This window comes from Hydractinia symbiolongicarpus, chromosome 11 (assembly GCF_029227915.1).
Source record: "Hydractinia symbiolongicarpus strain clone_291-10 chromosome 11, HSymV2.1, whole genome shotgun sequence".
Classification (NCBI taxonomy): domain Eukaryota; kingdom Metazoa; phylum Cnidaria; class Hydrozoa; order Anthoathecata; family Hydractiniidae; genus Hydractinia; species Hydractinia symbiolongicarpus.
In genome coordinates this window covers 6,048,869-6,164,212 of record NC_079885.1, presented here as the reverse complement: position 1 = coordinate 6,164,212, position 115,344 = coordinate 6,048,869, and the positions used below count along the sequence as shown (strand labels likewise).

At 33.9% G+C, this 115,344-nt stretch overlaps 6 protein-coding genes and 1 long non-coding RNA gene across 9 annotated transcripts; 3 read left to right on the top strand and 4 right to left on the bottom strand.

Moving 5' to 3' along the window:
• Nucleotides 1–2,166: 2,166 nt before the first annotated feature.
• Nucleotides 2,167–6,397, top strand: LOC130614812 (uncharacterized protein DDB_G0271670-like). Of its 2 annotated transcripts, XM_057436270.1 has the most exons (3): nt 2,168–2,418; nt 3,595–5,136; nt 5,219–6,397. In XM_057436270.1, the coding sequence occupies exons 1-3, from the start codon at nt 2,382–2,384 to the stop codon at nt 5,251–5,253; spliced, it is 1,614 nt and encodes a 537-aa protein (XP_057292253.1). In that variant the 5' UTR covers nt 2,168–2,381; the 3' UTR covers nt 5,254–6,397. The 2 variants fall into 2 exon arrangements, with proteins under 2 accessions (XP_057292252.1, XP_057292253.1); XM_057436269.1 differs by having other exon boundaries at nt 2,167–2,418; nt 3,595–5,245.
• Nucleotides 6,398–6,774: 377 nt separating this feature from the next.
• Nucleotides 6,775–34,977, bottom strand: LOC130614810 (E3 ubiquitin-protein ligase RNF31-like). The gene is made up of 20 exons (XM_057436267.1): nt 34,886–34,977; nt 30,383–30,487; nt 29,777–30,156; nt 21,464–22,103; nt 21,098–21,393; nt 20,185–20,409; nt 19,840–20,031; nt 19,202–19,468; nt 18,069–18,135; nt 17,870–17,997; nt 17,556–17,753; nt 16,926–17,093; nt 14,802–14,915; nt 14,593–14,685; nt 14,097–14,211; nt 12,985–13,103; nt 12,736–12,895; nt 11,342–11,453; nt 8,526–8,694; nt 6,775–8,074 (listed from the first exon to the last, which is right to left on the bottom strand). The coding sequence occupies exons 2-20, from the start codon at nt 30,447–30,449 to the stop codon at nt 7,865–7,867; spliced, it is 3,720 nt and encodes a 1,239-aa protein (XP_057292250.1). The 5' UTR covers nt 30,450–30,487; nt 34,886–34,977; the 3' UTR covers nt 6,775–7,864.
• A 4,402-nt stretch (nt 34,978–39,379) lies between these two features.
• LOC130614822 (uncharacterized) lies at nt 39,380–43,424 on the top strand. Its single transcript, XM_057436280.1, has 5 exons — nt 39,380–39,864; nt 40,082–40,177; nt 40,261–40,320; nt 40,918–40,963; nt 41,731–43,424. The coding sequence occupies exons 1-5, from the start codon at nt 39,594–39,596 to the stop codon at nt 42,287–42,289; spliced, it is 1,032 nt and encodes a 343-aa protein (XP_057292263.1). The 5' UTR covers nt 39,380–39,593; the 3' UTR covers nt 42,290–43,424.
• A 2,043-nt stretch (nt 43,425–45,467) lies between these two features.
• Nucleotides 45,468–53,176, bottom strand: LOC130614819 (solute carrier family 35 member C2-like). Of its 2 annotated transcripts, XM_057436275.1 has the most exons (10): nt 52,887–53,170; nt 49,206–49,356; nt 49,029–49,092; nt 48,562–48,634; nt 48,261–48,356; nt 47,817–47,889; nt 47,366–47,449; nt 47,103–47,278; nt 46,494–46,617; nt 45,468–45,707 (listed from the first exon to the last, which is right to left on the bottom strand). In XM_057436275.1, exons 1-10 carry the CDS (start codon nt 52,998–53,000, stop codon nt 45,568–45,570), a joined length of 1,095 nt encoding a protein of 364 aa, XP_057292258.1. In that variant the 5' UTR covers nt 53,001–53,170; the 3' UTR covers nt 45,468–45,567. The 2 variants fall into 2 exon arrangements, with proteins under 2 accessions (XP_057292258.1, XP_057292259.1); XM_057436276.1 differs by lacking the exon at nt 46,494–46,617 and having other exon boundaries at nt 52,887–53,176.
• Nucleotides 50,622–52,878, bottom strand: LOC130614831 (uncharacterized). The gene is made up of 2 exons (XR_008975975.1): nt 52,101–52,878; nt 50,622–51,846 (listed from the first exon to the last, which is right to left on the bottom strand). It is a non-coding gene; the product is annotated as an uncharacterized LOC130614831 (long non-coding RNA).
• Nucleotides 53,177–59,495: 6,319 nt separating the features above from the next.
• Nucleotides 59,496–70,788, bottom strand: LOC130614464 (uncharacterized). Its single transcript, XM_057435891.1, has 4 exons — nt 68,264–70,788; nt 61,692–61,947; nt 60,682–60,899; nt 59,496–60,570 (listed from the first exon to the last, which is right to left on the bottom strand). Exons 1-4 carry the CDS (start codon nt 68,355–68,357, stop codon nt 60,209–60,211), a joined length of 930 nt encoding a protein of 309 aa, XP_057291874.1. The 5' UTR covers nt 68,358–70,788; the 3' UTR covers nt 59,496–60,208.
• Nucleotides 70,789–76,949: 6,161 nt separating this feature from the next.
• LOC130614109 (uncharacterized) lies at nt 76,950–79,301 on the top strand. Its single transcript, XM_057435511.1, has one exon. The coding sequence runs from the start codon at nt 77,544–77,546 to the stop codon at nt 78,846–78,848; it is 1,305 nt and encodes a 434-aa protein (XP_057291494.1). The 5' UTR covers nt 76,950–77,543; the 3' UTR covers nt 78,849–79,301.
• The last annotated feature ends 36,043 nt before the right edge of the window (nt 79,302–115,344 follow it).

The following is a 115,344-nucleotide window of genomic DNA, read 5'->3' as shown; positions in this document are numbered from 1 at the left end:
GAACAAACTCTCTTTAATCTTTAGCGAATACCGGTTGTTACCCCTAAAGAGTATACTAAAATCGTTAAGAGATGATGTTGTGTGAGGTCGCCCGTCCTTTATATATCACATTTTTCGTGTTTCCGTAACAGGACGCGGCTTCCGCAGACAGACAGACGGACGACGGCTATTATTAAAGAGACTAGTCGACAAAGCCCTGGAAAAATCTACTATGGCAGAATAAAAGTTTTGATGACGTGAGCAACTCATTCACAAAAAAAATTAGAACCTTGTTTTCACGTTGCCTCTCTATTGTGTAGATCTTAAAGCGCTGATCAAGAAAATGTATATGTTCGTGTGGTTTTGATGAGCGGTTAAAGAGATATGAGGGTTTAAAAATTTTGCTGACGTTAGCAATGCCCCCGTCAATACCTAAAATTTTTTTTCGGAAATTTGTATACCTGTTGCCTTCATCGCATAGATCTTGAAACCCTGATCAAGAAAATGTATAGAATCATGTACTGTGGATAAACGGTTGCAGAGATATTGGGGTTTGAAGGTTTTTTGATGACGTCATCAACCCGTCTATTCCCAAACGGATTCGGGACCCAGGTTCGGGAAACTTACCCAAATTGGTCTCAGGTGGTCCCTAGTTACTCACGCGGTGAAAAATCATTGACGTCACCACCTCGTTTCCAACTTATTTGACCTCAAAGTCTTAAGTGCACTGTAATGGCTTCATTAATTTAATGGATATTGACGTTAAAGTAGTATTATTGACGTCACGCCGTAGCGTCATAAAATTATTATATACGGTTTATTTCAAATATTCTGTTCTGCAAAATACACATAGTAAGCCTGGGGACCACTATTTACATTAAACTATTTTACTGTAAATATGCTTTTGTGTATTATATATTTTAGCTTAGCTATACCAAAAGATTAATGTTACGCTGAAATGTTTGATGGAGTACCCTTTATTCTTACTGTTAGTACTAAAATGCAAGACTGGTGCTTTGCTTAGTTGGTTCTCAGGTGCCGTCTCAGCAACTTTATTAGGCTAAAAAGTAAATAAAAGAACACCGAGCTATCATTGTCGTAATAAAAGAAGAGTATATTACTCGAAATAATAGTGATATAAATCTGATCAAAGCGATGCAGATCAATTATTTTGTCTCGATGACCTGTAAACCAACAATAGAAGCCACCATGAAGTACATATGTTGATTTGCCGCTCAAAAGTATATAGGGTAAACAATATATTGAACCGACAACTTAGTCCTCAGGGTCTTGCGGCCCCTGAGTCGTTATTACGGAGTGGTTAGCTGCTATCAACTTCATCAACAATGCCCTGAAAACAAAGTTGATTGAACCGAATAGCCAGTCATGTGTTTGCTCTAAAGTTTATCTGAGCAAACCTATTTTTACTGAACACGTGTGATGTTTTGTTTCACACACGAGGCGTTATCCGTCCCAACTTTTTGAACTTTTGTCTTTTTATTTACAATATTTTCTATTTCCTCCTCCGCAAACAAATATTCCCAATCCAAGTAACCATAGTTTACAAATTTGAACGATCATTTCAAAATTACGAGGACCAATCAATATTAACATACGCGCTTCGTTTCTCGTGTGATCAGTTCCTATAGAAACAACGTCATCAAAATAAACTAGTTTTTTCTTTAATCAATAAAAGAGGCGCGAAACACTTGTTTTAAAGCAATTTTAAAAGCATGGTATTAAGGCAGAATTTTTTCAGTGTGTAACCAGGGTTTTGTCACTAGGTAAAGTGAGTGAAAGGTGCGGCGTTGCTCGGGTTTGTGGTTGCATGAAAAATATAGTTTAATTTTAAACTGCTTCGTTAATTTTTAAAAGTGCAAATGCGAAAGTTGTGAGTGCTAAAAACATCGTCATACAAAGACACACTTCGTTCTCCTTTGCAGATGCTTTTTTAGCAATTTAACTTAACAGTAGAAGAGTGTATTTGTAATCCCAATGCTGCTGACGGCCTCAATTAATCGAAAGATGCGGTATATATTACCATAGCAACAGATAAACAAAATCAAGCTCTCACTTTTGAGATTACCCTTTCTTTTTGATAGTAATAAATTGTAAAAGTAGAGTGAGGTGAGTACACGCAGCTTTTAAAAAAGAGTATTTTTCTAATGAATATATTTATATACAGTGTGCAGATGTTTTATCGCCAGAAAAATAATGCAACATTTTTTGCTAGTTGTTCTGACTACGAGTGTTTTTCAGTTGTTTTTTTCTTTAAAGATACCTGAATAAATCTTTTAAGCGTCGTAAAACGCGGATTATTAACTGCATATTTTTTCTCGTCTTTCATAGTAGAAAAAAGTCGATTTTTATCGTGAAGAATTGAACTGAAGAAGTAATCCGTCATGTCGACGACAAATTTATGCCGGTTTGGTATTTTATGTAAGTATTTTGCCGTCTTTTGTATATAATACCTTTTCGATATTTTTCTATATTTTTATGGAAAAAAATTATGTTTCGCCCGCTGTAAGATAAATCAGGCGTCAATGGAAGGTGGGCGCAACTGAGAAATTTCTTTCTATACACTTTTTATGAAGATTAGAGCTCACAAAAATCACAAGGTTCGAATCTCTAAAATTTAAAGAAAAAAACTAAAAATAATGTTTGTCAAAAGCTGTTTGTTTAGTAGCTACAGTGAAGCTGAAGCTTCCTCTATAGTACACAAAAAAACTTGCTATTTTAGAATTGGAACAAAAATTATTCTGGTGTAAATTGAAAAAAAAATTCTTAAGAATAATTGACGTTCAACAAATATGGTTCGTGTGTGTATATCGTTCGGACATCAATATTTTAAAACTTCTTTTTTTCTCGATATTATGTTGATTTTGTTGTCAAAGCAACCGTGGTAAATAAACTGCACGGTTATTTGTGAGTGCACATAACGTTTTAAAATTCCCGTCATGGGAGTTGAACACAACGCAATTTTTTTAAACTTTAATTGTAATAAAAAATTAAAATACATAATATATAGATAACAACAATTTTGTTTCAAACATTTCATTGTTTTCCTCCTCCCAATCATTAACCAACTTTGTCGACAGTTATTCTAATTATTCGTTAGCATCCTTGCCCTCAAGGTCTCTTCACCCCCGAGCCGTTAATACGGCGACCGATAATGATATTAGTATATTTAGGGAGTTATTTTTCGTGCGAACAGAGGCGATTATAAGCAAAAACAATTGTCGATGCTTGAGGAGAATTGCAAAAAAATTTATACCATGGATTGTTCTTAACAGGCAAAGTTGATTATATTGTTTACACTTTTCTTCGCAAGCGTCTATAAAACATCCTTTATAAAAATGTTCTGCATTTTATTATAATTTATTGTACGAGTAATGTCACGGGCAATTAACGTTGTTATATTATTGTTGTCTCGTTCAAAATCATTCAGAATGAACAAAAAAACTGTATATGTATAATGAAAAAAAGAGAGTAATCAATCGATAAAGGAAGTACAAAACAACATACAAAGTCTCACTGAAGAATTTCACCATCTTGTTTTAACATTTCCTTTTTTATACAACTACAGTCATCCTCATTTTTATGTAAAATGTTTAGATGTAATCATATATCTCGGCGTCCAAAATGTTGACGCTTCCACCTCCGTCACCGCAACACATACTGCAACAAGTTCTGGTAGTTTCTCTGTCAGTGGAGTTACAAGCAGCACTGGTTCACTCTCAGCGTCATGGTCAAGTATATCCACTTCTGTTACGTCAAGTTCAACACCTACTTTAACTGCATCCGCGAGTATATCTTCCAGTTCATCTGCCGAAATCAGTGCAACGCCTTCTGGTCCAACACCAAGTACATCTTTCAATTCATCTGCCGAAAGCAGTTCAACGTCTTCTTCCCCAACGCCAAGTATTTCTTCCAGTTCATCTGCCGGAAGCAGTGCAACGCCTTCTAGTCCAATGCCAAGTACATCTTCCAGTTCATCTGCCGAAAGCAGTGCAACGTCTTATACCCCAACGCCAAGTACATCTTCCAGTTCATCTGCCGAAAGCAGTGCAACGTCTTCTTCCCCAACGCCAAGTACATCTTCCAGTTCATCTGCCGAAAGCAGTTCAACGTCTCCTACCCCAACGCCAAGTACATCTTTCAGTTCATCTGCCGAAAGCAGTTCAACGTCTTCTTCCCCAACGCCAAGTATATCTTCCAGTTCATCTGCCGAAAGCAGTGCAATGCCTTCTAGTCCAATGCCAAGTACATCTTCCAGTTCATCTGCCGAAAGCAGTGCAACGCCTTCTAGTCCAATGCAAAGTACATCTTTCAGTTCATCTGCCGAAAGTAGTGCAACGCCTTCTGGTCCAATGCCAAGTATATCTTCCAGCCCATCAGCCGGAAACAGTGAAACGTCTTCCGCCCAAACGCCAAGCATATCTTCCAGAACATCTCTGTACATGTCCCACTCTTCATCTAGATCTTCTGATAGCAGGCTGGTAACTCAATCAACATCTTCAATCACAAAAACGACCACACAACACGCGACGTCATCGATATCTCCAACAACCTCAAAAATATCTATATCGACGTCAATCGTTTCAACAACACCGAGAGTGACGGTTAAACCACAAAATTACGACAGAAACGTCACCTTTAAATTTTCCGCCTTAAACTGTTCGAATTTGTTTAACGATACATCAAAAGATAGCGTAGCTTTGGAAATGAGAGACAAGATAGCTGCAAAAGCACGCATTGCTAAAGGAAGTATGAAAAATTTCAGTATTAGATGTGGATCCATTATTGTGAGTTACGTTCAAGTTATGACTAACAACCAGACAAGCGAAAACTCAGTTTTGGCGGTAAAAACTCTCGTTCAGAACAACAACCTCAACATCGTTATAAATAACCAGAATCTGACAGTAGCGCCCTCTTCTTTTGTTATTCTCGTCATCGTACCGCCATACGCCACCACAGCCAGACCAACAGCTGTACCAGATGATGATGATCTCAGTTCCGGTGCTATCGTCGGTATCGTGTTGGGATTGTTAATTTTTATCGCTATTGTTGCTGCAGTCGTTTATATCTTCTGCATTCAGAAGAATACTCGTAAAAATCCAACTGTTGAACCAAACGACAACGATTTAGTATTGAGAGGTAAAGTTTTTTTAACATTATCGCATTTATTTATTTATTTCTCATTGCACACATATTGTTACCTACTGCTTATTTTATTTAGGTAAAAGCAATGAAGGTTATACTGACTCTCCATAACACGGCCTTTGAAGGTTTCGAACGAATATAAAAAAACAAGTAACTATGACAACCGCGGCACATGTCGTGAAATGTATTTACGACTTCAACAAGTCATAACATCAGAGTGAAGTATAGCCAATATCTTTATATGAGTTTCATCACCGGCTAGTTTCAAAGGGAGATATTCAGGCATATCATTAAGTCGCGAAGAACGTTAATAAATGTCCTGACATTTTTTTAATTTGATTCCAGGCCCTTGAGTATCTATCCAAATAAGAAATTGACATTTAATGTGTGAAATATGTTCCATAATTTGTACATATTGAAAATATATATAACTATTTCGCTAACATAAACACCGTATTCTGATGAAGTTGCAACAGAAAAAGTAAAAAGAAAAAATCCACTTAAACGAAATAGAACGGATTGGAACGAACAATTGTGCTTTGTAGAGTCTTAATTGCTGATGAACTTCTCCCTGTTACGATCCCAACTGACAGTTGAAACCATTTCTTCAACTTTCTTGGCGGATAGGAACGAAAAGAAATATAAAAAAAGATTAGTTAGCAGATGGCCAATCAAACTTAAGTATTTTTTTGTTCCGTTCCGTTCTGCTGCTGAGTGGAATTTCAACTTTACGTGAATTCACAAAATCTCTAGCCATCCCTAACACACCAGACCAGCTGTGCTACAACTATTCACATCCTTGTGATTTTCTCATATTCTTTTTCTTTTTAAATAAACAGAAGCGCACTGGGTATCCAGTGCGCACAAAAGTCAAAGTTTGTGTGTGTTAGAATAGATTAAAGTTATTGCTTTTCTGTCGTAAGCGAAGAAAAAACGGTGGTGGTGTAAGGATAGCCTAACATAACATGATTGTATTAATTTCTACTAAACTTTTATACAGTTATGTTTAAGATAAATTATGTCGTATTTTTTTTTCTTTACTGGATTAGATGCGAAATTTTTAGAATTTCATTATCGCCGCTCCGTCGATAATGCCGTATGGGTTTTCTTTGATAGTGAAGTCTGCGAATCCAAATATAATCCTTCCCGGCTGGTTTTTATTTAAGGTTTTGTTTCTAATATAGGGAGGGTGGAAGGGGGAGGGGGTGTTGTATTTGAAGGTGGGCTCTATAAAAAATTCGGCTTTAAAGGGGGAGCTTATTAGAGGGGGCGTTTATTAGAAAGAGGGCGCTTATTTAGAGGAAATAACTCATTCCCTCGAGACGTAATGTTTTGTTTCTAGACATGCTCATTCATTCCTGTAGGTAGAAAATATAAACAAGGGACCACAAATTACCTTAATTAGTAAATATTATTTTCTAAAAAAAGGGAAGGTTTTTTATCAGATAATTTCATTCCCTTAGAATACATTACTTTCCAATAACATGTACAAATTTCTATAATAGAAATTTTAATCCTCATGGTTCTGCCTTTTTACCTACAAGAATGTGTGCACATGTGCAAGAATCTACAAAGTTTTGTAAACTGGCAAGTTATATATAAAATAAAAAAAGGGTATAATATACAAAGAGCTTTCATGTCACAATTTTAACTATTAGGCTAACTACTACAATATTTCAAAATACAGCGAAGTGAGAGACTATGTACAATACAATTTCTACGCAGGTACTTAAATAATTCCCTCATGGATAAAGAAATTTTTATGGAAACAAATAAAACCTCTCAATTTTTTGCAAAAGGGAGGAGGGTGATGATGTAAGATCTTAAATTAGAAGATAAGAGTAGCGTAATATTAAGCGCGCGTAGTCAGAACTACAAATTATTCTGAAAAAAAAGGTTTAAGAAAATAGCAAATCATGTATCGCGGAGTAGAAAAATGAATTTGCAATCTTAATAAATACAAAAAAACACAGAACTATTACAATATCGCTACAAAATCGGTACGTAACCAAACCACTTGTACATAGCGAAAAACAACGACGCATCGAATCGCAAACTGTAGAGTTTTCATTTTCAAAAATTAGTATTTCATTTAATTAAGAAGTTCAACAAAGTCTTTAGTGTCAGTCACAAACACATTCAATTATACTTCTTCCTCAGGTTAATTTTATAGAATATGTTGACTAATACTGCGTACACTTGAGCACATTCAAAGAAAGTATTCGGTTTTAAACGTAATAGTTTGATAATGAAAATCTTTTATTTGTTTTCTTCCGTGTCAAAACGCATAAATTTTTAAATTATTATTTTTTTATTATACCGAAGTTATTTAGTTGCATCCGTTAAAAAATTCCGAAAATTTTTTTTTGGCAAATTCCCTTCTTCCGAATTCATTTTTTATTATTTTATTGTTGGATCAGTAACTTAACTCATGAATCCAGATAGATTTGCTCATGTTTAAATGTTGTTGATCATATCACTTTTAAACGTAGTATAAAAGTGATATGATCAACAACAAAACATGGTAATAAAACGGAGAAAAATTTACAACTAAAGTTTGCTGATGTTGTTCATCTAAAGTTCAATGGCGGAAATATTATTATTGCGGCTACAGTTTTAGGTATCTCATGTTAAACAGATGTGTATCATATTTACCATAAAGTTTGTTTGCTACAGAATCCCAAACTCCTCGCCTTCCAATAACCTACGGTTCTTCGTAATCCTATTCAGAAGTGTCTGTATCGGGAGCATCAGCGTGTCTGTTCAATAAATGAATTTCATCGTTATCCTCGACATAATTATCGATGTCATCATCATAATTATCGGCGTCATCGTCATAATTATCGACGTCATTATTTTGAGCAGCGTCGTTTAACTCTGGTAATGGCATGCGATCTTTTCGAGCTGGTAACGGGAACTTATGTCGTATATCCTAAAAATGAAAAAAAACACGAAAAATCAAATATTGTGTCTCGCTCTACAGAATTTCTCATCAAATCTTTTATATTTTGACCGTAGTGCTTCTTCGCTGCACCATTGACGGCAGCTTACAAGTCCTCGGCCTGCAGATTCACATAATTCTTCAGCTACCTAAACATTCTTTGAAACTTTGAAGCGACCTGTTTTGTCTAACCTGATCGGAATCGTTAGTATAAAAACACAAGAATTTCATTCTTATTTTGTCTATCTCAAAGTTAAATGATAATAAAAATAAAAACATCTTTTATTTCAATTCTCAGTGAACTCCACTTCTTTACTAGGAGTATTTCTTTCTATTTATAGGACGAGATTATTAGAAGGCTGTTAATTTGATTTTTTAAAAGACGTTTATTACAAAAGGTCGTTAAAGAGGTTTTAATATATCTTAAGTAACATAAAGTTACCTGTCTTAGCCTCTGTGCATAGTCTTCATCAGATTCATCGCCATCTTTGGGAGGCGCCTCCTCGTGTTTTCTTTTGTACACAACAACCATTTCATCCATTGTCATCAAATACACTGGATCCAAACCATTACGGTTGATAAGAGCGACAAGGTATTCCAAATAATGCTTTCTAAGGAATAGAAGAAAAGAATTAGGTAATGTATATCTCTTATCGGTAAGATAAAGTCGGCCTATAGAAGGTTGGTAAAAATAGTGATAGTACAAAAACAAGTGATAGATAGTACAAAAAGAAAATATTCAAACATAATAATTTCAACTAAAAATGGTTGAGCTGAAAATACACAAAAAAGGTAAAACAAAGATCGACAAAAAATCTGTAAAAAATGGGATGTTGCTGAAAAAAATCTGTAAATGGGTTGTTGCTGAAAAAAGTCGGTAAAAATTTTAGCCGGCACAAAATATTACTTATTTTGCAAGAATTTGGACACTTTTTAAGAGCATTTCCTAATAGATCACACTCCTCCTCCTCTCCTGAGCAAAATTTTGTCACAAAACATTGATCTTGCATTTGCTTTCCATAAAACCCCAGTATTAGGGTAAGTATGGAGTCAATAGCTCAATATGAAGTGACAACACTACAGTAAAAGTGTGTTGAAGTGCAGAACGACATCAGTATTTTGGTCGGTTTGTGAAGACATTTTGATCGGCCTGTAAAGACATCTTGACTGGCAAGCAAAGATATTTTATCGACGAGTAAAGATATCTTTATTAACAAGTAAAAGACATTTTGGTCCGCCTGTAAAGACATTTTGATGAAACTACAGGGTAGAAGTCGCAATGGTACAAAACTTAGACAGCGCAATTATTGACCTCCCTCAACGAGTATTTAGACTTTAATTATCAATATTAAACATTGAAGCAGTAGTGCTAAACGAGACAAACAATCACATGTTAACTTTATGCACTAGTAATGATTCTGTGTGTGCGCTTGTATGTTTTAGAGTTTTTGACTTGTGTATTTTGAGAATGTCTCAAAAAAAAACAGTAGATGACATGGCTAGATTTGCGTTCAAATTTGTAACCAGTCTGAATGCAACATAGCAGCCAACGGATCTATTTTCATATCCATTTTCGTTCCGCAAAATACGCATGCGAAATTGCAGAATAACAAGAAAACGAGATTAGTTAAGAGCAAATTTCGGGATGCTGGTTGTCTACATGCAAGTTTAAGAAATGTATCAACATAATATTTTTCCCAGGGTTGTAGCTATATAGCTTACTTGCACGAGTAATCAACAAAGCATTGTCAACATTTGTTGCGTGAAATGATATTTAAAACTAACATTGTCAGACTATTGCGATTATGAAACTGTCACACTCCCTCTATCACTACTCTTTCTTATTTATCATCTCTTATTGACTGTCAATAATCATACATTTACTTGCATCAAACATTGTTGTGGCACATTATTTTAAACGGTTTTTTTCCAGTAAAAATAAAAATAAATACATAACTTGTCTTGTACACACCAAAAGTCTGAATTTCAGCTGTAAACATGCTTCATATTTGGCTCAGCCTTCTTATAAACTAGATTCGTATGTATTTTGTTTTCTCCCTTTTATATATATCAAATCTCGAAGAATAATCTTGCAGAAATGTTCAACTTTTTTATTTACAGAAAATTATATTAGTGGAATTCTTTTACAGTGAAGGTTTGGAAAACATATAAGGAGAAAATTTAATGGGAAAAAATGTGTTTTATAAAGTGGAATGAGGATGTTGTGTTGTAAGTTACAATATACTTGTTATTTGTCAAATTTTTTTCTTACAAAATACGACTTAGAGCAGAGGCTTCAAAAAACTGCTAATGGCTTGGAAGAGCTTTTACATTTTAGCACTTCAATACCAAACTCTAGGGGTTTAAAGTCCAAGTTGCCCTACTATTAAAAAAGTCAAATTAGTATTCTATTTCTGCAATCAAAAATTTGTAATTGATAAGCTTTAAATACTGCTAAAACTACACTTGTTGTCTCATTTGGAAAAAAAGATGGGATAAGACACTTCTTACAGTGTAGGTCAACTGTTAGCAACCTGGCTTTGTTATTTTTACGGATTTTTGATTCAATAACTGGAGACACGGATATATACCAGCAACATCACTAATTTTGATAAACAAATCGAAATTTCACTACTTCGAAATGCACTACTTCGTTGCAAACTGAAAATTAACTAATCTCCTTTTTTATGTTGTTTTGTATATTTATTTTAGATTATAAAATCATCTTTATTTTAGATTATAAAATCATCTTTATTTTAGATTATATAATCATCCTTATTTTAGATTATATAATCACCTTTATTTTACATTATAAAATCATCTTTATTTTAGAATATAAAATCATCTTTATTTTAGATTATAAAATCATCTTTATTTTAGATTATAAAATCATCTTTATTTTATATTATAAAATCATCTTTATTTTATATTATAAAATCATCTTTATTTTAGAATATAAAATCATCTTTATTTAAGAATATAAAATCATCTTTATTTTAGATTATAAAATCATCTTTATTTTAGATTATAAAATCATTTTTATTTTAGATTATAAAATCATTTTTATTTTAGATTATAAAATCATCTTTATTTTAGATTATAAAATCATCTTTATTTTAGATTATATAATCATCTTTATTTTAGATTATAAAATCATCTTTATTTTAGATTATAAAATCATCTTTATTTTAGAATATAAAATAATCTTTATTTTAGATTATATAATCATCTTTATTTTAGATTATATAATCATCTTACTTGCAGATACCAGCCATGTTCTCAGGCGCATCTTTTCCACATTGTTCATCTTTGTAACCATCTTCAATTTCTTTTTGTTCCATCATATCACATTTCACAGGCTCATCTCCAACTGAAAATAAAACATTTTGACATTTTGGACATTTTGAAAATAAATTAAAACACGATTCTTACTTTTATTTTCGAGCGTTTTGCTTATTGTTCTAACAACTTGTAGGTAGGACATTACCAGTGTGATGATGTATGTGATTAGAAAGATTTCACACTTACACCAGGCCACCTTACAATGCAAGTACACATTTCTAGTGATTCCCACCAACTATTTATACCTATTACCCTCCAACTGTTTACATCCATTAACTATTTATACCCCTCACCCACCTCCCCCACCAACTGTTTACACCCGACACCCAACTCATCCACTAACTTTTTACACCTCACACCCACCTCATCCATGAACTGTTTACAGCCCACACCCAACTCATTCACTAACTTTTTACACCTCACACCCACCTCATCCACCAACCGGTTACACCCCACACCCAAATCATTCACCAATATTTTACACCTCACACCCAACTCATCCACCAAATTTTGTTGTCAATTTAAGATTGCAAACTTTTTGCTGTTCCCACATTACTTCTTTTAAAAATATAAAAATTAGAAAACTTATAAAAGTGATTTTCCAGGTAACATCTTTTCAATGAACCCATTAGACATACGCTTGTGTGATTGAATAACGTACATAGACAAGTCGATGTCAAGTCGATGTCAATTTATTGCGATACATTTAAGTTTAAGAAATTTTCAGTATTAGAATTGTTAACAAATTAAGAAACTGGCTTCTTTAACAGAAATATGTGTACGTTAATAAAGCAAATTTTTATTTCAAACATACCGACAAAACAGACTGTAAATAATTACTGCTCACCTTTACATCTGAATTCAATTCTTGCCGATTTGAAATGTCAAAGAAAGTGCTGATATTAATAATTTTTACACGTTTTAAAAAATTCCTGATAAATCCTAACTTTACAGACATTCCAGACAACGTGGACAGCCTGCCGAATAAGTAAATGTTATCAAATTTAAAGAATTTATCCCTGTTTTAAAGGTATAAGCCTACACTTCCTTTTTCCTAAACATAAATATTTGGAAAAATTATCGCCTTATTCAAACCAGTTGACTTCAAACACAGCTTAATACTGTAGGTTTAACTTAACCGATTTAAATTGACCCCTCACCTTATGAATTAAAATTAAATTTCTTTAAACACATCTACTTTATTTTGCATAAGGTGATGTACATTTTATTGTGGTATGATGTATTATTTTTAGATAATCATTTATTTATAAGTATTGTGACTTGTATATTGTAACATATATACAGCATACCTTTTTTCTCCTCAGGAATTTCTGTATCATACGCAACATCGTTTTTGGCCAGTAATTCTTGCAACTCTTTCACTGAGCGGTCACGCAGGTAATTGAGACAATCACGGGGATGATGAGCGTGAAGTCCCATATGAGCACACTCTTGGTGTACTTGACATTGCTAAACCAAAAACAAAAACATTTGACTCACTCACAATTTGTACTCTATAAATACATACTCATAAAATCCAGAATATAAGATGATTTTACCGCTCCTTGCCGAAATCCTTGCGAGCAACCACTACAGAATTCAAATCCACACTGAGTACACTTGAAATGCATGCACCCACCTCGAGCGAGATCATAACGAAATTTACATTCCGGACATTCTAAAACAAATTGTTGAAAATAGACTGAAACGTCTCCAAACTGTGAAATATAAACCAAGGGTTATTACACCTTTAAACTACAGAAAATTTGCAAATATTATGCAGATTAAGTATTTCTGAATATATTTTCGTGTGTTTGTTGAATATAAATATATACATATTCATTTAGTGTGTGTGGAAAGTGAAAATAATTGCGTTCTTAATTGCTTATAGTTTAGTTTTTTGGAATTATGTCCTTGTTTTTATTATGCATTAAAAAATATTGAAGATTATAGCTATGTAGGCTATGAAGAGTTGATGCATAATTTCACTTTTAAAATAAAAAGGTTAAACGATGAGCAACTATAAAACGTAGCTAGGTTCGCAAAATTGTAATATAACTCCTTGGCTAACATGTACATAAAATATTAAAAAGAACTGTAAAAAAGACAACAAGAATGGTCATGTAAAACACCCCTGAAAATTTTTGTGACCCAATGATATGCGATGTGAGTGAACAAGAAGGAGAATATAATATCTCTTTCATTTAATACCTTTTCGATTTTTTTTTTTTTTTGGCTTTTGAATCGAGTCTGTGTTTTGAAAAAAAAATACATTTGCAGAACTTTACAAAGTTTCTGTCTTCATCATTTTAAAAAACTTTATAGTAACCAGGTAGAATAATGAACTTGAAAACAAAAGAAATTAATGCTTGGGCTGAAGCATTAAATTTGTCCAAGAATCTCAAAAAATGAGGAAAACAGAAATTAAATTGGTGTAAGGTTTTGATCTATAAGGGGTGGAATATCATAAATTATTTCATAGTTGGTTCTCCCTAAGGGTATAAATGTTATATGCATCAAAAATATTCAAATATATACATGGTAAATAGTCAAACATATGCATCGCAAATAGTCAAATATTTCATATACTAGCTACACACACACACACACATACACAACACAGACTTAACTACATTTTAGATGTAAATGCAAAAAGAATTTCAAAACCAACCTAAACCGTTCTTGGCCAACAATGCAGCAACACCCGCTTGTTGCAATTCCGGGTCATTTGCTGCTTTCCATGCCCGAAACCTTTCACATGTTAAAGATTCATGCTGCTCTTCCCACTGTATGTAACAAAAACAACTCACACACAAACAAACAAAACCAACAGTATGCATACACAAGTGCACATATGCATAAAAGCAGGAATAAGTATAGCACGCAGTTTGTGCAGAAACTAAATGTCATTCTACGACAAAAATTTTAACATTCACCATACATTAGTGTCACAGTTACATCATCAACATGGTGGCCATCCAGTACATTCCTGCAATTTTTCAGAAGTCTTAAAGCTTTTAACATCCGGGGTAAACTGATTCGACAAAAAAGGTAAACTGAAATAATAACCTGAATAATTGATCTAGCAAAATTATTTTCCATTTTTGCAAGACTATATATCACTTCCAGGAGTATAAGACTTTCTAGAATCAGGAATGATTTTTTACCTTCTCCTTACACTTAAAGCAAGTGCGTAGTTGACACTTATTACAAGTCATTCTGATTTGATTAAGATCATCCCACAAAAACCCATTTCCGCACTAAAACAGAAAGAAACACTGTCACACAATATTGTTATGAAACCAGTCTGAAAAATAAGTATTTTGAAACCAGTGCATAATTAAGATTAAATTCATTGCTTTTTAGCTTCACTTACGTGAGCGCACCAACGAAAGTTTTTTTCTTTCAGTAAAAAAAAGTCTCTTAATTTTGTGTCAAACGTTTCATATATCTTCTCTTGTAACTGTCCTTCTTTAACAAGATGTTTGATCTAAATTTTAAAAAGGTTTTAGTTGTGATTTAAAAACAAACAAACAAATTAACAATAATTTAGTCTGCAGTTTAAATTTATTCTCCCATATCAGATAAAATGTTCAACGTAAACGTCATAGCAAAAAAATATGTCGCATATTTATTTTCGTAAGGTGTGTTTACTGGATAGTTTTTTATAATACAAGTGATATGTTTAGCAAAACTATTTTTGTTCTCATGATAGAGCTTAGTAACCTAGTCAAATATTGACTTAAATGAAAACTATTTGTTTCTCCAAATAAAACTAAAAATAAGCTATACCACACAGTTGACTAAAAACTATCCTGATTAAGCTCAGATGTGTATTAAACAAAAGTAGAAAATATATGTGGTGACAACAAGGTTAAAAATCTCAAAAAAATCTCACTGCTAGTTTAAATCTGCAAGGTAGGAATATAGTAGAAGAAAACAGCAGGATGATCAGAATTTGTTTCAAAAAAAAGAGAATTTTAGAGGATTATAATACAGATCTTGCACTGAATTTAAAGGATTTTTTTTTTGCAAAATTGAAAAATTTTGAAGAAAAATAAAGGATTATAGTGGAACAACCTTATTTTATTTCTTAGGTTTTCCTAAGTATATGAATTTCTGATGTCAAGAACAAATCTGTTTTTAGGAAAGTATTATTTACTTTATATAAATATATAAATCATTAAAAAACATTTAAAATAAAGCTTTTGATAAGACACGTATTGTTAACATGAAGGATAGAACTAACAGTTTATATCACCATAACAAATGTAGTATCTCTGTAACATATAACCCTATAACAGTAAAGAAGTTAGAGAGGAGATTTGTTTTTTTTAAAAAAAGGACTTCAGAGGAGGCGTGGCCACCCTGGACAGTCTTTAAAAATGTGATATTATAAAACTGAGTTTAATTTTGAATGATTTGTGTAAAATAGTTTAGATTGCATCAAATTTGCCAGTCAGAAGTAAAAAAAAATTGAATTATTACTAAAAACTAGTCGATAAGGTTCGTGGAATCCACTCAGGCTGAAAAATAAATTATTTAAGGTGTTTAGCTGACGCCAGCATTGCATATACAAAAAAGAATTGGCGAAATTCAGCTTATCCGTTGCCTGTTAGAACGATGTTCAAATTAATGCATAGGATCATATGTTGTTGACGAATGCCTAAGGAAATATAAGAGTTTAAAAATTTTGCTGATGTCAGCAAAGACCCGTGAAAACACACAAAAAATGTTTTTTAGGAATTTCTATACCTGTTTCCTTCATCGTATAAATGTTAAAACGCTGATAAAAAAAATGTATACGATCATGTATCTCTGACAAACGGTTGCAGAGATATTGGGCTTTCAAGGTTTTTTAATGACGTCATCAACCCATTCATTCCGAAACGGATTCGGGGACCCATGTTTGGGAAACTTACCCAAATTGGTCCCAGGTGGTCCCTAGTTACCAACGTAGTAAAAAATCATTGACTTCGTTTCCAAGTTATTTGGCCTCAAAGTTTTTAGTGCACTGTAATGGCTTCATTTAATATAGGATATTGACGTTAAAGTAGTGAATATATGTCGCTCCGTAAAGAAAACTTAACATTTGAGACATGAGTTTTTTGGTGAAATCAAAGGAAAATGAACACATTCACTTTGCCTGTTACAGACACACAGACACGCAGACACACTCTATGTATTATTATAAGAGACTACATTCTTAGATATCATGATTCTTTTACCAACTTCATCGGAATTATAAATAATGGCACCTAATTTGGAACTCACACAAAGCAACCTAATGGACAATTCTCGAATTTACCTTTTCTATTCCCTTTGATGTGCAGCAGTTGTTTGGAAACAATTTGACAGAAAATCAACAAAATATTTGAAATCATCACCAAAAGTGTGAATTTTTTAAAACAATACCTCAAATACATAACCTGCTACTTATTTAATGATGCCATATTTGTTTGAAAGTGAGGCTCGTGAAACAATAATAACAACAATGTACCTGCTGTCCAAGATTATCAAAATAATGTGCTGGTGGTGTTTCCAAGTTTGGCTGTTGACACATTGGGCAGATGAGATGACGGATATGCTTCTCTGATAACGTGATTTTAATATAGGTAGTGTAACATTCAATGCAAAAACAACATTGGCACGAAAGGTTGACAACCAACTAAAAATAATAATAGAACTTTTGGTAAAAAATTATCACTATTTTTATTCTCCTTCTTTTTTACAATTTTATTGTTATTGTTATTCTATTTTTTTATATATTTAGGATAGCCATTTCAGTTTTAATTGCGTTAAATTTTTGGAAGGTTCAACGAATCGAGAAAATCATGCTGACAAAAATTATTACAGTTTAAGGTTTAGGGATCTAATCAAATAATCTAAGATCCTAAGCCCGCTGTAAAAATTGACAAGTGAACTTCGCGAAGTTCAAAGTGCGTATGTCTAATGAAACATTGCTTGTGGGTATAGTTTTTGAAATTAGGTATCTATTCGAAAAAAAATTGAACATGAGTGTAAATATACATTGACGATCTGTAAATGTTTATACATTCATGCTGTGGATCAATAGACCTAATTTGCCGCATGCAGGATTGACAGATTCAGTGTAAGTGAAACAGTCTACCTTATGAACAGGGTATGAGACAAAACAGGATGCACATTCGTGGTTTAAATAATTCAAACAATGCTCGTAATGTTGATTATTTTTTGCAGCTTCTATGCAGTCTTCTTCCATATATTCTTTTGTTTTCACTAGCTTCATGCAGTTCATTGCTCTGCCAAGAGTTAAACCATGCTCACCTATCAACATTCGATATTTTACCTGGCATGTGGAAGAAAAATTCAGAAAGAAATTTACCGCAACAACAATTCAATGTGAAGAAAAACATGTAAACAGCGAAAAAAAGAAAAATAGAAAAACTTTATTATTTTACAAACCTCAATTGGGAGTGTTTCATCATTAAGTTTCTCATAAAACACATTAGGTTGACTTTTTGACCATATCCTTTCACGAAATCGTTCCAACCGTTCATTGATAAGTATTAGTCTCGCCTTTTTAACATCGCCTGCAAGTAAACAATATGTGTCACAACTAAAAATGTGGCATCTGAAAATTTTTTGAACCTATACAACCTACCATTTGATTTGTGTAAGGCATTTAAAATATTTTTATTTTGAAAAGCTTCTTCATTTAATTTTGCAACCTAAAAAATATCAAAACACAACACAGCATATATAATAATATCCAACACAGCATATATACATTATTGTTCAACACAACATATATAATATTGTTCAACGCAGCATACATAATAATGATACTAGTCGGTAGCCCTTAGAAAATTCTATGGGGATCACCCTATATATTTCCTGCATCGCTATTTTGTGCATTTTTGCTAATCTGTTAATATGATGTAATGAACAGGACAGGGGTTATTACTATGATTTTAGGTGTCGTTATAATGGCACAGTTTTGAAATTGGCTTAGTGACAGACAGTGAGTATTATAACATAGATAAACAATCTTCAATATATATATACTACCTATAGATGACCATCTTATATGCATCATCTTTGAAACAGTGTACACATAAATATAACCTCTTACATTATATACTATATAGTATATGCAACTAAACTAAAATTTTCAAGGTTGTTCTTTTTTTATTTAGGTCGACTACTAAATATGTTCTGTAAGCTTAAAGGCTACATCTGCCATGCGCTTCAAAAAAACATGTTTATAGTACATATTACTCTCTTTAGATTTATACAAACCTTAAATATGCACCAGTTTATCATGTGCTATGTGACATATGCACCTCCGCGTATATAAACCACCTGATTTGAGCAACACCACGCAACTGTACCACCTTGTATATATATGCACCACATCAAATATAGAAATCTGTCACGCACATTTTCACGGCACTTTTTTTTACAAAACTGCTCCATAATACCAATAACACATTTTTAATTACTACATTTAATATTTTCAAAAGAACCTCTGTAAAACATAGATAATTAAAACTGATATTACAACTTATTGTGATTTGAATAATTGGCCATCTTGTCAATCAACGAGGAAATTATTTTTTAAAAATCAGACAATGTTTTACTTGCATTCACTTGCATATTTGTAATTCAATCATTCACGCATGTTTACAACGCATGCCGCATATCACATTCAGATTATACTGTATGTATTAACCTCTTACGTTCACAACCTCACAAATTTCACTACATTGTATATGATTAAGAAATCATGCCTACCTTCCATCTCCTCTCTTCTATATACAACTGCACGGCTCTTTCTTTCTTTCCTTCACTTGATAACAACATTTTTTTACCTTCTTCAAAACTTAACAAACCAATAGTTTCATCTTTGCTTAGTAAGTCAGTGCAAAGTGAAACAACCTCATTAATCAAAGCAAGCCAGTCTTGTTTCAACCAATTAAGTACGTTTTGTTCTGTACGCTCGTTAACAAATTGGGTAGCAAGATAGCATTCATCGACAGAAAAACCATTTTTTTCGGCACACTATATGAAAGGATAATTTAAATGGATTAACTTATGCAAAAATATTTTTATCAATTTGTAAGTAGGAGTAACACATAATGCCTTTTTCTAACAGTTGAAAACATCAAATCATCTTTACATGCATAGGTCAGAGCACCTAATTTACAATTTGTCTCAGCACTTGTGATATTTAAATCAGTTCAGTGATTTAGAACCACTTCGATTATTGGAACTGTCTATTATTGTTGAAGGAAAAGTAAGAAATTTTTTTCTGATTTTTCATTTTTTTCAGCATTTTATAGACTTTTACTCATATTCCAAATATCCTGATTGTTACTGGCTTTACAAATTGAGTAAACAATCAAAACAATCAAATCAGCATGCAGTCTAACCTTCATTAAGGACACCAAAAGTTGAGCATTTTGCTGCATTTCTTTCTGCTTTGCTATTGCTTCCTCTCGAAGTTGGCATTCACGTAGATATTGGTGTTCTCTTTCCTGTCTTTTTCGCAATTCCATTTTTTCTCGAGCTTCCTCCAGCATTGGTGATATTGGAGATTGTGATTGTTTAAGAAAAATACCACTCTTTAAGTAAAAAAAAATTAATGTCAGTCATTACTTGCTACAATATGAGGTATTATTCACATTCAAGAAGTTTCATATTATCAGATCAAACCAATTACTCTCCAAAGGTGAATTTTCACATTTGTAAATATTTTGGTCTTAAAAGAGCTTAACCTGCTTATAATCAGAAACTGTAGTTGGAGCACTTTTTGTTGGCATTTGTAAAGCAGCATTTATTTTCTCTTTTTCTGCAGTTTCTTTTTTGTCGACTAATATATATTGCCCAATATCTTTCTGCTCATATGGAGAATCCGGTATTGAATGTTTACTAGTAGGTATGGTACCATCTTGTTTTTGATCTTTTTTGTCAGCAGCTTGGTTGACAAGGTCAGAACTTTTCTAAAGGAAATTGAACACATTAAAAAATGATACAAGTTTGGGAGTTAAAAACTTTTTTCTAGCACATTTCTGTTTATATGTTTTATTTCACATAAACAGGGAAGACACGGTACTTGCTCCTGGTGACGGTTGTTTACGCAAACTGATCATTCTCGTTGTTTTGACAGTCTACACTTATCATTTTTACATCTGTTAAGCGGCAACATAAGAAAAATGTAATCTTTCAACACTTTTTTGACACAATTTAGGAGTTGTTGTGATACATGTTGTGAGGTGTGTTGTGAGATGCTTTAGTTAAGGTTTACTTTGAAATGTTACAAATAAGCAAAACAAATTTTTGGCATGTGCAATTAGTTTGTTATCAGTTCAACGTAATTCTTGACAACACACAGCAATGGAAATGCTGACATGCTACATGCACATTGACAAATTTTTTAAATTAGAAAGGCGGCAGGTAAATTAGTATAATAAAAAAATACAAAAAAATAAAATAAAAACTAAAGAATGAATTTTTATGATTATTCATTGTTATAGGAAGATAATGATGATGATATACAGAGGTCGACTAAGTATTTTATGATTTTTTATATCTGCGAAAACAAGAAATATTTATCTTCAAACAAAAACATGGAAATTGGATATCATTTTTTAATAATAAACAATGATGTACTTGTGACAAAATACCCACATTAAATTGTTCAGCATCTGTATGTTTCATATCAACAGAACTTTTCCAACTTGTGCGGTCACACACCCCACAAACAGTTGTATCAAAAGGGTTCATAAAAGTACAGTGTACGCACTGCCACATTTGATCTAACTTTTTTTCCCCAGATTGAGCATTTCCTTTCGTTATTTGCATTGCATCGATTGCTTTTGAGGGCTTTTTTTCAACCAGAGGAACTCCGCATTCAGAACAGAATTTGGCTTTAAAGTCACAAACTGTTTGACACTTAGAACATTTCTTTTCCAACACGTTTATACCTAGAAAAGAAACACAACTGAGAAACATGGATATATGATTTTCTTTAAAAAAGGTTGTGTTGAAACATACCTGAAGCCTGTTCATTGGGAATTGATACCTTAATCGGCTTTGTCAAATCAGAGGGAAAATTGTAACCATAACCAGGTGTGGTCATCTCTGACATCGCATTTGCCTTTCTGTCAAAATTATCTGACAGAATAGGTTTATTAAGTGCAAGTGCTACTTTGCTCTGGCTTCCAAAAGAATCAGAATTCTTATTACTTCCCAATGACTCGTAGGCAAGATTCTTTCTAATTTCATCTCTGCCTATGCCTTCTGCATTAAAACCATGTTCCATAAAAATCAATGGTATTTTATACTGTAACATTTTAATATTGGGATGTCGGCCTGTAAGTATAGCTTCTACCTCGAACTTTGCAATAGTTAAATCTACAGCCAGATTCTGTACCAATTTCTCCTTTGGTTGCATATTTAAAGGAAATGCAACACCAATAAGGTTACCGTTTTCCTCTGTTATGCTTTCAGTGTAACCAAGAGTACGAAAAATGTTCATATGGCCTTCTAGAAACTTTATTTTTTCTTTAAACACAATTGTTGTAAACTGAACAGTTCTCCATGACAAGTGTCGATTTTGAACTGGTTTTAGGAGGTTGGATGCATATTTTTCCAAAATATTGAATGCCTGAGGTATTTTTGTTGGAATACAGCGCTAAAAATTAAATAAGAATAGCAAGGTACATACACAACTTTCAATGCATATGATAGTAGATAAAGCTTCAACATAAATTTGTAGAGATTCAACCGTATAACATGACAGAAATTAAATTAGACAGGCTGATTTTACAAATTTTACAAGAATGTAGCATGCAAGCATATACAAATCTTCCTAGAAAGACTTGTATGCCATTTATCAATATCAGTTTGCAGTAACTGTAATAAAGATAAGTGAATATTCCTCTTTTGTGATGTCAGTTTTTTATGGTTAAGAACTTTTGTTGTCTACCTTTAATTTTTTCCAAAGCAAAGCAAATCCATTAGTTTTGGACTTATTGTTTAATGATGTCATAAAAACCTTTTTAACTCAGATAACTCTTAAACTTCCTTTGAAAGGTATAATCTTTAAATGCTGTTTTAACCCTATTCCAACTGGGCTTTTAAGTGCTCTCAATCGCTGGGGGGATCATTTGGTCCCCCCTATGTATCTTTTGCTGGAGAAAGGCTAATTACTTCAAATTTGGTAGGGAGTGAGTATTTGATAAATAACATCAATTTGATTAAAAAATCATGATGATGTCATTATTTTTAAGATGCCATTATCAAAACCCCTCAAATTGGACTCTTGGACTTAATCAAATGACGGAATTGATTTCATTAGCTACGGCTCTATTTTTTTTAGTTTTGTTATTTGTTGTTTAAACAATTCAAAAAACTATTTATTTCGGGGATGTCACGCATATTGTGATGTCATTGTCATCGATAAAAAGGACAAAATTTCCCTTTATAGAAAATCAACATACGTTGATAAAAAGATAATTATTTGACTTCGCTGACGGTAAAAACTAAGTAGATATATAAAATCTCCGTAAATTTTGCAAAAAATGATATATATAATAGTATTATATTTCATTTTTTTATCAACTGATTGTCTTTTTTCCATGATAACAGATGACAATGGATTAGTGACATGAATATGTACCCAAAATGAGTAAATGTCATATTTGAGTATGTTTTTCCATTACATATTTTAAAACAATAGTAAAAGTATTAAAATTGATTTATTTCAGCCAAATTAAAAATATATATACTTTTTGGATTTTGACAACCTCAATAAATTGAATGAATGCTGAAGGTGAGCACAATTTTTTCCAATAAAATTACAGCAAAATATTGCTAAATAAATTTTAGAAAAAGTCAGAAAATTTCAGGGCCATATCATAATCCTATAAAAAGTTATGCAATAAAAACCGGTTTGGATAGGGTTAAAATTTACAGCCAAAAGAAGATTATACCTGCTCCCCACTCACCCCTACCCAGCCAAAATATTTACCCACCCCCTCCACACAGCCAAATTATTCACCCACCATCACCAATTAAAAAATACTTTAGCAGTAATCAACTAGCTTTGAGTAGGAAAAACCTCTTAAATAATAAAGAAGAATATATATTTCTGTTTTACATAATGTGAAAAATTTAAATTTTCATAGATAAATTGTTTTTATAGAGCTCACAGATAAATGAAAATAAAATGAAAAAATAAGGTTTTAAAAATGTACATGTGGTTTATTAAACTGGATGATAAGAAAAAACACAAAAGACTAATAGCAAAAAAAAAATTAAAAAGATTAATAGCAAAAACTTCAAGTCAGTCTATTGAATAAACATATATACTAAAAATGTAGGTGTGCTAAATGTAAGTTAAATAAAAAACCTTGAATGATTAAAATTGCAAAGAAATGTTTTTGTTTAGCTTCAGTTACAGATCTACTGTCAGCCACAATGACATTGAAGAGAACATAAGGAACTTTCATATTCTTCCTCATCTTAGTTTTAGGCAATCTTCCAAAAATGGATATAGTTTGGCTCAAATTTTGTTTTTTCTCTCACCGTCTTTTAGTCAGTTCAACTTGACTTTCAGAATGATCACACAACAAATTTGTCATCTTGTATGATTAATTTACCACATTTTTCTTAACATTTTAATATCTATTTCAGCAAATTAACCCTCAAATGCAGCTGGAATTAGTAAGCAAATGCCAAACTACTGTTAGGTGTTGCAAGCATTTTTTTTCCAGCCCAGCATTCACCTCGGACACCATCAGCAAAAAATTAGGAGGCCTGGGATGAGCAAACAAGTGTCATTTTTTCAAAAAAAATTTATGTTAATCAATTCACCTTTATAATATCTTTGCATTGATAAAGTTTGAAAGCATATCCCTTAACAGGTCTAAAATTACTGATGACAGAAAAAATCAAAATTTGCTTTTACTTAAATATGATATCATAATTCATGCAACATATTAAATCTGAAATTCTTTAAATGTGAATATCTTGAAAACAAAAAGAGCTTTTTGAAAAATTGAAAGACTTGTAAAACAAACTACTAACATTAGTTTCTGTGCTTGGGGGCGAGTGAGTACATAATATTAGGGTGGTGGTGAGTAGGTATGGGTGGGTAAATATGTTGGCTGAATAGGTTGAGTGGGGGCGTTTGAGTAAATATTATGAAATATGATAAGAACGACGATCAATAAGAAGCAAGCAATCATTCTTGCATACAAAAAGATGCGCCCATCTGAGAATAACAGGCCATTTTGTAAGATTGTAAGTGCGCATACACCACCATCATCATTCTCGGCTTAACGTTCGTTTTCCATGCTAGCATGGGTTGGATAGGGTATATTAATGACCCTCTTCCAATCTGATCTAGACTGTGTTAGATCTAAACTCAACTTCCTCTGTATCAAGTCTGTCCTTATAACCTTCTGCCAAGTCTTTCTCGGTCTGCCTCTGGGCTTTGCCCCAGGAACTATGAAGTCTCTACACTTTCTTACCCAATTATCCTCCTCCATTCTTTCCAAGTGCCCCAGCCAGTTTAATCTTCTTATCTGGATAACATCTTCAATTCTACGGAGATTTAGCCTGCTTCTTAGCTCATCTGAACTCTTTCTGTCTCTCAGACTGGCGTTACACATCCACCTAACCATTCTCATATCATTCCTTTCTAAACGATCAAGATCTTCCTGCTTCACTGCCCATGTCTCACTACCATACAACATAACACTTCTTACAAAGGCCTCATACAATCTACCTTTTACCTCAATTGACAGGACTCTGCTAGTCAAGAAAGGAAGTAACTCTCTGAACTTTTTCCAACCAAACCTATCCTGCAAGTAACACTTCTTCCAACACCCTCTTCACTGCCCAACATATCACCTAAGTAACAGAAGTTCTCAACTATCTCTAACAAGCCACTGGTGTATATCATTAAAGCTGGAAATTCTTCATTCTCTATAATCTCACCTTTGCAATGCTTGCATACAAACTGAATGTCAGCTCTCAACCTTCCACTAATACTACTGCACTTCTTATGTATCCAATGCTTGCAAGTCTGACAAAAAATTGAGTTACTACCAACCCCTTTCCTGCGAACTCCACAAGGCCACTTTCCAACTACAAAGTCACACTTGGCTGCAATGCTACTAATCATGACTTTAGACTTTGCTGTGTTTACCTTTAGCCCTTTCTCTTCTAGTCCTTTCTTCCACTTCTCAAACTTTTTAACTAATTCTTCCATCGACTCTGCTATGAGTACCAAATCATCTGCATACAATAACTCCCATGGACAACCTGTTCTGAACTCCATCGACAGCGCTTCTAAGACTAGAACAAACAACAAAGGACTAAGTACAGAACCCTGATGTACACCAACATTTACACTAAATTCATCACTAAGTGAATCGTTAATCCTGACACGACTTCTAGCATTGCTGTACATAGACTGTACCATCGTAACCAGCCACTCATCCACACCTAATTTTCTCATAGCCCACCAAATAACTTTACGTGGCACTCTAATAAAAGCTTTCTCTAAATCTACAAAGGCAAAATAGAGATTCTTTCTCTTTCCTAAATACTTTTCCTGAGGCTGTCTGAGTAAAAATATTGCATCTGTAGTGCCACGCCCTGGAACAAAACCAAATTGCATCTTATCTTTATCAATTCTTTCTCTAAGTAACTTATCAATCACTCTTTCAATAAGTTTCATTACTTGATCAACCAACTTCAAACCTCTATAGTTACCTCTGTCTAATGCATCACCTAATGCGTTACCCTTGAAACAATTCACTATTACACTCGACTGCCATTCACTCGGAATAGCACCATCCTTTATAATCTGGTTAGCAAGACTTGTAATAAGCTCAACTCCAATATATCCAGATGCTTTTACCATCTCTGCAACAATACCTGATACTCCTGCAGCCTTGCCAATATTCAATTTCCTAATAGCCTCCACTACCCATTCTGTCTTGATCTGCATAGCTGGCCCTTCTACAACATCATCAGACAAATTATCCTCATCCCAATTAAACTCAGTGTTAAGCAACCTCTGATAATGATTCTTCCAAGCTACCCTTTTCACCTCCTCTGTGCTAGCCAAAACACCTTCATCATTACGTATACACTTCTCACCTACAACATCTTGATTAGTCTTCTTCATTTGCTTTGCTATCTTGAATACCTCATTGCGCTGCTCTTCTCTTCTTAACACATCTGCAAATCTGTTTCTCTCTGCTTCTGATTTTGCCTTATACACTGCTGTACTAGCACGACACTTAGCTTCTAAGTAAATATTTTTACTACCACCTGACTTCCACTCTTTCCAAAGTTTCCTCTTTCCCTTTATACACTGGTCAACCTCATTATTCCACCACCAGGTCTGTCTATGTCTAGCTGGTTCTTTCGTCCACCCACAGATATCATCAGAAGCTTCTAGAAGACAATCCTTCAAAGTAGTCCAAGTACTTTCAACATTGTCACTATCACATTGACCATTGTGGGCTAACTGCTGAACTTTTGCACTAAATTGTCTTGCTACAATCTCTTCCTTCACCTACCAGACTTTTCGACGGGGCCTGTACTTTCCCTTGGCTTCTTTAACACTCTTCAAGATAATATCACAAACCAGAAACCTATGCTGGGAAACACACACTTCCCCTGATATAATTTTCACGTCCTTCACCACTTTCTTGTCTGACTTCCTAACCAGGAAGTAATCTATCTGTGTCTTACAATCACCTGACTCATATGTTATCAGCCTACTCTGTCTCTTACTGAATGATGTGTTGCAAACCACCATGTCCGTTGCCATTCCAAACTCAAGCAATCTCTCCCCTTCCTTATTTCTGTCCCCAAATCCATAGCCTCTATTCACACCTCTATAACCTTCAGATGACTTCCCAACATGACCATAAAATCGCTGCTCACCATGACAAGTTCAGTGTCTCCAAACTTTGATGTGACTGCTATTAACTCATCATAAAACTTATCTTTATCTTCCTCACTAAGTCCACACTGTGGAGCATAAACTGACAGAAAAGTGACAATCCTATTACCTATCAAAAACTTTATCACTATAATACGACTATTAACACGCATAACATCTATTACTTTTTCTACCCACTTCTCTGCAACGAATATGCCAACTCCTCCATATCCATCACTATTACCAATCCAAAAAAGCTTATACCTTGCCCTCCTACCTTCCACAAATCTCACTGAAGCTCCTCTCCACCTGACTTCCTGAACACAACACATATCAACAGATCTACGTTCTAACATTTCAACTACTTCACCTGCTCTACCTCTCAGAGTACCAACATTTATCTACCTTGTGATGTGATGGCTGGGTAACGGTCTGACGATGCTCACACCTGACATCTGTCCTACCGTGCGCGACACCTTCACTTCTTAGAGTTCCAGCCCGTTTACGCAGTTTGTCTGATCAACTATTCTTACGGCCATTACTAAAGAGTTTTGGCATTGTTTTACAGCTGGATGCCCTTCCTAGCGCCAAACGTTCACAGACCGGACTGGCTGTTTTTTAAAGTGACACCATAACTATGTGGCATTTCTTGGGACTTTCACAATCGCCCCTTTAAACTAAGGTATGGTGGAGGACGTTCAACTCCTCTCTTGTCTCTTAAAGAGACCCTTCACCTTAAACCACCATACCATCTTAAAAAATTGAATTTTTGCGAAGCAAAAGTAAGAACAGATTTCTTTTACCCCCATACACTAAACGGAGGCTATTGATTTGGCATCTGAGCATCTAAAGACTGTTTCATCGAAGTTCACAACCAGGAATTTAAACCCATGTATGAAAAATTGTGAGTGAAGTTGTTAGTTAAACTTTGTAACTATACTTGTTGAACAAACAATTATAATGAAAATTAAGTTACAGAAAGATTACCCACAGCGGATAACGATTTTTAACGTTACAATGCTAACAACACTTGAACGAAACATGAATTTTGTTACTGAAAATAAAATTCCGTTACTTATTATTTTTTTAATTTGTACTTAATTTATTTTATTTATTTTTCAATTTTAATTTAACTCTTATAATTTATCAATACTTTTATATTTTTTTTTTTATTTTTTTTTGTTTCTGAATGTTTGATGAAAGACTTTTTTGATGGTGTTATTTTCGTGAGATGTTAATTTTTCAAAAAGAAAATATAATGAATTAAACACACACCATTTTTTTTTCACCATACATTTTAAAATGGCTTCTTTTTCCGAACGCGTTGTCGCAGACTTCTCATTTTTGCACTATTACATTCAGCATAAATTAAATTCAAAAAGGTTCCCGGGTTTTTTTGGTAACAACGTCGCTATGAAATTATTTGTAATTATATATAATCATTCAAAAAAATGCATTTTATCTCCTTTCTATCGTCATAATTCGCTAATCAGTAATTTATACAAAAAAATCAAGGAACCTTTTGTGCATAATTTATTCAGCTTGATTTTCGTAGGTGTTATGAAAATGTGTAAGCTGAGTATGCAGAAAGATGATGGAAGTGTGAACTTTTTCTTTATGCTGAACATGCGTGCACGCGTTTAGAATTATTAACAGACAAAAGTCAGGGTTACAAGAGAAAGCTTATGCATATTCCTTATCTTTGATTTCTTTTAATGACTTTTTATACGACAACATCTATATGTATATATCGATGATGAAAGTAAACTATCTAAAAAATATTATGCATATATTTTTTTACGGTAGTTTCATATCATGCATAATGTTTACAAAAATATGCTCAACTCTTTTTGCACATATTTTCTCGAAGGTGTGAAGGATATAACACCTCTGAAAAGGATTTTTCCAGAAAAAAGGGATGCTCCAAATATTTTCATGGAATATAAAATATGTCATTCGAAAGAGAATTTTTTTTTCTATATGTCATGAATTTTTTGCAAAAAACCTAAAAAAAAATTGTTTCCTCTACAGTAACCTCAAGTAATGATTTTCATGATCAATTGTTAGTGTTGTCATTATCAATCGTCATTCAACTTTCCATAATTTATTTTACATGTAAATAAGGACTTGACTTACAATTTTTTTATATCTGGATTGGAATTTGTAGTCATAAACATTGCTGAAACTTGTACCATGCTTGTTCCCATACCAAGACAGCAACTCATGTGCAGTGTACTGGGGCAAAGGAAATTTTTTAATTTCGGGAGTGGTCAAAGAAACAACATTACTGAAGCTTTAAGCGCTTGTTTATTATGTTTTTTCTTAACTGAGCTAATCATGTAACACAGTGTATCTGTACCTAAATGTACTTTTAAAAAAGCCTGAACAACAATGTATACCTCATTTTCTTTCAGTATTTTGATTAAATCCAATATTTCATACTTTTCTTCTATCTGGCAATTTAAAGACAGAAGATTATAAACTGCATTTTGACGGGCTTCTTGAGGAGAGTTTTGCAATATCATTGTCTTGATCTGATCCCTAAAAAAACTGATCCTGTCGTTCTTAATTCCTTTATTATCTGAAACAGAACTTTTAATATCCGAATTATATCTGAATAAGTGGTCATAATCATCATTTTGAAACTGGAAGTTGCTTGAAGGTCTCCTATTCCCTTCAACACGGTTTGATGTTTGTTCAACTTGTTTTCTTGGTCTCGGAACAGGCCGAGGAACTGGCCTTGGTTTGTATATAGATGGTGCTGTACATCTTTCCATTTCTGGGGTAAAAAAGAAAGAAATTAGTTAAATTGCCCTCATAAATCAGGAATAATAAAAAAATGAATTCCATAGCTTAAATAGGACCTTTAAATGCATTATTTATTGATTATTATTATTTTCCATGCTAGTCTGTTTTCCATGGTGCTATTAAAAACTAAAGAGGCTATCCTAGGTAAATAATCATAACAAATAAAAAAAGTGTAAAGTATAAATTAATAAGATTACCTGAAGGATCAAAAGATTCCATCATTAGATCAGAGTTTAATTTATCTTTAGAATGAAAATATTCCATGATAAATTTTATGATGAAGATTATACATAAGTATCAATCTAAAAGTTGTATAAAATATGTGTGTATACACAAATAAAAATCAAATTTAAACTCAAATTTATCACAATATTTTAAAGACTAATATTGCATAGATTGTTTTCCAGTGTTTTACCATTATTGTTTTCCCTGAAGTATACAGGAAATATATTAATAAAAACAATTGTATTTTATCTTAATCTTTCAGCTTTAATTTTGAAGCAAATTCTCCAAAAGCAAATATAAAAGGCATGTCATATAAGGCGTTCGATCGCACCCGCACACCTAAAGTATACTTTACACATGTAAAATGTTGCACTCCTAAAGTGTTATTTTTATCGTATCAGGCAAAAGATTGCATGCCTCATTAATTCATTATACTTTTTCTTGATAAAGTAAAATAAGAAGAAAACAGAATAAAACACACTGTTCATATGTTTCCAGGGCTATCACGCAAATCGAATAATCAACTTTTCTTTTCTTATAAGTAGTAAAATATGCATCAATAATGTTTAGTGTATATATACAAGTTTCGTAAATGTAAATCATTGCAGCATACCGAATAGGATTGCAAAAACATAAACAGAATAAAGTTGAAAACAAACAAAAAAATTCTTAAGGGTTGTGTTATAGAGCAACACTTCTAGTGACAAGTAAAATTTTACTAGCTTGAAAGATATCAAAACAGGACTGCAGTTAAAACGTTGTTATAATTCAGTTAAAAAATATCAAAATAGGACAGTAAAAAATATCGCTGTAAAACTATCAAAAAGATAGTAATAATGCAACAATAGCCACATTCTATAATGGCTGAAGACACATTATAAAGTGTTTCAGAAATTCTAATTTTCTTACACAAAATATAAAACAATAACAAAGTTAGTTTTTTTATCATTTCCTTGAATGGATGGAAAAATAAATAAAAATGATGTTAACTTTTTATCACACTTTTCATGATTTTTGGATTTGCAAATTCGTTGCCAGTTCTTTATGAACATGTCCAATTATACTACTAAAAGTCTATTATATGTATATACTACTATTTTTATGCGTTTTTAAAGATATTTTTTTAATGCTTGTTCTCAGAGAAGTCCCCTAGAGCATAACCAGCTGTGGAAAAATAAAAATTTTCTAACATTTCTTTGAACTTTTACATAAGTTACATAGACCTTTTTAAGCTTAAACTTTTTTCACAAGAATTATCACAAAGCCATCTAAAAGATCTATTATTTAAACCAACCAAGCCAAAAACAGCCACTAAATGTTGTAACAGGGTGACAGGGTGATAAATGCAGGAATCTTGGTTTGTTCCTGTGTGGTTCTCTTTGAAGTTCTGGAGCATTTTCTTTAATATTGTCATCTTTACTATCACGGAAAAAGGATCAAATTGATTGCTAACTTCTTTTTCCACATGATATGATATGATATGAAATATGATACCATTTAATAAAGGAATCTTTTTATTAGTATCTTACTAGTCGATAAGGCTCGTGGAAGAATCCACTCCAGGCAGAAGATTAGGTTGTTTTGCAGGTTTTGCTATAACGTTAGCAGTGCATATACAAAAAAAATTTGTTTATATGTTGCCTGTAATGCGTACAGATTGGAACATTGATAAAAAAATATATAGGATCATATCTGTTCGCAACGCATAAGGAGAAAAAAGTGTTTTTGAATTTTAAAATTTAACTGACGTCAGTCAAGTCCTCAAAAGTACACAAAAAAATTCGAACTGTAAAGAAATTTGCACTGTAAAATCCACTTAGGCAGGAGCACATTTGAAAGGAGAACCGTAACTTGTATTTTGATGACGTCTGCCAGGACCTGTCATTATACAATATTTTTTTCCTGAAATTTGTTGACACCTTGCTTCCAATGTGTGGAGCTTGAAACTCTAATCAAAATAATGCATAGAATCATGAACAACACTAACAATAATAAAGTCAGAAATAACACATCTCAAATATTCACATCTTATAAAGTGATTACGTTTGATTACGTTGAAAACCTTTAATATTTTAATCTGACGTGTCAAAAAACATCACATTTATCTCTGGAAAATAGTTTATTCAGTTACATACTATCCTGTTCCCCAAAAATACAGAGTAAATTTTCAATCAACAAAGGAATTATTTTTGGAACATTTATATACGGTCTGTCCTCACAAAAGTTTACACAAAATGTAAAGAGATCGATTTTTGAGAAGCACATCCAAATCAACAAAAATCAGTTCATTTAGCATGTTATTGCCCATAAATCTTCCACAAAGAGGTTATGAAACACATCAAATTATAGAAAAATCAGGTATTTCATAAAAAATTTTTAAAAAAAGTTTTAGTCAGAAGAATTAGTAATTTTAATCACCAACACAGTTATTATAATTTTAAAATTCTCATCAAAAATGGAAAGCATACGGTTTAGTTTTCCCCAACAAAATTTTATAATACCAAATATGAAAAAGGAATTAGCTTACACAACAGCCTTCAGTGGAGCCCAATTCCACGAAAAATTGTTCTTTCAGTATATTGCATGTGGTCTTTTCCCACAAAAGTTTACACAAAATTTTAAAAAAACAGCAATTTGCAACATAAACAAAAACACAAACAACCATACCATCCTGTCATAAATTAAAATAAAGTCATAAACCCACGTAAAACCCACGTAAATTGCCAATCAAATGCTTGTTACATCATAATTCGTGCTCATAAAAGAAGAGAAGTTTGGAAACTAAGGTAGCTAGCTATAAAGTAATAAAGAAGAATACAACATAAGTCATAGAGGTTAGAACTAGCCATCATGGGATGGGGAGTAGGACTTGGAGGCCAACATTAGGTAGCTAACAGTAGCTAGGACACCCAGATAAATATACTTAAACTGGGAACACTTAGCTAAAACTAAAGCTGTAGCTATTCATGCTTAGTAAAACACATATAAAGAGAAACAATAGTAATGTAAAAGATTGTAACATTACAGTGAGTTCAACAAACCAAAGTTTCCCGTTTGCTAGTCAGTTAAGAGCTTTATGTACCATTTTGAATTTTAGGACAAATACATTAGTTATGCATCAAGGCATACATTAATTATGCAATAAAGTGTAAAGAAATAAGACTACGTAAGCAGTAAAATATAAAACTTTAACAGTTTGATGCTTTTCCTGAAAAAGGGGAGTCTGCTTGCTCCAGCGACATAAAAACCAAAGGTCTAAAAATATCAAAGTTCTTACTATTTGTAATTTCAAATTGACTTCAAACTCTAGGCTTTATTTTCTACTTCTAACTTTACTTCTAGTTCCACTTCTAACTTCCAACTTCACTTTTCTACTTCTTCACTTTGACTTTTTTCTTTTTAAATATGCTTTTTTAAACAACTTTTTTTGACTTTTTTCAAGATAAAGGGATCGTTCTTTCATGTGTTTTTTGGTGGTGAGAGGACACCATTTTTCAAAAGTTAGCTGTTAAATTTATTTTAGCAAATCAAATTGAGTCGTTTTCGTCACATGTTGTAAACAAAGTAAACCCGCTAGCAAAATGGACATAACTTTTTTAGCGACTTGAGAGAAAATTTCGGCGACTTCTAAAGAAAATGAACACATCCAAGATCGTAACATACATTTCGTATTATGTAAGATCTACTATCATGCTTCTTATAAGTTAATTTTTGAAAATTTATTTGAGAACATATGTAACATTTTTTTGAAATGGGGGGAACCATTAACTTTTTCGTATTTAGACGGTTTTCGTAACTAGGTTCAGAAAACAGTCATCCCGCCTCCCTTAAGCATGACCTTCAACAACAATAAACAGAGCTTATAAACTGCTCAATGCAAAATTCAACTATAATAGCTAGCTATGTTGAAGAGAGATGCGCATGTTTTACATAGCTAGGCTCTCTCTATATTATTTTCAGGGAGGTCATGGCTTCGTTAAGGAATCTTAGAGTACTTAATGCTCATTTTGAGCTACTCAAAGTCAATTAGGGTCTGGGTTTTGCCAGACAATACTCTGCAACAACCTCCCAATTTCCCTCACATGGCTTGGGATAACGTAGGGCTATGGTAACATTTACTTGCCTATATTTAATTGTCGCCAATGGGAATTAGACCCCCATCTCTTGCACAAAGAGGGAGAGAGGTACGCCAAAATATGCACATCTCTCACAGTACTGCTGAAAAATACTTCTGCAAAAAATGATGCTTAATACGAGCTATAAATTTATAACAATTAAGAAATTGCTTTGTATATATACTCCAAAACTTTCAGTTTTATAAAATACTATCATGACCAACTTTTATAAAATCATTTATATTGAAGCACAAAAATTGGGTAGCTAGAAACAAATCATAAAAATGACAACAAAAGTGCTCTAAGAACAAAAATGTTCTAAAAAATTTAATCATGCAATTAAATTAAACTGAATTTTACCTAAAGTAAGTAGGTAGAACATCCAAGATATGAGACAAGAAAGACTGATGGTAAGACAAGCTTCCTCTTATCTTACAATTTAAAATATGGTGGCCTGTAACGATCACGTGACAATTACATTATTATTTTTCTTAGAATTTTAGGAGTTGCCGGCAGCCGTTTTATAAAAATAACTTACCCAGGGTTTTTGTTTTGTGTTACATATTTTTAAAGAAAATGGCGATTCTGACTTGCTTGGGTCCAGCATCATCATGATGTTTTCATTTGGTCTCCTTTATTTTCCAAGGAGTTAACAAATATTTCTCCCACAATACGTTGACTTCCTATAAATTATCTTGTTTGCCAAACCTCAATCTTCTTCACTAGCATAGATATAGTTGCTCTATGTGGAGTTCATCTGGATTTCTTTTTTAAAACTAGATAGATAGATGTGCATATTTTACATGGCTAGTCTCACAAAGATCGAGGGATATACCCTGTCTATTATTTCCAGGAGAGGCCATGGCTTAGATGGACAGTCCTAGAGTATTTAAGGCTCATTTTGAATTACGCAGACCTAATTAGAGCCTGCGCTCTACTAGACAACTCCCGGCAACATCCAATGGCCCACACAGTGTGCCATTAGCTATTTTCATGCTAGATGACTTGCCATACAAAAGTTCACAACATTTTGTAGATTGTACATGTGTGCACATATTTGTACGTAGACCAAATCAAGACCAATAGCTAGCTAGCTAGCTAGCTACCTAGCTTAGTGGCTAAATTTTACTCGGATCTGAGTTAACATGCTCAAAATGTTTAAAACCTATTTGAATTCAGCAGTAAAATTTAAGGAAATTTTCACATTTATATAAGTCTCTAAATAGCAGGTAAACATTTGATGTTTTATGAACAAATGGCCTCTCTCTAATCAACTACAATGAAAACTTTTTACTGAATATTTTAGTAAAACTCTTATGAAATTTAAGAACTTAAAATTGCAATATATCCTGTTCTAATAATCATATGTTATGAAATTTCCTATCTTATTTGATTTTTGCTGATAAATTCAAATATGTAACTCATTTTCCCAAAATGTTTTTTTTTCTTTTTTAAAATTTAATGATTTTACAGTACCGCCTGAATGTAATGTTACATGTGCATGATAGTTATCCCCTTTACACAAGCTTTCGGTAGCGTCAACACTTTCGTCTGCTTTCGTTGTTAAATACATGATCTATTTTTGCATGTTGAAAACAATACAGTGCATATCCCACACATAAAATTTATTGTTTTTTATAATTATATACTGCAATTGCCAAGGTAAAGAAAAGAAACTATTTAAAAATTTAATTACCTTTTGTGTCTCTATTGTTTCAGCGCACGGGCATCCTTTATTCACACATGAATTTATTTGTTAAAGTCTCTGATTTTGTAAACACGTATGCGAATGTTATTTTTCTACACACAAAAGAAACAAGTTTAAAAGAATCTTTAGAGATTGTGTTTTAAAATTAAAGAATGAAGAACAGTGATAGAAAAGCTTCGTTAGATCGCATTTTAAAAATTTAAGAACAATGAACTGTGATAGAAGGGCTTTGTCAGATCGTGTTTTAGAAGTTTAAAAGCGAAGAGCGGCAATAGAAATGCTTTGTTAGATTGAGTTTTAAAAGTTTAAGAACGAAAAGTGGCTATAGAAATGCCTTTTTAGATCACATCGTAAAAACAAATTGTTTTCACAATGAGTGTTTTGATCTTTCCTGAACGTCAAAAGTTATATTTTTAGATTTTTTCTTTCTTCTGTATTAAAATTTTATTTGTTTTCGAAATCTTTTAGTGAAGGGAAAAGTCACGAGCGTAGGGTTTTTCCGTTTGCATTCCTAAACGTTGCTTTTTATAAAAAGAACTTTTAAAAGTTTTGCATGTTAAAAAATATGTTTCGACGATAAAGAAATACTAAAAGTTTTAAAAGTAGCATTAGTTTTTTTTAAATATTTAGATCATTGGATTTGTTTTTTTTTTAAAGAGCTTGTGTTTTTTAAATATATCAAGATTAAAATTGCGTTACTATAATTAGTTTCGTTGTTAAAAAAAAAAAAAAATTCAATGGCCTTCGCATTTAATTTTTTCTCACGCAGAGTGTTGTTTTTAAACAATGTTTCTTGCTATGCTTTTGGTTTTAACACAAAGCAATTATTTTCGCGCAATTTAAAAGGAACTCGCTATCCTATTGTTTTTTTAATGAAAGCAATTATTTTTGCAAGTTGAGCGTACGCGTACGCTTACATCTGGATTGTACTGTAGTTGAAATGTTAGAACGTAGATCTGTTGATATGTGTTGTGTTCAGGAAGTCAGGGAGAGGAGCTTCAGTGAGATTTGTGGAAGGTATAGGAGGGCAAGGTGATTGGTAATAGTGATGGATATGGAGGAGTTGGCATATTCGTTGCAGAGAAGTGGATAGAAAAAGTAATAGGTGTTATGCGTGTTAATAGTTGTATTATAGTGATAAAGTTTTTGATAGGTAATAGGATTGTCACTTTTCTGTCAGTTTATGCTCCACAGTGTGGACTCAGTGAGGAAGATAAAGATAAGTTTTATGGTGAGTTAATAGCAGTCACATCAAAGCTTGGAGACACTGAACTTGTCATGGTGGGCGGTGACTTTAATGGTCATGTTGGGAAGTCATCTGAAGGTTATAGAGGTGTGCATGGAGGCTATGGATTTTGGAGCAGTAATAAGGAAGGGGAGAAATTGCTTAAGTTTCGAATGGCAACAGACATGGTAGTTTGCAACACATCATTCAGTAAAAGACAGAGTAGGCTGACAAAATATGAGTCAGGTGACTGTGAGACACAGATAGATTACTTCTTGGTTAGAAAGTCAGACAAGAAAGTGGTGAAGGACAGGAAATTTATATCGGGGGAAGAGTGTGTTTCCCAGCATAGGTTGCCGGTTTGTGATATTATTTTTGTGTTAAAGAAGCCAAGGGAAAGTACAGGCCCCGTCATAAAAGTCTGGAAGCTGAAGGAAGAGATTAGTGCAAAAGTTCAGCAATTAGCCCACAATGGTCAGTGTGATAGTGACAATGTTGAAAGTACTTGGACTATTTACCTTGAAGAATTGTCTTCTAGAAGCTTCTGATGATACCTGTGGGTGGACAAAAGGACCAGCTAGCGTAGACAGACCTGGTGGTGGAATATTGAGGTTGACCAGTATATAAAGGAAAAGAGGAAACTTTGGAGAGAGTGGAAGTCAGGTGGTAGTAAAAATATTTAGAAGGTAAGCGTCGTGCTCATACAGCAGTGTATAGGCAAAATCAGAAGCAGAGAGAAACAGATTTGCAGATGTGTTAAAGTGGGAATACTAGTGCAATGATATGTTCAAGATAGCAAATGAAGAAGACTAATCAAGATGTTGTAAGTGAGAAGTGTATACGTAATGATGAAGGTAATCTTGGCTATCACAGAGGAGGAGAAAAGGGTAGCTTGGAAGAATTATTATCAGAGGTTGTTTAACACTGAGTTTGATTGGGATGAGGATAATTTGTCTGATGATGATGTTGTAGAAGGGCCAGCTATGCAGATCAAGACAGAGTGGGTAGTGGAGGCTATTAGGAAATTGAAGATTAGCAAGGCTGCAGGATTATCAGGTATTGTTGCAGACATGGTAAAAGCATCTGGATATATTGGAGTTGAGATTATTACAAGTCTTGCTAGTCAGATTATAAAGGATGGTGCTATTCCAAGTGAATGGCAGTCGAGTGTAATAGTGAATTGTTTCAAGGGTAACGCATTAGGTGATGCATTAGACAGAGGTAACTATAGAGGTTTGAAGTTGGTTGATCAAGTAATGAAACTTATTGAAAGAGTGATTGATTATTATTTAGAGAAAGAATTGATATAGATAAGATGCAATTTGGTTTTGTTCCAGGGCGTGGCACTACAAATGCAATATTTTTACACCAATTTAGTGCAGATTTTCTCACTTGGATTTCTTCACCCATTGCAGTCTGTTGTTTATTTTATTTTCTGCTCCTGCATATGCATCTGCACATCCATTGTTCTTAATGCAAAATCAAAATATTCACATCACATGGAAACTCACCTATACAAAGAATTGTTCATTTACATATGAAATTTACAGATATAAATCTAAGAAAAGTAGATACAATGTTATTTTTTTAAACTAAATCAGTGACAACAGTTGAAGGATTAACTGTAAATTTTTCCTTACGTTTCCAAAGGTAGCTTGTGAGTTCTTTAATCAATTATTACAATTTTTAAACCTGTATATAATAAATTTTGTAGTATGCTCCATGAAACAGCATGCATACTGGGAGTTATAAGTATGTCTTAATTCATTTAACAATTAAAAATTTGAATTGAATGATTTTTTACCTGTTTCTGTGAATATCATTTATTTATTTTTTGATCTATATTTCAAGTACTATCTAATACAAGTAATTTCTTTTACATCTATATATTTATATGTATTTATCTTCATTATGCAGTTGGGGTTTAATTATTTTTTTGTATTATGGATAGATAAAACCTAGATAGAGAATTGTTAAATACACTGGCACAACCTTTTTTGACTGACCAAAGATGATTTTGTGGATGTAAATGTCATTAAATAATTGGTTCATCTATCTATTATAATACAAACAGCATTCTGGGGTTGTTTTGCAGTACTCAAAGTAGGTCCCCCACCAACAGCCCTGATTTTGTAATGGGTGGTCGTCAGTCCACACAAAGCAGCACACCACGTCAATCCTCCTCTCAAACAAATCAACAGCGTCATTCAGTATCACTTGATCAAACCACAAGCAATTCTTCAAGATTTAGTAGTTTATTTGGGGGACCTAGTAACAATGCTCAAATTTCTTCAACACCACCCGAGAGAGGAGTTATTCGTAGTAGAAGAAGAAGAAGAGATAGAGATAATTTATTGATTGAAGCACACTCATTGCCTTCACATCTGTTCTCAGCAATGCTAGCAGGTAATTTTATTAAGTCCATATATTAACCTTTATTCTTTTGAAAAAAATCCATGAGAATTCACGTTGATACTCACAGCAATTTTCTTAGGTTATCATTATCTAGAATTGATAGAATTAAGAATCTAAAATCACAATCACTCAGTGTTAATAAGATTTGTAGAATGTGCATGCGCTGCACCAACACATCGTATTAGGCAATTTCTTTTTTTTTTTGCAGATATTAAGTGCCCAGTGTGCAACAAAAGAATTGGTTCAGATGAAATTGAATCCCATCTGATCACGTGTTTGTCTAAACCACGAGTGTCGTACAACGGTATTTTTTGTAGTTGTTTTTAAACTTTTAATAAAATTTGTTTTTTAGTTTATAATTAATTGAAATAAAATTGTATTTTTTAGAGGATGTTTTAAAAGCAGATGCAGGAGAATGCATTATATGTTTCGACGACATGTGTGCAGGTAAAATGTTAAAATGCCGCACTATTTGTGTGTTGCAAAAAAACATCCCCTTCTGGCAATTATTTTAAAGGGAACCTGGGGTATAAAATGATGTTGAACTTTTATTATAGAGCTTAAAAAGTTGGTTAACAAGTCTTTTTAAAATTTGTAAAAAGCTCTTTTCGTTCTCAAGAGATTCACATTTGAAGAATTTGAGATTTAATATGTTGCATAAATTATGATGTCATATTTAAGGGATAGCAAATTTTAACATTTTCTGTCATCAGTAATTTTAGAATTGTTAAAGGATGTATATTTAAACTTTATCAATGCATAGATATTATAAAGGTGAATTGATTAACATAAATGTTTTTTGCCAAAACGACACCCGTTTTCTCCTCCCACGCCTCCTAAATTTTTTCTAATGACCCAATAACTCCGGATCCGCAACTTGTTTTGCAATAAAATGTTGTGTACAAGCTTGTACAGGCCCTATATGTTTACTGACAAAATGTAATTGTAAATCGACATGCAGATCCTAAGTTATGGGTTCGTCAACAAAAAATTAAGGTATTTTGATAAAGTTTCACAATATTTAACATTTCTCTTCTTGCATAGGTGAATACATAGCTCGCCTTCCATGTTTGTGTATTTATCATAAAAAGTAAGTATGTATTTAATTAAAAAACACTTTAAATCAAAGTTATTTCATGAAACTTCATTAAGTTTTCGTATGCTTTCACTTTCACAATAATCTATCGATTAAAGGGATTTTTTTTATATGAGGTGAGCTGTCCCGGTTAACCAGGCCGATAATACTTTTACATTCAGTTGACAGGGTTAGATGGGCTGGAAAATGTCACAAAAGTTTGTTTAAAAACAATAAAAACATGGCAATAAAATTTGATGATAATGTTATCCATCTGGAATGTTTTTATATATTATCGTCCTCCATGCATATAACATTTTTTCACAAGTAGTATATACAGTTCTAAAAAATAACAAAAGAGTTCTTCCATATTTTTGGCATTTTGTATAAAAAAAATACCTATACAAATTCTCTTAATGTTTTAAATTTTTTTAATGAGTTTTACCACCGCAAAATAGCAGTGTCGTGTAAGAAAATAGTCAACTGAGGTAGATTTGTTCTAAAATTTGCACCAGTTTCCTAACATTTTCCTTTAAAGAAAGTAACTAAAATAAGCTAAAATGTCTGAGTGCGATTTATAATTTTGGCTGGAAACCCTTTTACGCCAACGTTCGTGAGCCGTCTTTTTAGGAATAGGACGGCCAGTATAAGGAAGAGTGTTCATTCCAAACATTTGTTTGTTCTATCACAAATCTAAAATGTTTTACCATGCGGAAGAATATCAAAACAGCTTTTAGATAATGTTTTCATTTTGGTTCGATTTGTTTTTTAACTTTGTTTAGATGTATTGATGATTGGTTTCAAAGAAATCGTTGTTGTCCAGAACATCCAGATCAAATACCTAACGAACACACTACATCGAGTGCTAGCCAGAGTACAAATAATATACAAGACAATAGAGAAGAGAGTACAAGTGAAACTTTAGGCGCCACAGCCATGGATGCTTCCACGGAAAACAATGAAGCATCACATGCAGCTGTGTTCATGCCGGATTTAGAACTGGACGATAGACAGAATGACACGTTGAGTGATGTCTCGTCATCTGATGATGTGTCAAGAGATGTCGCTCAAAGTAGACAAGACACTCACCCTCCGCCTGAAATTGTCATTTTAGACAGTACGCTAAGAGATGAGGATGACAGTGTTGCACCGCAAACGCTTAATCGTCAAGTTTCTTCACCGACCGCTACGCCAGGAAAAGCAATTGTTCACGTTGACGATGGAAGTATACACGGCTCGCCGACTTTATTCGACGAAGACGAACTCGATCAACTAACAACGAAAATTAAAACAATTTTAGTTGCAGAAAGTCCCAGGGGACAGGAAGTAAATAACACGTGATTTCCAATGAACATCCAGAAAATGTTCCGACTTCTGTACAACTACTGAATCTCAACAAATCTTGAGGAGGTGAAACATGTTCTTCTGTTTTATACGACATTTTAACACAACCATTCCAATATTTAAGCTTATAATTTATAATATAGGTGAAATATAATATATCAATTCTTCTTGTGAGCTAAACTAGTGCCGTACTAACTTTGACAGTACTGCGCACTGCGCCACTAGTACGTCACAACACTCGTGCAACTTGTGCTTTTGTAAAGCTCTTGTTATTGTAAGCTGTGTTGATCGTGCTGATGATTAAGATTGTTATACGTTTATGTTTGTAAATAAAGAATGTGGTTTTTTGATGAACTTTCGAGTTATGCTCGTGTTGACACTGTTTTTCTTTATAGCTTCGTTTTTGCTTGGTTATTTTAGAAAGTTTGTCTATGTTGATCTTAACAGCCTTGCTTTTGCTTTGTTAATATACTTACCATGTAAACCTGAGCTATTTTTCAATAATTGCTCACGAATCTCTCAGAAAGTCGCTCAGTCTCAAAAATTTGACTCAGTCTGTTTTCTTAGTAAAAAAAAAATGAAATATAAAATTTTGCTTCAGTTGTTTTTATTGAATATGCATATTTGTAATGTTTTTATTTATTTTCTTCGGTAAAAACAAAACTACATATCGACATTTTTGTTTTTGTGATGACGAGTCACGTGACCGTAACAACTATATAGTATGGTAACAGCTCTCACAGGATTAGGTTTTTTCGGTACAACAAAAGATAGATTAGCGACAAAGCTGGGTGTTTTATAACAAATCTCGCAACGTACAGATCCAGGCTTGTTGTTCAGTTATGCGTGGTATGTTAAGTTGCACTTAGCGTACTTGGTTTACATTGATAATGGCGGCCAAAACACGGTAAAGTTCACATTAGCATAGAAATTTAAAAGTTTTATTAAAATTTGTGCAATTTTATTTTAGCGATAGTGTATATTTTCGCTAATATCCCACTGTCACATAATTTTCCTTCTTTACTCATTTGGGACGTCTTCACAGAACTGTCCGCCAACAAAAGTAAACTTTCGATGTACCCGCAAATATGACGCACTTTTTTCATATCCGCTTGTTTAAAGAGAAGCTTTGTTACCTGGTATAGAAACTGGCATACTTCTATTAAAAGTCACACTGGCTTGAAGTTTGTCGTACAGAGTTTTGTTGCGAAATGTTTTTGTTGTTTATATTCGTCTTCTTTTATTAAACTGACATTTTCTAAATTTTAAATCTAAATCTGGGTTAAATTTGTTTTTATTAAAATTTAGCTAACATAAAAATTAAAAGCCTTGCGTAAGGTAAATTTTTCTAAACCCACTGAAAATATTCTTATTAAATTTACTGGCTCGCAAAAAATACATTTTGGACAAATTAAGAAAGGCTTGTGATTGCTAAATACACAAAACTTTCGATTGTATGTCGGTCTTATTGACAACTTGCACTGTATTTGCACCTTTGTTTTGATACACACACCGTTCCACCAATCTACCGCTCAATCATGCATCATTCAAAATATAGGTAGCGCTAAAGGAGCAGGTTAGTCATTTCTTAAACTCTTTCACAGGGTTATTTCCAAAAATTTTTAATTTCAGACAGATTTGCTTAAGAGAAAATCACTGAGAACGAGGTTGGTCATTTCTGCTAAGAATTTTTACTTTATCAAACTTACCATTTCCAGTTCGCATTAGAAAGGTAATTTTTTTTCTCAGTCATGTATATTCCATATTTTTCATTCAGGGTTTTCACGTAATATTAAAGCCTTATTCTCCTGACATATTTTTGACTAGAATAACCTGATATTTTCCTCCTTTAAACATCTAGTTTCTTTAACTTTCATGGTATTTTTTAAATTGTAATTCTTGAAATTTGACAGATTTGATACCTTCATTAGATTCTGCGTTAAACAAGTTTGAGCGAGGAAGTACACGTTTTTTTATGAACAAATATATTACATCTACACTTGATCTATATAATAATACTCACTGTCTGTCTGTCAGTCTGTCTATGCTATACCAAGTATTTTTTTTTTTAATCGAAAACGTCATTAAAATCACATCTATAAGCAAAATTATAACCACCGTTCGAGTAAACTTCTTTGCATGCAGGGGGTCAAAGACGCACGGAATAGCGATGCGTGGAATGTGTACGACGTATTTCCACGTGTTAACTTGTGTTATAAATTTTTTGGTTAGCGATCACTTCATGATTTTGCATGTGTCCGTTGTGGCATTTGTTTTAACGTACTGGAGTTTAAATGAGTCATCGGATCCAGGTATCAGTTATTAAAAAATAATCAACAACAATCTGCAAGAGCCTGAATTTTAATTCAAAATATGTTGCTTATCGCTTTCGTGCTTGGGGCGCACATATGAACCCAGACGAGGGTTTTAGGAGGTGAAGTCGATTTGAAATTGAGGTGGAGGGAAATAGTTTTTAGTAAGGCAGCCGTTTAAGAAAAAATGAAAGCCAGAAGTTCTTCCTAAAAATTCAAAAAACCTTAGGCATGACAGAGTAGACATTTGGACATTTGAAATCCGCCACTCAACTGTAGCTGCATATTTAAAATAACTGATACAACAGTGTGGTTAAAGCTCGTCTCCTAACAAAAACGTCAACATATTTATACATTAGTATTCAAGAAAATACATTTTTTTACCTAATTTGCGTTTTGACATCGTTTGCGTTGCTAGTCGGCGATCGATATTTAATAGAAGCTCACAGGGACTTTTTTTTGTATATATACAAACAAGGATAGTGAAATTTAGATTTTTTACTTTAAATTTGTTGCTTCATCAAAAAAAGTCGCTGAAAACAAAAACGGAGGAATAGCAACCCTTAAGTAGCGCATCCCTGTGCAACGCAATGACATCAATATCCGATTAAATTCGAAATGTGTTTGAACGAAAAACATTTCAATATGGCGGAGAGAAGTGACCGAAGTGGGAAAAACACAATTTTTAAGGTTGAATTTCTGTTTTTTAACGATACGTAAACGTATGTTTCTTTTCGTCAATAGTAATATTTTGCCTTTTGAGGTTAACTTATTTGCGAGTGGGAGATAAGCTTTGAAACATATATCGCTGGCTAGGTTTCTAAATTTAAGTTGTACGTTCTTCGAAAGGTTAGCAACACAACTTCAAAAAAGAATTTTTCCAAAAATAAACAAAATAAATATACAAATTTTTAGAAATATTTCTTGAGATTTAGAAAAATTCTTAACTAAATACTCGTTCTGTTAGTCTCCATGTTGAAACCGCCTCGGTTTGGCAACAGATTCAAATAACACGTCATCGCTATCAGAATTGTCGTCTTGCAGTAGCGATTTCATAGCCAACTTTTCACCGTCATTAGAGTTCTCCGGCTTACTAGTTGATTCTAAAAATAAACACCAATATTTTTTCTTATTGTTTGAATTTAATTGATAGAATTGCACGCTTGACACTGGAAATGCGTAAAGCAATATTCATGAATTTTAAATCGATTGACGACAGTTACTGATCGCAAATAGTTGTTTCTGGTGGCTTGGCTTCACGCACACAAAATAATGAACGCGAAATTTTGAGCTTGCAAAAGATCACATTATCTGAATGGTACAACAGAATTCGTTAGAACAGAATTCGTCTAATACACCTTTCCTGAATTACTTTTGTTTGATGTAACGCTGCTATTTCTCAACTTTTTCAAACAAAATGAATGTCATTTTTGAAATCCTCATCTGCAACTTGATAAAATGTGAAATCGATTCATACAGCAAACAAACAACCTGTTAAAACAGTTGTACTGCTTGGAACAGAAGCTTATTATAACAAAAATTAAGAAGACTATAACCGTACCCCCTCAAAACATTAAAGTTCTGAAACCTTAAAAAACATGCAATTCGGGAAACGAGTATTTGAGAGGGAATTTGTTTGAATTGCGAGGTTTCTACTACAGGGCGTTTTGTGAAATTTTTTGTGAAACCAACAAGCTTTTGCAAGGCTTAATTTTATTTATTATTGTTTAGAAAGTTTTTTGTTATATTTTTCAATATTTCAAGGTGGTTCTTAAGCTCGCAGAGACAAGAATAAAACTGCAATACAATCGAGGCAAACGTAAAGGTTTCTAAGGTCGTGTGGACACCCTTTATACTCGAGCTATCATACACGTAAAACACACACAAACCTTTTAGTGCGTTCCCAACGACATGGACGCTTATACCTGTCATACAGATGACAAGTCCAATAAAATTTGTCACTGTCCACTTGTCACCCCCAAGTTCCGTTGCGATTGTCAGCGTACACACTTCCTGATAAACAAAAATATCTCATTTGCTTGTTTACAACTTAGTACAAGTCCCTAAATTCGAACAAGCGAGGGAGCAAAAACTATCAAGTACAAAACTCAAGGCGAGAAAGCTGCCTGTCACTACTAAGCATTTGTACAAAATTTTATATCACAACGAGATTTCTTTGTTTAATGTACCCAACTCCACCCTAATATTGACGTGATGAAGAGTGTATCTAAACAATTCAGTGATCCAGAAAATCATTTTTACAATTCTTTTCTAAAACACCACACAAACAGTACTCTACACATATCTAGTGAGGGGTTGGATTTTAGACCTTTTTTTCTGGACTACACCTTTTTTTAATAATAACCAACGTTCGAACTAAAAGCGGCTTTAAAGTATTGAGGTCAAGTTCGTTCACATTTTGTGATATTAAGGTCATATATATTTTTATATAGGACTAGAAATTAAAATTACTGCACAAGAAATGAAGGAATATTTACCTTAAAAATACCAGCTATTGATAAAGTAAGAGATGACGTATTACAAACAAGTAGAAATTCTGACAAAGTTAATAAGAACGCAAGTACAGCTCCAATTAATACGATGAATAAAGATGAGATCGCAACATCGTACGAAGGAGCGCGGAACAACAAATCTGAACTTGCCACAGCTGTTCCTAATTAAGAAAAGTAATATCGACATAAATTTTGAGCAAAATTTATTGGTAGATGTAAAAGTTGCGCATGCTAAATGCTCTACTAACCCTCCATTGAAAATGCAAGCACCACCATTGTTAACGCCATTATGGGTTGGATGTGAAATATTGCATCCAGTGGATTAGTTAAACCTGAAAAGTAAAAGAAAATATTTTTAAACACAAATAAACATATATAATCATTGGGCAACGCCAAAGCTTTGAATTGTTTTTTTTTAATAAAAGTAGGAAACCGTTCTTTAAAAAATACTAAAACGTTAAATGCGTACTATAAATAAAATAAGAACACACATTTAAGAAACGATTGAAATAAAAAATAGTGGTAAATTTAATCATGGATAGATTGACAAACAGTAAACAATTTTCTTAATGATAGAATGGAAAATGATGAAAAATAGCTAAAATGCGCTGTTTTGAGTAAAAAATTAACAAACGCAGTTAAGGGAAACTGCGTGCGTGCGGCTACGCAAAACAGCCAATCAACTTTCCTTGGCCTAACCTATAGATTTTTTCTGCATGACTAATTGAGCAGTTGTCCATCTTACACCAGCCATGACTGAAGCTAGAATTGCCTGTGAAAATAAAACAAAAAGGGAATATCATAAAACACAATAAAAACAAATTCAAACTAAAGAAGTCTCCTTTAAGGGCCTAAGTTCTGAGTTTTCCTTTAGGGTTCTGGGTCCTTCCCCTAAGGTCATAGGTCCCGCTTTTCTGGTATGCATTAAATATGCAGTACATACTAAAGAAAGAATAAAGTAAGTTCAAAACATATATTTTTAACCTAAATGATCAGAAAAACCACCCTTTAAAGCACAATTTTTATGGTTTTTGACAAATATTGTATAAAAATAAATGCTAAAATGTATAAAGCGCCTTAACATTCTTAATTTAAGATTTAAACACAGTCAAAAGAAAATAACTTTTAAAAAAAGCTAAATACCATAATAAATCCAACCATGTTAAATTGTTTTGATTCATATGTGAATAGAAATAATCCAGTCGCAATAAGAAGAACCACAATCACCAGAGAGCAATTCTAAAAAAACACTAAGTGACATATCACGTAGCAGACTTCTTACATGACATATATTTTTAATACTTAACCCGAAGGCAGGTGAACATTAACAAGGATGACTTTAAACTAGTTGGGAGTTCCTTTCAAATGCTGGTCTTCTACTAAAAGACTGCAACAAAATTACACTAACAAACACTGCATACAACAATTCTTGTTGCTTACTTACTATTTTCTCTAGACCAAACAGAATGGAAAAAAGTAATATAAATAATATAGTTGACGATTTTGCCATGGTATATCTATAAAAAAAAGTATATATATACTCATTTTTTAATGATTTTATGGAAAAATTACCATTACTTTTGGTAACATAATTGTAGGGAGAGGGGCTTATAAAAAGAAAAGTTGGTTGGTTGGTGTTAGTAAATTAAAGTGGCTGGATTTTCATTCTTAGGTGTGTAATAAGGTTAATGGTCTTTATTCAAATTGTATCATCAAATCAAATCACAATGTCATTCATTTCTTCTGTCTTTCTTTATCAGATATTCTTTTCTTGTAATACATTTAAAGTTGTATCCCTTACAATGTTTTTAAAGGCTTTCATTGAAATGTGAACATTTTCTCTTCTTTCATTCCTATTGAGAAGAGGTCACTAAGAGGTCAGGTCATGTAAATCAACGTAAAAAGACTTACAAAGAGATTGTGCTTAACATGATGCTCCAGTTTGACAAGCCTATATCCAACGATGCAGAGACAGCTAAATTATTAAAAAACATCCTACAGATCTTTAGCCTTGCTATTAGTATTAGAGTCTAATCAAGATATTCTCAAAATAAGCAGAAAATTACATATCCATAAACAATAACAAACCTGTTGGAAATACTTTTCTGAAATACATTCCCCATCCTAACACGATTCGATGTTCCTTGTAGTATAATTCTAGAAGCCTGCGTCCAAGAGCGGACAAAAGAAAAACAACCACAAAATGAACAGTGCTGACCGTCAATGGGAATCGATACTTCTAAAGGTAAAATGCACAGTGTTATCTCCTTGGTTTTTGTTTCTTTAGAAAACCTGAAATCACAATAACTGTATTTCTATTATAAAATAAAATTCTTAACACAGTAGCAACAGCAACGTGTAAATTCTTTACGTAAGTAAAAAATCACGTAGATAAAAAAATATTGATATTTATATCAATTTGTTGATTTATTTGAATTGATCTATTATATTATTAAAGTAGCTACTTTACTCTATTTTATTTATAACTTATTTAAAACGCATTACAGGCCTATCAATAAGAAAATAAACCAGAGCAATAAATAAATAGAATAAATAGAATAAGATTATAAACGTAAGATTATATAAGATTATATAAGATTATAAGATTATAAATTGTGGCGCCGTAGATTAGTGGTTATTGTGGCGCCGTAGATTAGTGGTTATAGTTCTCGTACTCTGTGCGGGAGACCGGGGTTTGATTCCTTTGTACAGCAATTCAACATGGGTGAGTGAATGTTACCATAGCCCCGGGTTACCCCAAGCCATGGGAGGGAAATTGGGGAGATGGCTCCATGTGTGGGCCGTTCGATGTTGCTGGGAGTTGTCTAGTAGAGCGCGGGCCCCAATTGGGTCTGAGTAGCTCAAAATAAGCATTAAATACTCTAGGACTCTCCACCTAAGCCATGGCCCCTTCTGGAAATAATAGACAGGGTATATCCCTCGATATATAATAGTGAGGCTAGCCATGTAAAATATGCACATCTATCAAGAGGGTGCCGATAAGCAACAAACGCCTGCATATATACGGGCAAGTTCAGGTGACTTTTCGATTAAAATTGGCGATTGTCCCCCTAAACCGCCTGCACTTTCCCAATTTGCCCGGAACATTCCTGAATTGCAATTCCTTGTAAAAAAAAACATGCAGACGATATTGGGAAGAAGGCGCTTGAAGAGAAAGGAGTTAATAAAGTTTATATATAAGTTATTTATAAAGTAAACTTTATCAAAAACCATCAAAAACAGTTCTTTTAAGAACTTCGCTACCACTTAGTAAGTTTATTATAATTTTTATATATTTTTTTTGAATCACATTAGTGTCTGTTTTTGTTTTTGTTTTTCTTTTTTGAGCATTGTTCGAGCCTATGCGGGTTTTTTCGGGCGAATACTTGAATTTTTTTAAAACGCCGAACTCGCCCGCACTTTTTATGGCGTATGTATGGCGCCGTAGATTAGTGGTTATATGGCGCCGTAGATTAGTGGTTATAGCTCTCGTACTCTGTGCGGGAGACCGGGGTTCGATTCCTCTTGACGGCGATTCAACATGGGCGAGTGAATGTTACCATAGCCCCGGGTTAACCCAAGCCATGTGAGGGAAATTGGGAAGATGGCACACTGTGTGGGCCGTTGGATGTTGCCGGGAGTTGTCTAGTGAGCGCGGGCTCTAATTGGGTCTGCGTAGCTCAAAATGAGCATTAAATACTCTAGGACTCTCCATCTACGCCATGGCCCCTCCTGGAAATACACAGCTGTTTCGAAGCGGACAAAAATGTTACGAAAAAATAATTCGAATTACCCTCTCAGTTAAAACAAGATATCTCAAGAACGAAATAAAATTTTTATATTCTGTAAAAAGAATAATAATCTCAGATAAATTGTCCATATTATTAAAAGAAAAAAATTTTTGGACACCTGTCCGAAATTGGTATATTTAGGCCAAAATGTCTAAAAATGACTTAAAAATTATCATTTAGATGAATGTCTTCCACAATATCTCTAGAATAAAGTTAAGGAAACATGTTTTTTATGGTCCACAGGTTAGGTTAAATATCTGGAATAAAAATTAATTAATTTTATTACTGTCCGAAATTGTCCAAAGGGTTATTTTTGGGCCAAATGTGAGACCTATGTGAAAAACGGCCTTGAGCCTCAATGTATGCTTAAAGTTTGTTTATTAACTGAATAAAAAACATTACTTTGGATTCTAAGGCCATTAAAGATGATGTAGATGACATATTAGTCTGTCCGAAATTGTCCAAAGGGTTATTTTTGGGCCAAATGTTAGAAATTATGTGAAAAACAGCCTTTAGAGCCTGAATGTATGCTTAAAATTTGTTTATTAACTGAATAAAAAACATTACTTTGGATTCTGAGGCCATTAAAGATGATGTAGATGTAATATTTATCTGTCCGAAATTGTCCAAAGGGTCACTTTTGGTCCTAAGGGTTTTCGGGCCAAATATGTGACATCATACATTTAATAAAACGTCATTCAGAGTCGACAGTTTCAACATTCTAGTTTATCATGTTAGTAGAAAATATCTCAAGTTGTGCATAAATAGTTTATTTATTATATACATTAAATATATACAAAGCAATCATTTTGTGTTTCTTTATAAATTGTATAAAATAGCACCCAATCTTGTGATAAAGCCAAGATTAGCTAGCTAGCTAGCCATAAACATCTTTGATTTCAACAATTTTATCTTGAAAGAGCCCACCAAAGTCTTAACTAAATATAAAAAAGAAGTATTAAGTGATTTAGCTACAAAACACGATGCAAAATGCAAAACTGTAGGACCAAAAAATAGCTACTCTTTACAAAAAAATACAAAACAGAAGAAAAAAGATTAAAAAAGATAACAATTAGCCACGTTTAAAGTTTTACAAGCTATAAAACAATTTCTTAAAACCAAGGGTGATATTATAGCAAAAAATAATATTAAAATCCCTACAAAATAAAGTAGTTTACTGTTTTTCCCTTACCTCGTGCTCTGCCAAACTTTAGCTAGCTTCAAAATTGCTAAGACACTGTTGTCTCGCTTATTCCAACATTTTTAAAAAATCCCGGTTTCGGATTGGAATTCCCGGGTCGAGCAATCAAGTCAAAAGAAAACACCGGGTTGCCGTAATTTTGCTGGGAAAAACCATACCTACTAAAACATTAAACGCCATCACTGTGACTTGCTTAGAAGTTTAGATAATTATATAATTAAACAGAAAAGGGATCACACTACATCAAATTGCTGTGCACCACTTTGGCAACTTTTTCTCCTCTTTTTTAGCGCCTAAAGAAGACTTTAACTTAAAATTTAAGTAGTTTATAGTTTGCGAGACGAACGGTGCACGGTACCAGCCAATAGAACCATGTTTCCAGGCCCCCCATACCAATTTTCAAGTCCGTAGCTAGTAGCGCGGTGTTGGCACAAGGTTGGAAAGATGGTATACTTTCGCCAAAAATAATGTTTTTTTTAGTTTTGTGTGTTTTGTTCGACGAAATAACTCGAAATTTATAACACACATGTATAACATATTTATATATTTAAAAAGGGGAAAAGTAGAACGTTTTAATACTTTTTAATTCAGTAAAATTAAAACAACACAAAAAAATTTGCATGTTTCCATAAATTTTGGTGCTGAATTTAAGCATGTCGGTCATTTTTGTTGAAAATGATCAGAAAATTTCAAGCACGTTTACACGGATCCGAGAATATATAGCTAGCTAGCTAGTTAGCTAGCTACAGTTGTACATGTAGCTATAGTTACACTAACCTTAGACATCCATTTGTTGTAAAATGTTAAACTGATGGAGGTTGCATAAACAAAAATAATGAGGAATGCACTTCGAACAAAGGATGCGGCGTTGACTTTCCATTTGATTGTCATAATTTCGATTTATATTATATATATTATATACTAAGAAATTAAATATTACGCTTAACCATTATATAAAAAAAGATTAACTAAGACACGTTATAGCTAGCTAAATATATTTTCAAGAAATTAAAAGGAACACTCTTGAGAATACAGCCACATCACCTCTTCGCAGATGGCGTACCATGTTTGTTTTTATTAAAAATGGCATGTGGTAAAACGCGGAACTCTGAAATGATAAAGCCGAACTTCCACTAGGCGTTCCAGAACGCGCTGAGCGTGGCGGCTATTGTTTTTTCAGCCCCAGCCCCAGCCCCCACGTAGAAACGTTCATGCTTACAATTTTTTGTCGTTTAAAAGTTTACACGCTCTTTTTGTTGCTTTTAACAAGTGGAAATCAAAAAATAACATTCGAAGCGGAATAATAAGCGGCTATTGTTTTAACACAATAGCCGCCTACGCTCAGCGCGATTTAGACCGCCTAGTGGAAACTCGCCTTAACGGAACTAAAATCCGGAATTCAAAAGGAACGTGGACCTATCAACAGCAGTAAACTGTATCAGAACAAAAATATACTATTTGTTGTTACGATCCACATTGATGTGTTTACGAGGTTCATGTTTGTGTTAAGGGAAAAGCAAAATGAGTAATGATTAAATAATGATTGGGAATCTCTATCATTTATTTATTTATACTACAGCTTTATTTTCAACCAGTTTATACGATAAACCAAAGCGCTGATCGGCTAGAAATCCAATAATATAGTATAATACGTATAAGAACATATATGTTTAACAGTAGAAAATAAAAGTGTTTTGAGAACAAATGCAGCACACATTTTTTTAATAAGAGTCATACATTTTGTCACCCTCGTCTTTAGGGTTTTTTGCCTTTTTGATAGGAGAGAAAGGCAAAAACCCTGTGGACGAGGCGCCACTCAAAGTACCAGTAAGAAAAGTGTCTTCATGATGTTAAAGGGCTAAAAACTTAGTCTATCTTTGCGAGAATTCGTTTGCAGAAAAACATTGACTTTACTTGTTTACATTTTGTTTATTATTAAGCCTATTCAGTCTGGCTTTTCTTGGGCGCCTCAGTAATAGGGGGCGGGGACAGATTGTGTTAGTTTTTTGCCTTTATTTGCTTATTACGTTGTGCAAATTGTCAGCCTTTTTATAAATTTAAAATAAAAAGATAACATTAAATAGCAACCTCGTCTCCAGTGTTTTTGTCTCTCATCAGCGCTATATGCTCTTTGATGTTCCTCCCGGGTCCGATGTGGAATAAAAAACAAAACTTCCTGGGATCGATTTTGATTAAATAGTAGACAATGTTTTGATTTAGTTTGCTACCTCAGAACATAGAGATAACAAAAGATAATATCTCTATGCTCAGAAATGATTGTTTGGTTTATAAACCGAATATATGCTGGGCTTATGATGGCGAATGTAGTGCTCATAAAGTCCCTGTCATACGTTTGGGTATAAAACTTGGAACGACTGATGCCTGTCATATGACCGTAAAAAGTCATGCCTTAACTGATGACTGTCAGCAATAATTTTCGCTCACGTCAGCTTTTTTCGTTAAAATTTTAGTTTTATGTATTGTTTTTAACATATCTTTTTGGCGGTATTTATTTAACAATATTCAAATTAGATTTTATTTAGCGTGTACTTCTGGACCAAAATAGATCATTTCACAGTACGCCAAAAACGCACAAAAACCTCCAAAAAAGGAAAAGATCAAAAATTTCGTAGCGCGTCTATAAATGGTTGTTTGTAGCAAGAGCTTTGAACTATTTATAACGTACGAATCACAAATAAGGAACTTTAATGAAGAAAATTACTTATATATCAAGAAGTATATCAAGAAGTTCATAAAATATGAGATACAACTTTTAAGATGGGCGTGGCATACCATTTTTTGGTCTTTTTATTGTAGAATGATATACACTCAGTTACAGAAAGAGTTAGGGACATTGTGTCAACTGTTTTAATGTTGCTAACGAGTGAGCAGAATTTTTATACATTTTTTGAAAGCGTATTGCTTTTTAATCTGGGATTGATATGCATGGTTTTTATAGGAAGAAAGCTTTTTTCGTTATGACTATATTAGGATCGTCTAACTTAACTATTACAAAGGAGATGTCCTAGCTCTAAGAGTAGTATAGTGAGGTGATTTAAAGTAGGAATTCGCTCCTTTCACACCTTCACCCCTCAAAACCCCCGCCTCCAGGTGTAAAAAGAAGAATGCCTACAATGTAGACAATTTTTACCCATGGACAAATTCAGGCTCAAGGACGACGGACAGCTGACAAAATGTTGCATGGAGTGCCTTGATACACAACGGGCTGCTGCCCTAGCAAAACGTCGGGAAAAATATGGTAATGGCATATTGTGCCCCTGTTGCTGGGAGCTTATGTTTGACTTTGAGTATAGGATAATATACAAAAAAAGAACAAGATTTAGCACAAATTGCATCGAGTGCCTGATCAAGAACGCGGCCAGGGAAGAGTTAAGTCGACAAACGTATTTCGGTTGGGGACCCCAAAAATTACACCGATACATCCCTGAAAACCGATAAACCCTGGAACACGCCGTTAGCGATAGTGCTGACATCAACAAAAACCAGAGCATACGCAATCGAGTATGGGGTAAGTCCCCTACTCAAGACCGCGCTATTCAAAGTTGAACTCTACCTATAATAAAGATGAGTTGGTTCAGGAATGCTATTAGCAAACTGTACGACACCGTGTCGGCACCAGTAGCAGCAACTCGCGACGCCCTTGCTGATAGAGTACGGAGCTTGCGGGATAGCGTTACTTACTACTATAAGAAGGCGAAGGAGCAAGTCTCGGGAGCGACAACGCTCCACGATGAGGTCCAACGGATCACAATCGAAGACGAATATCAGAGAATCGCAGACCTCAAACACATGTTCGGAGGGGAGAAGGGGAAAGACACGAACCCGGAGGGAATCGAGGACATCCAGCACATATTTGACGAGAATGACACGCAAGTGTTGGAAGACGGATATCGCATCAAGACCTGGCGGTTCAACAAGAACCTCAACCAACCGCTAACGGATGCTATCATGCGATAAATCACCCCCCACGTAGACATGCGTCAAGGTGGTCTACAGTTTCAGCTGCGATATTTACCGAGGTGGTGGCGATGTAGCCGATTACCACAAGATCAAGAGCTCCGGCTCCAGCTCGTTATCGAGCATGGCGGAAATCCAAGCCTTTATGGAAGAATGCGAGATGAGGCGGCTCGATCTGAAAGATACAGAGTTCTGGACCAAGGCCTACCTACCACCTGACAGAACCATCGAAACCCCCCGAGCGTACGAAGGTAAGATAGTCTTCAAGCATGTACAGGTCAAGCTCATCTCTACGAGGGAGCCCCTACTCGGATGTGACCCTCTTCCAGATTGGTTGAGGAAAACGAGGTGCATCTACAGCTTTGACAAGACAGACGGAAGAACCGACAGCCTGTGCTTTACAGAAATTAACAACAATGGAGTTTGAACAATGTTCACACTGTAAACAACCAAGGCAACTCGATAATTTCAAGTTAAAAAAGGACGGCAGACGAACAAAAATGTGCATTAAACGCCTCGATATTAGCAAAGCGTCAATGGCACGTAACAAATGCTCACATGAAAAACATCATTGCTCCATCTGTGATTTCGCTAGGTATCAATATAACCTTATTAAAGCCAGGATTCCCCATGCTCTAAATCGTGATTTACAGATATTTTCTCAGGAATATCTAGGATGCAATATCTGCACATTTATCGGTCATATCCAGGCTCAATTCAAAGGTGGGATGAACTGGAGCAACCGAGGCTAGTGGCAATTTGATCACAAAATCCCGATTAAATACAGGCAGAATGGTGAATATCCCAGTGAGAAAGTTCAACTTGCAAGACTCCACTATACTAACATGCAGCCAATGTGGACCGAGGATAATCAGTCCAAGAGCAACCGTTTCGTCTCCAATTAAAATGCTTGTTAGGTGGTTGTTCACCAACCATCTAAAGAAAATGGAATTGTGCATAAGTATCGCCGTGATACTGCCATACGTATTGATCATGCTCATCTTCTTCCGCTATCGCTGTCTAATAAATATGGTTGCAGATCTCGCAGACATTTTTGATGGGGCCGACACTCCCACGACTTGTCACATCTGTGTGAAACCCTTTGACAAGCGCCAGGCTTTGAAAGATGCCATACGTAGGGGGCAAAAGCATCTCTTACCGAAAAAGTGCACCGAGGCCTCTCTCGACAAAGCCTCACCCGAAGTACTAGACAAGCTTTACACCGACTTAACCCAACATGAGCTACAAGAGAAAGGTGAAAAGACGGCAAAAGCTCTATCATCACACGCCATCAGCCTGTATGTCAAAGTTGTGGGGCGTGTGGTTAACCTAGATAGCGCAGAGGGGTTGAGAGCCGATATTGAAGATGACCCCATCATCAAGGACTCTATGGCGGACCTGGGGATTCTCGTGTATTCGGCTTTTGGAAAGTTTCTCACGCCTCTTTTAGTCGCTGCGCATACATTAAATCACTGTCAACTACCCATGTCCAATGTGGTTGAAAAGAGGGTTGATGAAGAACAAGAAAACAATGGGGAATATTTTATCGAAAATACGAATGGACAATCGTGAACGTTATGAGCGTTTCAAGAGCATGGCACTAGATCTATACAAGTTACCTTCCCTGCGTTATTCGGATTGGTGCAGTAAATCTGCCTATTTGGGTGTACATGATACCGTCATCATAACACCTCCAGCGGCTCGCTTCCCGTCCCATGTCTGTGTTTTAAAGACGAGACTCTATAGGAATTCACTGGAGTACGCGGGAAGATATGGTCCGAAGGGGTTTTCTTGACGTGGAGGGAAGTGATTTGTTGTAACTCCCACGAGTTATAAGAAATGAGCGAAGAATCTAACCAAGTTTTTACCAAGAAGAATGAAGGTCGTTTTGTGCTGGGAAGAGACTTGCGGAATGGAATCGCAAGAACAAGGCCGACTTACAGAAGAACGTGGGTAAAAGTACTTCCCAAGAGAGTCAGGAACCTGTCGCGGGTCCCTTCAAGTCCACGGGCAGCTTATATCTCTATGGCGCTGGAGGTCTCGTTGCCGTACTAGTTTGCGTAGGTGGGGTCTACTATATTCTACGTAAGCTCCAAAGCCTCAGAACCATCGCCTGACGGCTCCGCAGGAGTGCACACATCTCCCAAGCCCACGCGAAAGTTGGATACTGATCTTTTCAACATGAAAAAAACCCTTTAATAAATGTCTACAAACGTGACACCACAGCAAAAGTAGATCATCGATATGATCTACGAGACAGTCGTGGACCTAGGGTTCACGTTTGCATATGCCATGTCGGGTAAAAGGTTCCTGGGAATCAGCAACCCAAGCACCAAAATGGACACTAACGACGTTATGAAGATGGTGGTCTACTTTACGGCAGGAAGAGGTTCAGGAGAGTTTTGGGGGGTGAAGGTGTGAAAGGAGCGAATTCCTACTTTAATTCACCTCACTATACTACTCTAAGTCCTAGCATTAAATTACCAGGCATTCAGCAAATCTTAATACTTGGCTATCTTTGAAATGTTTTTATCAGAATATTTCCCTGCAAATTTTACAACGTATAAAACAAAAAATAATGCTTTGTTTTGTTTTTCTTCAACTTGTATCTTTTAGAAAAGTTCTTAAAAAATACACTTGGACTTCTTTTCATCAATGATTTAGTAAGTACTTAAGCGTAGCAGTGTCATGCGAAACTTCTCCTAATACAGCATTGTCTCACAATTAAAAATTAACAATTTGGGGAGGGACCTGGAATTAATTTTGGAGAGGTGAAAAAAAACATGGATATTTATCTAGTAAAAAGACACGTCATTAAAGTACGACGTTGCGTGATCCTTACCCTCACACTTCTACCATTGTGGTATACTTTGTCAAACTGCGAGCAAAAGTGAATTGGTGGTGGTTGTGGTTCCCAAGGGGGAGGTTTAGTTGGTAAATAATTCAATCTCGAGAAGGATTAGGCACTTAGAGTACATTCTTTTTCTATGCAATGAAACAAACATAATTTTTTTATTATAATGTATACATGCATGGCAGAAGCTCGTGTCTCTTCCTCTCTAAGTAATCTTGAATAATCTTCTTTTCCACTCTCTGATGGGACTGGTAAATGTTGCTTCTGCTTCTGAACTTTTATAAAAATGAACTTAAAATCAAACTACATGACTAACCATGTTTTGAATGCACTCTTTCCATAAAAGTAAAATTAGGACATTTCATCAACATATTGACAACAATACTAATTTCAAATTATCGTTTTGGTAAGACTCTTATTTTTGACCCTTTTTGGGTTGGTAGACATTAGTAATGGAAAGTTTACTTTCACGACTGCTTTAGTACTCAAAATTTTTGTCAACCTTCCGCTGCAAAGAGTTACGTCTCTCACAAAGAACAACAAAGGGAGAATATCAGAGGGTGTTTTCTAAGATTTAGGCCTTCTGTATGATACAATATATTACATTTAATAAACTTAAAGATGTTTTTTAAAATAAAATTTACAAATTTTACATTTATGTATAAAGAAATTTGAGACTGAACAGTTAATTTATATACAACTATTTATCCTTGTAAAAGGTTGGATATATTTGAGAATGCAACAGACACATACAATTATGTAGAATCATGAGGCACAAGTTAGAATTGCGAAGAAGACACGTGACATCAAATTCAACTGAAGTATTCAGGTATTTTGCTAATTCGTTCTATGATGTTATTGCAAACATACTTACTTTCCAACTTTTTGGACAATAAAGTAAAATAGAATAAAATTTGTCAGTGTCTGCAGCAATATTTTCGATCAACATTCTAGCATAAGGCTTTGAAATACCCCAAATGCATCCATCACAAAAAATATTATTGAGAAAAGCACACGATAATATTTCTCTAGCAGTAGTCCTAGGTAACAGTCTCTTAGAAAGAAAACAGGAGATGTAAATACAAAGATATGATTGTTGTTTAGAGTAAAGCTTCAGAGCAAAAGTCAGTACGATGGTGTTTCATGTAGACAGGAAAAATTGTATGGTAAGAGAATGTCTTTGTTTTGGTTGCTTTTGTTGCTTCATATAATCGTCATATTATCGAAACCGGAACTATTCACACACGAGAAAATTAAAATAATGCTTTTACGGACTGTATTGTGGAGGCGATAAAAAAATAGTGTCATCTTCATCTTGCTGTCCATTTGCAAATTGCGTATTACTTTCTTGATTATCAATTTCGGAATACTGCGGTGGAGGGTTCTGTAATGGAAATGTATAATGATAAGAAGTTTCCAAATTGATATGTTGATCATCAGCTAGTGGAACTAACATAAACCGCTGTCCTAACGCGTTCGATAAAATTTGAGTTTGGTGGGGTAACGTGGGAGGTTGGTCTAGCGTGCTTGATTGAATTAAATATTGCGCACGAAGTAGTGATTGATTGTGTTGGTGAGGTGCTTGAATTACTTGCGATTGTCGTGATGAAGTGAAAAATGAGGAGAAATCTAAATATATTCATAGAAAGAAATTGTTCACAAAATTTACTTTTCATTATTAGTATTATATTAAAAATAAAAAAGATATTTGTATAAGGGACAATAAATTCAGCTACTTACCAGAACACCTAGCTTTGTGTATTTTCACACTGTAGAATGATGTTCCCATAGAAACTATGATCTCCCCTATTGCAAGTATAAGAACAATTGCGTACAAAGGTGGTCCGCCATTATGTCCCTGCCTACAATATATTGGATTGTAGTGACCAACCACGCGCATGTTACCATCGTTATCTCTCTTGTATAGATACGAGGTTGCACGGCAAGTTACATAATATCTAAATATAAAGAATGAAGTGTCCATAGTGCCATAGCGAGTCGAATAAACAACAATATTAGATGTATTTAGAACAATTTTTTGCTAAATAAGCAATTTTAAAACGCTATGTGCTACTTCGGCGCGGCATCGGATTTTATACCGTCAGCCCAAACCATTGGAAGATGTACCGGAGAGCAAGATACTGGTTTTATAAGCTGTACCGAGTGGACTAACTTCAAATTTGGTGTGATTGTGGGCGTCCTCACTATCATTCATCACCGCTATGATAAATTATTAGACCCTAAAATTTTAAGGGGTATCGATAAATTGTTTGTTCACAATGTTTTTCATGTCTCTCAACACCTTTTGGCAATCTTTTTCAACTGACACAGAATACAAATAAAGTTTATTTTTTCAGCGGGCCTCTTTTTTCAATTGTTTTGCAGTTTCAAGGCCACAAGATTTCATTTTTTGTGTTAACAATTTAGTTACGAAGGAAAACCCACAGTTGATCAGTCGAAAGAATAACTGCAAACAAAATGGAGTGAATGACAACCTCGTCCCCAGGGTTTTGTGGCCCCTGACCGCTATCAACTTTATCAACAATACAAAATACACCAGGTACGAGGTTGAATGAATGACACATCGTCACAAAACTGTTCGTTTTATCCACTTCTCAAGATTTATCACTCGTTTTTACTGAGCATAAATTTGTAGTCAACAAGCTGCAGACGCGTGAAATATTTTCTTCCAAATTATTAGGGAAGAAGATTTCAGCTTATGCTGACATAACAAAAAAAGCAGTACGTACCTTAAGCCTGTTATGAACAGAGCCGACGATATCATTGAAACAATACCAGTAAAAACATTAAAGTATGTTATAGCTGCGACAAATTTTCGGCGCTCGTTATGGCATAATAAAATTCCAAGTACGCCAGCTGATATCATGCAAATACCGCCCCATACGGGCGCACCATTTGTGTTGTTGCTTGTTCTTTTGTCCAACACATTTAATATGGTGATACCGACACTCACTAAGATGACGCCATTGATAATATGAATAATACCTAATAAAAATGGCAAAACATCTGCAATAAAAACTAATAGCCTAGAAAGTTTATAACATGCTTAATAAAAATTCATTGTAAATTTAAAAATGTAATGGCAAAGTGTATAGTATATTTTTCCAAAGTCAACCTAATTTTATGGAATTTAACTCGTTTCATGTATAGCAGATTCTTAACGCATTGAAAATAAAGAATGAAATAATTCGAGGCTGACAGAATCTTATATCGTTCTTGGTATCCATTTGAAAAAACTGGTATAACTAGCATAACTGGTATGTAACTGGTACAACCGGTACGTAACTGGTACGTAACTGGTACAGAACTGGTACGTAACTGGTACGTAACTGGTACGTAACTGGTACGTAACTGGTACAAACTGGTACGTAACTGATATAACTGGTACGTAACTAGTATAACTGGTATGTAACTGGTATAACTGGTACGTGACTGGTATAACTGGTACGTGACTGGTATAACTGGTACGTAACTAGTATAACTGGTATGTAACTGGTACAACTGGTACGTAACTGGTATAACTGGTACGTGACTGGTATAACTGGTATGTGACTGGTATAACTGGTACGTAACTAGTATAACTGGTACGTAACTAGTATAACTGGTATGTAACTGGTACAACTGGTACGTGACTGGTATAACTGGTACGTGACTGGTATAACTGGTACGTAACTGGTATAACTGGTACGTAACTAGTATAACTGGTACGTAACTAGTATAACTGGTACGTGACTGGTATAACTGGTACGTAACTGGTATAACTGGTACGTAACTAGTATAACTGGTATGTAACTGGTACAAACTGGTACGTAACTGGTACAACTGGTACGTAACTGGTATAACTGGTACGTGACTGGTATAACTGGTACGTGACTAGTATAACTGGTACGTGACTGGTACAACTGGTACGTAACTGGTATAACTGGTACGTAACTAGTATAACTGGTATGTAACTGGTACAAACTGGTACGTAACTAGTATAACTGGTATGTAACTGGTACAACTGGTACGTAACTGGTATAACTGGTACGTAACTGGTATAACTGGTACGTAACTGGTATAACTGGTACGTAACTAGTATAACTGGTACGTAACTGGTATAACTGGTACGTGACTGGTATAACTGGTACGTAACTGGTATAACTGGTATGTAACTAGTATAACTGGTACGTGACTAGTATAACTGGTACGTAACTAGTATAACTGGTACGTAACTGGTACAACTGGTACGTAACTGGTATAACTGGTACGTGACTGGTACAACTGGTATGTAACTAGTATAACTGGTACGTACCTAGTGCAACTGGTACGTAACTGGTGCAACTGGTACGTAACTGGTACGTGACTGGTACAACTGGTATGTAACTGGTACAACTGGTACGTAACTAGTATAACTGGTATGTAACTGGTACAACTGGTACGTAACTGGTATAACTGGTACGTAACTGGTATAACTGGTACGTAACTGGTATAACTGGTACGTAACTAGTATAACTGGTACGTGACTGGTATAACTGGTACGTAACTGGTATAACTGGTACGTAACTAGTATAACTGGAACGTGACTGGTATAACTGGTACGTAACTGGTATAACTGGTACGTAACTGGTGCAACTGGTACGTAACTGGTGCAACTGGTACGTAACTGGTACGTAACTGGTACAACTGGTACGTAATTATATCCTAAGTCATAATTGAGATAAAAGAAGTTACAGAGGGTGACGAATTAAATGCTGGACGTCAAGCTTTCGTTCAGGAGAGGGAGGGAAAACAGATGATGTGACGATTCTTTTTTATTATATCTCTATGGAAATTACATTGTCTGTAGTGTGGATGATATTATTATCAGTAGAATTTTTGTAAACAAAGTAAATTGCTGACAATTTGTGATAACATTTATCCTTGAGGTAATACGCCAGACATTTTCGCTATCAATTGACCCAATAAGATTAAATCGCTTCTGCAACCAGACTAATTGCGCTACTTAATTTGGAAAAGATAGATGGCGACACTGCGGTCACAAGAACCGTAAACAATACTTTTTAGCGAATGACGAGAAGAAATAAAATAAACAAGGCTATTTCTTGGCCGAAAGCGCGTGAAGGGTTCAGGATGAACTACAGATAAACAATTTTTGAAGTAATATGATTATAAAATTAAATTGTGAAAGGTGTTGTATCAGTACGAGCTGTGTCTAAAGTTAAAGTGACTCCACGGTCTTTTTTCTAACAATAGACCTTTCCCGAATTTCCTAATATGTCAAACCCAATTAAAGAGGTCGACACTAAAAATGATTCTTATTCCTTATTTCCTTAGCAAAAGGTAGAGCAAATTACCTAATTTCGTGAATATTTCTGTTCGTTAAGTGCCTGAATTCCGAGCTGAGAGTTACGGTCAAAACATTAATATAGCCGAGCTTTCTAAGAATAGCCTCGTTTTCAAAATAATTATTTTCTTCAAATCTAAATAATATCCAACCAGAATAATATATCGCTCTAAATAGTTCAGTTCTGTCTTGATAATTTGATATTCCATCTAAATATATCCTTATTTGAATAGCATAGAACCATTATAAAATTTTGGATGACGTCATAATTATTATAATTTATGAAATTCGGGAAAGGTGTATCGGACAGGAAATTATTTTTAAAAGTTATCAACATTTGAAGCAGGAGTAATTTCCACTTTTCAGGGTATATTTATGGACCAAAACTATTTCATGATTGCGAGAATTTTAAAAAAAAATTATCCGTGCATGCACAATATGGTTTAGTCAAGTTGTGCATTTGTCGACCTGCACACATGAAAAAGTAAAGTAGAAGATACTAAAGATTTCCCCAAAGAATATTGAATAAATATAACAATACGAATTTTTACCACATTCCGTGCAGCTTTAAGTTCACGTGAGTCACAGTGAATAAATAGAAGAGCTAGTACAAGAGTAAAACAGAACGATTTAATACTGATTGCAAACTATCATCTTGACATTTCATCAATCGTTTTCACGTTTTCCTCTACCAAGCACGGGTTTTAGACACCTCCGAGTGCAGGAACAGATCCTCTTGTATGCAGTCGCCTCGCGCGACAGGTTGTTTTGCACCGAAACTTATGCTTTAAGCCCATTCAGTTTGTAGAGATAAATTGTCCTTTAAATCTTTAAACTTTATTTCATCCTCTGGATAGAGATCGTAAAAAAATATACAAGACGCGCGGGAATCCGGTTTAGCTCTTGAGTCATTCTCAAAAAGTGCGACATTCGTGTCCCCCATGTTCGGCACGGCCCAGACCTCTAATGGAAATATTTTTTCAAAAACCTTTTTTTCTAAAATGCGGAGAAACATATTAGATTTAAGATGAAAAAAACAATTTTGGCATATTAACAATTTTGGTCTTGATATTCAAACAGTAGCATCTCTGATTGGGGAAAAAAGCCTGTCCCCAGCAAAAAACTCGATGTTTGGCGGTTGGTAGCGCCGATTGGTTTCATATTTTAGTAGAAAGCAGTATCTAATGATAAGAGTATATTGAGAAAGTGCTTCTCCCCAAAATTTCATGAAACCTAGGCCCAAAATAAAAAAGCTGCACTAGTTTGTAATCTGTCCTCATAACGATGGTAACCTCCGTTACGACTTTTTAACCGCCCCTATAAATATAGTGGAAAAGTATAAGACGCCCTTTTCTGAGAAATTGAAAGCTAGTTATATCAAATTAAAAAATTAAAAAAGATTTTTTATGATATTTTGACTTTTCAGGTTTTCATTGTAGTCAGAAGTTCAAAATTTGATTTTCCAATTTTAGAATGTAACATACGATTCCTGTACTCTTTGCGGGTGGGTTGACATGAATTGTTATTTGTTTCGGGATAAAAATTAAGTAGGTGGATATCGTTGAGAAACTATCAATAATTGCTGAATGCATGAAAGATTTTTTGAGATAGAGGCGGCTTAAAGTTGAAATGTAACATACGATTTGTAACATACGTTTCATAAAAATAGAACGTTTGAAAATAGAACGCATAACATTCGATTGTGAAAAGAATTATTCGATTTAGTGACAAGGCGACTGTGTTGTCCATGAACTTTCATGTTAGATCACAAGAGAAGGCTCAAGAAAAAGTTTGGTTGCGTATTTATTGAGGTAAGAATCTTTACTTTTTTGTAAACGATGACTGTGTCAAAAATAATTATAATCGGAATAAGGATTTTAGTTCTTTCTTCTAAGTTAATTAATTTTTTGAGGTATTGTATGGCCGTGACTTTAGGAATACTTTACTATGTATGACTTAGCTTGTTCAGCTATTGTCTATTGTATGAAACTAAAGAAATAGTAACGTATGTTACAATTCTAATATAAATGCTAACGTATCTCATCCTCGATAGCATGAACTTCGTGATCCGTATCACTTCACAAATTTAGCCATGGTTGTATTGACTTAATAAGTCACGAATAGCAGGGTTTTTAGGTCTAACATCGTCTACCAAGGCTTTCTGTGATATGAATGGAAAACATCGCCTTAAATGCGCAACATACGTTACCGTTGGAAAAAAGGACTGATATTCTTTGTATAATCATTCGATCTTCTTTTTTTCGTGTTTGCAAACTCTTTTAAATGTAATTTACAATATTGCCACAAATACTTTGCGCAAGGAACATTTTATGCGTTTGAAAAGTGTGATTAAGTCTACCGTATTAAAGTAACGTATGTTACATAAAATTCATCCAGTTTAAACTACTTGTTTAGTCTAAAATGTAAGCAATGTTGCTTTTGTTTCGTGAAATGAAGTAGTTTTGTTGATAGCACGTGTTCGCAGCGTGTTCGAGTGGGTGAGAGTTTACAGATGGTTCAAAATAGATGTCTTTTATTTTATTTATACAATATCAATAACCTCTGTATTAACCGTTGTTAAAACTAATTATTTTGTGGTTATACATGAACAGTACACAGCTACATTTATCGTCTGATTGTCTATTTACGACATCGGGACGCACGAAGTAATTAGTGACGAAAGAGAGAATGTAAAATTATTTTAACTGATTCTGCTCCAACTCACCGTAGACTATATTACAACTTCATGTAAAGACTGCACGAATGATCTCTGTGGATTTTGTCACCGGTCAAGGACTTTATCCGTCTTTTACGTGCATCACTTTAAATTTTACGAAAGATGTTTTTAGTTCTACATGTGTGGAGACTTTATACACACGTGACAGGAACAATCTTGTCCGACTTAAGCTCGTGCCTAATTTCCTTTTTTTATCCGCTTTAAGATGACCTTTTGTTCCCCTTTCTATATTATTTTGAGCTCGTTAAAAGAAGTTAATTAGTATAATAAAGGTTGACAAAACTTATTCCGTGTTTGCCCTGTTTAACCAGTTGCTTAAGTTTATATACACCTTACGTACAGAAAGACAATCGAGAGCGTGCGTGTTGCTTCATATTATTGAAAAGATGTCAAGATATATTTACATGTTTTATTATAAGAATAGTGTTTTCGTCTCAACATTGGACAAAATTCATTTTGATATATTCTAAGCATATTCTTATAACAGTTAAGAAAAATCTGCATGAGTTGCAGTTGTATATATTGACAGACGGACCACTAGATTTTGTGGGTAAAATACTTCAGATGAAACACGAGACGACATCTGACATCAATGATATAATATAAGTTTTTATTATTTTTTTCTTACATTTCGTTTATGATGCAAGCAAAATTTTAATATATTCTTAACTTTTTGTCTAATACACCTTTCCCGAATTTCAATATTATAATAATTACGACATCATCCAAAATTTTATAACGCTTCTGTGCTCTTTAAAAAAGGATATTCAGATAGAATAATAACTTATCATGAAAAATGTAGTTTTTAGAGCAATATAATGTTCTTGTTGGATTTTATTTAAATTTGAAGAAAATAATTATTTTGAAAACGAGGCTATTCTCCGAAAGCTCGCCTTATAATGGGTTTGACCGTAACTTTCAGCTCGGAATTAAGGCACTAAACGAACAGAAGTATTAACGAAATTAGGTAATTTATTCTACCTTTTGCTAAGGAACTTAGGGATAAGAATCATTTTTAGTATCGACCTCTTTAATTGAGTTTGACATAATTAGGAAATTCGGGAAAGGTCTATTTCATCTTCGATATTCTTATAGAGAGTATTCTTATAAAAAAGCATTTACCAGTAATACAACGGCAAAATGACTATTAGCTATAAACAAGCAAGTTAAGTTACATTGACGATAAAAAAAATTACTTTTTTTTTTTTTCAAAACGTATATAAAGCAAAGCAACTTACCAAGTACTCGTATTGTTGTCACTATTCGGTGTGTCGTCGATTTTGGAACTCTCGGTGTAGTTTCACCAGTTCCTTCGGAGCCTTGTGCTAACATTCTAATAACTTCACTTGTTGTGGTCCTAACAGCTGATTACTTTCAATTTCTTGTTTTAAATATAGCTTGATTTAATTTCAATCAAAACAAGAGGTTGTTATGAAATTAGAGATGTCAGTTGATGTGGTTGATATTCAAACTTCAATCACCACTCGTTTCCACAAACAATTCTTGATGTAAATGTTTTTTCCTTTTTGTTAATCAACGACACATCTGGATTACCGAAATGTTTAAACCTTGTGTGTCGTTAGTAGTAAATCGAGCACATTATTAATTCTAATTGCCTCATTAGGTTGGCTAGGTAGCTAGGTATACACGTAAGTGCGGCTGTGATTCCTTATCTAACCTGCGAAAAAGCTGACTGCAAATTTTTTTTCAAAGTATTAATTATTTAAACCAGTCTATATTTTAATTAAGATTGTATTGTAGATAAATTATTAATTTCGTTTGCTTAATTGATTTTTGATGTCAAGTTGATTAGAAAATCCCTCTTGTTGATTGTTTTTGTCATGTTATTCGTATACAAACGACACAATTTGAGGAGGATCATAGGTAGTGACATCATATGTTCATGCGTAACTGACAAATGGATTTGTTCCTTGTTGCTTTTGATAAGAATTATTAAAGGGAAAAATTCCGGGTTTTTCTTAAAGCTCATTTTTTGTAATTTCTCTATAATAATAGCCGTATTTCTTCTGTCTGTCTCTGCGCAAACCCCCTGCTGAGGTAGAAAATTATGTTACGGAAACACGAATATCAAATGCAATATATTTTATCCACTTTTTTGCCACGGGTATATATATAAAGGACGGGCGAACCCGTGGATTTTTTCACGGGTAACGACTAGTCGTTAATAATAGTCGTTTTTTGTCTGTCTGTCCGCGAAATAAGCGTCGTGCAACGGCCACACGAAATACCGTTTAATTTAAAGACGGACGATCCTGTGGATTTTTCCATGGCAACTGCAGTAGCGAGGTACGAAAAGCAAGTACTAAGTTTACTAGTTTGATGTTTGCAGTACGGGCAATCTATTGCAAAAGTCAATTAGAAAATTAATTAAATCCTACTGCGTGACGTTGTTTCTGTGCATTGTATGGAAACTCTATTTTGTGTTTCTTTAAAGGGATCACGAAACGGCTGTTGGTTTTCGACTTTAGAGACTTTCACAAAAGTCAAGCTAATGGCGCTGAAAAGGTTTATGATCACTGAAGACAAAAACAACAACTTAAATCATCTTAAGTATCATATTGGACATCCAAATATAACAGAAAATGACAGAAAAGTTCCCTACGTGTATTGGATATCCATAAATTTATTCGATATAAGAACTTACCTTGGTTTTAACTCGAACTTTTTAATAAAATAAACTTTAAATCTTTTGCACAAGCTAGCTAGTTTATCCTTCCAAGTTTTGCATAGAAAAATATAAGTCTATTGCACATAAAACCAGCCTGACCAACAACATAACTTTAAAATCCTTTTAGAGGTATTAATTACCTTCTTAAAGCTAGTAGCTCTTTTTTAACAAATACAGTTCCTCGTATTACCCTGTTTCCTCGTCAAAACACGTTTCCAATTTACTGATATTTAACATACATGCAGACCATAGCTTACCCCCAAAAAGAACACTAAAAGGATTAATTTTTTTTAGTAGCGAATTCATTATAAAAGTAATTACTCGTAAACAAGCTTTCTAGGCGTCTATCTGGTTCTAAAGTGTGTATAATTTCCTGCACCTTTACCCTTTAAATAGTCCATCCATTACATGCCAATCTTCTGAATTTGCAGGGATTAACCTTATTGAATCGTTTCGTAGCCCCTTTAAACAAACGTTTACTTTTTTACTAAACAAATTCAGAAAATAAAAATTTTATTTGCACACATCACAGTTATGATTGCTTGTGTAGACAACTGGGCGTTGGTTGAAGAAAGAGAGGGTGGGGTGAACTGGTACACGGGTGGTGAAATATTTGATGGTGTTGCTGATGGCGTATAGGATAGCGGTGGCTGTAAACATGTTTGTTGTGTGATAGAGATTTGTCTCACTTTCAAAGTAGCATTAATTAGTCATGGCCGATGGAACTAAGTAAAAGATACTGCTGAATTATTTTCTTATTCACTTTGTTCAACCGAAAAAAAGAACCTTTTTGTCTACGTAATCTCTTCAAGACTTGTGAGTGGTAAGTTCTATTCAAGCATGCGCTATCAGGTGCATGCGTATCTTGCCTCAATTACTAAGTTGCATCAAATTTAAATTTCGTTTGCATGTTCTTTTGTCATATACTAGGTTTTGAGCACAAGGCTTAAGGAAGATAGAACATTACTGAGAAAACAGAATACAGCACAGCGCAGCATGTAGCAAGTTAATACTCCTACAACTAGCCACATAAATATTATAAACTAGCCGAAACCCACGTTGCACCATTTTTGGTTTGTTATTTCATTTCCTAGGAAGTAATTTTTTTCAGACATAACTTAAGCAGTTGACATATTTATAAACGAAACGATCAAAAAATTCCATCAGTCAAATCATAGTGGTCATATTGTCATGATTAAGCTTCCCAGATCCATTTCGTGAATAGCAAAATGCAATTAATTGAGTACAAAAAGGATTATTTTCCTGCTGTATAGGTGGATTTAGCCCAATTTAAATAAAATTGCATAACAAATAATTTCGTAAGAGCTTTCTAAGTTACAGAATTTAGATATTTTCAAAAACAAAGAAACCGGTACATTCTCTTCAAAGCCTGTGCATATGCAAAGAAAATTTCAAACCAAATGAGCTTGTCATTTTCTCCATAGCAGGGTCAATATCTGGTATTATAGACCATCACTGACTCCATTGTGACATCTCCAAGGATGTTTGTCTTTCTTCATTCTTAAACACACAATCTAACAAAGAGGTGACACATGCAATAATCCGTTATAAAGTTTTGGCAATAATAGTTTACAACAAAGTTTGTTGTCTGGTAAAAAGACCGCAAACTACTTTTGTCTTCGATTGGAAGAAAAACAATATTTAGCACAATGTGCTGCCTTACCCATACTGCTCATAAAGTGCTAGTTATATCTTTGCTTTTTTTTATAAAAGTTTAAATAAACACTGAAAAAAGTAAATATAAATAAAACGCGAAACAAAAGTGAAACTTACTTTTATCTTTAAAATAGTACGCCAGTTCTGTGTCTCTGTAACAGGCAAAGTGGATGTGTTCATTCTTCCTTTGATCTTACAGAAATTTTCCTTGAAGTACCCGAAAATTGCATGTCTAATATGTTAAATTTTCTGACGTTAAGGCGCGACGTCAATAACACTACTTGTCAATATCCTATATTAAATCTTGGAGGAAAGAATACGGAAGGAGAAACAACTCTTTTAAATCTATTGAAACACTGCGTGAGGTTCTAGCAGGTGTCTGTATAGAAACTTAATTTGAAATTTTGGCGGTTGTGTGACTAAATTATTCGTGAATAACAATTCGCAACTATGATTGGTTATAAAAACAATTAGATAATTTGATGATGAATTTGATAATATTATCAAAACAAGAAGCCATATTGAAATCGGTAAAATTTCTTTTGTTCTTATGTTAACATAATTAGCGAAGAAGCACATGCTCGACACTTTTGTAAACAAAAAGAAAAAGTTTATATCTGGTTTTAAAACGACGTTCTGTTATAAGAAGTTATTTCTTTAGTTAGAATAAACATTAATCCAGCACACATTTTGTCGGCACTCGTCCGGCGCATATCTATCAATATTGTTTTTCATGATCAAAGTGGTATACTCAAGCCTGCAAAAATAGGTTAATATCATGGTTAAACGCTTACTTCCAAACGTATTGTTGAAGTTTTTAATATCAATGTTTACCGACTTATATTAGGCACACTTTCCATACAATAATCACGTGCCTGCAGCGTGTTACAGTCAGATTTCAATAGAAAAAAGTTAGCCCCTATTAAAGGAGAATATGGAATTTGATCAATTTTTTGCGAAAAAGACTCGGTCGAGCACCTCACGCACAGATTTTTTGGAAACTAAAAGCAATAGAAAATTCAATACATTTAAAGCGTACAGAAATGAAGTTGTTTCTCCTTCTGTATTCTTTCCTCCAAGATTAAATTAATAAGGCCATTACAGTGCACTTAAAACTTTGAGGCGAAAAGAAAAGAATTCTTTTTTGTATCTACAATAAAAACTTGTTATGTTTACACGATATTAGATTTTTTAAAAAAACATATTAGTTAGTTCGAATGTACGTTCCATATGGGAATAGATTTTTTAAAAACATGGTTTCTACGTCCTGCTTATAATGTTATATTTTTGGTCGTAAAATGCAGTACCCGGATAATAATCCATATAATAACTGTTTATTTCGGGCAATGCTTTCGAATATTGACCTCTGTCGCGTATTGCCCTCACAAGCTAGGCCATTACTTCGACGTCGGTCAATATTCTCCGGTATTGCCCTCATAAACAGTTATTATAGGGTTAATATTATGGTTTCAAATTACTTTTGTATATTATCACCACGATCTGGTGAATATAGTGCTTAGGATTGGTGCAAACCGATATCAATATCAGTCTACTCAATGAGACGCCACATTTTCAATATTTCTTTAATAATGGTTTCAATAATATTTGAAAATCTTGGCAAAACACGATTTTTACAGACTTTGTTTTGTTGCATACACGCAGCTTAATTTCGGAATCACTGCAGAATCCGAAAAAAAGCTCGCAAATGTCATTCTGGTTTGTAAGTGATGATGTCATGTTTCTTTCTTTTAAGTACGTTGTTTCTATAAGAATATTTATTATATTATTTATATTTTGCATGCTTTCACATGTTAAGGTAAATATATTGTCGCGTTTTTTGTTAGGATTCATAGAAAAAAAAATCCTCATTGACTAAGTCCCGGCAACTCAAAAATATGGGCAAATGTCATGATGACGGTTTTACGTTTTGGTAAAAAATTCGACTTTTTAAAATATGATTATGTTATACATCGTTATAAAGGAAATCTCATGCTGAGTAATACTTTCTTTGGAAGTAAGGGTTAAAAATGATCATAAAAGAAAGTATTTGCTGCTTATTGTGCAATGTATCATTGTAATGCAATCATTTACAGAAATCAAGGTTAAAAGATCTTTAAAAGCATTTCTTTCTACGTCATGTCCATCAGTGAAAAGTATTTCCCCATGTATCTCTTTCACTCTTACATCGAATCATAAGTGTTGTAATCAATGGTTGTCTCTGGCAACAGTTGATTACTTTCGCATTGCTTTTTTCATACAAAGAAAGCAGTTTCTTTTTCAACTAAAAGTACTTTATGATCTTAGTTTCTTACTAGGCTTTTCTAAACTAGTGGATTTACTAGTATCAACAAATTTCCGTCTGCAATTATGATGTACAAGAACTTTAGACTGAACTTGCTTTGCTAACTCTTTGAAGTATTTGAAAAAAATTATCTGAAAGTATCTGAAGAAAATTTACCTGATAACTCATCTAATCCATGTTCATTGCTAGTTCTGATCAGTGTTTTTAACCCTGTTTCTTGCACTTGCACTGCTGCTTCATTCTCGAATTTTTCTTTGCATAGTGTACAAACTTCCATTTCGCCACAATTCACAAATTATTTAGTGCCATGTAACTTATTTACGTTAATGTCGTTATTAAGGTTATTTACGTTATTAAGTTATTGTCGATCAAATAATCTCAAAATTTAGTTAAAAAACAAAACAATCATTATTAATAAAAACATTAACACCGGACAAACTCTTACTTCTTGTTTCTTATTCTTATCTACTATGATGACGTTACATTGTATGCTTAAAGGTGGGGCAAATCGAGGTAATTTTCTGAGCAACATTACCCGGCAACATTTGTTGATGAACATGTTCACTCGATTTGCTATGGCTATCAACATATTAACGAAAAAAAAAAAACCTCTAAAAATGTTGATCAACATTTATTAACTTTTTTTATAAATGTTGATCAACATTGTTGACGATTTGCTATAGCCATCAACATTTCTGGTAGCATTTTTCAGTATTTTCGAATCATTTAATTGCAAATTCGAATGTTCTAGCACGAATTCGAATGTTTTTGTTCGAATGTATACACGAATTGCATGAAAATAAGATCAAAACATAGAGATATATTCATTTTGAAAATGGCGGAAGTCACTGCTTCAGCTGATCCTGCAACTACCACTGCTGGTAAACAAAAATTTAAATGGAACGATGAAATAGTGGAGAAGCTGATTGACCTGTGCGAAAGAAGACCCTGTCTCTGGGACAATTTAGATCGAAGCTACTCAAAATTTTGAATCCATTTTCTGGTAGGACATCGCTTTTTTCTTCATTGTCATAAACATGCAGCTGCTTCCTTCTTCGTCATTTTGAAAAAAGAGAGAATGGTCACGTTTCAGTAGAAGGTAGTTGCCCAAAATTTTGATCGATAATGTTGATCGAGAATGTTGATCGATTTACCCCCGGCTTAATTCGACCAACATTCTATACTTAATTTGAAATACTACTGCTACTATTCGAAGTATACATAGTTGCGCTATAAAAGAGAAACACTTCATCATGATTAAGTAATGCCTACTGTAGCCGAGGCCTCTCAAAATATAACTGATTAAGGCCAGCCCGTGCTAAAATGTTATTCAGCATGAAATTTCCTTTCCAACGATGTATAAACATGATAATATGTTGAAAATCACACTTTTGACCAAAACCCGAATCCGCAATTATGAATTTTGCCCAATTTTAGTGCTATTACCTACCTCTGTACCAAGTTTCAACTTTGTATTAATTTTTTGGGGGTATTTTCATTATTCTATCCTACTATTAGCTACCTCTGGCTAAAAAGTGAAAGCAGCCAATTGCAGTCTGGCTACAAGAAAATCTTGAATTAGTAATTTTGATGTTAAATACAGTTAGGCTTTTTTTACTGTCATAAAAGCTTGTTCTATAAAATCAAATCGCTGAGTATGGTTTTTTAGGTAGACGGGGTAACGGTGGGCTGTTTACTGTGTTTTTATTTAAACGGAGATTGTGATAAAGTTTATAAAGCCTATACTGATGTGCAACACGGTTTCCCTGTACTTAGCGCTCGGCCTGGCGTTAACGACACCTGTTTCGTGTTTTTCTACTTGAACTGAAGTTGCGATAAAGTTTTTTTGTAAAAGATTGTTACGCCTATGCGCATGTGCGACACGGTTTACCTGTACTAAGCGGTTCGCCGGTGTCACGATTAATTTTTGAATTTTCTCAAAAAAATATTCCGCACAATAACAAAACGTTGCCCGAGTGTTGTTGCTATGGCGAAATAACAATGACTTGTGTTTGTGACACCGTGTTTTTATTTCAGCCAAAGTTGCTGTAAAGTTATTTCTTTAAAAATATACTACACCCGAAACACTATGTATAATGTTATGTGCGCTTCACTCGACTTACGACATACTGCATATCTGTAATAAAGCGCTCTAACGAGCTTGTTTATTGCTGGCATTGGTAATAGATGACAATGGAAAAAGAAAGCGAGGCCCTACCAGAAAATGGATTCAAAGTAGGGAAGAGAAAGAACTCTGTACTAACCTCGTCCAGGAGTTAATGGCTGAAGATACTAGAACTTATAGAGAAATGTAAGGTTGGATTACAGCTCATTCAAAGATATATTACAGTTGATCGAGCCTTATATATTAATTTTTTTGATTTTATTTTCATGCAAGTCGTGTATACACTCCAACAAAAAGATTCGAATTCGCGCTAGAACATTCGAATTTGCAATTAAATGATTCGAAAATACTGAAAAATGTTGTCAGAAATGTTGATGGCTGTAGCAAATCGTCAACAATGTTGATCAAGATTTATAAAAAAGTTAATAAATGTTGATCAACATTTCTAGAGGTTTTTTCTTCGTTAACATGTTGATAGCCATAGCAAATCGAGTGAACATGTTCATCAACAAATGTTGCCGGGTAATGTTGCTCAGAAAGTTACCTCGATTTGCCCCACCTTTTAGCATACAATGTAACGTCATCATAGTAGATAAGAATAAGAAACAAGAAGTAAGAGTTTGGCCGGTGTTAATGTTTGTCTGATAATGATTGTTTTGTTTTTTAACTAAATTTTGAGATTTTTTGATCGACAATAACTTAATAACGTAAATAACCTTAATAACGACAATAACGTAAATAAGTTACATGACACTAAATAATTTGTGAATTGTGGCGAAATGGAAGTTTGTACACTATGCAAAAAAAAATTCAAGAATGAAGCAGCAGTGCAAGTGTAAGAAAAAGGGTTAAAAACACTGATCAGAACTAGCAATGAACGTGGATTAGATAAGTTATCAGGTATATTTCTTCAGATACTTTCAGATAATTTTTTCAGATACTTCAAAGAGTTAGCAAAGCAAGTTCAGTCTAAAGTTCTTGTGCATCATAATTGCAGACGGAAATTTGTCGATACTAGTAAATCCACTAGTTTAGAAAAGCCTAGTAAGAAACAAAGGGATTTTATAATTATAGCTGAACTTTTTACTTTGAAGTAACCTTTAAAGAAGGTAGTGTAAATACTGTATGTTTTTGTTAATTCGATTTAGACCTGAAGATAAAACTTAAATTCGGAATAAGTTGTTGAAATTTTCCATTGTTTTTGTATTTATTGATTAATCTAATAATCAAGATGTTTTTACCATAGAAAATACATTAGTTTTGATATTTCGTGTGTCCATAATACGACTAAAAAAATAAACCCTTTAATTGAATGCAATAATCTTATTTGAGTAAAAAAATAGGGAAATAAAGAAAACAACAGTGATTAGAAAAACAGATTAAAATAGTTTGATTTTTATTGACGCATCAATAGAGAACGCAAACACGAATTTTTATTATTCGAATTAGATAATCAACAAACAACAAGTAAGCAACGGTAAGCTTGTAAAAGAGACAAAAGGGAGCGACATAGTAACCAAAATCTCTAACTTAAGTCTGGAAACCAACGTAAGTATTTCTATACGAATTATGATATAATTCTCATCGACATAACCCATAGCTTGCATTTTTCAACAGACCATTGTCTTTTTTTTAATTACTTTAAGCATTTATCATATTCTAAAAGTTATTGTGAATGCTAAGTTTTTCAGTTCGTCCAGTTATTCGTTGACAATTAGTTTAAAAATGCTTTCACATGTTGACAAACTATGGGAGAAAAAAAGAAAGTATACTTTGATCGCTTATGTGGTGCAATACACCATCATCGGATTCGAAAAATCTGTGACTGGTATTACATTATGGATGTACTTAACAACTGTGATAAAAACTGGAAATCCCGAATTATTTTTCGGAATTATCGGTTTGGTTTATTTTGCCCCTTCTTTATTTTTCTCAATGTTGGTGGCAAGACTGGTAGATAGGTCACGAAGAATCAAGTTGATTATATCAATATGTAATTTTATGAGTATGGTTGGTTGTATAGTATATGTCATTCCAAGATCGCCTTATTATCCTATGATTGGTCAAATACTAATGGGACTGAACTTTTCTATCACAAGAATAATAACTTCTGCAGAAATAGCTAGATCGTATCCAACTGATGAAATGGAGAAGAAATTGCCAGTATTAATGGTATTCTTCTTCGTTGGTTATTCTGTTGGTCCAATCGTTGGCAACTTTTTACGAAACGTCAACTTTACTTTATTTGGTTTGCCTATTACCATCTGTAATATATCTGGTCTTCTTTCATTGATACTCTTCATGTTTGCACAAATTTCTATCCTAATTCTTGCACATGATCTGTCAAGAGAATACGATCTAAAAGAAATAACATCAGAAAAGAAACACAAACCTTTAAAAGATGAAGAAGAAACTTCGTGGAATGTATTAAAAAAAGTTGTGAAAAATTTTGATGTCCTTTTTGTTATGATAATGACAATATTAGCTGCATTCTCTCGACTGGCATTTGATCATAGCTTTCCAGTGATAATTGGAAAGTTATCACTGCCGTACTACCTTATTGCAATATTCTACATCAGTCAATCAGTGATATTGGTTGGCATAATTGTAGTGCTTACAACGTCGAAACACACACGCAAAGCTGTATACCTATCCGGTGTAGCAAGTATCTTGTTTCTTTTGATATCAGGAGTCTTCCAAACCATACTAATAAAAGCAGAATTAAACAATACAAGCGATATAGTATTGACATTTCTCCTTTCTACGAGTATAACTGTGGTTGAAATTGGAGAACAATTTTTTCTTCTTACTGTTTCGGCAAATCTAATATCTTCAAAACATCAGGGATATGTGGAAAGTATAAGAGATGTGCTGAGAGGTATTGGAAGTATTCTTGGAAGTTTAGTGTCTGCTTATGTTGTCGACTATTGTTTCACATTCTTGATTGGGTTAGCATTGTCGTGTTTCATACAACTGTTGGTGTTAATTTTAAGAAGGAAAACATACAAAGATCCGAAAATTCTGATATAGGTAGCATTAGGTTAAACGCAAGTGTATCAAAGTTATAAAAAAAGAAGAAAAATATTTGTTAACTCATTTTTTAAAATATTGTAATATGATGTCATAAAAGAACGGCATTTACTTTTACCTAAGTTCATTTACTATTACTAGACTTAAAAATTTTGACTTTCTTTCATTTTTAGTAACTTTAAATTCGTTAGTTTCTAGGAAAGTGAAATATACTCGATCAGAATAATATTTCGGTTAGGAAATTTTTCCTACTACAATTTTTGCTAACACAGAGGTCCGTGTTTACTAAAATATAAATTGCATTCCTTGAAAATCAAAACATCTAAAAGCACAACTGAGATGATAAAAATTTACTTAATTTTTATTATATTTGTTTGATTTACTTAATGAACAATATAAAATATATTTTTTTATTAATACAGTACTGAGCAAGCATAAGTGTCTCCCAGTCAACTGCGAATTCCTGCTGGTGTTATTATCCACTCCAAATATTCTCCTTATATTAAAAACAACTATTACATTCCATAGTTTATTGCAAAATTTGCTTACAACAGTAAGCGATTTTCCATTGCATACAATTTCTTATATGAAGGTATTAGTCATTTCAGTGGTCTGTAGATTAAAGACCAGTCCGTGCGACTTCTTGAAAAAAAGTTCCGGCTTTTTCCAAACATTTATGCGCCTTCTTAAATCCACTCAAAGCTTTTCAAAGTTTTTTTTATCGCTTTAATCATGCAATGAGCTGATTTTTTTAAAGCCTGGCGTAGAGGCCTTTCGATATCCTGAGTTTTGCATATAGAGCGCGTGTTCTGGGAGAGAGAAAAAACGCGACCACAAAATGTAAACTAATACACCTTTCCCGAATTTCATAAATTATAATAATTATGACGTCATCCAAAATTTTATAATAGTTCTGTGCTCTTTAAATGAGGATATTCACATAGAATATCAAATTATCATGACAAAAATGAAGTTTTAGAGCAAAATAATACTCCGGTTGGATTTTATTTAGATTTGAAGAAAATAATTATTTTAAAAACGAGGCTATTCTTAGAACGCTTGGCTATATGAAGGGTATGGCCGAAATTCAAAGCTCGGCAAAAAATTTTCCGATGTCTCTGATAGTGACGGCATGGTGCACACGCATTCTTCATTCGAAATGCGTGTAAAAGGCGCGTGTTAAACTTTTCTGATTGCAAGCAGCAACACTCAGAGGTTTTAACTAAACGAAAAATGTTCAATATGTATGTTTTTATATATACATGAAGTCTTGGAAATTAAAAATACGAAACGAAACAACAAGGGATAGACAATACAAAGAAAAAAAAGGATTGAAGCAAAAATGACACAATAAATAAAATATTGTATTGGAAAACATGCAGCTTAAACACTGAAACTTTGAAAAAGCCAGATTCATGTCAGATTTTACTTGTACAGAGAAACAGAGAAAACTAGTTAATCCATTTTGATTTAAAAAAAGTCGGTAAAAAGCGATCATATTTAATTCAGTAACCAATAGCTACTCGTTACCCACTATACTTTCTAAATCTCTCTTTTTCCGATACTTCCTGCGATACTTATTATCAACAATGGCAAGAAAATTTAATCAAAACACCATAAAAAACGCATGAGAGCTTATTGTCGAATAATTTTAAATGCCTGATATCAGATATCAGATATCCAAAATTGTTGATTTTATATCGAAGTTGTGTAATAATTTGCTTACGGGTATAAGGTTACTTGATATGGAGTTCCTGTAATATTTCGGGTTACTTTCATCTGTTATATGGCCTTCTTTAAATAAACACCTTTTCTCTTCATAATAGATATTAAGCTCGTGCGTAGGGTGCATTCAAAATGAAAGCCAATGCAATGCAATTTTACGGAATAAGATTTTATTAAAATTCTGATTATTTAATTGTCAGTTTAAATAAAAATATAGCCTATAGACTGTCATTACAAACTTAATTGTAAGCAAAATATTAAACCTAAGTAGCAAAGGTTATTCAACATTGTTGTCTTATTATATTTATAAACTTTAGACTTTGCCGAAGTTTATGATGCAGTGTAAGATGTAGCTACCTAACTGCATTAACAGCAAGGAAGAAATATTTTCTGAAAATTTTGTTGTATTTAGCTTTATTTGGCTAATTTCACTTTTTAGCTAAAAGGAGCTTATAGGTAGCCACCATCAAAATTGCAGCGGTGTAAAAAGAAATAACGTTGGCTAGGATAAAAAAACTCGTATACTAAACTGATTAAAATCTTAAAGATTAGCATAAATACAGGTAGACAGCTCTGGGTGTAAAAACATCTACGTAGCTAAATGGCCATGATTTTCCTCACGATGTACGATTTATATATTGGCTAGCACGTGTTATATAGACACCTGACGACTACATCGATTTTGACCAATACGTGAGCATCAACGAAGGTATTTTAATAGACCAAGAAATTTTTGCTCAAGTTATTAGTCAAAATTATGATGAACAAGAGAATGAAATGTTTGATGAGAAGAAACTCGTTAAGCCTAGAATAATTGAAGTCCGGAATGCTATTGAGATTTTAGAAAAGTTTAGTCTGTTTTCTCGATTTGGCGAGCAAACGATGAGACCGTTGAAGATGCTTGATCGTTTTGTCGATAAGGAGGAGCAACACCGCAAAAAGCAAACCACTATTCATGACATTTTTGCAAAAAAAAGAAATACGTCAGAAGTAATATAGGGGATATAATTCTCAAGATATATAGATGGATGTACCTATGAAGTCTATTTACTACCACCAACCCTGATTTTTGGACAAAATTTCACAAAAATTTATTCGAACTCTCTCTACTTCGAACTTTTTTGCGAATTCGAATTACAGAGAGTCTACTGTATATATATATATATATATATATATATATATAAATATATATATATATAGATATAAAAAAAGGTCAAAAGGTACCATCAAAATGGTGATTGCTACACAATAGCTTTTAATCGGCTAGAACTTTATGTTGTACTCATAAACAATCGATAATTAATACGACATTACAACATAGAAACTAATGCCCACATAGATATTAATTTTCTCACGCAGATATGGACTAAGCAGTGGAACATTTAACCATTTTTGCTCCAGTTGACCTGGATCGGGGCGGATTCCGCCCCATTCCAAAACTTTGATATGCTTGTCCAAATGGAAATAAACTTGGCGATAAATTTATGCTTATGTAAGCACTTTTTGTGACGTCATCGAAAGCTTAAAATTTGTCCAAATAATTTACAGCCAAATGAAGTTATTTAATATATTTTTTGCTTTTTACATAATTCGCATGAACAAACGCCAAAAATTGCACAAACATCCGATTTTCAAGATTTTTGGGTAAAGTCTATAATAATTTTATTCTCACTTTTTTTTACTTCTCCGTAAAGAACTTCCAAACGAATAGCACTGATAGCCTTTGAAATCAAGGGGCATTTTCGTTATTTTTATTTACGAAGGAATAAAATATTGAAGAAAAGCAATCTTACTTGTAAATCTTGCAGGTGGATAAAGGGTCGATCTAATATAAAGTATTTCTAGCAAAATATACCTTGATCAATGTGTCTGTGCTCAATTTCTTCGACATCCTTCATTCCCCTAAATATCCTTTAAAACGTTAGTTGAAAAATGAGTGGAAATCGTGTCTAAAAATATAATCAATATAAATATTTAACTTAAATATATTTTTACTTAAATAAAAAGTTTCTTCCCCAAATCCTATAGGAGGTAATTTTTGTGCACGATATAATGGTTGTAATTTTCCACCTAGTGGTTCTGTTTTTTTAATTAGTGCTAAATGTGCTGTAGTATGAGTGTTTATCGGAGCAAGTTGTGCAAGTTTTTCAGCTGGTGTAGGGAAGGCTGGTGTTGCGAGCGGTGGTAGAGTTTTTGTTAATGGCGGGATTGTTGCAACCTTTGTTTTTTGTGGTGTGTCGTTGTGTTTATTTTTGATAAGTTCTGATTCATTTTGACGCAGTTGCTGTCACATTAAATTGTACATCCTACCCAATGTAGGTACAAGATCGCTGTATGGTAACTCATAAGGAAGGAAATCGTGCTGATGAAAAGAATCGTTTTTATTGCAGTAATCACCTGTGTCGTCACCATAATCACTGTGCTGATGTACTACTTGTCAGGCAAATGGGATCCTAAAATCTTCTTCGTCAGAAATGTCGCTGTTGTCTGGTGATATATGCAGTTTCTGCTTCTCTCCCTCACGGATGCTGAAATAATATGAAAGCATTTTTAAGCATTTGTAAGGTAGAAAAAACCATCTACATCCATCACTTCAGTCGTTCTAAGAAATCTTGCAAGTCATTACTACCTTTTGCATAAATCCTGCTAATTTATGTTCCAAATTCTTTATGTGATTGGTTGATCACGGAATTTGTCCGTTTATAGTGAGGATTTTTAATCGGAATAGGGCATTTATAATAAATGGGCAATGAAAATCTGGCTGTATTCGAAGAAAAAGCGTAAAATGTGCCGGAACTTATTATTATTTTCTTGATGGCAAAAAGTAAAAGAAAACTATTTTTATATTTCCTGGCCGTAATCTTTTTGTTCATTTTTCTAAAGGAGCAACGACCTTTCTCCTAAACCAGTCCGTAGAAGTTTAGACAGACTATAAATGTTTTGATCGAACCAAATTTTTACTACAGAAACTCGTTAATTCTTTGATCTTGCGCTACCAATTCTTGCTGCAATCAAAGATTTAGAAAATGAAAGAGAAAAAAAAGATATACATTCTTTTCTTCTGCTTTGTTTTCTAATTCTTTATTTTTTTCATCCATGTCTCTTTTTATTTTTGTTAAAAAAACTTGTCTCCAATCCTGAAATTTGTTCTGTTACGTGCTTAATTGTTTTTGCAGAAACAAAGACTTGTGTTTCGTTGTTTCTAGATTCATCTTGTAATTTTTGTAATTTTTTTTTTCAACATATCTTTATCATCTTCGAAGTTTCCATTATTATTTTGTTACCATACATACAATCTGTTATCGTAATCATTCTTTAACGTTTTCCTCTCCTGCTGTAAGTTAGTGGGTTCTTTTTTAGCTAGTGAAAGTTGATGATTTCACCCTCATTGTTTTTCTTACTTTTTCGTGCTGGTTTGAGAGAAGCACCTTTTCATTTTTTATAGCTCTAGAAGAATATAAAAAATTGGAAAGTGAAAACACTTTCCAATTTTTTATATTCTTCTACAGATTGTTGACTTTTCTTTAATTTGCTGCTTAACGATTTGATCTGTTCTTTTTTTAGCTCAACAACCTTTATAATCATTTATTTATTTTCTTCTAATATCCTACAGAGCTTTTTATTTTCTTTAACTTTCTTAACAAGTTCAGAATCTTGTTGACTCTTTATCGTTCTTTTTCTTACTTTAATACTTTTGTAATTCTTCGCTTTAGACCTTGTAATTTCTGCTCATTGCGTTCTTTCTCTAAAAGATCTTCAATTGACTTTCTTGACTTAGTTAAGTTGTACTTCTCTTTTATTTCTTTTAGCTTGTCACATTGTTGCTTCATCTTAACATTATCCTTTTTCATAGAGTTTTCCTTGTTGGCTAACCTATTTCTTAGATGCTGCAGATCATTGTTACTTGAATTAATAGTTTTATCTCTTTTACTTTATCTTGATAGCGTTTTGTTTTAAGTAATATAAAAAATGAAAAAAAACTTCAGAATAAATTGGAAAGTTGCCAAGAAAATTGCAAATTGATAAAAGAACAGCTAAGTTGAATGAGTAAAACATTAGAGAGAAGTCACCTTCTAATAGGGCTCTCTGTTTTTCTAATGCATCAATTTCTGGTGATGTTAAACTTTCGTTTCTCTTAAGTTCGCTGTCTAGCTGTTGTTGCAACTTGGTACGCGTTTCTTTCCACGTGTTTAATTCAACTATAGTCTTTTTACTATCATTTAACTTTTTGCTCCGAATCTCTCAACTTTTCATCACATACCCTTCTTGCTGTTTCTGTCTTCTGCTCCTTACTTACGTTGTCATATTTTTCTTCGCACAATTGCATTTCAAACACAGCTTAAACTCTGCTGTTGATACTCGTTTAGTCTCTGCAAGACAGAAACAGCAAAAAGTGCATGTGAAGGGATAGTGAAAAGATTGGGAGCAAAAAGTTAAATGATGGTAAAAAGATTATAGCTGAATTAAACACGTGGAAAGAAACGCATACCAAGTTGCAACAACAGCTAGACAGCGAACTTAAGAGAAACGAAAGTTTAACATCACCAGAAATTGATGCATTAGAAAAACAGAGAGTCCTATTAGAAGGTGACTTCTCTCTAATGTTTCACTCATTCAACTTAGCTGTTCTTTTATCAATTTGCAATTTTCTTTGCAACTTTCCAATTTATTCTGAAGGTTTTTATCATTTTTTATATAAAACGTCATTTTCTAACGTAATTTCCTTTTCACGTTTCTTTTCAATACAAACTACTTCTGCTTTTACCTCGCGTTGCAAAGAAACGATTTTACTTTTAGCTGTTTCTAAACTACATTTTAATTTCTCTTCTGTAACCGATGCGTTCTTGATTTTTTCTTCTTCTTTCTCAGAATTGCGTTGCATTTTAACAATCCCGAAGTTTTATGACGTTTGACTTAGATTTTGTTTTGGCTTGCTCAAACTCAAATTTTGTTAAAGTTTATCTCCTTTTTTTTCAGACTTGATTCTCTTTGATGTTGTTTTTGTCTCATTTTCTTTCCTGTAATATTTTGATTTTTCAACGCAAACTTTAGCATATTGATTTATTTTTTTTCCTCCTGAACAGCAGTCATTAGTTTTTCTTTTTCTCTTTGGTGTTCCTTTACATTACTCCTTCCCTTACAATTCTTTTTTGGCCCCGTGCGATTATTTTTCTGCAATGCGATTTGCATTTTTGCTTGATACCTGATTTTCAAGTTTTTGGAGCTTTTTTGAAATCGTAATATTTCTTTTCTCTTGGTGACAAGTGTATTCTACAGTTCTTAAATTTGAACTTTATGTTGCTTCGGTTTATCATTTAATCGTTTTATCTCCAACGCACTGTCGTCATTTTAAATGGTCTTTCCTTTAAATCTCCAATCTCTTCTTCCTATTACACGCTTTAATTTCAGATTTGCTTCTTTCTCGCGCCAGGATTCGTTTTCGATCTTCATAACATCTACTTTACCCTCTTTCTCTCTCAGAAAGTAATATAAACTTTCATCTCGTCTCTTAATACCAACCGACGTGTAAATACGACTATCCAACCCAAACGGCCTTTCAATGTTTCGTTCCATTTCCTCCACATCTATTTGTTCAAACTCTTTCCCTATTTTTTCCAGTCAAAGGTTTTTATTGATCGTTTATAAATAAAGTTGAGAAGCGTTAGATAGTCCTTTGCATGATCTTTAAACGCACCTAAAGCCTTCAAAAACCGTTTGCTCTCTTTTGTCATATCCTCGTTATAGTGGAGTATCTCATGTGCAGCTTCACGTACATCGAGTTTGGTAAGTCGGTAGGACTTCGATCCATCAACGAATCATTTCTTGTCATTTCTCGATCCATCACGCTTGTCTCATCTTCTTCACTCTTATTAACCTTTAACCGCTCAATTTCTCGCTTAACACCGTTCAACAACATCTCACAACGGTATATCTCGTTTCCAACAGTTCTTATTCGTAGATGTCATGAAATCTTTCCAATTTGACAAGAGTCAGATCTTTTCGTTCGTATACTTCTCATGAAATGCTTTATATTCTTCTATTTTGCATTTCATATACCATCTTTAACGTTGTTTTCTATATCAACTCTCTCGAGTTCTTTCTGGTATATTTTTGTTTCTGCAAGCAACTATAGTAAAATTACATTCTGCATGATCGCACCAATAGCTCACGTGATAATTATCGGGAAATAATTTATTCATTGAACGAAGAAGGTCTTTAGAATTAGGGATTTGCAATGACAGATTTGTTTGCGTCTAAGCTGTCGCATATAAGAGAAACTAGTTTAATATACTTGATGGAAACTTAGTTAAGTAGACTAATAGCGACCACAAAACAACATAAACACACCAAAAGTTCTCTAGGGCTTACGTTTTTTACTAGCAGTAAATTCAAACCAGACCAATTTTCAAAGTTACTGCAAACATACGCTGAATTGGTGTATCCCAAAAACTCATTCTTTTCCCGGTGTAAATTTTCGCAACTACACAGGATATAAAATCTTTTCCTTGAGTTGCATAAAAATCAGAATCTTTTTAGAACCTTATACCTTTACATAAGACATGGAAACATGCGGTGTGAAAAGAAGTTGAAAAACATAATCAGATAACTGATCAAAAATTTTTTTGCTAAGTAATAAATTTTTTATTTTTGCCAATAAGTGTCTATATCACTGCATGAAAATTGATGTCACCCAACCAAAGAACCTTTAGGCTAGCCCCCCCCCAATAGATAGTCCAGTATCCTTATGAAATTTCCATTCTGTAGCAAATTCGTAGTCATATTTTTCACCAGAAAATACTTTACACCACATATGCGACTCTCCACGTTACCGCGGCTTTAACTATTGAGTGTAAGTTTGACTCATCATCATCATCATCATTCTCGACTTAACGTCCGTTTTCCATGCTAGCATGGGTTGGACGGGGTATATTAATGACTCTCTTCCAATCTGATCTAGACTGTGTTAGATCTAAACTCAACTTTCTCTGTATCAAGTCTGTCCTTATAACCTCCTGCCAAGTCTTTCTCGGTCTGCCTCTGGGCTTTGCCCCAGGAACTATTAAGTCTCTACACTTTCTTACCCAATTATTCCCTCTATTCTTTCCAAGTGCCCCAGCCAATTCAATCTTCTTATCTGGATACCATCTTTAATTCTACGGAGACTTAGCCTGCTACTTAGCTCATCTGAACTCTTTCTGTCTCTCAGACTGGCGTTACACATCCACCTAACCATTCTCATATCATTCCTTTCTAAATGGTCAAGATCTTCCTGCTTCACTGCCCATGTATCACTCCCGTACAACATAATACTTCTTACACAGGCCTCATACAACCTACCTTTTACGTCAATTGACAGGACTCTGCTAGTCAACAAAGGAAGTAACTCTCTGAACTTTTTCCAAGCATAACCTATCCTGCAAGTAACACTTCTTCCAACACCCCCTTCACTGCCCAACATATTACCTAAGTAACAGAAGTTCTCAACTATCTCTAACGAGCCACTGTTATCTATATAATAATACGCCAGTTCCGTGTCTCTGTGACAGGCAAAGTGGATGTGCTCATTTTCCTTTGATGTTGCCGAAAAAAATCTTTGATGTTGCCGAAAGAAGTATGTCTTCTTTGTCGTGAAAAGCCGCGAGTTTTGTGTGGTTTGTTAAATGATGTTCTAGCACAAAGTAACGGAAATTGTGTTTGCAAAAAAGATGGCTGTCCTTTTTAAGCATTTGTCTTCTCTTGCCTTCAAAATAAATCTTTACAAAAGCATTTAAAAAGGGGCATGGTATATAAATGAAGTATAGAAAGGTTTCTGTAAGGTTTGTTTATGTTTTTTAAAGTTTTGATGATATTATTGATGCGAGACATGTTTGTTAGCTAGCATCAACCACACCAACAACAACTAGCTAGCTAGGTTAGATTAGATTAGATTAGATGTGCATATTTTACATGGCTAGCCTCACAAATATCGAGGGATATACCCTGTCTGTTATTTCCAGGAGGGGCCATGGCTTAGATGGAGAGTCCTAGAGTATTTAATGCTCATTTTGAGCGACGCAGACCCAATTAGGGCCCGCGCTCTACTAGACAACTCCCGGCAACATCCAACGGCCCACACAGTGTGCCATCTTCCCAATTTCCCTCACATGGCTTGGGTTAACCCGGGGCTATGGTAACATTCACTCGCCCATGTTGAATCGCCGTCAAGAGGAATCGAACCCCGGTCTCCCGCACAGAGTACGAGAGCTATAACCACTAATCTACAGGAATTTATAAATATGTAGCCATGTTCTTTATACATAGCTAAGTCTCCAGTTTATATTTAAGTGACCAGCTATTAGCTGCTGTAGCTACCTTATCTTAGCTTCAGTTTTATGTTGCTTTTTACATGTAGGCTAATCTTAGTGGTCTTTGCTAAGAATGTGACTGTAACTTATTTTAATTGACATTTTAAGCTTAAATTAACAAGCCACAACAACTTTTAAAAAAGTATTACATAATATTTAAGAAGAGTTTAAGGACTGTTTTTAAGCAAATAATGTATTTTTCACAATTTGTGTATGCAAATAATGTATTTTTCACATTTTGTGTAACTAAACTTATATACATCGGTTACATGCAATATGACGAAACGATTTTTATTTAACATGTAGTAATTCTGGTACCTTAAGTGTAGTGATTTTTGTTGTTCTAGATGTTTTGACTAAAATGTTTTTGTTTATGGCATTTTGTCTCAATCAAGAAAAGTTTCAACTTTTTTGAGGGAGTACAACACCGAAAAAACTTGTGTTTTTTTTATATTTTGTATAAATTCTTACCGAGCAGGACTCTGTACAACATACCGAAATGACTGATCCCTCTCTATTCATAAATTTGATGCGTTCCAAATCACAGTTTTTTGAAATTTTGGGTAATATTTAATGAGTACAAGATGCAAATACTGATTTTTGTTGAATCAGAAGTATTTCCTACAACCATTATTTTTTTACACTTTTGTGGAGAAAAAGTGTATGCAATATCATCAGAATAACTGATTTTGTTGCAAACTGTTTTTCTTTTTCACATTTTGGATTGAAATATTGTTATAAAGGGCATATATCAATAGACATATATATACCAAAATAATTAAATTCTGCAAACTTTGATTTTGTCGTTCACCTCTCATCTTTTATATTTTGATTAAACTTTTGAGGAAAACCATAGGAATTATTTAGAATTTGTATTTTGTGTTGCAAATTTTGTGCAAAAATTTAACTGTTGTGAGGGAGGACCATATGCAATTATATATACTAAAAATAATAATTTGATATTCTACAAGTTGTATTTTTGTATGCACTTAAATGACTGCTTTTTCTGAGTTGAATTTGATGGGTTTCATATCAATTTTGTGGAAGATTTTATGGCTGAAGACAATATAGAACATGCCAATTGAACTGATTTTTGTTCATATTTTGATTTGCTCCTCATAAACCTTTGTGTTCTACATTTATTGTAAACTTTTGTGAGGAAGACCATATATATATACAATCTTTTCAAAATAATGATTTTTGTTGATTTGAAATTTACTCCTTGCTCATTGCTTTTTCGACATTTCAGGTTAAAATGTTTGGTAAAGTCAGTACGGATCATTAGACAAAAAATTGTTTTGTAACCGGTTAATTTTTACATTTTGTGCATATTTTTGCGGGAGAGGATGGTATGCAACCGAATAAATGATTTTTCAAAGTTTAACTTTTTGTTTTTAGGTGTTTTGTGTTTGTTTAAATTTGGCTTTTTGATATTGTTCAGGTTGTATTGTTGTATAAGCATTTCGGGAAAAGACAATGTTTAAAATGCGTAAAGAACTTATTTCATAGATCTGTGCTTACTGTTGCAAGCCTTTCTTTTCGACACTTCAGATTAAAATATTGAAGGTTTTCAACATAATCACATAATAAGATGTATACATATTTGAGATATGTGTTATTTCTGACATTATTATTATTGTTGTCGTAACTGTCTGGGTTGTGACTGTCAATGTTGTACTTTCTACTAACTAGATTTTTCTGCCTAAGTGGATTTTTCCACGGGCCTAATCGACTATCTATATAATAATACGCCAGTTCCGTGTGTCTGTAACAGGCAAAGTGGATATCGTCATTTTCCTTTGATGTTGCCGAAAAATGCATATCCAATATGCTAAATTTTCTGACGTTACGGCGCGATGTCAATAATATTACTTTAACGTCAATATCCTATATTAAATTATTGAAGCCGTTACAGTGCACTTAAAACTTTGAGGCCAAATAACTTGGAAACGAGGTGGTGACGTCAATGATTTTTCACCGCGTGGGTAACTAGGGACCACCTGGGACCAATTTGGGTAAGTTTCCCAAACCTGGGTCCTTGAATCCGTTTCGGAATGGACGGGTTGATGGCGTCATCACAAAACCTACAAACCCCAATATCTCTGCAACCGTTTGTCAAAAGTTCATGTTCCTATACATTTTCTTGATCAGCATTCTCATATCATTCCTTTCTAAATGGTCAAGATCTTCCTGCTTCACTGCCCATGTATCACTCCCGTACAACATAATACTTCTTACACAGGCCTCATACAACCTACCTTTTACGTCAATTGACAGGACTCTGCTAGTCAACAAAGGAAGTAACTCTCTGAACTTTTTCCAAGCATAACCTATCCTGCAAGTAACACTTCTTCCAACACCCCCTTCACTGCCCAACATATTACCTAAGTAACAGAAGTTCTCAACTATCTCTAACGAGCCACTGTTATCTATATAATAATACGCCAGTTCCGTGTGTCTGTAACAGGCAAAGTGGATATGTTCATTTTCCTTTAATCTTACCGAAATTTTCTTTGAAGTAACCGAAAAATGCATGTCTAATATGCTAAATTTTCTGACGGTACGGCGCGACGTCAATAACACCACTTTAACGTCAATATCCTATATTAAATTAATGAAGCCGTTACAGTGCACTTAAAACTTTGAGGCCAAATAACTTGGAAACGAGGTGGTAACGTCAATGATTTTTCACTGCGTGGGTAACTAGGGACCACCTGGGACCAATTTGGGTAAGTTTCCCAAACCTGGACCCCCGAATCAGTTTCGGAATGGACGGGTTGATGACGTCATCACAAAACCTTCAAATCCCAATATTTCTGCAACCGTTTGTCAAAAGTGCACGTTCCTATACATTTTCTTGATCAGCATTTCAAGATCTATATGATGAATGCAACGGGTGTACGAATTTGTGAAGAAATTTTTTTTGGAACTTTTGATAGGGACTTTGCTGACGTCAGCAAAATTTTAAAGCCCTTAAATCTCCTTAGGCGTTTGTCAAAAACATAGGATACTATACATTTTCTTGATCAGCGTTTCAAGATCTATACGATGAAGGCAACAGGTATACAAATTTCTAAAAAAAAGTTTTGGGGGTTTGACTGGCCATTGCTGACGTCAGCAAAATTTTAAAACCCTTATATCTCATTAACCGCTCATCAAAAGCACATGATCATATACATTTTCTTGATCAGCAGTTTAAGCTCTACACAATAGAGGCAACGTGGAAACACAGTTCTACTTTTTTTTGTGGATGGGTTGCTGACGTCATCAAAATTTTTATTCTGCCTCAGTGGATTTTTCCACGGGCTTTATCGACTAGTCTCTATAATAATACGCTAATTCCGTGTGTCTGTAACAGGCAAAGTGGATATGTTCATTTTTCTTTGATCTTACCGAAATTTTCTTTGAAGCAACCGAAAAATGCATGTCTAATATTTTAAATTTCTGACGTTACGGCGCGAGGTCAATAACACTACTTTAACGTCAATATCTTATATATTAATTCCCTTGCGTGAGTAAAAATGTGAGTCCACGACACGGAAATCACGGGTCACTTTCTTATGACGTGGCTGTACGCTAAAATTTAACTAAAAAGATTAGGGATGTACTTCATAGAAATCGCACATAAGCTGTAAATATATAACCCGCTGCTAATAACGATATAAATATATATACCCTTATGCCAAAAAACTCTATGTTAGCATATACATATAGGTATCGCTACATATGAAACGGTATTAGATATTCACAAAGCATACGGACTGTTAAATGAAGTTCCTAGCATAAAACGGAAATAGTGTTTACGAAAAAGATGGCTGTTCTTTTTGAGTATTCTCTACTATTTCATTCAAAATAAATCTTTAAAAAAACATTTGAAGAAGAGCATGGTTTTATAAATTAATCATAGCAAGGTTCTGTAAGGTTTTTTCATGTTTTATTTTAAGTTTTGATTATATTATTGTTGCCAGACATGTTTTATAGCTAGCATCATAAAAAGCCAACCACCACCAACAACTGGCTAGCTAGCTAGGAATATATATATATATGTAGCCATGTTCTTTATACCTAGCTAAGTCTCCAGTTTATATTTAAGTGACTAGCTATTAGCTGCTGTAGCTAGCTAATGCTAGCTTTAAACTAAAGATTCCCAGTATATATATTCCCACAAAACACATCAAACGTTATTAACCCTGAAAATTTTAAACATTTTCCTGGGTTTTTTTTGGTTTGCGAAGTTCTTTTCCTCCAAATTTTCTGAAAATAAAGTTTAGAAATTACTTATTTTTAAAATGTAAATTTAATTTGTTTCAAATTGTGGGCAAGAACCTTAATCAGCATGCTAAAAGAACTGACTTTTCTTAATTTAAAATTACTAAACACAACCATTTTCTTACATTTAGTGTAAACTTTTGTGTGTATGGCTTATATTTAATACACCAAAAGAGCTACTTTGTTGATTTCAATTTTATACTTTTTGTAAGCTATTTTTTTCTTCTTTTTGACATTTCTGTTTTACCACTCAATTTTTACATTTTATAAGTTATTTGGAACAGAATGGTATGAAATAGACCAAATACCTGATCTTAGTTGTTTTTAATTTACAGGCTGTCTGTGAAACTTTAAGGGGAACATTTGGTGGAAGACAATGGCATGACATATACTGATAGAACTGATTTTTGTTGTGTTAGATGTTAAATCTGAACCTTTTTGACATTTTATGTTAATTTAGCGAGGAAGGACCATATATACACAGAAGAAGAATTCGATTTTACACCTTGCAAGCTTTGTTTTTCTATATTTTGTATAAATTCTTACTGGGGAGGACTCCGTGCAATATATCGAAATGACTGATCCTTCTCGATTTAAATTTGATGTGTTCTAAATCGTATATAGTTTTGGAAATTTTGTGTAGGATTTAATGGGTAAGGGCTAGATGCAATATGTCAAAAAACTTTTTTTGTTGAATCAGAAGCACTCCCTATAACCATTCTTTTTTTTACAGTTTGTGAAACTTTTGTGAGGAAAGAGTGTATGCAATATTATCGAAATAACTGATTTTTGTTGCAAACTGTTTTTCTTTGGCATTTTGGATTAAAATATTGTTTTAGAGGGCATATGCAGTAGATATATGTACTAAAATAGTTAAATTTTGCAAACTTTAATTTTGTCGTTAGCTCTCATTTTTTACATTTTGATTAAACTTTTGTGGGAGACCGTTGGTATGCGAAGGACCAAAATAAGAGATTTTAGTATTATTTAGAATTTGTATTTTGTGTTGCAAAATTGGTGCAAAAATTGACATAAAATGAACTTATATACAGATTGATTGCTGTTGTTTAACATGACTCATTATGACTTATATATATATATTTTATGAAAATTTGTGACAGAATACTATGTGAGATTTGAAATTTTGTTTACTTTATTGATGGTAAAACAGCATGCAAATTGCTAAAAGGACTTTATTAATTTTAGATTTAAACACCGTTATTTTGTTGGCATTTTGTCTAAAGTTTGGTGAGGAAGGACTGTATGCAATATATCAAATAATGTTTTATTGCATTATAATTTGTCCTTGCAAATCCCTTTTTTTACACCTTAGATAAAAAATTCTGTCAGAGGCACAATTTATTGTTTATTTTTCACATTGTTTGTCAACCTTTGGCAGGGTTTGCAATAAACTGATTTTAACATATACAATGAGAGAGATTTGTGTTTGACATTGATCAGCTTTTTTGTATATATGTGGCGTTTTGAGTGATTTAAATTTTATGGGTGAGATGTATGTTGAAATGCTTTTGGAAACTTCTCTCCGAATAATTTTCGCATTTGTCAGATGGTCAGAGCAAGTAATTTTAGTAGATTTAGATTTTAAATGTCACATAAATACTGCAGTTGTTGAAAACCTTTAATTTTTTGGTCATTTATATAATAATGCAGATGTAAGATGCGCACTGCTGTATTGTTTGTTTTTTGATGGACGCATATCTGCTACATAAATTAAATGGAATACAGTGGATTCTTCCACGGGAAACAGCTAGTCCTATATTAAATTAATGAAGCCGTTACAGTGCACTTAAAATTTTGAGGCCAAATAACTTGGAAACGAGGTGCTGACGTCAATGATTTTTCACTGCGTGGGTAACTAGGGACCACCTGGGACTAATTTGGGTAAGTTTCCCAAACCTGGGTCCTTGAATCCGTTTCGGAATGGACGGGTTGTTGACGTCATCACAAAACCTTCAAACCCCAATATCTCTGCAACCGTTTGTCAAAAGTTCATGTTCCTATACATTTTCTTGATCAGCATTTCAAGATCTTTACGATGGATGAAACGGGTGTACGAATTTATGAAGAAATTGTTTTGGATTTTTTAGTAGGGACTTTGATGACGTCAGCAAAATTTTTAAACCCTTATATCTCCTTAGGCGTTTATCAAAAACATACGATACTATACATTATTTTTATCAGCGTTTCAACCTCTACACATTACAGACAACGAATGACTAAATTTCACCAATCTTCTTTTTGTATATGCACTGCTGACGTCAGCAAAAAATCTAAAGCAACCTATTTTTCCATTTTAATCCTGCCGCAGTGGATTTTTCCACGGGCTTTATCGACTAGTCTATATAATAATACGCTAAGTGTGTCTGTGTGTCTGTGACAGGCAAAGTGGATGTCTTCATTTTCCTTTGATGTTGCCGAAAGATGCAACTCTAATATGTCAAATTTTCTGACGTTACGGCGCGACGAAAATAACACTACTTTAACGTCAATATCCTATATTAAATTAATGAAGCCATCACAGTGCACCTAAAACTTTGAGGCCAAATAACTAGGAAACGAGGTGGTGACGTCAATGATTTTTCACCGCGTGGGTAACTAGGGACCACCTAGGACCAATTTGGGTTATTTTCCCAAACCTGGGTCCCCGAATCCGTTTCGGAATGGACGGGTTGATGACGTCATCACAAAACCTTCAAATCCCAATATTTCTGCAACCGTTTGTCAAAAGTGCACGTTCCTATACATTTTCTTGATCAGCATTTCAAGATCTATATGATGAATGCAACGGGTGTACGAATTTGTGAAGAAATTTTTTTTGGAACTTTTGATAGGGACTTTGCTGACGTCAGCAAAATTTTAAAGCCCTTAAATCTCCTTAGGCGTTTGTCAAAAACATAGGATACTATACATTTTCTTGATCAGCGTTTCAAGATCTATACGATGAAGGCAACAGGTATACAAATTTCTAAAAAAAAGTTTTGGGGGTTTGACTGGCCATTGCTGACGTCAGCAAAATTTTAAAACCCTTATATCTCATTAACCGCTCATCAAAAGCACATGATCATATACATTTTCTTGATCAGCAGTTTAAGCTCTACACAATAGAGGCAACGTGGAAACACAGTTCTACTTTTTTTTGTGGATGGGTTGCTGACGTCATCAAAATTTTTATTCTGCCTCAGTGGATTTTTCCACGGGCTTTATCGACTAGTCTCTATAATAATACGCTAATTCCGTGTGTCTGTAACAGGCAAAGTGGATATGTTCATTTTTCTTTGATCTTACCGAAATTTTCTTTGAAGCAACCGAAAAATGCATGTCTAATATTTTAAATTTCTGACGTTACGGCGCGAGGTCAATAACACTACTTTAACGTCAATATCCTATATTAAATTAATGAAGCCGTTACAGTGCACTTAAAATTTTGAGGCCAAATAACTTGGAAACGAGGTGCTGACGTCAATGATTTTTCACTGCGTGGGTAACTAGGGACCACCTGGGACTAATTTGGGTAAGTTTCCCAAACCTGGGTCCTTGAATCCGTTTCGGAATGGACGGGTTGTTGACGTCATCACAAAACCTTCAAACCCCAATATCTCTGCAACCGTTTGTCAAAAGTTCATGTTCCTATACATTTTCTTGATCAGCATTTCAAGATCTTTACGATGGATGAAACGGGTGTACGAATTTATGAAGAAATTGTTTTGGATTTTTTAGTAGGGACTTTGATGACGTCAGCAAAATTTTTAAACCCTTATATCTCCTTAGGCGTTTATCAAAAACATACGATACTATACATTATTTTTATCAGCGTTTCAACCTCTACACATTACAGACAACGAATGACTAAATTTCACCAATCTTCTTTTTGTATATGCACTGCTGACGTCAGCAAAAAATCTAAAGCAACCTATTTTTCCATTTTTATCCTGCCGCAGTGGATTTTTCCACGGGCTTTATCGACTAGTCTATATAATAATACGCTAAGTGTGTCTGTGTGTCTGTGACAGGCAAAGTGGATGTCTTCATTTTCCTTTGATGTTGCCGAAAGATGCAACTCTAATATGTCAAATTTTCTGACGTTACGGCGCGACGAAAATAACACTACTTTAACGTCAATATCCTATATTAAATTAATGAAGCCATCACAGTGCACCTAAAACTTTGAGGCCAAATAACTAGGAAACGAGGTGGTGACGTCAATGATTTTTCACCGCGTGGGTAACTAGGGACCACCTAGGACCAATTTGGGTTATTTTCCCAAACCTGGGTCCCCGAATCCGTTTCGGAATGGACGGGTTGATGACGTCATCAAAAAATCTTCAAACCTTAATATTTCTGAAACTGTTTGTCAAAAGTACATAATTCTATACATTTTCTTGATCAGCTTTTCAAGATCTATACAATGAAGACATTAGATATATAAAATTCTGGAAAAAAATTTTATGTGTGATTGCGGGTCTTTGCTGACATCAGCCAAATTTTCAAACCCTTATATTTCCTTATACGTTCGTCGAAAACCCATGATCCTATACATTTTTCTCATGAGGGTTTTAGCCTCTACACATTACAGGCAACCAATAAACCAAACTTCGCTAATTCTTTTTTGTATCTGCACTGCTGATGTCAGCAAAAAGTCTAAAATAATCAATTTTTACATTGTCCTCCTGCCTAAGTGGATTTTTCCACGGGCTTTATCGACTAGTCCATCATTAAAGCTGGAAATACTTCATTCTCTATAATCTCACCTTTGCAACGCTTGCATACAAACTGAATGTCAGCTCTTAACCTTCCACTAATACTACTGCACTTCTTATGCACCCAATGCTTGCAAGTCTGACAAAAATTGAGTTACTACCAACCCCTTTCCTGCAAACTCCACAAGGCGACTTTCCAACTACAAGGTCAAACTTGGCTGCAATGCTACTAATCATGACTTTAGACTTTGCTGTGTTTACCTTTAGCCCTTTCTCTTCTAGTCCTTTCTTCCACTTTTCAAACTTTTCAACTAATTCTTCCATCGACTCTGCTATGAAAACCAAGTCATCTGCATGCAATAACTCCCATGGACAGCCTGTTCTGAACTCCATCGACAGCGCTTGAACAGACTAAAACAAACAACAAAGGACTAATTACAGAACCCTGATGTACACCACCATTTACACTAAGTTCATCACTAAGTGAATCGTTAATCCTGACACGACTTCTAGCATTGCTGTACATAGACTGTACCATCGTAACTAGCCACTCATCCACACCTAGTTTTCTCATAGCCCACCAAATAACTTTACGTGACACTCTATCAAAAGCTTTCTCTAAATCTACAAAGGAAAAATGGAGATTCTTTCTCTTTCCTAAATACTTTTCCTGAAGCTGTCTGAGTAAAAATATTGCATCTGTAGTGCCACGCCCTGGAACAAAACCAAATTGCATGTCATCTATATCAATCCTTTCTCTAATTAACTTATCAATCACTCTTTCAATAACTTTCATTACTTGATCAACCAACTTCAAACCTCTATAGTTAGCCCTTTCTAATGCATCACCCTTGCCCTTGAAACAATTCACTATTACACTCGACTGCCACTCACTCGGAATAGCACCATCCTTTATAATCTGGTTAGCAAGATTTGTAATAAGCTCAACTCCAATATATCCAGATGCTTTTACCATCTCTGCAACAATACCTGATACTCCTGCAGCCTTGCCAATCTTCAATTTCCTAATAGCCTCCACTACCCATTCTGTCTTGATCTGCATAGCTGGCCCTTCTACAACATCATCATCAGACAAATTATCCTCGTCCCAATCAAACTCAGTGTTAAGCAACCTCTGATAATAATTCTTCCAAGCTACCCTTTTCTCCTCTTCTGTGCTAGCAAAAACACCTTCATCATTACGTATACACTTCTCACCTACAACATCTTGGTTAGTCTTCTTCATTTGCTTTGCTATCTTGAATACCTCATTGAGCTGCTCTTCCCTTCTTAACACATCTGCAAATCTTTTTTTCTCTGCTTCTGATTTTGCCTTATACACTGCTGTACGAGCACGACGCTTAGCTTCTAAGTAAATATTTTTACTACCACCTGACTTCCACTCTTTCCAAACTTTCCTCTTTTCCTTTATACACTGGTCAACCTCATTATTCCACCACCAGGTCTGTGTATGTCTAGCTGGTCCTTTCGTCCACCCACAGGTATCATCAGAAGCTTCTAGAAGACAATTCTTCAAAGTAGACCAAGTACTTTCAACATTGTCACTATCACATTGACCATTGTGGGCTAACTGCTGAACTTTTGCACTAAGTTGTCTTGCTACAATCTCTTCCTTCAGCTTCCAGGCTTTTTGACGGGGCCTGTACTTTCCCTTGGCTTCTTTAACACTCTTCAAGATAATATCACAAACCAGCAACCTATGCTGGGAAACACTTCCCCCGATATAACTTTCACGTCCTTCACCACTTTCTTGTCTGACTTTCTAACCAGGAAGTAATCTATCTGTGTCTTACTCCCAAATCCATAGCCTCCATACACACCTCTATAACCTTCAGATGACTTCCCAACATGACCATTAAAGTCGCCGCCCACCATGACAAGTTCAGTGTCACCAAATTTGATGTGACTGCTATTAACTCATCATAAAACTTATCTTTATCTTCCTCACTGAGTCCACACAGTGGAGCATAAACTGACAGAAAAGTGACAATCCTATTACCTATCAAAAACTTTATCACTATAATACGACTATTAACACACATAACATCTATTACTTTTTCTACCCACTTCTATGCAACGAATATGCCAACTCCTCCATATCCATCACTATTACCAATCCAAAAAAGCTTATACCTTGCCCTCTTACCTTCCACAAATCTCGCTGAAGCTCCTCTCCACCTGACTTTCTGAACACAATACATATCAACAGATCTACGTTCTAACATTTCAACTACTTCTACCTGCTCTACCTCTTAAACTTCATAATATAACTATTTCGTATCTTCATTGACCATCTTTTATGACTGGGTAAGTATGAAATAGTTGTTAATACCGACAGTGCAAAATATCCTAGATTAGTGCCAATAGATTTGGCGCTCAGTTCGAAGAAGTGACTTAATTGATCTCCAAAGATGTATTTGTATGATAATTCATATTCAATTAATCCTTTGTGTAGCTGAGTCTATGTTTCGTCACATTGATTTTTGACGATGCGTTTTTTGTCATAATTAGCAGTGATATCAAAAGATGCGTCCGTTGTTTCTACGTGAATGGTAATAACGGTAATGCGTACATTGCATTGTTTTATTTGATGTATTCGCAGTGAATTCATTGCAATGTCGAATGATATACAATGCTTTGACGTTGGATAACCCTGCAGTCGTGCAGCCACGTAGCGGCGGAAAGTTTAGGTCAAGGGTATCTTGTTGCGCATGTGCAAGGTATTTTTTTTTTGTATATAGGTAACTGCACGGCCATGCAGTCAGGTAATTTAAGTTTTTGATTTTTCAGGAGTCAATGGTAAAGTTTAGCCCAAAACTATATCTAAGTCAATATATAAATCAATCAAATAAATACCCTACCTTTTCCTCTCTTTTGCCATGCATTTTTTCTCTTCTGTTAGATTCAGTTATTTTCTGACGCGCTCTCCTTTCTTCTGTGGTCAAGCTTCGTTTAGCCAAGACTTCATCGTCCAAATCTGAAATAAAGTAATTGATACTTAAGAGCATAAAAAAAGTAACATTTGACAAAAAACCATATTGTTGAAATATTTCAGAGGTAAGGTGAGATAGAGATAAATAAACATCGCCTTTGGTTTAAAACTTAGAAGTATTTGTGTATTTTTTTACATGACACAAATAGCACGCATATGGAATCTTATAAGGGTTGTGATGATTGTAAAAAAGAGAAGGGAAGAAAGGAACCAAAATACTGCTAAGATGGTACTTCAAATTCTCTGGGTACTTTGCATAGTAGAGTTGTAACTAGCGTTAAAAAAGATCTGTGTACGTTTTTAATAACGACTTACCAGTATCGTAAAATGGTGAACGGTATTTGTCCAACTCTACAGTTGTAGGGAGAAGAAGAAAAATGAGAGATATGGAGATATGGAGATATTTCTCATTCTTCTTCTTCTCTCTACAACTGTCGTCTTCTTCTTACTTTTTGTTTTGATTTTAATTTACAACCGTTCTCTCAAAACAGTTTAAAAATATATTACTTTCTCAAATGTTTTAGCAATATATATAACGTCAGAAAAATTTGACGTCATCTAAACTGTTTGTTAAGAACATCATTCTACAAAAGACATTTTCATGTGAACGCATGCTAATAATTTAAAAGACATAGACACCGTCGTTCAGCATTTTTGTTTTTCTTTTAGTAATATTTCGACCTCCTCATTGAAGGTCTTCATCAGACTGTACAAAAAGTTGTCGTTACTAAAGTCTATCATTACATTGACATCAAATCGACGTCACTGCAACGACTTCCGTCTATGGTACGCATTGGTCTCCAGAATTTCGTCGTCACATTCTGACCATCGTATGAAACTTACTTTAAATCTTGTTGCTGTTGTCCATCTCTGTTGTCTTGCTTTTCGTTTCGTTTTTGTCGATAGGAACTTTCGATTTGTTTTAGTTCCACTTCGTTATACCCATTCTGGGAACCGCGGATCGAATCCCGCTCACTGCTTGGCAGTATGTTAGTGATGAACAAAGTAGTTCTTCTTCAATATGACTTACACGCATTCTACTCGCCCGTCATAATCAGAGGTCTGATCGGGGTGAAGCATTCTCTGTTGAGAATGAAATACGGATGTGCTATGATAAATATTCACCTATATGTATACACACCATCCGGATAAACTATCTGAGTTCATCACCAACATATAGCCGCACGTAGTGTAGTGGGTTCGTCTGCGGCTCCCAGTTCTGGGGACCGCGGATCGAATCCCGCTCACTGCTTGGCAGCATGTTAGTGATGAACAAAGTAGTTCTTCTTCAATATGTCTTACACGCATTATACTCGCCCGTCATGATCAGAGATCTGATCGGGGTGAAGCATTCTCTGTTGAGAATGAAATACGGATGTGCTATGATAAATATTCACCTATATGTATTTTTCTTCTTGTTCATCTTTTTTGCACAAAAATTTTCAAAGGTAAAAGTTACTTCAGCGGATACGCTTGCCACGAAATTCATTAAATCGGCTTCGCTTTTTAATTTACAACAAAATCCATTGTATTTATTTAATCCATCGTATTTATTTCACTCTGCCAGCTTTATTTGTTAAAACCAGGTCCATAAACATTCTCTGTGCATGGAGATTAAAGCACTTTATTCAATTTATAGCAGATTTTACTGTCGATGTCAAAGTTCATGGCTAGCAGCAAACTAACGCATTATCATTCTGCAATAAAATAAAAAGAACACAAACATGTGTAAAAGCTATCAAGAAGTTAGCTAGCTAAAATACTCTGAGAAACAATAATTTCAGACCCTACAAAACGACATTTGGAAATAACTAAATATCCTAAATCCTAAGTCCCATGACAAGTTTAGTGCGAGCCTATATAAGCACTTGTGGAAACGCCTTGCCGCCTTGTCTCAATTAATCTTGTGGTGGTCCTTTCAGTATCAGAAGGTTTTCTTATTCAACTGACTCCCAGAAACCCTGTGGATCACGTTTACTGTTTATTCTAACACATATAACATCCGTGGAAACACAGACTAGTTTCTTATACGTGGTCAAATATCCGCTGTTAACGACGGATAGCTATTTTTGCTTTTTTCCACTTTATATTTTCAATATTGGGAGATTTTTTGAGAAATTAGGGCAATGTCTACATCTGGAGAATCTCAATCAAGTCACTGCAGCTAGGTAGCTTCTTACAAGTGACAGTGTAGTCAAAAACAACTCACTTGGTACCAATTTAGCTAGCTGTTCTATCAGTAAATATGTATGATAAAAATGTGAGAATTGGGGATTACGGTGTAACCTTACTGAACATCATCTTTGTAGTGTTTTTGATAAATTTGATGTTTGTTTTAGGAATTTGTTTGTTTAAGTTTTTAGGTAAGAGCTAGAACAAAGATCATCCCGGAAATACACATGGTAAAAACAAAGGTAAAAAAATGTGCAGTTAAATAACCGATACAAACACATCTTTGACTAAATAAGATATAAAATAAATTCAAGTTATACACGGATTTTTTGACTAAATAATCAATTTTTTTATCGGATAATATGTTAGTTTCGAGGAAATTCAAATAAAAATATTCTATGATATAAAACAAGTGCTTTTTGATTGACTTGTTAAACATGCACTTAGAAAAACCAAAATCATTTCCATTTGTGTAAAAAGGAAGTAGTTATTTTCATTATGTTGCTGCAACAATAAACTGACTCAAGATCATGATAAATTTGTTAACAATAAGCCTTCTCCATAGTGGCAGTTTGCTCCAGGGAGTCTGGCTAGAACTACTAATGTTCCTGTAGAAATGTTCTCTTCTGTTTTAATCTTATTAATTTGTGTTTAATCTCTTCCTGTCCTTTTCAAAAAAATGCCAAAGCGATAATACTATAACAGCATGAAGTTTTTACATGATTGACTGAGAAATTCAAAGACACATTATGAATCTTGAAAGCTTATACCTTATTTATAGCATCTATTTTGCTGAGTCATTGTTTCTGCAGTTTGTGACTAGCTTTATTAACTTTCTAAGAATTGTAAGTAAATGTTTTTACTTTATCAAGGTTTGGTTTCTTTGATTTGCTTTTTACTGGAAGGAGAGCAGGCAGGTTGATTTAAATCCCCTATATAGTGAGAAGCTTAAAAATTTTTACCTGGAGAGTTCTATCCTATTACAAACATTACGTTGTCGTGTTCGTTTATTTTTATCGATTCTAATGTTTTTTAACGTCAAAAGTTTTAGAAAGCTGGGACAAAGTAAAAAACAAAGTATTAGTTTTCAATAGTTCATCGTTCAACATTTTGCCATAAATGTCGGTTCGACTGTTGCGCAATGTTTTGTGAAATGATTTGTTTCCAAAAATTTAGTGGACGTGATCAAAATAGTCTAATTAGAAATTTGATATAAATTGTGTAAGAAGCAGAACGAAATATTACAGAACAGTCGTGCGACCCCCAAAAAATGTGTTTACAAAAGCATAGTGGCACCTGTAACATGATATTCGTGTCATGTGATGGACATTGTCGCACGACCAACAATTATATTCCTTGATCAAATATCGCGCAATAAGTGCTTGCAACGCGCTCAAAAAAACTTAACATGATGAAAAATGGTATGGGAAAAAATGGTAAATAAAAAGACGAAATTTGAGAAATTTCTTGGAAAAGTTATTTATTTTTTTTGCTTTGTTATTTGCTACTATTGTTATTTGCTACTATTTAAAGTTGGTGCCAATCCAACAAAGGTTAGACACTTAAGACGCGAATACGCGAAAATCTTGTAAAGCACTTGAAGTAAAAATTAAAAGGCGCGCAGGCACGGAAAACAAAACTTTGAATTAGTAGTTAGAATTGGAGTTTACATTGGAAAACAAATGAGGCTCTCATTACGTTGTTAATTTTCTCTGATAAAACACAAATTGTGGACAAAAAAATAAAGCTTCTCCATCTAAAACTAAAAGTTCTCTTAAATACTATACGCTGTTACTTCATAAAAATTACATAAATCGCCCCAAGCCCAATTGATTCTTTAATACCCGCAAAAGTTACGCATTTGATTTACGACCTAACGTTCGGATGTTTTTATTTTGATCGGGCAGGTTAAAAGCATGAACAAATTAGCAACAAGAGTGTCTGATTACATACTTTGAGTTTTAGGGTGATTCTTATAATTTATTTTGAAGATCTTGAGCCTCGTGATTCTTAAAAGAATTCTTAATATACAAAAAAACAGTGTATTGAACTTTTTCTATTATGCTACTATCCGTTAAATACATTATTCGTACTAATTTTCATATTCTCCCGCGAAGAATATTTAGTAAAATTCTGGGTTTAAAACATTTCTTGAGAAAAAAAATCTTTTCGCATATTAATTTTCGCGTAACATTTTGAACTACACATGTGCTAAATCTCAAACTAAACGTTTTTAGCGAACTTGCGAAAAATAGTAGGGATAAGCTTTTAAAGGAGAGACGAACTGCGCTGGCACGGCTTCTGAAAAGGTCATAATGCCAGTGTTGATTTTGAAAAACAGACCGACTGGCTTAGTGTCACACCGAGTGGCTTGGTGTCACACCGACTGGCTTGGTTTGAGTTCCTTACTATTATTTAAATTTAACATGCAACAGCTATCCTGATAAAAAAAAGTACTAAATAAAAAACTAAGAATGTTTTAATATTAAAAAAATTATAGAGTATTAAAAATTTGTAGTTCAATGTTTCCGGTCCGTATATTTATCAAATTGGCGACATTACAACAAACTTTATCGTTCAAAGCTGGTAGTATATTGTGGAAAAGGGACTCAAAACATAAAAAAAATATTGTTGTTGGTCATGAAAAATATTACTGATGTTCCAAAAAGTTTAAACGAAGGTAATAAAATCGTAAGTAAAGTATTTTTTTGTTATTTTCGGTGAAAGATCTTTTTTTATGTTAACTGGTAAGTGAATTAAAAACCTACTTATTTTCACCCCATACAGTCATGGTAATTCTGTAAAAATGTTGCTAGGAAGATAAATAGATAATTAGTTGTGAAACATAATTATTTATTTGTTATTTAGAAGTTATCCTAGTAGATTTTAAGATTTAGACATCTGTACATTTTTTTCTCTCGCTTAAAATTCATTTTCTGGCTGCCATTTAAAATTTTTTGTTCGCCTCTTCTTAAAAAGCTTTTCATTTTTCAACATGACGCGTTGATTGAGACTCTGAAAAAATAACATATTAACATATATAAAACAATTAAACATAATTACTGAGTATAGTTATGTAATGACACATCAGTTTCTCAAAAAGATCACTTTCATTTTAATTTTGGACGCCATCCGTCTTTATATCTGAGTATCTTTTTAACTTCAAAAGCAGTCAATCCCACATCTTTCAATTCTTCATTGGACAACTCACACAACAAACTTCCATCAATTTGATTGGTTTTAAAGGTATCGACATGGTGAGAAAGTTGTAAATACCGCATCATGTTGCACACTTGAACCAAGCTCATTTCATTGACAGGTTTTTCACCAAACGCTTCGCGCTCTTTTATACTTGATTGAGTTCGCAGCAGTTCCTCTTTCTCTAATTCATCCAAGCGTGTTGCCGATTGTATATCCTTTACATCTATGTAGTCGTATGGTTTATGCGGCGCTGCAGGTTCACTTATTGCACAAGATATTTTTTCGTGTTGAAGTTTATCGTATTTACTATTGTTTAGTAGTGTAGAAGGTTTCCTTGCCCTGCTAACTGGTTGTGGAGCAATGTATGGCTTTGGCGCAATGGGAGGCTTGGATCTTGCTGGCCATTTTGGGATAGGTGTTTGGTTTTTCTCGGGAATAGAATCATATGGAAACTTAAAAACTTCCATAAATGTAGAAAATACATGTTTGTTTGTTTTTTCACTAAGAGTCTCCTCCAAACGTGGAATTATATTGTCGTATTTTTTATCTGCGCCATTTGTTTTATTTGCCACTCTTACAAGAAGTTTTAAGTCTTGCGGAATTGAATATATATATGTGAGGCCATTTTCTGTAGACGACGCTGTTATAACTTTATCTTCATAAATTGCTTTGCAATGCAACACACCAAGACGCTGAAAATAAAAATCTTTTCTTACAAACTGAATTGAAATATCTAGCAGTAGTCCAGCTTGGTCAGTTGAGATGACTTTATTTAAAAAGTTTTCTTCCGTATCATACAAAGGAATAAATCCAACATCACAGCTAAAGGACAGCTCGAATTCTCCCTGTTCTGTCGCAAAACGCATATGTGTTTCATTGTTCAATTTTTCGTAATGTGGTATAACAACCTTCAGCAAATCTCCTTTCTCTATGTAAATTATTGAAGTCTCATTGGTTCCATCTATGCAATATCCATTGACTACTAAAACAAAATCTGGTTCAGGTTGTAAAGCATACAATTCAGCAACTGTGTTGACCAGACACCCCCGTCTTCGCTTTAAAACTTTCTCCTGTAGTAAGAGCGGTATATAATATGATGCACCATTGCTATCCTGGCATAAAACTTTTGATATTTTGTTATTGGAATGCAAGTTTAAAATTTGGTCTGCGTGGAAGGTACTTTTGTTTTCTAAAAGCTGATCAGTATTCACTACACGTACGACTTGCGGAAGGCTGTACTTATTGAGAAAACTTTTTAAAAACAATCCTTCCATCCTTAGACAGATTTTCTCATACAACACAAGTTAAACGTTCACAATTTTAATATAAGATTTCAGTTAAAAAGTGATAGTTGCTATGGAAAAATAAATCCACCTTTTGAAATGAGCTAGTTCTATAAAATAAGTATATTAAAGTTCAACAATAAAATTTTTTAATCAGATTCACTGATTTTTTCACTGCATTGTTTGGAATATTTAAAAGTACTGTCTAATAATATGTCTTGTGGTAACAAAAACATTCTGGCGATAATCGCCAGAGCGCAGCATATTTATACGCACTAGCCTAAGTCAAACAACACAGAAGTGCAGGTTAATACGCACATGCATCGTTTTTTATTAAAAAACCAGCATAAAGCAGTTTTTAGACTGGATGTTATTCAGGGCTATCTTATTGGTTCTTTTACGCGGGCCCAAACTGGCATTAGTTTTTGAAGGATGGATGAATCAGGGCCGGCATTATTTAAGGGCCGTCCTTAAAATAGCCAATACGATATTTAATGTTTTAGTATAAAATGCTAAACACGAAATTTATTTAAATGAGTTAAATATATCATTCGTTATATGCTCCATCTTTTCTAATGCACGTCTGTTTCTAATAATTAAACCTATTATTCATTCTAAAAATGACGGCCCATGATAAGCTTTCTAAATAGAGGCGTCTTTGGCGAACCGTGAACTACTAGACTCTATCAACCTCATGTATGGCCAAAAAATTGCTGCGTATCCTATAATCGTTCCCGATAAAAATTCCTTTCTAGTTTAATCATGACAGTTTTTTTTTGAAAATTGTCTTCAACTTGCCACCATGAAGTAGCAAGGAATGATCTTAATGTTGCCAAAACATTTTTATCATTTATTTTTACTCCAAGTTAGCTGAGTTTTTTTATTTATTACAACGATTACAATGTATTACCCCTTTTAAAAACGGGTAGAAATTTTTTTGGGTCACAAATTTTTACGACTCGCAACAGTAGCTGGGTCTTAGGTCCTTGGTATCACTACAGGGTCTTGGGTCTAGTTTTATTCATATGCGGATGATTTTAATAAGTAAAAATTCGCACTCCGTCACAGTGACAGTAATTTATCAAGTCAAAATCTTTAAACTAAATAATTTTTTGAAATTAATATTGGAAAACTGACTGACTCAGAATCGGGGGAACACATTGTCAAATCTTTGCCACAAGATTTAATACCAAATCAAGAGGAAACATCTTGTTTAATCGAATTGTTAGATGGTTATCCATTGGCACAGCAACAAGCGTTAGCTTACATTAAATACTTAATGATTACCTTAACTGAGTACATTGAAGAGATATGAAGCCTTAAATAACACGTGAGTTTAACATCAAAATATCTTTCTAACAACTGTTGCGAGTTTTTACGATTTTAGGCTTTGAAAAGAAGGTATTTAGACTTTTTTTAACCATTTTTTGTTCCGCATAACAACAGCAGCGTTTTTATTAAAAAGAGTTGGAGAAACAAAGAAAGGGAAATGATATGAAAAACTGGTGAAATTAAAACTAGGGTAACAAACAGATAAATACAGCAACACTTTTCGTGGGGAAAAGCTTTTTCTGATTTTTCATTTCGCGATTAGGTAAATTATATTTTATTCACGATTATATTCTTCTTGTTTCTTGTGTATTCTTCTCTATTTTTATGAAGTTAAGTGCAGTAGCTTTCTAAATGTTAATTTTAGGTTGTCTATTTACGAGAGAGCGATCGGCGGTATTTTTTATTTTCTTATAAACTATATATATTACCATTTTATATTAAGATGTTCTGGCTGCAATACATAAAGCCTCCAATTTTTTATCTATCTTAATTTAACCTAATTTTCGTGTAACCATACTAAACTTTCTACAGATGTCTCCTGACAACATATTTTCAATTCCCCGTTCCCTCTATACGGCTAATTCGCAATGCATTATGGTAGTTGTATTCCGCGAAAACGTAAACAAACCATTCGTAGTAACAAAAATGGCCGAACAAGTACACTTCATCCTTAATTCTACTCAAAACCAAAGCGATATACAAAATTCTAATCAAGACAACAGTTTTTTTCAAAACTTGGGCTCTCCTGCAAGCATTGGCTCAAACTTTTCATCAAGTTCAAGCTTTTTATTGCAAGCTAAAAGTAAAGGAGGAGGGATAACTTGCTGTGTACCTCTCTGTCAAAACAACTCAAAGAAGAATCCAGACTTATCTTTTTATGTCATTCCTAAAGACTCAGAGCTTCGAAATAAATGGCTTTTTATGATCAGTAGAAAGGATTTTGTACCTTCTACATCGCATAGAGTTTGCTCTGTTCATTTCACTGGTGGAAAGAAGACATATATGAACAATGTTCCCACAATAGTCCCAAAAACTATCAAACCAACAGCTAGCAAACCAAGAAAAACTCTCAACAGTACAAACTGTAAATTGCAACTATTTTCTCCTGTGAGGGCTACGACAAATGACATTGCTGCAGAATTATCTGTGGAGGAAGAGTTAAAACAAGAGTTGGAAAAATTGAGAGCCGAAATTAGTTGTATGAGAATTCATGAAAAGGAACTTGATCAAACTATTGAAAAACAACAAGCCACTATAAGTGACATAGCATTTTCAATTGACCGGTTTAAACACAATGAAGCACACTTTAAGTTTTATACCGGATTCGAATCTTATAAATTATTCAAAGCAGTTTTAGAATATTTACAACCAGCTGCAAATAAACTAATATATTGGGGTTCAAATACTAACACTGAAAATACAAAAAATATAAACTCTACAAAACGAGGCCGATCACGATCATTGAGCGCAGAAGAAGAATTCTTTATGATACTGGTTCGAATTCGATGTGGACTTTTGTTAGAAGATATGGCTGTTCGATTTAATATGTCGACAAGTCACATAAGCAGAATATTGATTACATGGACAGATTTTTTACATTCACAATTCCGTATGCTTCCAATATGGGCTTCAAAAGAAACAGTACAAAATAGAATGCCGAAATGTTTTCAAAAAAGTTACCCAAATACCCGTGTCATATTAGTTTATGCTTTGTAGCACCCTTCGGCTTGCTATCACAGCTATTTCCAAGAACTAAATATTGGTGAATTTTCTCCTGGGTGATCGAAGGCATAGCTGCAAGATCAGTTGACCATTGACTTATATCTTCGTGTGTTCTTTCCTCCACTTCTTCGTCCCTCTCGGCATTTGTTAATTCTTTAAAAACAGGTCTTGGTACCACACAAGAGCTTTGAGAAAAGCTAGGCCCAAGATCTGTAGAGCTTAAAATTATATCTAAATCTGTATCCTTATTTATTACTTCCATTTCGACTTCTTTCACTCCTAAAACCTCACTAACTAACAATATTTAAATGTTTACATCAATAACACGGGTTTTGGATAAGGGAGATAATGATTTTCTTGAGGAGATTTGAAAATTATCACAAACAATAACGGCTTTTTGTTATTATCGCCACAATAAAAAGAATGCTGTTATTTATTTACAAACTCTCGCTTCTGGGAGGGAAAACTGTAGAATACAACTACCATAATGCATTGCGAATTAGCCGTATAGAGGGAACGGGGAATTAGTTAACATTTTACAGGTGGCTACAAACTTACAACATAATTTCTTTTAATTATCTTTTTGGGTTTTTCGTTTTTACCAAGGCTGAACATAACTTTTAAAAAACGCCTGGATGGCGCAGATATGACCAAACTTGATATTGCCGTGTGTGCTGAATACGCAAGCAAACAATCAGAAGTCGTTCGCTACTTCAGAGCTACATGATAACTTGGCGGTATCTGACCATCCGTGGCCTGACAACATAACAAAAGATGAATGCCAATGATTTAAAGTATTGTGTATATAGCTACGCTGCGCATGCGCATCAAATGTAGATGTGCGAACACAAAAATGTTGAGGAAATAGGAAAAATGGTGCGAGGATTTCGAAGCAATTTACAGCCAACAATTTTAGAGGTAAATACACAGTCCCGTAACCACAATTTTAATATTGAGGGGGACCCTATATTATGAATTTCTTATAATAATACGGAGAGTGTGTCTGTTTGGGTGTCTGTAACAGGCAAAGTTGATATCGTCATTTTCCTTTGATGTTGCCGCAAAAAATCTTTGATGTTGCCGAAAAAAATATGTCTTCTTTGTCGTGAAAAGCCGCGAGTTTTGTGTGGTTTGTTAAATGAAGTTCTAGCACAAAGTAACGGAAATTGTGTTTGCAAAAAAGATGGCTGTCCTTTTTAAGCATTTGTCTTCTCTTGCCTTCAAAATAAATCTTTACAAAAGCATTTAAAAAGGGGCATGGTATATAAATGAAGTATAGAAAGGTTTCTGTAAGGTTTGTTTATGTTTTTTAAAGTTTTGATGATATTATTGATGCGAGACATGTTTGTTAGCTAGCATCAACCACACCAACAACAACTAGCTAGGTCGCTAGGAATTTATAAATATGTAGCTAGCCATGTTCTTTATACCTAGCTAAGTCTCCAGTTTATATTTAAGTGACCAGCTATTAGCTGCTGTAGCTACCTTATGTTAGCTTCAGTTTTATGTTGCTTTTTACATGTAAGCTAATCTTAGTGGTCTTTGCTAAGAATGTGACTGTAACTTATTTTAATTGACATTTTAAGCTTAAATTACCAAGCCACAACAACTTTTAAAAAAGTATTACATAATATTTAAGAAGAGTTTAAGGACTGTTTTTGAGCAAATATTGTATTTTTCACAATTTGTGTATGCAAATAATGTATTTTTCACATTTTGTGTAACTAAACTTATATACATCGGTTACATGCAATATGACGAAACGATTTTTATTTAACATGTAGTAATTCTGGTACCTTAAGTGTAGTGATTTTTGTTGTTCTAGATGTTCTGACTAAAATGTTTTTGTTTATTGCATTTTGTCTCAATTAAGAAAAGTTTCAACTTTTTTGAGGGAGTACAACACCGAAAATAAATTCTTACCTTATAATAAACTCACATTTTAAAAGAAATTGCTAACAAAAAACACAGCCTATCATTCATGGTTGAAAGTCTTGCGATTGAAACGTTTATGGTCTTAAACGGCATTAGTTGACAAAAATCAAAATTTTAATGTGACCATTTTCAGCATACTTTTTTTATTAATTGTGTAAATTTTTGTCGAAAATAAAGCAGTTTTAATTTTTGGATAAATTTTGACCTGAAATGACATTTAGGTGACAAAAATCAAAATTTTGATGTCACCATTATGTTCAGCATACTTTTTTTGTTAACTTTGCCAATTTTTGTTGAAAATGAAGTAGTTTTAATTTTTGGACCAATTTTGGCCTGAAATGACATTTTGGTAAGAAGAAATCAAAATTTTGATGTCACCATCATGTTCAGCATACTTTATTTGTTAACTGTTCCAAATTTTGTTAAAAATAAAGTAGTTTTAATTTTTGGACCAATTTTGGCCTGAAATGACATTTTGGTAAGAAGAAATCAAAATTTTGATGTCACCATCATGTTCAGCATACTTTATTTGTTAACTGTTCCAAATTTTGTTAAAAATAAAGTAGTTTTAATTTTTGGACCAATTTTGGCCTGAAATGACATTTTGGTAAGAAGAAATCAAAAGTTTGATGTCACCATCATGTTCAGCATACTTTATTTGTTAACTGTTCCAAATTTTGTTAAATATAAAGTAGTTCTAGTCTATATAATAATACGCCAGTTCCGTGTCTCTGTGACAGGCAAAGTGGATGTCTTCATTTTCCTTGGATATTGCCGAAAAATGCATGTCTAATATGGTAAATATTCAGACATTACGGCGCGGCGTCAATAGCACCACTTTAACGTCAATATCCTATATTTAATTAATGAAGCCATTACAGTGCACCTAAAACTTTAGGCTAACTTGGAACTCTAGGCTAACTTGGAAACGAGTTGGTGACGTCAATGAATTTTCACCGCGTGGGTAACTAGGGACCACCTGGACCGATTTGGGTAAGTTTCCCAAACCTGGGTCCCCGAATCCGTTTTGGAATGGACGGGTTGATGACGTCATCAAAAAATCTTTAAACCCTAATATCTCTGCAACTGTTTGTCAAAAGTACACGATCCTATACATTTTCTTGATCAGTGTTTCAAGATCTATGCGATAAAGGCAACAGGTATGCAAATTCTTAAAAAAATGTTTTGATTTTGACGGGTCATTGCTGACGTCAGCAAAATTTTTAAATCCTTATATTTCACTAACTGCTCATCAAAATCACACGATCACATACATGTTCTTGATCAGCACTGCAACCTGTACACAATGAAGGAAACATTTAAACAAGTTTTGTCCTTATGCCTACGTGGATTACTCCACGGGTCTTATCGACTAGTACGCCTTAAACTTACAATTGCAATGCAATAGCTTCACTAATAATAATTCAGTTATTGACGTCAACTAATGTATTAAGGCCAACAAATAGCCAATTTGTCGGTAAACAAACGAGCATAAACAAAATTTAAAATGACGTTATGTAAAACCTATATATAACAAATAGCTAATGTTAAATGCATAAAAATAATGTTAAATGCATAAAAATAATGTTAAATGCATAAAAATAATGTTAAATGTGTAAAAATAATGTTAAATGGATAAAAATAATGTTAAATGTCTAAAAATAATGTTAAATGTGTAAAAATAATGTTAAATGTGTAAAAATAATGTTAAATGTGTAAAAATAATATTAAATGTGTAAAAAAATGTTAAATGTGTAAAAATAATGTTAAATGCATAAAAATAATGGTATATGTGTAAAAATAATGTTAAATGTATAAAAATAATGTTAAATGTGTAAAAATAATGTTAAATGTGTAAAAATAATGTTAAATGTGTAAAAATAATGTTAAATGTGTAAAAATAATGTTAAATGTCTAAAAATAATGTTAAATGCATAAAAATAATGTTAAATGTGTAAAAATAATGTTAAATGCGTAAAAATAATGTTATATGCGTAAAAATAATGTTAAATATGTAAAAATAATGTTAAATGTCTAAAAATAATGTTAAATGCATAAAAATAATGTTAAATGTGTAAAAATAATGTTAAATATGTAAAAATAATGTTAAATGTCTAAAAATAATGTTAAATGCATAAAAATAATGTTATATGCATAAAAATAATGTTAAATGTGTAAAAATAATGTTAAATGCGTAAAAATAATACTTGGCAACCACTTTTAAAATTTCGAGTGGCTACGTTTGAAGCGGCGTACGGACGTACTGCAACCTTGTCCCCAGGCCTTGACTATTTTTTTAATAATGAATCAAGACCCGTACAAGGACAAGAATGCAAAACTTTTCAAGCGAGAAGACGCTGATACACATGCTCCTTGTTTTAATTTTTTATAAGCGTATACAGAAACATTGACAAAAGTTGATAGACCAATAAGAACTCGGTGCAATGGTCTATGGCTTGGTTCCGAAACAAAGAAGACGTGCGTTTACAACGTTCAATGGAGATAAATGAAGAGTAACGCGTTTGAAACGAAGATAATGCTATCTTTAGATGACACGAGTTATCTTAAGTTAGCAAAAATATCGTCAAATTGTATTAATAACAGCTCTAATCTCAAGATAACTACAAAGTAAAGATATAATTATCACATTAATATGTTGTCTTAAGATTACTCGAGTTATCTTACAATCAGGACATTAATGCGAATATGCACGCGTTCCAAAGTCACATTAATAGAATTATCTTAAGATAACATTTGTTATCTTAAAATAACTGTATTAAT

What these genes read in the sequence shown, in the direction of transcription:
- LOC130614812 (XM_057436269.1), top strand. Translation starts at nt 2,382, where the DNA reads ATGTCGACGACAAATTTATGCCGGTTTGGTATTTTAT. An exon ending in ATGCCGGTTTGGTATTTTAT is followed by an intron (nt 2,419 to 3,594) that starts GTAAGTATTTTG and finishes TAAAATGTTTAG; the next exon opens with ATGTAATCATATATCTCGGC.
- LOC130614810 (XM_057436267.1), bottom strand. Translation starts at nt 30,449, where the DNA reads ATGGAATATTTTCATTCTAAAGATAAATTAAACTCTGATCTAATGATG. An exon ending in ATGAAACACTCCCAATTGAG is followed by an intron (nt 17,754 to 17,869) that starts GTTTGTAAAATA and finishes TCCACATGCCAG; the next exon opens with GTAAAATATCGAATGTTGAT. An exon ending in GTTGGCCAAGAACGGTTTAG is followed by an intron (nt 13,104 to 14,096) that starts GTTGGTTTTGAA and finishes AATTTGTTTTAG; the next exon opens with AATGTCCGGAATGTAAATTT.
- LOC130614822 (XM_057436280.1), top strand. Translation starts at nt 39,594, where the DNA reads ATGGGTGGTCGTCAGTCCACACAAAGCAGCACACCACGTCAATCCTCC. An exon ending in ACCACGAGTGTCGTACAACG is followed by an intron (nt 40,178 to 40,260) that starts GTATTTTTTGTA and finishes TGTATTTTTTAG; the next exon opens with AGGATGTTTTAAAAGCAGAT. An exon ending in TTTCGACGACATGTGTGCAG is followed by an intron (nt 40,321 to 40,917) that starts GTAAAATGTTAA and finishes CTTCTTGCATAG; the next exon opens with GTGAATACATAGCTCGCCTT.
- LOC130614819 (XM_057436275.1), bottom strand. Translation starts at nt 53,000, where the DNA reads ATGACAATCAAATGGAAAGTCAACGCCGCATCCTTTGTTCGAAGTGCA. An exon ending in CATGCAGAAAAAATCTATAG is followed by an intron (nt 47,450 to 47,816) that starts GTTAGGCCAAGG and finishes TTTACTTTTCAG; the next exon opens with GTTTAACTAATCCACTGGAT. An exon ending in CAATAGCTGGTATTTTTAAG is followed by an intron (nt 46,618 to 47,102) that starts GTAAATATTCCT and finishes TTTGTTTATCAG; the next exon opens with GAAGTGTGTACGCTGACAAT.
- LOC130614464 (XM_057435891.1), bottom strand. Translation starts at nt 68,357, where the DNA reads ATGTTAGCACAAGGCTCCGAAGGAACTGGTGAAACTACACCGAGAGTT. An exon ending in GACAACAATACGAGTACTTG is followed by an intron (nt 61,948 to 68,263) that starts GTAAGTTGCTTT and finishes CATTTTTATTAG; the next exon opens with GTATTATTCATATTATCAAT. An exon ending in CTGTTCATAACAGGCTTAAG is followed by an intron (nt 60,900 to 61,691) that starts GTACGTACTGCT and finishes CTTTATATTTAG; the next exon opens with ATATTATGTAACTTGCCGTG.
- LOC130614109 (XM_057435511.1), top strand. Translation starts at nt 77,544, where the DNA reads ATGCTTTCACATGTTGACAAACTATGGGAGAAAAAAAGAAAGTATACT.